Genomic DNA, 121,767 nt, shown 5'->3' with positions numbered 1-121,767 from the left:
TCGTGGACTAGGAGTAGAACTGAAGCCGCCGAACGTTTCTCATGAGTAAAAAGAAGACCCAGATACATTGTACACTTTTCCAACAAATACTCCCTGTATTAGGAGTAGAAAAACCTCCTCGTACATTATATGCTATTAATACACTTTAATATAATATACTTAAATATATATAATATATAATAAAATATACTTTAATGCACTTTCAGAGCAGAGTTGGACTGGGTCAACTGGGTCACCTGGGTCACTGAATTAAACTGGGTCACTGGATCGCTGGGTCACGTCATACTCTCTTCAGTTAGACCCATTGACCCAGTTTGACCCAGATTGACCCAGTGACCCAGTTTGACCCAGCGACCCAATTTTACCCGGGGCCCAATTTGATCCAGTAACCTAGTTTGATCGAATAACGCAGTTAAATCAGTGACCTCGGTTCAAGTGTACAGATTATGAAATAAATGAAATGCTGGTTTGTTGAAAATAATACTCGATTGCTTGACAACTGCCATTTCTGTGATGTTTGCTTTAATACTGCCGTAAAAAACTTTCCATGTGCCGAATTGTATTATAGTAATGTTATTTCTAAACAGTTCCCTCCTTCATTTCTTTGCTTCAGGGCTTACCAGTTGCTTACTGGTGTTCATTCACATTTAATTTTCTTCTACTAATTAGCTTAATCCAAATAAATCTTTTCTCTAAATACTTTCATTGACTACTCCGGGTCAAGGTGGGTCACGGGGTCAAACTGGGTCACCGGGTCAAGCTGGGTCACCGGGTCAAACTGGGTCAAGCTGGGTCACCGGGTCACTGGGTCAGTAAACTAACTGGGTCACCGGGTCACTGTATGCTTGACCCAGTCCAACTCTGTTTCAGAGACGAGCCATCCCAGGGCCTAATAAGAAGGACGGTTCTCTCCCACCAGTCCACGGTCCGATGGCCTTCGCATTCGGCCACAAACGGAACCCTGCCAGCAGTGCGAAGCCCCCCCCCCCCCAATCCATCTCGTCAATAACTGCCTTCAATGCAGCCATAATACACTGAGGCTCAGAGTGATTTATTTATTTATCGTCCCTCTCTTGTTCTGGACCCTCAACGGGTTTTCGCCGAGGTTTTCGCCCAATTGTAGAGTGACCCTCGTAATGCTTTTTAGAGGTGCCCCTGCAGAAGGTCTTTAGTTGTTCCCATTCCCATCTCTGCCACAGATGAAAAATTCACCTCAGCCCAGGTTCGAACACCCGACCTCCCGGCAATGTAGCCCAACGGTCTACCACCGAGCCACACAGTCGGATATCCACCTCCGGGTGCGACACCGGAACAATGGCCACCCTTAGACCCGCCGCGGCGACTTGTCCATAGCTTTGTGGTGCACTCGCAGTGGTGGGTGCTCCAGAACCTCTGGGCTTCTTTTCGGTCTGCCTTGAAGCAGACCTTAGATTTGAGACGCCTGGTTCCTGATTTCGGGTTGTCCCCCTGAGCCGCCGCCGGCCCAGACACCGCTCTAGGCTTTGGCGCAGGGTCCGCTTGACTCATGGTTTTACCCTCGAGCCTTCTGTGTCCTATTCTTTTTGCGAATACGAGCTAGTCCACTACAGGATCCTTGAATAAGGCTCTGCATTAGAGCCGTCCTCTCTTTCGAGGAGCCTGCTCCGTTACCAGACCCCTTTTGGGGGCCCGGCTGGTTGGTCACATAAAAAACTATCATTGTCCTGATAATCATCATGTTCTCCTGGTAGCCACGGGAAATTTATAACATTTTTCTAACAGATGTACCATTAAAATGGAAGCCGCCGGTACACAGTGGAGTGGAAGCTTAATTGCGGGACAGGAGTCCCTGGTTCGAACCCGGGATCGGGCATGGATTTTTGTAAATTTGTAGAACAGCCTCGGCTAAAAGTCGGCCACTTAAAAATGAAATAATCCAAACCAAATCAAAGGATTTTTTTGACAGCAACCCTCCGTGATGTAGGAGCGAATACACCTCCTCGTGCGTTATATTCTTCTGATACGAAAGGAGGAGAGGAAATGCGAACACTTTAACAGATTTTTTGATTAAACAATGGTGAAGGGTCGATTTGTGATGTCGGATATTTGGGATTTCAGTCCTACCCTTTGTCATCAATCATTTTTTTAGGCTTTAGCACTTCATACACAACTTGGGCGATTTAATTAAATTGAGGTGATTAGCTAATTAAAAATGAATAGGAAATTTCATTGTAAAAGATTGCCGGCTACTAAACGCAGTCAGTGAAATATTTCTCTCTGTTTGTTCTAGAACTTCTTTGCCATAATTAATTGAGACTAGTAAAGTCACTAGATATAGAAAGTACCGCAATCATCCGCCATTTTTGGGCAAATTTGCTGCCAACTTAAAACAATTGACACATAAAATCTGAATAGCTGTCATTTTTTATAACCTAACTTCATAGTACTGTCCTGTTTTATAAAAATATATACAGATATCTCCAAACAGGTGGGACAATCCCTTACATTAAAGTTACTAGAATCTGGTAACTTCCGCCATTTTTGGGCAAAAATCATGCGTTCTCTTTCTAACACACGAGCCCAATGGATGGATTGCGGTGCTTTCTATATTTAGTGACTTTAGAGACTAGTATTAGAATTAGTAATTAGGTACTACTCCATGCAATCCCGTCCGTCCTTCGTGCCGGAACTCGACGCGATTATAGTACAGAAAACAAAATTCTTAAAAAACTTGCGACACTTTACTGTTAGGTTGTCTCACTTTCCGCTGGACCGCGTCGGCCTACCGTCCGTTTCATGCTCAATATGCATTATTCGGCATTGATTATAATTATATGTATGTTAATACTTGCAAATTACATCACTTTACAGGCTTTGCATCCCGTAACGCAAAGGAAATAATCGACATTTCTCTATAATTTTTTTCTTGGAGAAAAAATCCCATTGAATATGGAAAATCGGGAATACACAGAAGTAAATGTGAACATATTGGCCAACCGGGAAGGAGCGTAAAAATTTCCAGTCCTATTTCCAAGCATTTTCCAAACAAACCAGACGCGTCCTTGTTGAAGGAAACAATGTCATAACTACTTCCAACTCGTTTTATGTAATTTTATGTAAAAATAATCATGCGAGCACTTAACCGTCGTTTATAAGGTCAGCAAACCATCAAAGACACCTTGAAGATGACCGAGCCTGTCGATTGGAAAGTTTCGCATCGGCAACAACGGCCCAGTTTTGGAAAATTAGGTCCCCCACGCGACCTTGCGTATCTCCCCCATCAAAGTCTCATATAAGACAATTGGATCGAAATTAGTGTTTGTACGCTCTAAAAGAGCGGAACTTCAAACGCGCCCGGTTCGTGACCAAGGCTCATTACTGAAAATGATAACGACAATTTTCCCTCGGCTAAATAACGCATAATTATTGCTGGTTAAATAATTACGTGGAAGAAAATCAAAATAACGCAAACAAATTAAGTACGAGGATAAAGTGCAGGAGATAAGTGCCTACTATTTCATTGCGAATAGTCTTTCCGTTGGCAGCTAATTTGCAACGGTTAGGAAATGTTTGCAATGAGAAATTCAATGCGCATACCTTTGATTGTAAAATTCTATATTCAAAGACACATACAAAAGACGGCCACCATTACCGCCTGATTATAGGTAACCCTTGTGACGCTTGAGTCTAACTTTAGACAGTGATATTTATTAAAAAGTAGACATAAGGATTTTGTTTTTCCCGATGTCTACTTTTAAATGACAAAATCTCTTCTGAAGGGCGATCAAAAATGAGTTGCGGTCCAGTGGCCTTTGAAAGTTTCCCATGTAAACAAAAATTCCAAAGGTGACTCGACAGCAACTCATTTTTGATCGCATTGTATATTCAATCAAAATTACTTCCTAAAACAATTGAAGATCTGACTGTCATATTAATTAAATTTGAATATTATCGCTTTGGATTCACAGAAAGTAAATCTCTTACATGCCTTAAAATGATGCCGGTAATATACCCATTGACAAAATCAACGATTTCTTTAGTTGATTGAATCGCATACGACCGAAAATAGAAATACGGAAGCCAAAGTAACAATATTCAAATTAATAATATGACAGCCAAATCTTCATTTGTTTTAAGAAGTTATTTTGGTTGCATAAAATTAGGCGCTTTTCAGAAGAGATTTTGTTATTTAAAAGTAGACATATAGTCCAGGGAATAGAGGGTTTTAGCATGCAAAATGAGAAGTAGTTTCAATTTCTTTTGCATGTCATAGACAGTCATCTGGTGGTTAACAATCTAAGTTTTCGACCTCCCATCCCTTGTGCTTCCCCCGTACCACTCCCAAAACTCCTGAAATTTGGTTGGTTTCTTAGTTTTTCAATCATATCTTTTTAATAGTTCACTTTAGAAAAAAATATTGTTATCAGAAATTGTAGACCATAAAATTCTACACAACTTTGATATACACTACTTTTTTGTGAAATGTTTATTAAAAAAGATATAGAGCTTGAGAGTTGGTTATATTTTTAAGAATTCTGAAATTTCTATGTAGATGTTTTAATCAAATTTCATACTTTTACACTATAATTAAGAGTTTTATGAGAAAATATCTTGAATTTATCGTGGTATAAATCCCTCTACTCTGCACCCTTACCAAAGGGGATGCATAATAATGAAACTTGCAACCCTTGCTAGTGAGGATATTTGAATTACTGTGAGATTATAGCCCTTTCTAATATACTTTTGAAATGAAAAAATTGTCTCACTTCAGTTCAGTTTCGCCCTCCCCTCACCCTCACCCCCTCGCGCGGAAGGAACAGATATTTAAACGCTCTTGTGGCGATTGTGAAGTTAGTCAGAGAATACAACGCTTATTACATAATACTTTCCAACCCTCTTAAATATCTATTCATACCGCGGTTGGGGTGGGGTGGGGGGGGGGTGAAGGATATGAAGGATGAAGCTGAAGCGAGGTAGAGAGGGTCGTTTTTTGCTGACCATACCTTCATCTCTATGCAAGGATTTTATGACACATTTCGAGTACCAAAGTGTAACTGGCACCGAAGTCACAAATGAAGATACAATACAGTCAGAAAAGTCAGACAGAAGATTGGTGTGTCTTTTCTTTTCATGCATGAACGAGTACGTCTAGCTAGACCGTGTTTGAGGCGCAGTACCGGGGGGTGGGGGATATGGAGTACCTCCAGTGTGAGTTGAGTGTGTACGAAGATTCGATTATCTTTTGTCATTCCTGAGAATGAGGGATAATTGACAAGGAATTATCTAGTCATACTCTACTACTGAGGGTACTCTTTTTGTTGGCGGGAATTCCATACCTCTTTTACCTGGGATGTGTTGCTGGGGGGTATTCCAACCCCCCAGACCTCCCGGTGCTACGTTTTCCCACAACAGCGCTCAGTTTTTTTTAAGACCTTCGCGATAGTTTTTGCGAATGTACAGTGTAACATAGTACCGGAGGGGTTTGGGGTGTGGAATACCCCCCCCCCCCCCCCAACCAACAGAGTACGCTTCGGTATAGTAGGACTTAGAGTCACTAAATACAGAAAGTACCGCAATCCATTGGGCTCGTGTGTGAGAGAGAACGCATGATTTTTGCCCAAAAATGGCGGAAGTTACCAGATTCTAGTAACTTTAATGTTAGGGATTGTTCCACCTGTTTGGAGATATCTGTCAATGATTAAAGAATACCAGGAAGGAGAATATCAACAATATACGTGCGACCGCGATGGCTTTTGCAAATGGCGGACAGTAGTTTCCTGTTCCAGTGGCGTACCTACCTTACAGTTGTAGAAGGATACAATTATAAAGAATGTTAACGAAAACAATCTAAACCCCCATGTGTCTACTCCGCCTATGACTTTTGTTTAACTAACCTCAAACTACATTCCGATAAAAAATTTGTAAATTTACATATACTATATAAAAATAATAGTGGTATCAATACTTAGACATGAATTCCCAAACTTTAATTTTTTTCCGTTTTGGAGCAACCACAAGCACAACAACTAACCATTATTTTATGTCACTGCAAAAACCACGACAAAAATGAGTCATAAGTGGCTTTTGCAAATGGCCGACTTCCGTCGCACTCTCTCTTGTATACAACCTGAGTAATGCTCCTTCCTGGTATTCTTTATTCCTTGATATCTGTATATATTTTTATAAAACATGACAGTACTATGAAGTTAGGTTATAAAAAATTACAGCTATTCAGATTTTATTTGTCAATTTTTTTTAAGTTGGCAGCAAATTTGCCCAAAAATGGCGGATGATTGCGGTACTTTCTATATCTAGTTACTTTAGTAGGACTACATTATTCATTTTCGTTTATCCCCCACTCTCAGAGTAACCTTTAAGAAGAGATAATCGAATCTTTGTATACACACACGGGGGGGGGGGGGGTTCCATATCCCCCAAGCACCCTCGTTACTACGAAACTACGTTTTCCCAGAACCGCTCTCAGCCTTTAAGACTTTCATGATGGTTTTTAAAAAAGGGTAGTCGAACATAGTACCGTTCTATGGAATACCCCCTGAACAGAGAAGCATTCAGTATAGTAGAACTAGACAATTTCTTTCTCGTTTATCTCTCATTCTCAGGGTAATCGTACGCCGCAGCCGCAGCAAATTTTCTTGTTGTACTGATTGTGTAAAATCTAATGAAAACTTTGACTAAGGGGCGCGCAACGCTGTGTAATTTACATAAATTTCGTACAGAATCTACTAGATGGCGCACTTTCTCATTTGCTCTCTTCTTGCTTGATAATCTCGAGGATTCCATCGTGCATCTCTTTGACAGCCTCAAATTCGGTCAGACCCATCCGCCTCTTATTCGAAATATCGTACACTCCACCTTCGGCCTCGGTGTGCTCGCCTCGCGTCCCCCTCACCTGCAGGTTGAAGCGGCCCGCAATCTCCTCGAGCTCCTCGTAATTCTTCGCCAACTTCGGGACCTTCACGTGAACGGAGGCCCTGATCGTCGTTCCTAGCGGGTGAGATGTAGCTTTCGCGGCGATTATAAAGGGGTGTACCTACCTAAATTAGTGGGGCAGAAGGTGAGATAGCCTAATCTGTCACTTCTCGAGAACTTTAACGACTTTTCGATCAGGTCGACGCCTCCGATTAAACGCCGATAGACTTCGCCCAAGTCCCCCCCTTGCTGCATGGAGATAATTCTGAGGTGATCCTCTTCGTTGCACCACACCAGGAACGTCTTGTTATCATTGTGGAATATCCCACGGCCGGTCGGCCAAAATCTGCACGCGTTAGCCGCCTGAAGGAAGCGATCGCCCTCCTTAAACAAGAAGTGATCGTCGATCAGCTTCTGTTGGTCAGTCTTCGTCATTCCGGTTAAGGGGTAGAATTTCCCCTGGTATTCCCCTTTCAAATTCGAGAGCGCGCTCGACACCTTCCGTTCCATCTCCTTGTACTGGCCTTCGGTAAGGCACGGATTAAACGGGTACCCCTCCAGCGACCTTCCGCACCTGACCCTCGTCGACACGACGAAGCATCCATTGGGATCCACATTCCCTAACAGGCTTACGTCCCCCCAATTCGAAGGTGGGTGCCGGTCCTTCTTCGCGAAGCCCATGTGGTAATCCTCGATGATCGGATCGAAGATGTCGGCGAACACGTCGTACGCCTCGGCGTCGGGCGCGTAGATGCCGACGCCGGAATCGTGATTCTCCAATCCGGACTGTATGCAGTCGAGTAGGGTCGAACCGAAGGAGGTCCGTTTGTTCTTGAGCCTGTCGAAGATCGGCTGAGCCAGGTGCTTCTTTAAAAGCGACTTCGAGGTCGAGCTCGTCAACTTTGCGTATCCCTCCTCGAGCTTCTTCAGAACGGTCGGATCGACGCCGCCCGCGTTTTTACCGCACTTCTTCTCGCATTGATGGCAAGCCCTCGCCATTACGGTAATTCGCAGTGGTCGCAGAATTTTTACGACAATTTGAACTGTCTAAAGTTTGCAAATGACATTATCGTTACGACGGCTACTCGATCGCGTCGATCGTTTATTAGTAGCCAGTGCTCTCTGAAAAAAGATTTTTTCTTCACATTTTCGACCAGGCGTTACTAATTAATTGAGGAAAATCGTCAGTCAGATTATCCAATTAATGAATACAAATTTGATTATTTCAATTAACAATTTATTAAAGTAGCAAGTATCGAAAAAATTGCGACTTCATACTGAAGGGCTCTACCATATCGCCCTATCATCGCGAGGTTGCATGGTGATGATCGCGCCACAGCCGAAATCGCGACATTCTCAGGGGTTTGAAGCAATACAATTCACCAAGGAAAAAAAGACGGAAAATTGGAAAAATAAAACCCCCATCTTTTTCAATAATAATCTGTGATGCCATGGAATTTTATAATACAAAAACTACGCCAATATCCGTCATGCCATGGAATGTCTGCTATAAAACAAATGAAATTCTATCAAAAACTATTATATTTAAAACAGCGAATTCAACATAAAGAAAGACCAAATTACTAAAAACGGTTTTCTATAATATAACAATTTACAATAAATGTTCGAATAAGTCACCACTAACTGCAAGACAGTAACCAAGTCGATCATAAAATCCATTTCGAACTGCTACTAATTGATAACTGGATATCTTTTTGTTTTAAAAAATTCCATGGCATCGCAGATTATTGAAAAAGATGCGGGTTTTAGTTTTCCAATTTTCCGTCTTTATTATGCAAAAAATTGAAAACTAATACGGTTGATTGGCGTAAAAAAATTTTTCTACATAAAACCTTCATACATTTTTGCTCTAAAATAATTTGGGGAGCATGTTATGAATTTATGAATTTTACATTGAAATCCCTATGATGCGTTACCTCGTGCGTTACGCAAGTAACCACCCTGTATAATATACCAAGGTTTCTAAGATCCATGAGTGAGGGAGGCTGTCCAATGCTTTCTTATGTCTATCCATCACATACATAGATTCTTTTTCTGTTTCTTTGCCGATTCCATAATTATTTTATTTAGTAGTAGTTTTTTTTACATCCTCTCGACTCTTTTCGGCAGCCTATTTGCTCAGGAGGTAATAGTAGGTTGTTGTCATCCATGTTGTTTATATATTCTATTGCTTATTGTCTGGGTCATTATCTTGTACTATAGGGTGGGGAGAGGTCTATAGTTTTTTGGACCTTCTGTGTTTTTTTCCTTTATATATAAGAACCTTCGATCATAAGTGAGTATGTATGATCGAAGATAAGAACCTATTGTTCTGCCTGTTGTTAACCATTCTGGGGTACTTTCTGGATTCCTTATGAGTAGATGGAACGTTTTACACATGTGATGTTCATGCAGTGATGTATATTCTTTGATTCAGAAATTTTGTACCATATCCGGTCCCGATAGGGTTCAAACTTTGCACCGTTGAACTATATGACACATGTAACAAGCCTATTGAAAATTATTATTTATTTAATGAGTCAAATTCACGTTCTCCGCTTTTCTAGATCCGCTGTACCTACACGCGCTTTATTACCTAATGTAGGGAATGATATATTGCAATGCTATTTTATTTGCAGATGATTTGAAAATGTATGTAATAATGATGGTTTACTTTTTTTACAATAGCAAATAAATGAACTACAAATGGGCATCATATTAATCATACCCAAGTTAACAATATTCGTTTAAGTTAAAGATTTTGCTGTCCATTTTGATCCTAAATTAACTTTCATAGATGAATTATATAATTCGTCATTAAAAACGTTAGGTATTATAATGCGCATGTATATGTAAATCACATAGGTACTTAAAAATATTATAGCTGTTAAAAAACTATTTTTCCATTTTATAAGAAATAAATTAGTACATTGTTCTCTAATATCTAATTGTCAATTCAGCAAATTTGTTGTTCTTTCATCGTTGTTATTTATTGTTAATGTTTAATTAACTTCTTATTTAGTATTGGTCACTATAGAAACCGTGGTACTAGGTATATTTAAGTTAATAATTATGTGGCGTTATCTATTATAACAAAGAAACATGGCATAAGACCTCAACAGTCGTAGCCAAAATCTATAAAACAAAATAAATAATAATAACAAAACATATATAAAAAATCAAAAAAGGAACGATACAAAGAATCTAACCAGATAAAAGCAGACAACTATTAAAATGTTCAACAAAAGTGAAAAACAATTTTATTAAAAACTTAAAGCAAGCCTGAGCCTCCGATGTCTTTGTAGTCAGGGGTGTCGTAGGTAATGAAACACGATGACTACAAAATTCAGTCGACTTCTGTTTCTCATCTCATCTACTGTTCGCCCATAGCGTAGGTTCCTCCATCAGCTCATATTGTTCACCCGTAACGTAGGATTGTCTTTTTGACATCTGGGGCCGTAACTGTTAAAATCTGTCAATAAAAGTCGCTGACGCGAACCTTCATGTCCTTCAACCGCGGCAAGAGGAGTTCGAAAAATTCCGCTTTATGTGATGGTTTAGTTCGTCTATCTTCTCCATTCGATTTCTATGAGTTCAAGGATCGGCGCTATTGAATATGAGCCTGATTAAAAGTCGTGTTTCAGATTTATTCAGATTCTTCGTATCTTGTTTTGTATTAAGGTAATTTACGACGGGGCGCTTGCTCTAAGCGCAATTTGGGCATGCTATGCGTGTAGGCTTTGTCTGATCGTGTAATTGCTGCATAATTGGACAACCGGCTTTGACCAGGAGGTGAGATCGCATTCCCGCACTACCCGTGGGAATTGTATGGACGATAATCGATAGATTAGTCGTGGGTCTCATAGGGTCAGCTGGCTCTGGGTGCGGAATAGGGGGACGAACTTGCTCGTGAAGGCAGACAGGCTCCCTCCTTTGTTAGAGCCGGAATTAAAAACATGGATGACCAGTCAATGCTATTAGGCTCAGTGGTAACAAGCAACTGGACTGTCTGGGTCATCCAAGCTTCTCGAAATTGAATAGAAGCCAGATTAGGAAGATCATCGGTGTCCTTACGGAACACTGATTGATGGCCAACTCTTGTAGAAGAGCCCATGGGCAGGTTCTGTGGCGAGCCAGATGAAACTACCGAGCATGTGGATTGTGCCTGACCTTGCGACGTCTTGGTCAGAGATGGCTATCTGGAACCGGGGAGGGTGAAGCAACTTATTCTCTAAACCTAGTGCCTAGTAGGCAATGGGCCTTTGGTGTGCCTAAGTACTCCTTGTCGGGCTCCCCTGTGAATAGAGACCCTGTATACACATAAGAAACTGTTAGGGATTTTTTACTTTAGTTGTAACAGTTGGTACCAAAATTTGGTAGTGACTTCTAAAGTCCTAACCTCAACTTTATTTTCAAAATGTTAAATTCTCTCGTACGTAGATCATTATTGAGAAAAGTCCCCGTGCAACCGATAATTTTGCCTGTAGCCCATCTGTCACTGGAAACACAACCTCTGGAACGGTTGCAATCTTTTCGCACTTCCGAAAACAACCCGTTAAACCACTCGGATGACCACATCGGGCAGTTCTACACCATCCCATCGGAACACAAAAAGAAGCTATTCCTTTATGGAGGACTACCCAGATCGTACGACACTCAGACGAAAACCTTCAACGAATCGTGCCTAATGATTCGAAAACCCTCCGTAGACGTTATCAACTGCTTAAGGCACGTCGACTACTCAAAGCCCGCGGTACGTTTCATCCTGTACGGCAAAAAGGGCCAGGGTAAAAGTCTGTCGTTGGCACACATAATTCACTATGGCTACTCGGCCGGATTTCTCATAGTACACGTGCCTTGGGTCGGCGGTTGGCTGCGAAGATGCCAAGAGTCTAGCATATCCGAGTTCAAGCCGGGCTGTATCGACACAAACTTGGACGCGGCTGCCTGGTTAGTTCACTTTAAACACCAAAACTCGCACTTACTCGACAATCCTGATCTGCGAACGACGCAGGATCACGTCTGGAGCAAACGCGAGTCTACACCGAAGGATGTGCCGCTCGGCGAGCTCGTCGATCACGGAATTAACAGGATTAAGTTCGCATCGCAGTGCATCGTCGTGCTCGCCGAGGAGATTAAGCAGTTGTCCAGAGAAGGAAAGTGTAAAACTCTAGTCGTCGTCGACGGATTTAACGGGTTTTTCTACCCAAACACCCGGATTCTCACGGAGAAGAAGGAGGTGGTGCATCCCAAGAATGTTACGGTCACCGAGGCATTTCTCAACCTTAGTAGGTTTGACTGGAAGAACGGAGCCGCGGTCGTGACGGTCGACGAATTGGCGATTGCAGAAAAGGATCACATCAGCCACTTCCCCCGGTTCGTATTCTGCGGAGTTTTACGGGTTTTGTACCGGTTTTTCAGGTACTTGCTGGGCCGCGACGGTTTCGAGCACATGGATCCGTTTGTGCCGGTCGCGGTACCGACCTACACGAAGTTGGAGTTTACGAGTTGCATGGATTACTATCGCGAACGGCGATGGGTGCTCCCCCTCGATGGCCAGGATGAGGAGTTACAGTTTCTCAGCGCGATGAATCCGTATCGTCTTATGCTGTTGTGCAATTCGGTTTAGAATTAGCTAATTTAAGGAAATATACAGATTCTTTTAATGGGCGCATTTTTGGGGGGTGGTGTAGGGGGAGGTTGCCACTGAATGGAGTACTCCCCAGTATATGAAGATGAAAGGAATATTTTCCATTCCTAGGTGTATGGCCCACTCTGATGCTACATCATCCATCAGTGTGTGACCTTCTTTTGTTTGGGGTGAAATGATTTTATGGGAGAATGTAGTACGGAAAGGTATGGAATATCCCCATGTATATGAAGGTTTCTCCCATGGAGCATTCCAAAGGAGTAATTCCAAGCGGAAAATGCATAAACAATGCCTTTACTTAAAAACAAAGAATATCATGACTTGAATACATTATTGGAAGATTACGATAAAAAAAAACTTAAACTGTACGTAAAATAACATGCACGCCGGAGTCTGTGAAAACTGGATCGCTAATCTCTCCGACTTTCAAAGCGAACGACGCCTCCTCGAACGGTTTTTGCATGGCACCTTTACCGAACGGTCCCAAATCGCCGCCACGTCGTGCAGAAGAGCAATCGGAATACTTCTGCGCGAGATCGGCGAACGAAGCTTTACCCTGTACGATCTGCTCCCGGTAGGCTAAAAGTGCAACCGTCACAAACTGACCCGGGAAAAGAAACTCACTTAATAGTAAATCTAACGCCTCGTCCTTGGTACGCGTTATATGGTCCTCCCTCCAGGAAGACGGTCGCCTCGAATCCTTGTGTTTGACTAAGAGATGGGAGCACTGGACCTGGTCGGGACCACTGGACGGTACTGCTTCGGCGGGCTTGTCCGGGACGTCCCACTGGGATTTTTTCGTGTAAATATTTAAGTAGTAGTGCTGACCTGCAAGAATGTTAGGTTAGAATTTCAAATTTCCAAATTTTGCCGAAGAAGTGGAGAGGTGGACTGATTTTATTGCACGTTTTACTCAAAAATAGTCAAGAACTAACCGGTGGACCGGCTTAGTTGTTTTTTCCAACCCGGTGGAAGTTGCTCATCGTCCGCCATTTTGACAGGAGAAGTCAATAGGGCTTGTGGCTCACTTCAAGCCAAACTTACAATCACAGAACTCAAAAAAATCGTTGGCGTATGATTTCAAATACCGGGTAGTGGGGGTAGAGCGACAAAGTTCAGAAAAGGATCACGACATTGCTTAGGTTCGAATCTTGGATTGACCATTATTGTCCTTACTGTTGATTAAACGGCAGAGCAAAGCGATGCCAGCCTTTTAGGGGAATCAATGTTGTCTGTCTGTCTGTCAATACGACAACTGGCAAACGTTTGGACCGATTTGGTGCAAACTTTGCACAGGAAAATGAATCAAGGAGGATTTTCAAAGAATACACAAAAGTTGAAAAGGCTGAATGGAATCGAGGAAGTTGATTAAACTGCAAGAGATGAAGTAGTGAAAGAATTAGGAAAATCCGAAGTAGTAAATGAAGCCGTAATTGGATTGACAAACGGTAACCCTCTATCTTTTCAGTATCCAACGTTTTTGATAACTACAAAATGCTTTGAGTGCGAGCTGAGGGGGAACAGAATTTTGGAGGAAATCTTTAAAATCATTTTCTGAAAAGAAACCAGTTTCTATTGTGGGCGTGGCTCGTTTTACACTGTTGCCACGTCTAAAATTAGCTACTACTAAAATGATGTCAATTGTCAGGGCGTTTCGGGTTTAACCCCACCTGTAATTTACGTACCCCCCCAAAATGTGTCATACATAATTGGATTTTAAAAGCCGATTAATTAATTATTCGGTAGAAAACATTGCGAAATGCTCCAAAGGGTGGGCTTTGCATAATTTTAATGATGAGACCTTTTCAACAGTAAGCAAACACGGATCCGCCGAATTGTGCATGGCCCAATGGGGAATGCCTGTGAAACAGTCCCCCATGGGCTGCATGAGAGATGGGTAGCTGCATGGGTCGCTGCACACCCTGCTCGGATACCGCAAGCAAATTTTTCGGGTTCTCGAATCATGACTTCGCAAATCTCATCGACGAGGTCTGTCAGTGCGTCCGCACGTTTTTGTTTTTTTTAACGCATGTTTTCCAGAGCTCGTACGAAGGTAACCAAAGGTAAGTAGGCGGGTAGTTTTACAGCTCTTACAGAATTTCATGCTTTACGGATGCAGCTGTTTTCTATTACGCATTTTCAACAAGCGAAAAGAACACAAGGCTCCAAAGGTGAGCCAAGTTTCGGAACCAACCCCTGAACTAATCCGTAGCCATTTTCAGAAGCCAGTCCTGGAATTTGTCGAAGGAATTTTTAACCCAGTAGGCGATTCGTACTGTAGACTAAATGAATCTCATCTTCCTAGTAGTAGGTGGGGTTTATTTTCTCAGTTTGGAACCCTCTCCGTTAATCTCCGATGCTTTCAGTTCGTACAACAGTCGCGATATTCCAATGCAATGTTTAGATGTACGCGCTCTAATGGCTCATACCACAACGTCAACACCCGCCAGCTCACTAGACCTCGAATGGGAACATGAAGCTTTACCCCCTTCCGTAATTGGGGACCCCTCTACAAATTCGTGGTACGTTTTCTCGAGGCTGTCGAGATCATTTTAGAACCGTTTCTCAGGGCAATCCTACCGGAGGAGTGTACGGAATCGAGCACCCAACACATTCACGGCTGCAACTCCGACTGGTCGCGGGTCTCCTCGGCCGACTCCCTCGAGTGGGACAACGTTCAGAACTCCCTACACGCCAGCCCTCCGATATCCGACGTGGACACGGATACGCAACTTTTACTCGGCGAAATCGAGCGACTAACGTCGGAGGCCCTAAAGGAGACAGGGCAAAATTTAATTAGCTGATATGTCTCGTCGGATGTTTTAGAAATTGATGTTTAGAATGCAGGGGGGCGGGGGACCACAAATTTCACTCGGTTCTTTACGGTTTTCTTCCAGTTTTAAACATCTGCAAACCAAGTATCTTGATCTTGCAAATTTTTAAAATTCTGAACTGTACTGTTTAATTTTGATTGTCATTTGTCAAAACAATGGAGAGGTGGTTTCCCTTTTCGTGTAGGTGGTAATATCTTTGAGGCGATTATTGAGCCAAGGGGGGGAGGGAGTTATTTTTGGTACTGATTTATTACAAACATATTTTTGGGTATGTAGCTTAACGGAACGCACCTTTCATTTCTCTCACACCTCACACACATTTACACACAAAATATTGAAAAATCTGTGATTTAATCTTAATTTTTGTAACGAAAACGTTTAGAGTAACGAAAGTTTTGTAACATTTCAGACATATCACTCCCAATTTTTTTCATTGCGTTGTAAAGCTACGTCGGGTGCTGAATTTATTAAGATGTGATCGGCGGCAATTCTTTGGATCGAAGACAGGGTTGTTGTTAGGGGGGGGGGACCAAGAATTTGCTTTAGTAGTGTGGCCTTTATCGCTTGTTTCCTTTTCGAGAAGTTTATTTAAAACATGTTTGTATATACACGATTTCATGTTAACATATCAATCACCGCATGTAAGAGAAATAAAGTTATAGAAGTAAAGTGTCTAAGTCGAAGTTCGAGTAACAGCGGAATTCGTTCGCTAAATTATTCCTGTGCGACGGACGAAAACTTGACGCTTTTACGTGTAGTAGTCGTTCGGCCAAATCCGACATCACCTCCCCTACAAAACAAACAATTAGGTGAAGTCATGGTCTGTGGCTTCTTGAAATTTAGTTTGATTAAGGCATTATACACAAAATTTATTCTATGTGTATTGTTTTTCCTCATGTCTACTTTTAAATGGCAGCTTCTGAAGAGCGCCTAATTTTATGCAACTAAAATAACTTCTTAAAACAAACAAATATCTGGCTTGCCAGATCTTTATTTGTTTTAAGAAGTTATCTTGGTTGCATAACATTCAGGAGCTGTCATTTAAAAGTAGACATAAGGCAAAACAATCCCTAATTACTGTACATGAAATTAGCATGTATCTTTTTGAGAATTAAATAACTATACTGCAGTTTGGGGGATGGACCTGTACAAAGAATCACGTCATTTTTCGCCAAGAACTTGACGGTGACCGCCACTTTCGTCAGGCAATCCTCGGAGAGAAAAGGCGGATCGGCGATTACCAAATCGAACCCTTTGGAAAACTCTTTTGGCACGTCCAGAGGCGATTTATAGTCGTAACGCGTGAACCTTGCACCGCACACCTTCGAGAAGCGATCGTCGTATTCAAACAGCCTAACTAAACGGATTTATAGTTAGGCGTTGAGGGTTGAGGCTACTCACGGACCGTCGCACGTCGAGTTCTCTCGAAATCGGTTGAATAACGTCGGGCACGAAATTAGCGCGATACGACCGTCGGGGCCTACTCGTTTTAGTCCGACGTCGACTAATACGTTCGTCGTTTTAGCGTCGTACCAGAACTGGCTCAGTTGCTGTGAGAAGTCGGTGTAGTTTACGGCACGAGAGGTGAACAACATACCCAATCTTCGGCGATTTCTGTCGGTGTGTCCGCTTGCAGTTGGGCCTCCTTGGCGTTTTGCTCGTTGTAAAATTCCTGGAGCGCCAGAAAGGTTTCCGCCGACAGCTGCGGAGGGTCGTCGTCCTCGACGGGCTGAAGCATTTTTTGTTTTCAAATTTGAAGTTTTGAGGTTAAGGATAATGTGAGGTTAGGTAACATACAGGGTGTTAAATTGCATAGGATGTTTTAAAAAAATTGAACTTGGTCACCTTTGATGGCCATGCGATGGTTTGATACTATGCTATACAATTCTGAGGAGTTACTCACAGTTATCGAGATTTGCGGTTCTCTCTATAGAGTTCCCAGTTGGTTATTCTCGGATCCAATGTCTTAACGAATATATCTATGGTCAGATAGCGATGGATATTGGCATCGGCAACTAAAGGCGACTATCAAGAGCCCTCCTGGACAAAGATTTTCTCATCCGTCTTACAAGGAATCGTGTAGTATGGAAAGATCTTCATGGAACCGATGCGGTGATGGCGTGCGGGAGGAAAATAAGAGCCGAGATTCACCAATCGCAGTTCCGCTACCAGCAAAACGGGTAACGAAGAAGAGAGTGAGATTAGCAGAACCATTACGAAGATCAGAGAGGTTGCAAAACTACAAATTGATTCCGACCATCCTATATCTTTTATTACTGGCGAGGTGAAGGAAACACACGAGAAAAACGAAGGCAAATGAAGCGTGTCGAGATTTAGATCAGTGAAATGTTTTCAGAAGAATGAAAAGGAGCGAAGAAGGCTTGAAGGAGTGGTGTCATGGTGACGGGAAAAAGAGGCACTTGTGAAGTAGTGTGTATAAACGAAGAAACTAGATACGAAATATCCTACCCCCCTCCCAGGAACATCTCTCATCACTTTGAGGATATTTTTAGGGGAAAGGTGTTCCGTATCAGCACGGACGTGAAAGTGGCGCAAAAAATATGTGAAGGAGGAAGCATAAAGATGAAACGTGCCTAATTGGAAGACGATTGGGTGACCATGGTTTGAGGAAGACATGACGAAGGTGTTTAGGAGACGCGAAGGAGATGAAAGCAGAGTCGCTAGGAAGTGTTGAAGCAATCATTGGGCAAAATGGCTTCATAGGAAACATGAAGAACACTTAAGTGAATGGAGAGAGGTGTAGAGGCTCTGAAATTAAGCTGAAGGTGTGAAGAAAACGTGACCCAAAGGGTGGAAATAAAAGTTTGAAGGAGGCGTGGAGGTTGCGTACGTGATTTAAATCAGACATGAAGGGGTGGTGTTGGAGGTAGATCAGGGATATAGATGAGAACTGTGGAAATGAGATGATATACACATTGGAGACGTAAAGAGGATTTTTTTAATATTTTCACCCAAGGGTATACCTATGATGAATTTAAAGAAGATTCTTTTGTTTGCGAATTGAGAAATTGGTATTTACCGACTTCAATTTTGCATTCACAACGACCGCAAATTACGTAAGAATGATGAAACGACGCAGGTGCCGATGAAGAAGATCAAGGCCTCGTCTGTCCACCGATTGAGCGGAGGTGAAAGTGTCGCTTCTTCATATTGTGTTCTGCATCCGACGAAGAACCGCGTAAAAATGAAGACTTGCTGTTCACTTTTCGTAGTTGCACTTTTTCTTCAGACCGGCGGTAAGCTTTTGCTCTCTTTTCTTTACCTCCGCATCTTTGGCATAATTTTTAATTGGGTCATTTTAAGTAAGCTACGCACGTTTGAGGAAATAATTAAATGTCAAGGCGACGGAATATTTGAATGCCAAATGACAATTCCCAATCAGAGAAAGTGTGTAAAGTTCGAGATTGTGTAATGCATTTCAGCTCAACAAAATCCATACTTCAACACGAGAAATTCACCCCCAGCTCCATCGATCACATGTCCCGAGAAAACTGGACGCTTTGCCACATCCCAATGTGACGCGTAAGTAACCCCAAGTACCACCCCCATCCACTAATTACTAAGTGTAGCTATATAGAATGTGAGGATGGCAAAGGTGAAGAGAAACTGTGCCCAGATGGTCTCTTATTCAACCCAGCCCTCGGCATCTACCACCAGCCTTGCCAGTACCCGGTTGAGGTCGACTGTAGCGGAAGAGAGGCAACACGTACGTACCCCACCCCAATAACCCAACCAAATCACCCTCGCCCAACGTTTCAGAGCCGCCACAAAGCACGGAGGAATGCCCGCATCGGTACGGCTATTTCCGCATCGGAGACGCCGCCAACTGCGGCCAATTCAAAAACTGCGTCGACGGACGCGCGTACGTCTTTGACTGTCCCGAGGGTCTCGCGTTCGACGAGCAAAGCTTGAGATGCGACTGGCCCGACCAGGTGTCCAGCTGCGACGCGGAAGGTGAGCGCGCGCGCCCGCTTCCTTGGCGAGAATCTTGACGCGTCGATTGTTTCAGCCTACCTCGGATTCACCTGTCCGCCGGGGGCGGCCCGGGGAGACTTCGACGATAACAGCTACACGACGTTCAGATCGGCGGACTGTCATCACTACTACATTTGCGTCAATTCGCGACCGCGTCTTTACAACTGCGGCAAGGGACGCGCGTTTAACGAGCTGATAAACGCGTGCGACGGGGCGGAGAACGTAACCGGGTGCGCGTCGGCGACGGAACGGCCGCATTACACAACGAACGCTTTACGCTTTTAAAGATTTGTGTTGAGTTCAGTTGTTGAGTCAGTTGAGCTTCAAAACACACGCTCACGCTTTCACGTAGAGTTGGTCTGGCGCAATATAAAGAGCAATTTAATTTCGTTAATAAATATACCTAATTTTTAATTGTTTAAAAGCCCAAACGCGAGCCTAGCTTCAAAGCGGGCCTCCTAGAAAACTTTGGGAAAAGATTGTGGAAGTTCTGGGGTAGTCCCAGAGTATCTCGAGTGCTTTTCAAGAACTTTATACCTTATTGCGAAAGTAATTGAGAGCGTCTTGTGAACATTGTTCTGAACTTCATTTTATATCGTGTTCCACGGCCCATTCGAAATAAGAATGACAGATGTCATTAGAATGCACAATCGTCTGATTCACTTTATCTGCCCTTGCGGTTAAAAAGCGACTGGGCTTACTCATTCAAACCTATTAAATTGTTAATTTCTATATCACAGACTAAATTCCTTGCGAACACCCTTTACGGCTAAATGCAGGGGTTGCTTTTCGGAGACGTACTCATAGCTCAGAGGACTCGCGCATAGGTAACCTGTGTGAGTATTTAGTAGGTTAGCTGGGCTCTTCGTCCAAAGAGTTTTGAGTTGAGTATCGTAGCCACTGCTGTGTGATACTGGCGTCTATGTTAATACTTCGGACGTCTCTATTCCAACTTTCCTGGGGCTCAACCCTGCCTCTGAGTCCGGCAGCTTGTTTGACTTCTTGGTCATATTCCTGTAGCACATGTGTGGCATAATCCTTATCCCACATGCGGCACAGGCCGTCTGTTGCCCTCAAATTAAATCTCCCCCAACCCCACCCCTCGGGGTACAGTACATACGAAGATTGCGAGGAAGCGAAAAGTCGAAAAGTTTATAATGAAATCGTCGAAGATGTCAGAGAAGCAATAAGGGAAGAATGCTGAAGAATCCGTCGCACCTGAAAAAGATGAACACTTGTTTGTCCAAGGGCTCAATTGGTTGTTTCACCCTGTATATGTTGCTAAAGAGTGAAGCTACATTAGTCACAGACTTCAGTTGTGGTTTAATAATTGTTTATTCTTATTTTTTACTCGTAGGTTTATTCATTTGTTTAAACAATGACATGATGGAGGAAAATGTTTACAGTAAAGTTAAATTGGAGCCATTAGATCTTCCACCCGTCAAGTTAGAAGTTGACGTGAAACTCGAGCAACCACACGAAGACCCTCCAAGAGACGATGTTCTCGCATGTAAATACTGCAATTACAACGCGAAACGCCCATCCTCCCTCCAACTACATCTGCAATTCCACGGCCCCAACGTCGACAAGTTTAAATGTGACCGGTGCGATTTTACAACCTCGCACCAGTTCTTCCTCAACGTTCACAAACTGAAGCACTTCGAGCAGAGGCACGCCTGCAAACGCTGCCAGTTCAGCGCGGTCAGCAAATCGGATCTGCGAGAGCACATGGTGCAGCACGAGTCGGACGTACGTTACAAGTGCAACGATTGCGTCTACGGGACTTACTTCAAGCCCAATTTACAGGCGCACATTTTAAAGCACGTCCTCGCCAGACTGTACAAATGTAAACTGTGTCATTTTAAGACGCAGTCTCACGCGTACTTCGCGCGCCATTGTCACAAGAAGCACAGTGAACCGTATTCCATTTGTAATGCTCGTTTGCAGCAATAAATTGATGCTCAGCAAAATGATAAGCAGCTTTGAAATTACTCTTCTTGGAGCGTAGGACATTGGGACAAGTAAAGTGCCTTACAAAGTAATTTTGAATATAATTGTAATTATGGGGAATGGGATTTTATATTAAAGTAATTGTAAAAACCTAAAGGGAGGTTTCTTTTCAGGTATTTCATACACCTCAGACCCCTTGAAACTTTGAAGGTATAGATTTCCCAGGAAAAAGGTTCTTAAAGACTTTTGTGAGCGCTTGAAGAACCTTGAAGGTTCCTAAATATTTGTAAAGGGCCCAGAATGCTTTATTAAAGAGGGTCTAAGTATCACAATTTTGATTCTTGTCCTTCCACCTTGTCAAGTTCGTTGTGAATTCACACTCGTAGTTGAACAATGTTCACAGTGAAGCAGATGTAACTTTGTGTCGTCTCGCCAGATGGCGTTTTAGATAACCCGGTCCATGGGTGACAAAGGGGCATAAGCTACATTTGAATGCGCTTAGATGGTGCTCACTGTGTGCCGTTAAGTTGTCCTTTGTGTTACTCAAATACACGCACTTGTCACACTTATACAAGGGATGCGACAGTTGTACTGCCAGTCTCCTGCTCCAATTATGGTCGGAGATACAATGCGACACAAGACACTTTCTCAAGTGGCTAACATAATCGCACTCTCCACATTTAAATTCAGAAGTTAAAGGACCATCATTCGCTTGGAAAACCTCCTCGACCTGTTCAATTTTTGTGCCATTCAGCTCCAGAACTTCGTCCTCCTTGTCCAGTTCGACTTTAATGACGAGCATGTTTTTTGATCACTAAATAAATTATTTTTTTATACAACATAACCTCTTGACAAATGGACATTAGAACTACGTCAATAATAATTTTGGCCTACGATGTAGAACTACTGTCATTATACAGCGTGTTACATATTATAAGTATGTAAAAAAAATTGGGTGGGAGAGATGATCAAATCGAGCGCTTTCCCCCAAACAAATTTAGACTAGAGGTGTTAGATAATATACTCGCTCAACTCCCCTAATTGGGGGAAACATAACTAACTGGCATGTATCAGACGAGACCTCGCACTCTCGGACCACGAAAGCATAAGGTTTGAGATAAAGGCGCCAAGACTCAAGGTCTCACAACTTTATTAAAAAAGTCTACGTATCACAATTTCGCCTGTGTATCTTGAGATGATTCTTAAGGCAGTGCTTCCACTTGGTCTCGAAATCGCACAACTCGCACTTATGCCCGGACGAGTTATGCTTCGTTTGGTGCTGGTACAAATTCGCCTTTCTTCTCGTACTGTAAGCGCATTTTTCGCACTTAAACTCCTCGCCGGATTCCTTATGCACGATCGAGTGCAGTTTAAGATAATGCCTCAGTTTCGTCGTGTAATCGCAGAGGTGACACTTGTAGCACGTAGTCGTGGTGTGTTTCAGAATGTGTGACCGTAAGCTGTCTTTTCTGTGGGTTAAAAAGTTACACTTGGCGCACTGGTAGCTTGGTTTGGATACGTTGTGAATTGCGATGTGTCGCATGAAGTACTGTTTTAATTTCGTTGTGTAATCGCAATGTTCACATTTGTAATCCACACTTGTGGGGTTGTGTCTAACGTTGTGTTGTGTGATGTTGTTCTTCCACCTTGTCTGGTAGTCACACTGGTCGCACTTGTACTTGTAGGTCGTGGAGCTATGGATTATCAAGTGTTTGCTTAGGCTTTTTTTCCATTTTGTTGTGAATTCGCATTGATCACACTGGTAATTGTTGCCGGGTGGATTATTGTGGCTTAGTAAGTGAGCTTGAAGACTACTCTTTGATTTGACCATGTAGTCACAATGTTCACAGTGAAGCAGTTGCAAGTTTGTGTGTCTTGCCAGGTGACGTTTTAGAGAGGACTGTCGATTGGCGACAAAAGGACACAAGGTACATTTGAAATTTCTGCGAACATGGCGCTCACTGTGTGTCATTAAGTTGTCTTTCGTGTTACTCACATACGCACACTTGTCACACTTATACAAGGGATGCGACAGTTGTACTGCCAGTGTCCTGCTCCAATTATGATCGGAAATGCAATGCGATACGAGACACTGTCTTAAATGGCTAACATAATCGCACTCTCCACATTTAAATTCGAAAGGTAAAGGACTATTCGCTTGGAAAATTTGGTCGCTACTGTTCAGGGAGAAATTCAGATCTGCCAAATTTGGTTCCGTCTTGACCACATGTTCGATTTTTGTGCCATTCAGCTCCAGAACTTCGTCCTCCTCCTTCAGTTCGAGTTTTATGGCGAGCATGTTTTTTGGTAAATAAACCAAACACTTGACTAAAGGACATTACAACTACGTCAGTAGTTTTGACCTACTAAACAGAACTACTATGTCCATGAACTTAGCAGAGCAACGTCAGCAGAACACAATCAAGGGCTTGCATAATTAGGTGCTAATTAAGTGCCCTATTCCCGAATTAAATTAATAAGAAAAAGTGTTTTCCCGAGTCATTTTGGTGCAGTCAATTTTTGGAAAAAAAGGAAGGTTATACACTGCCTTTTTTTGAGGACCGCAAAAAAAATTGTCTCAGATCGACCGGGAAAAAAATTTTCTTATAGAATGTGGCCTGTAGAATCCATAATTTCAAACAGTTCCAAGATTGGGCTACTAGTTCAAAAGTTACAGCCCTTTGAATTTTTTCTAGTCTATAACTTTTGATTGAGAAGTCTGATCGAAAAAGTACAAATTGATTTGGATTCTACGCACCCAAATTAATAAAAAAAAAGTGTTTTCCCGAGAAATTTTGGTGTAGTCGATTTTTGGTAAAAAAGGAAGGTCTCTCGATTTTTGTGCCATTCAGCTCCTGAACTTCGTCCTCCTCCTCCAGTTCGAGTTTTATGGCGAGCATGTTTTTTGGTAAATAAACCAACCACTTGACTAAAGGACATTACAACTACGTCAGTAGTTTTGACCTACTCAACAGAACTACTATGTCCATGAAGCTAGCAGAGCAAGGTCAGCAGAACACAATCAAACATATTGTCAAAGATCTAGTATGATCTTTGATATTGTGTAATTAGGTGCTAATTAGGTGCTAATTAAGTGCCCTATCCCCGAATTAAATGATCCTTTTTTTTAAGTTATTACAAGTTCTTCCAGGTTCATAATTTAAGAAAAGGAGCATTTAATTCTGGGATAGGGCACTTAATTAGCACCTAATTATGCAATATGTTTGATTGTGTTTTGCTGACTTTGCTCTGCTAGGTGCATGGACATAACCCCGCCATAGTCCCACGGGGCGTGCCCGTCCTCGTTGCACATATAGCACCTCGTGGGGCCGGTGCAGTTCTCCCTAATATGGTCCGCCTGGCCACAATTAAGACAGCGTTTCCCGGCACCTTTTCCCAATCTGCACTCGTGTCCTGACTCAAGTCTCAAGTTTTTCGCACTTTTTACTTAAGAACAACAACCACCTAAAGTTGTGCAATGATAAATTTCGTAGAGGTCGCATTAAGTACTTTGAAATAAAAAGTACGAGCTTAATCTATTTTTACAATCGATAACAAAAATACGACTCACTGGAAGCTTATCCGTCCGCCCTGTTGCGATAAACTTCCAGTGCACTCCGTAATGTTGATCTACGTGTTGCTCATCCTCAACTCCGCTGGTAGGTGAACAATGTTCGCGCAAAACCAATTGATGTTGTTTTTCAGTGGGTCTCAAGTATCTGCCTCCATCAAGAGTGATTGAGGTGACCGAGTCCGGTACATACACCTTTGGACTCGTGGAGAACGATCAATCCACTCGCATAAAAAGGTGCCGTTATCGCTCCAATACCAACGTGAGCGGTGTGTTTGAATTGTACAGATCAACGTGGAAGGTATGGCGGTTTGCGTTGTCAAAGTCCATGAACCTAGCTGAGCAAGGTCAGCAGAACACAATCAAACATATTCCATAATTAGGTGCTAATTAGGTGCTAAATTGCTAATTAAGTGCCCTATTCCCGAATTACATGCTTGAGGTAGTGTTCTGCTGAGTTCACATGAACCTAGCAGAACATGTAATAATTTAAAAAAAGGAGCATTTAATTCGGGAATAGGGCACTTAATTAGCACCTATTTAGCACCTAATTATGCAATATGTTTGATTGTGTTCTGCTGACCTTGCTCTGCTAGGTTCATGGACATGCGTTGTCACCAGTTTCACCCGCGTTATTTTCAGGTTTCAACTGGTAAAATTTCGGACTTGGGTAAGGTGGGGTTGTGTCAAATTTCCGTTAGTGACGTCGACGATCAGTTGCCTACGGTATGGTACCTAAGGGCGCACAACGAGGGGGAGGCTTTGGATGAGGTGCAATTCCAAGTGAAGTTTTACTGTGCGTGCACGGGCCGCCTTGCTTGTCACTGACCTTACCAATTTCAGATAAGGTTCCGCTAGCCACAGACGAGGCTGTCGCGTTACGAAACGGGGATTTTTATCAGTATCTCGCTACCAATATCAGCTTTGTCAGTTGCACGTTGGCCATTGGTACTCGGAAGATTGATATCGACTTGAAATCCAATGGGGTAAGTGGGGAGATTTTCGCTAGTCACTTGTCACCGTGCAGCTTCAGGAAACCAAGGTGGAAGATATGACGATAGTTGGCATAGGCGATGGACTTTGTGGGTTCAAATGCGTCAACGCATCTGATGCAAATCAAACATGGAGCTTGACCGGAGTTGATGGCCTTAAGAAAAGCTACCGGGCAGCTTTCAATTACACTCTGTTTGGTGAGAGCTCGGAAATAATTAGTTTTCGGACTACCACGTCGCACCCAACGTCTTTAGGCTCAGTGAACGTTTCAGAGAGTGGAGAGTTACTCAATGCTCCCTAAAAAATACGTTTTTCCCCATTATTTCTAGACCCTTCAACATCTGTATGATCATTTCTGAGAGACAGCCATTGCATCTTCCTTTTATCGAGGGGGGGGGGGGGGGGGGGGATTTAATAACTCATTCATCATTCTCGTTATCATTTCTGCGGAAGACCTGTCCCATCGTTATCCTCTTGACTTTCAAGTCCTCCCCCACTATCATGATCATACTCAAGACCGTTTCTGAGAGAGAGAGAGGGGGGGGGGGTGTATACATACTTATAACATTATCTTATATAAGGAATCATCCTCATTACCTTTAAACACATCAACATTTTTAGAAACTTCAGGAAGCGGGCTATACAATCTTCTTTATTGGGGGGGGGGGGGATTTCAAAGGCCATACATCCCCCGGTGCGGAATTCCTTCCCGTCGCGTATATACCCCTGACCATTTTCATGATTATCTGAGAAAGGGCTATCACATTTCCCTTTCCAATGGAAGTGAGGGGGGGGGGGAGAGTATTCGATATACCCACTGCCACGTTCTTCCCTATGATTTCGGTCCTTATAATTTTGATTCATTCTGAAGGGAAACCATCGCATCTTTCTTCCCTGTGGGAGAATATTCCATAGAAAAAATATAGAATAGGCTCCAGAGAAGGAGGATAGCTGGCCCACCCTAAATAAAAACGTGGATGGTCCAAAAATTCATGGAGAAAAACGTGGCATTGGGTCCATGTTTTTCTCCATGAATTTTTAGACCATCCACGTTTTTATTTAGGGTGGGCCAGCTATCCTCCTTCTCTGTGGAGCCTATTGTATATTTTTTGTAGGAAGAGCGATCTCATCTTCCCCTCCCCCTGTTGCAACGTTATCCCCTTGACTTTCAGGCCCATCCCCACTTTCATGGTCCGTTTTAGTAGAGCCATATCGTCTCTTCCTGGGAGTATTTCATATCTCCCAGAAGCTGTGATCCACTATCCCCAAAACGTTTAGATTCCAATATCATGCTCAAGATCGATCGTTTCTTAAAGAGGGCGATCGCAACTTCCTGCCTTGGGTGGGGGGGGGGGGGGTATAATTTATAAAATTCTCTTATATAAGGAGGTGCAACTATAAAACTTTCCTGAGCGTGAGATATCTCATCTTGGAAGGGGGGGAGGGGTCCGACCCCCCACCACCCGTGCAGCGTTCCTCCCCGACACATTTGAACTCCCCCCATTACCATGATCATGTGAGAAAGGGCTCCAGGATTTTCATGATTATTCTTTCTGAAGCAAAACCATCGCATCTTCCTTCTTTGTGGGGGAGGGGAGGGTGTATTCCATACACCCACTACCCCCTTATGAATTCCCCACATTTTAGGCCATCCACCATTTTCATGAACATTCCTATCTGGGGTGTACTCTATGCCCTCAGACCCTCCCAGTAGCGTTTTTCCACATGGCCTTTAAACTCCTCACCATTTTCATGATCATTTCTGAAGGAGGGCCGTCGCATCTTTTTCTCCGGTGAAAATGGGGGGGGGGGGTATACCTAGTGTCGCAATTTTCTCCGTGACTTTTTGGAGCTTCAGTAAATTCATTCTCATTTTGAACGACAGTCGTCACATCCTCTGCTTCTGAGAAGAGAAAGATATTCCCCCTCTTTGTTTGTTTGTTACTTCCTCAAATGTTTAGAACGACAGATCGCCATTTTATAGACGTACAGGGAGAGTGATTCGATAGTACCACGTTCTCCTCCAGACGGCCGGTATTACACACTTTCCAAAACATTTAGAGCTCTATTTATTTAAGACTGTAGAATTTTATTTGCCTAGAGGGATGGGATACTCTCTCAGATAATCCCCCCCCCCCTCTCCCGTGCTACTATTCTCAAAACATTTCCAGCTGTCAGTCCTCTTGTGATCATTCTTGAGGGACGAATATACTACCTATTTCCTTGTTCTGGGTTCTCCCAGATAAAGAAAATTCCATTGCTCTCTCAAAAATGATCATTTGGGGTGGAAAGTTAACACCTGTGAGTCTGGGGGTGGGAATCAAAAATGATGGGAGTATGGCATACCCCCCAGAAATGGAATTTGATGACTCCTTCCCCAAAGAGACTGTCAAAGAAATTTCCAAGAAAAGGTAATCGATTCTCCCTCGTGTGGGAGGGGTATTCGATACCCCCCACAACCTTCGGGGGTATGTTCTCTCCCAAAACGTTTGATTATTTTCCATTGAATCTTTGTTTTCTGGAAGACATGCACATGCACGAGTTCTAAGAGCTGAACATTTTGGAGAACGTAACATTGGGGTGGGGGGGGGGGGGTATGGAATGCCCCCCAGAATGGACATTTCATGATTACTTTTCGAAAGAAACTGTCACGATAATTTTCAAGAAAATGAAATTGATTCTCATCATGAGAGAGTGGAGGTCTGTAAATGTTTTGGAATGAAAAGGTGACACTTGGAGAGGGGGGGGGGTGTGTGGAATATTCCTAATGAAAGAAGAGTTAAAGCGGTCTTTCATGTTTCAATTAAAACTTCTTAACCTATCGAAACTCTTTTCCTCCCAGCTTAAGGAGCAATTTGGTAAACCTTCCCCTTTCCCTCCACCCTCGAGAACCGTCCTTCGGAATGTTGACAAGAACTGAAAATGTTTTTGGGGAAAACGTATCACCGGGAGGCCTCCCAGCAAACGAAAATGTAATGGCAGTCCCTCAAAAGTCGATCTGCGTCAATAAAGCTTCCCATCCACAGTGTTCGCGCCAAGTGCGCGTAATAATCCGAAAGCTAATTCTCCTGCGACATTTCGAGTAACCCCGACTTTCAGCCAGCCCGCCCGCCAACCAGACCCACGTGCGGAAAATCGTCGAGGTCGGCACCAGCGGGTCGATACAGTGCGGCGGAAAGCACAGCCAGAATTTCTGCTACCTCTTCGCCCCGACGAACGCATTCGTTCCGACGCGCAACAAGGACTGTTACCATGCCATCAAAACCATTTCAATGGCAGACTTGGGCGTTTGGAGATGTTACATTGGAAAGTTTCCCGCGATGAACCTGTTGGAGTACCGAGTGGAGTTGGCGATCGGCGCGGATACCGTTTCCGGATGGACCGAGGAAAGCAAAAGTTACGCGACCGTCGGTTGCAACTTGACGAGTAGTTCGCTCGCGAGTTACTGCCGAATGATCTCGCCGCACGGCGAGGTGTTCAGGCTACGAGAGGGAGGTGCGGTTAATCGTTATTTGTCGATTGGGACTAACTTTTCGCGGGGAATTTGTGAGATGAAGGTAAGCGTGACGGTCTTTTTAGAGAGTCAATGAGTACGTTGCAGATTGAGAAACCTCTACAAGAGAGAGAGAAGGGCCAATGGCGTTGCGAGTTCGACATTTCTACCCGATCAGTGGGCACATTTGTTTCGTTAGCCAGTAATGAAAGTAAGCATAATTTAAGAGTTTTCGAAGAGCGTTCAGTTTACCAAGGTAGGGCACGACTACGTCAAACACAAGAAAATAACCACCCAACTCGGTGAAGCTCTCACTATAACATGTCAAGTTACGTACTCCTCCGAATACTGTTACATTAAGTCGCCGAATGGAACCGAGTACCCGATGGTGGACGACAAGGAAAGTCAGATGGGGATGTGTTCGTTACGTCTCGAAAAGGCGACGATTGCCGACGTGGGTAAATGGGGCTGCTTCTTCGCGCGCGAAACCGGTCTAATCGTTGAAGAGATGACGACCGAAGTTCGCCTGGCGGAGCTGATGTCTCCGGGGCAAGTGGAGGGAAAATCCGGGGACAATGTGAACTTGATGTGCTCAACTTACGGCCTGCCCTTAAAATATTGCAGATTCGTATCTCCGAGCGGGCAGGGCTACTTTATTAAGAATGTGCACAGTTTTAACCGGTAAGTTCGCTTGCTCACTCCTTTAATCATTCGATGGCTGGCAGGATTCGTTACTACGGAAAGGGGTTGGAGTACGGCGAGTGCGGGATAACGATCCAGGAGTCGACGCCGCTCGACAGCGGGAAGTGGATCTGCGCGACGAGACTCGGCCGCGATTACAAGCAAACGGAAATATCGGCGCCGATCGTCTTGTACGTCGCGCCGACGTTCTTCGAAGGTAAGCGGGGGGACATTCGGAAATCGTCGGTCACGGACAAGTTTCAGATTCGAAAATCGCGATCTGGCTGGGAACGATCGCGGCGGTCGTGGCGGTTATAGGGCTAGTCGGATACATTGGAATGAGACGGCGGAAATGGCGGCGCGCCCGATCGGACCATTTGAAAATCGTTAACGAAAATGAGGAAACCACGAGTAACAGTGACACATTTTTCACCCTTCTGCCACCAGTCTCCTAGGTGGTCTTCAATGGCTTATAGAAGGGCATTAATATTCCATCAAACGTAACAATTTATTTTTTAATAAACTGCTAGTACAGATACCGCCCACAAGATGCGCATGGGCGTTCTTCCCAAAAGTTTTACAGCTCTTCCTTTTATATCTGAGAATATGGTACCAAATTTGGTTCCAATCGGTTCAGCCGTTTAGCCGTTTGTTTGATTCGGATTCCTGGTGCTTCAAAACGTGTTTTCCGATAAAAACGTGGGGGCTTTCGAGATATTCGCTCTTAAAGGTCTTACATCACCAATGAATATATTTCTTCCAGACGTCGCAACCGTCCTTTGTGAGTACGTTCTTCCGACAATCCGTTCTGGAGATACAAGGGAGTACATCCGATCCCGTTAAGAGGTTGAGGAGGAGGACTATGGCTGGTAGAAATGAATTCTTTTCGTTGAGACCTTTCATTAGAGTACCAGGAAGGATAAAAGAAGTTTCACCCCCCCCCCTCACACGGTCCCCTTCACCCACTGATCTCGAAAAAGAGATGCGCGGGAAAGTTCTGGTTTGAACAAATCAATTTATTTCGATGAAGCCTTTCATTAGAATACCCTGACCGGCAGAACGTGTGCCCCCCCCCCTTCCCCTTTAAAAAAGTTTTACTTGGCATCTAGGACCAATTGGTTGTCGTATGTAAAAGTTATGCAAGTTTTACTTTTAAAAACAGCATCTCAGGAAATAATTGGGGGGGGGGGGGATAAGACAGCTAAATTTGATGACCGTCTGGTACACCTTCAACAACTTATTGCAAGAAATTCCAGGACTCTAGGACCATTTCCCTAGAGGTAGTTCAAAACGGCAGAAGTGGGTTCGGACGGACGGACGGACAAAACGTAAACAATAGCACATTTTTTTAATTCTTAAAAAATGCGCTAAAAAACAAAATTCCGTTACGCACATTAGTAAACCCACGCTCGATGATGGCGCCCAGATGTAGCCCCGTCTCTAAAGTTGTTAATTAGACAAGGAGGGACAGAATAACATAAAATCTATAAGACTCAGAATGTTTGAAAGACGGACGTTTTCCCAATGACTTTCTCCACAAAGTCAATATTGGAAAGGAGTGAGAGTGAGGGGGGGGGGGGGATTCGATATTCGGTCCTTCAGGATTTTCATGATTATTCATTCTGAAGCAAAACCATCGCATCTTCCTTCCTTGTGGGGGATGGGAGGGTGTATTCCATACACCCACTACCCCCTTTTTCCCTTATGAATTCCCCACATTTTAGGCCATCCACCATTTTCATGAACATTCCTATCTGGGATGTAGGTACTCTATACCCTCAGACCCTCCCAGTAGCATTTTTCCACATGGCCTTTAAATTCCTCACCATTTTCATGATCATTTCTGAAGAGGGCCGTCGCATCTTTTTCTCCGGTGAAAATGGGGGGGGGGGGTATACCTAGTGTCGCAATTTTCTCCGTGACTTTTTGGAGCTTCAGTAAATTCATTCTCATTTTGAACTACAGTCGTTACATCCTCTACTTCTGGGAAGAGAAAGATATTCCCCCTCTTTGTTTGTTTGTTTGTTACTTCCTCAAATGTTTAGAACGACAGATCGCCATTTTATAGACGTACAGGGAGAGTGATTCGATAGTACCACGTTCTCCTTCAGACGGCCGGTATCACACACTTTCCAAAACATTTAGAGCTCTATTTATTTAAGACTGTAGAATTTTATTTGCCTAGAGGGATGGGATACTCTCTCAGATAATCCCCCCCCCCCTCTCCCGTGCTACTATTCTCAAAACATTTCCAGCTGTCAGTCCTCTTGTGATCATTCTTGAGGGACGAATATACTATTTCCTTGTTCTGGGTTCCCCGGGATAAAGAAAATTCCATGGCTCTCTCTCAAAAATGATCATGAGAACGCGGAGCGAAAATTTATAATTGTTTTAGGGTGGAAAGGTAACACCTGGGGGTCTGGGAGTGGGAATAAAAAATGATGGGAGTATGGCATACCCCTCAGAAATGGACATTTGATGACTCCTTCCCCAAAGAGACTGTCAAAGAAATTTTCAAGTGAAGGTAATCGATTCTCCTTCATGCGGGAGGGGTATGCCCAGGAAGGATAAAACAAGTTTTACCCCCCTCCCCCTCTCACACGGTCCCCTTCACCCACTGATCTGGAAAAAGAGATGCGCGGGAAAGTTCTGGTTTGTACAAATCAATTTATTTCGATGAAACCGTTCATTAGAATACCATGACCGGCAGAACGTGTGCCCCCCCCCCTTCCCCTTTACAAAAGTTTTACTTGGCACCACCAAAGGCATACGTATGCAAAATCTAGGACCAATTGGTTGTCGTATGTACAGTTATGCACGTTTTACTTTTAAAAACAGCATCTCAGAAAATAATTGGTGGGGGGGGGGGGGGGGTCTGGCACACCTTCAATTTATTGCAAGAAATTCCAGGACTCTAGGACCATTTCCCTAGAGGTAGTTCAAAACGGCAGAAGTGGGTCCGGACGGACGGACGGACAAAACGTAAACAATAGCACAATTTTTTTTATTCTTAAAAAATGCGCTAAAAATCAAAATTCCGTTACGCAAATTAGTAAACCCACGCTCGGTGATGGCGCCCAGATGTAGCCCCGTCCCTAAAGTTGTTAATTAGACAAGGAGAGACAGAATAGCATAAAATGTTTGAAGGACGGACGGACAGACAACGTTTTCCCAATGACTTTCTCCACAAAGTCAATATTAGAAAGGAGCTCCTGATTCATTTTTACCACATTCGGCCCCTCCGCAACCCCTACCTCTTTTCTAACTTCATGCGAGTGCAATAATTACCAGAGGTCATCTCACGCACCCTTAAAATTAAAATCCGCTATAGTCGTCTTTGGAAAGTAGTTTCTGATACACTTTTACCACTTGCACTCGGTCGGTTCGTATACGCTATTGTGACAGCACGAGGCGCACTCGAGCGATGCAACAATATGAGTGCAACAGGGTATGATTGTTTGTTTAATCTTGTTTGCTGAAATGTTGGTTGGAGAAGTGACCAACACAGTGGCGCCCTCCTACGATCAATACCCTCCCGGCAACTATCCGCATGCGGTGATAGATGGCGCCATGCCGCCTCGGTCAATATTATTCCAATGTATATTTGATAACCTATTGAACTCCCATAATATTTTTATCCAAACCTATCAGTGTGTGCTTAAATTTAGCAGCATAATGACGCATCTGACGGTAAGTGAATAACGGCGTCGTTCCCTTTCTTTACTTGTCGTCTTATTAGCATCTGTTACTTTTGATCGGCGGTTCCCTGGCCGTCCTGACGCCCCAACCCTCCTCTGGCGAGTACCATTTGTTGTCCGACGAAGCGATACGGAATATCAACAATATGCAATCGACGTGGAAAGCGGGTCGTAACTTTCACGAAGCGACGCCGACGCGCTACATCAAACGCCTGATGGGCGTCTTGCCGGATAATTACAGGCACCGTCTGCCGGTCCTGGTGCCCGAGTACAACTTGGAGGAGATCGAGGTGCCGGACGAGTTCGACTCGCGTCAGCAATGGCCGGACTGTCCGACGATAAGGGAGATTAGAGATCAGGGGTCGTGCGGGTCGTGTTGGGTGAGTGAGAGAGATGGACGAGGTTATTGTTGTCAAGTTGCGATTTTAGGCGTTTGGGGCCGTTGAGGCGATGTCGGATAGGGTCTGCATTCACTCCGAGGGTAAGGTCAACTTCCATTTTTCGTCGGAGGATTTGGTGTCTTGCTGTTACACCTGTGGTATGGGGTGTAATGGTGGGTATCCCGGGTCGGCTTGGAGTTACTGGGTGCGCCATGGAATTGTGTCTGGCGGCCAGTTTGGTACCGAAGAGGGTTGCAAACCTTATGAAATAGCCCCTTGCGAACATCACGTGAACGGATCGCGCCTACCGTGTACTGGCGAAGGTCCCACTCCTCCTTGCAAGGAGGAATGTCGGAAAGGGTACCCCATTCCGTACAAAAAAGATCGCCTCCACGGCAAAAAGTCTTACTCGGTCGCGGGAGATGTTAAATCAATTCAGGCTGAGATTATGAAAAATGGCCCAGTAGAGGGCGCTTTCTCCGTTTATGCGGATTTCGTAAACTACAAAAGCGGTAAGCCACACCAGATCGAATGCCAAGCATCTTGGTATTGCTTTTAGGTGTCTATAAGCACGTGACCGGGGAGGAACTAGGAGGTCACGCCATTAGAATACTCGGCTGGGGCGTTGAAAACGGCATGCCTTACTGGTTGGTTGCCAACTCCTGGAATTCTGACTGGGGCGACAAGGGATACTTCAAGATATTGCGCGGAGAGGACCATTGCGGAATTGAGGGTTCCATTACGGCCGGTCTGCCAGCTTAATCATTTACAATAATTAACACTAGGGAGTTAGTAGTAGATAGTTACTTTTTTAAGATTCACTCAATAAAGATTTTTGGAGATACACTTGAGAGCATTGAGCGCCAACTTTTGTCCTAAACAGCCTTCACACTTCGCATAACAGTCCTTCTAGCTTCCGTTCCCCCTGTTGATCCATTCCCTGACATCCCGTATCAATGTTCTTGTCCAGGATTCCCGCTTCTCCCATATCTCCTGTCATGCGCCCATCACTTCTCCCCTCCACCCGGCTATCACCATGGCGACCGTGTTGGGAATTATCTTGACGTGCTTGATGTGGCTAAATATTTAGTCGAGCACCTTGATGGTGTCCTCCGCGGTGATCGCCTGACCGACCACCTCTATCGTGGCATCCATACCTTGCCTCCTGTCCGTCATCACTGCCACCATCTCCGTAATCCATTCTAAGCACCAGATCGTACACCACGTTCCACAGCAGCGGCCCGAGAACCGACCCCTGTGGCACTCCCGCACTAGCGTCGAATGTTCACGCGATGGTTTGGTGACTACCACCTGCCTCTCGCTTAGGTAGTTTTTAACTAGACGCTCTACATAGGTACCTATATTCCGTATTATTTATATTCCATACTCCCCAGACCCCCCGGAGGTGCGTACTTTTACAATAGAGTTCTATTTTTCCTAAAAAGTATCCTCAGATTCGACTGTCGTTTTCCCAAAAACTATCAATGATAGCGCTGAAATCTGAATTCTTTTGTAAATGAACGTCATACCGGTGGGTCTGGGGGTCAAGGAATACCCCCCCCCCCCAGCATTGGAAGTTCCAATTACAAGCTGCAAAAGGTTATTATGTGAGTGAAGGACTAGTACAAAAAGAACCATCAACCCACCTTTTTTTTGAAAGGTGCTCTCTTTCTTCTGAGGGGTATTCCATGCCCCCCAGACCCCCCGGAATTGCATACTTTTACAATAGAGTTCTGTTTTTCCTAAAGAGTATCCCATACTCAGATTCGACCGTCCCTTTCCCAAAAACTATCAATGAGAGTGTTGAAATCAGTTCAGTTTTTTCTCGGATGGCAGCGCGCAAATGTGGAACTCGACCTGACTTTCCCGTAGGTAATCCTGGAGTACACCGAATTCGTTAAGGATGTTGGCGGTGATGCTGGCTCCCTTTCCTATGGCAACGATGTTGGCTGATTTTTGCAATGTTTTTTCCTTCCCGTTACTTCGTGCATCTTCGGTTGGTGGGCGTTTCTTCTCACTCGAACCTGTCCGAAGACGGCTCTGAACCGAGAGACTGATTCCTCTGAGGCTTTTATTCTCCTGTCACCGCCCCTTTTGCCCCAGACCTCAGTGCCATATATGTTTCTATGGTGGATTGAGTAGCCCCTCCAAACATATGTGTTTATTAATCATCAGAATCTTTTAAGATTTCTATTTTCCGCCATTTTATTTCCAGCCGCCATTTTGTTTCCAGTTGTCTTTTGCTTTTAGATTATGTTTTATATCGGTCCGCGAGTGGTCTATTTTCTATCCTAAAGTACGTTTCAGCCCCTGGCGATTTCCCTTGACGTTCCTTCACGTAATAATTTGATCAAAAAGGATCGTTCTGATGCAATTAAAAGCAAATCATAGATGACGACACCTCTGCGCCTGGCTAACGCGAAAAAGGGTTATTTAGGGCGCGCGTCTAAAAATAGAAACGGAGAGAGGCCGTTATCACGACAAGAGATAAAGCGATTCTAAAATTAGGGCAAGTCCGCGTTCGAAAAAGTGACGCGCACACATCTCCAAACGGTTGGAGGGATGCGAGCGTCTCGTGACGTCATTGCGACGTCGTTATCGATTTGCGGACCGCGTGCGTGCAACACAAAGCTCCGAAAAGCTACGCGGTGTACGTCGGTCGGTCGGTCGCCACCAAAACCAGTGCCAAACGTAGACGATTTGTAGTTAAAAAATTAGTGATAGATACGTCTAGTGTAAGTTTAGGGGGTGGAAAATGCGCGTGAGAAGCTCGCCGAACTGAACGCTCAGGATTTCTAAGCGACCACTCGAAGATCCTCGCTCGTTACACCTGCGGTAAGCTCAGGCGATTAGAAAAAAAAAATTGGTGACCGAACAACCCCTTAATTCTTTCCGATGGTGGTAGAAGGGTGCAACGTTCCCATTGAAATTGTGTCACCGGTCGGTGGTTGAACCTGCATCGCTTTCCTTTCATATTTTCTGTTTTTATCCGCAGTGCGAAAAAAAAGGTGTCTTTTTACGATTCGATATAAAATCGAGTAATGTCGCGTATTTTTATTGTTTTGCGCGGACGAATTTATTGCCAATAACTTAAAAGAGCTAAAGGAAGAGTGTCCAATACCGATTAAGAAAATCGACATAACCTACGGAGTAAACAGCGAAATAATTGTGAGGCTCCTAATTATAGGTACCAGCTCAAATTAATTAGGCTCTGATGCCTTGCACCACCATCTTAATTACGAATTACTATCTGGAGTAGCAAGTTGGCGCCTAATTAGGCGAGCAACCATCTTAAATATTAATTGCAGGAATTGACGACTGCTGGAATACCATGTAAATTAATCCAATAATTACAAATGCAACTAATTAATTAGGCGCCAACTTGTATCTGAGTAGGTACTAACATTGAATAAAAATAGTGTTTTTATTCAATGGTACTAATTACTGCTTTAATAATAAAAATTAGATGTAATTTGTAGCTTAAACGTTTTCAGATAGTAGAATTAATTTTAGTCGATCCTTAATTACGGAATAATCAGTAACTAATCAATTACGCGCCACAATTTCACTTACGAATTTTGCGAAATTAGAAGACTGATTTAAGTACCGAATTAGTGACAAATGACACTAACTAATTTTTGTTGTAACATCCAATTTGGTACCATATGGGGCAAATACATAATTGCAGCCAGCTCTCTGCTCTTTCGTTGCCCCCCTGGAGCCCCCAGCTCCCTGTCTGAGAGAGTGACTTTATAAGTCTTTGGTCTTAGTAAGACATCCCTTCTTGCGAGGAGGGTCACCAGGTACCACGATTGAGAGTATAATGACCTTGTTTTGGAGAATGGTGGGGATCTTACGATTGATCCATCAAAGTCTTCGGTAACTTCACCAATGGACTCGAACGTAGTGTCGTTAAACCCATCCTCGATATCCAGGAACGTTCCCAGGGCCACTTCCCAAGCAAACATTTCCCTCTCCATCCTGCACACGAGGTTGTGAAGAGCGGTATCCGTGGACATATCAGCTCCTTTTGGTGGGTCCGAAGTTACGTAGTCCCCAGAGCCTGGAAAGTGTTTTCAGGGAGACATGTGAGTGCACTTTTTGCCCCGGGATCTTATGAAGCTTTCGAACTTCAGGAAGACCCTCCATCAAAAAATACATTTTACTCTTCCCAGTCCGCAACCTCCTCTTCGAGGTGGGAGTTCCACCAAGGTGTTCTCTTCGTTCCTCGAAAGGTCCGCAGTTTGCAGATGTTCTCATCTGACGCTTACTAATGCGGCAGCCTCTTCCACCTGGCCTGCTTTCCGACAAAACAAAGGTGTTCCACCCAACCCCCCCTTTCGCCCACATAGCAATTGCAGTCAGTGGATCGAAGAATCCGAAACCTGCAGGGCCCGCACTCGGAGACCCGATTTTGGTTCGAAAGCTCATCGGCTCTAAAGTCACTAGATATAGAAAGTATCGCAATCATCCGTCATTTTTGGACAAATTTGCTGCCAACTTAAAAAAAATTGACAAATAAAATCTCAATAGCTGTCATTTTTTATAACCTAACTTCATAGTACTGTCATGTTTTATAAAAATATATACAGATATCTCCAAACAGGTGGAACAATCCCTAACATTAAAGTTACTAGAATCTGGTAACTTCCGCCATTTTTGGGCAAAAATCATGCGTTCTCTCTCTAACACACGAGCCCAATGGATTGCGGTACTTTCTATATTTAGTGACTTTAATCGGCTCATCAGATACCCGCCATCTGGTGATCATGTGGGCCATTGAAAAGGAGCCCAACGTCAGCTCGATAACCTAAATCGTCGTAAATAGGCGGTCGCCCCTCGAGTTCGCGTCCGTGCTGCCCCACGTAACATGTGCGTTTGTATCACATCCAACCACCAAAGAGAGCCCACCATTTCACCATTGCTGTGCTGCAAATATCTCTGTAATAGCCCCCCCCCCACCAGTGATGGCCTCGGTTTCGACCCCTGGTCGGAGCCAAGAACCGCCACATGAGGGTAAAAGCTCGTCGACATCTTCCTCAACCACTATAAGGGCGTCAGTAGTAATCCCGACGCATCTTGGTCAATAGCGATGGATTGAGGCCCCTCGCGCAGCTCCGGTGGAGCCCTCTCCCTTACCTGGCGCAGCCGAAGCACTCTCCCGCGTGCCCTTGAAAATTCTGCGACTGGAGTGACTGATGGGGCGCCTCATTTACACCATATGTCCTCCGTAGGCTCGCCCTGAAACCAGGATTTTGCCTTTGGAGGCGCTTCAAGATCGTGGTTGTGTCATCCGGGAGCTCGTATATCACAGCCAACGCTGTGGTTATCATAGGCCCCTGCAGTTTCAGAGACGCTCCATCCCAGGAACTAATAAAAGGGACCGGTCCTCTCCAACCAGTACCAGGTTCACTTGTTTTTGAATTAGGTACGGAACCCTGCCAGCCGTGGGAAGACCCGCCCCCTCCCCTCTCCATCTCGTCAACAACTGCATTCGACGGAGTCTCAGTGATGTCCACCTCCGGGTCCGACTCCGCAACAATGACCATCCCGAGTTCCTCCGCAGCGGGTTGCTCCAGAACTTCTGGGTTCTTCTCCCCGATCTAAAACGCGTGGTCCCTGACGTCGGGTTTCCCCCGTGAGTCGCCGACCCAGGCATCGCCTTGCACAGGGCCCGCTTGACCCAAGGCTTTACTCTCCATCCGGCGTTTCTTGACCAGGCACCAGTTCTATTCTTGCGAATAAGAGCTGGTCCATAGCCAGATCCCTGAATAAGGCCCTGCGTCTTTTGAGGGCTCGACTTGTTAGTTCCCCCTGACGAGGTGCCCAGAACGGGTTTGTTCCGTTTGAAATCGTCCACACAACTCCCACGGGTAGTGCGGAGATGCGGTCTCACGGGGCAGAGCCGCCTGTCCAGCTCCTTCCCGAAGGATAAGATCCACCACTCGGAGCCCCCCCCCCCCGTGTCCGAGGGGCGCCGTTACGGACACTGCACCCCTGTGTCCCACAGTCCTCGCACGGTCGCTAAAATCTTGTTTCGGGGGTCCTCGTCGCTACCAGTCTGGGTTTCAATCCCGACGAGCCACTTATAATGGTCACTACCCACGCCGAAACACGAGCCACCTTACGATCATCTCGATACGATCGTCTGTGTGGGCGGGGGGTAGAATTCAATTCAATCCCCCCCCCCCCCCCCCCCGTACAACGACCTCCGGCTCCGGCAGAAGCGTTTAGCTTGCAAGATTCTCATAATAGTTTCTGGGAAAGGGCAGCCGAATTGAGTGCGTGCAGTGTGAGTGCTACTAAACGTAATTGTTGAAGGGAAATACCGCACAGGGGGTCTTGGGGGGGGGGGAGTATCCCACAATGGAATGCTCCTTATGTGAGTAAAGTTTAAATATAGAACTATACGTCATACAGAGTGCGGTTAAATTTTTCGTAAAAAGAATAAGCTAGAAGAGAAATAGTAATCCGGTTTGAAGGACCAACTTTGTGACAATTCTCCTGGGTGGTCAATTAAACAAAACCTGGCGATATTTGAGATTCGAACTTCATCCGAGCTTCTTTATTGGAACCCCAAGCCCCTTTCACGTAGAACGAACCGACCAGTTTTGCGTGCATAAATCTTGACGCTTCAATTCATTTTAAAACAGACCGGATTTCCCACAAGCAGCTTTTCTCCGAGACGAAGCCCCTTCAAGTAGACGTATCGCGTGAAGCAATTAAACAAACTTAAGCCCTTTATAAATAAGGGGTGGAAAATATAAATGAATAAAATCACTCACGGAACGTTTAATTCCTCGCAAATTAGCAAAACGAGGCAAATGCAAATTAGCTCCCGGGCGATTGCCGCTAATCGGCGCGCGAATTTTAAATTTCGTTTCGTCCCTCCCGCCGCGCGCTAATCGCGAAACGTTGGGTGATTGATTTGAATGAAATTAGGTTGAGGTAATTCCGTTCCGCCGCAAAATTGCAACGCGGGAGCGCGCATTTCAATTTTACGTTTCCCTTCATTTAATAGAAATTTAGAGAGTGCGCGCCGTTCTTAAAATTTTCAATTACTTTTACTGCGTGCACCCTCACGTCTGGCATCGGACCAATGTCCATGTAAAGTATGAAATATCGGTTTATCTACGTGCAGGTCCATGCCAACTTGGCAACGGATTTGAAAATTTCAAAAAAAAGCCCGAGCTTTATTTGTAATTTATACCATAACCGAAGCGTAAATTCTGTTTAGACCCTCGGAATGATCCCCAAGGGGAGTATCGGGAGCGGAAGGACAAAATTGGGAATTCTACCGACCTGACCCACTGACTGCTGGATTTCCTTTTGCGTCTCGAAACGAAACAAGTTCAATAATAATTTATTTAAAACAAATCTGATCGCGGTTCCAGATGCTAAAAACAATTGAACGCACTTACTATTCATTTGTTTAAATATATCGCAACTGAAACCAATAGAATTCTACATTTCCTGAAGAGCATTCCATACTCAGATTCGACTGTCATTTTCCCAAAAATCGTCATGAGATTCGAGAATCTGAATGCTTGTGTAAGAGAACGTCATACTGGACGGTCGGGGGGGGGGGGGGTATGGAATACCCCCCAGCATTCGAAGATTCGATTACCAACTCCGAAAGGTTACTATGTGAGCGAATTAGGACTAGTACAAAAAGAACCATATCGGGAAATCCTTTTTTGAAAGGTGCATGCTTTTTCTTGAGGGGTCTTTTATACCCCCCCGCCTTCCCCCGGTGCTGCGTACTTTTACAATAGAATTCTACATTTCCGGAAGAGTATTCCATAGTCAGATTCGACTGTCTTTTTCCCAAAAATCATCATGAGATTCGAGAATCTGAATGCTTGTGTAAGAGAACGTCATACTGGACGGTCTGGTGGAGGAGGGGGAGTTATGGAATACCCCCCAGCATTCGAAGATTCGATTACCAACTCCGAAAGGTTACTATGTGAGCGAGTTAGGACTAGTACAAAAAGAACCATATCGAGAAATCCTTTTTTGAAAGGTGCTTGCTTTCTCCTGAGTGGCCTTTTATACCCCCCCCCTCACTCGGTGCTGTGTACTTTTACAATAGAATTCTACTTTTCCTAAAGGGTCTCCCATACTCATATTCGATCGTCCTCTTCCCAAAAAGTATCATCAAAGTGTTGAAATCTGAATGCTTTTGTAAGGGAATTTCATACTGGGGCAGGGGGGGGGGGGGTTATGGAATAGTTCCCAGCATACGAAAACTCTATTACGAGCTCCTAAAGGTTATACCATGTGAATGTTAGGAGTAGTACAAGCGATCGAGGCATCCTTTGTTGGCAGTTGCTCCCTCCTAGATTGAAGGGGGGGAGGCTAAATAATAGAATACTGCCCAGACCCTATGCTACGTACCTTTGCAATAGATTTGTACTTTTTCTGAAGAGCATACTCACATTCGACTGTACGTTTCACCATGATAGTGTTGACATTCGAATGATTCTGTAAGAGAGCGTCGTACTGGGAGGGGGGGGGTTCTGGACGTATCTTCGCGCGCATGCATAAATGCAAAGTCATTGGTGCTTTTTTCGAAAACAAATAAGGTATGTGTCGGTAAAATAAGCCTGCGCATGCGCAAGATCGCCCCCCCCCGCCCCCATAAACAAATGGATTTGAACTTGATTAAGCCGGCTGAGATTATGGAAAACAATGTGAAATGTAATTATTTCGTGTTTACGTTGATTTACGTTAGTGCCGCACGTGAGCCGCAGATTAGAAGCTCGGAAATGCAATAGGAAAGCGAGGAAACAAGAAAATATTCCATTGCATGTTGTATAAGCGACCGCCATTTGTATTGTATTTAATTGCATCTACCTAACGATGTAATTACTTTAATTAAATTGAAAATGCGATATTTGCATGTCAGGAAATCGCATGGGACTTTTCGTCGATCGAAACCGTACGCAATTGTGGCGTTTGTTGCAATTTACTCGAGGCGTCTTTCGCGAAGAGTACACAACCGAAATACGGTCGACAATAGACGCCCGTCTTCACTTCCAGTTGTAGGTTAAGAGATACTTTGAAACAATAACAGGCCGCATTCTGATTGCAGGGGGTAATTGTAATGTGGAGTTGGCGAGAAAATCGTACGGGGGGCAGCTAGCGGAGCGAAGGCCCCCCCGGCTTCAGCATGACGCGCGTTAAAGAATGAAGAAGCAAAACGTCCGCACTTTATCGCTCATCGTGTGCACCTTCACGTATTTGCTTATCGGCGCCGCCGTCTTCGATTCGCTCGAATCGAAAACTGAAGCTAAGCGAAAGGAAGTCCTTCAAGGTCAGCCCCCCGCCCCCACCCTCTCGCGCCAAAAATGACCGAGACATTTCAGAAATCGAATCGATCATCAAAAGGAAGTACAACATCAGCGACGACGACTTTAAGATTATGGAGACGATCGTGCTGAAATCGGAACCTCACCGCGCCGGAAGGCAGTGGAAGTTCGCCGGCGCCTTCTACTACGCGACGACGGTTCTCACCACCATCGGATACGGGCACTCGACGCCGAGCACCGTCGGCGGAAAACTCTTCACGATGTGCTACGCCATGATCGGCATCCCTCTGGGGCTCGTGATGTTCCAAAGCATCGGGGAGCGCGTGAACAGGCTAAGTAGGTAGGTGAATCTGCACCCCCACCCCCATGAAGTTTCGAGCGAAAGACTGGGGGGGACTGTTTCTGTAAATCTCACCCTGTTGCAGTGTCATAATACGATCGGTGAAATCTTCCTTGGACTGTCGCCAGAAGGAGGCGTCCGAATTGGATCTGATCTGCGTAGTGACCACTCTAAGTTCCTTAACGATAGCCGGCGGCGCGGCCGCCTTCTCCAGGTACGAAGGCTGGACCTACTTCGACTCGGTGTACTACTGCTTCATCACGCTGACAACAATCGGATTTGGGGACATGGTGGGTGAGCGCGAGCCGATCGAGCTCAAGCCCTAATTTCGCCCTCTTTCTAGGTCGCCCTTCAGAAGGACAGCGCGCTGAGCGACAAGCCCGAGTACGTCATGTTCGCGCTGATCTTCATACTGTTCGGGCTGGCGATCGTCGCGGCGTCGCTCAACCTGCTCGTCCTGCGGTTCGTCACGATGAACACGGAGGACGAGCGGAGGGACGAGGCGCAGGCGATGCAGGCGCTCGCGGGCGCCGTTCGGCTAGAGGGCGACGTGATCACGGCGAACGGTTCGATCTTGAGCGGTCAGTTGGGGCACCATTGCACGGAGACGACGTCTCTGGACGCCGACGACCAGTCGGTGTGTTCCTGTTCTTGTTTTCCTACGCACAGGTATGTATCAGTTTCAACCTTACGTTTGCCACATTTGGTCCTTCGAGACCTTGAAATGAACTGGTCCCTTCACTTCAAGTGTCTAAAATAGCAAAAGCCGCGGAGGAGAGGTCCTTATCCAACCTGAAGATAGAAACTGGGAGGATCCGACGAACATCTTCGGAAGCTAGGGACGGTGTCATCAATAGAGAAAGGAGTGATTTAGAAGCGCAAAGGGCTACCCATATTACGCTTGGTCTGCATCACAGACAGGGCCGGATCTACATATTTTCCGCCTATGGGCCTCTCGAAATCGCCCCCCCCCCCTTCCCCCGATTACCTCAACACCAGGTGATGGGAGCTATATCTAATTTAACTTGTATGAATATATTTACGTTATTACGTGGCGTTATTAATCATCCCCCCCCCCCTCAAAGTACGGTTATGAAATTAGTAAAGATGGCCTCAATTAAACGTTTTCAACAAAAAAAATTGCGGGAAAACCCATAAATTTTCCACAATCTTAATACAAAGTTCACAGAATTTCGGTTGTTATATTATTTTCACGAAACTCCTGTAAAATTATTTCCGAAATTTGATTTTTTGCCGCCCCTAAAAATTTGCCGCTATGAACCCGGGCCCACATGGCCCCATGCTAAATGCGGCCCTGATCCCAGACGAAGGTTTGGGAAAAGAAAGAAGTCCAAAACCAAGAAGCAGTATAGTAACAGGGGAAGAACAATGAGAGAGAAGGTATCAAGGGACAACAACAAGGAATAGAGAAGCCTACCGCTGAAAGGAGTAGCTGTGGAGTTGGGGGACACAACGATAAAGGCATCCGGGAAATTTTCCTACGAAGTTACTTCAACATCAGTGGATCTAGTTGTTGAAACCAAGATGTCCATGAACCTAACTGCAGAGCAAGGTCAGCAGAACACAATCTACTAACTATAATTAGGTGCTAATTATGTGCTAATTAAGTGTCCTATTCCCGAATTAAATTCTCCTTTTTTTAAAAATTATTTTACATGTTCTGCCAGGTTCATACGAACTCAGCAGAGCACTACCTCAAAAACCCAAGAAAATGAAAAGTGAACTAACTATAATTAGGTGCTAATAATTTAAAAAAAGGAGCATTTAATTCGGGAATAGGGCACTTAATTAGCACCTAATTATAGTTAGTTCACTTCATTTTCTTGGGTTTTTAGGGTATTGCTCTGCTGAGTTCATATGAACCTGGCAGAACTATAATAATTTAAAAAAAGGAGCATTTAATTCGGGAATAGGGCACTAAATTATGCAGTATGTTTGATTGTGTTCTGCTGACCGCGTGCTCTGCTAGGTTAATGGACATGAAACCAGGAGGGTTCAAACTTAGGAAGTGGAAAAGCAATTGCAAGGAACTCACTTCCATCCCGCCCAAGGATCTACAGGGGTTCAGGGATCTTGGGCCAGAAGGACCCTGGACGCCGATCCAAGATGTCTTTTGGTTCAAAGTAGATCTATCCTCGGAGAACACAGCTACCAGATCCCAGATCGCAAGATTAAATAACCCACTAGGCTGGCTAGCCCCCATGGCGATAGGGGCTAAACTGTTCATGCGACGAGTGGACGAGAAACTTTCAGTCCGTTTAATGGATAAATGGACCACCTTCCAAGAAGAGAAGAAGAAGATTCCATGATTGGAGAAATACTGAAACCATCTGGGTCCAAGTTAAGTCGGGAGGGGGGGGGGGTAGTAAAGTATCTTATATCTACTATCACGCGAAATGATTAGTACCAATGCTTTTGAATTTCTTCTTCCAGATACAGCGGAAGAAGATCGTCAACGGCCAAGCATCTCCTACCCATACTTCCGATGCACGAGCTTCACCCCCCGCAGGGCCCTCTGGTGCCGTCTCCGGCCATCTACACGAGCCACCGGGCCTCCATATGATCATTTCCACGGACGTCAGACTAGAGAATGTGATAAAGCGTTTTTTCTACATACACTTCGAGAAGAGACACAACCGCCGTTTAACCCCAAGCTGCACCGTTTGCCAAAATGGAAATGGGATCAATTACTAAAATGCCAAAAAAAAAGGGAAATTCGCCAAATTTTGAACAAAAAAAAAGTGCTTCCAACGCCACTTTGGTACGATTAGATATTTGAGAAAATCACGACTATCTCTCTCCTCCTTTGAACTTCCCACGTCGCCGCGTCTCGCTTTTCGGGCGGCCAAGTACCTTTGGTGCAATTATGTACATAATCAATTTGTAAAAAATCGTTTTTTTCCCTGTGGACCGAGCAAGGTGTAATTTGTGCATTGTACATGAGCCTCGCTCCAAACTGTACACCGCGGAAAATTGATCAAGGCCGGGAGAACCTACAACATATGCCGCGGCCCGATTATTTTTACTGTCTCCCTATTGATCCCATTAATTAAATGTACACACTCTCAGTGTCGATATCGCCTCTGTTGACATGTGCTAATACATTTAATCGTCTGTTTGGGGGATCAATTGTGTACAGCTCGGAGCGACCTCATTCTTTAATCTTCAAAGTAAGTTGATCCTTCCAAATTTAAAGGCTTAAAATTTTCTCACAAAATGAAGATGTAGCAAATGCACACGACAATCTCTTATTCAAAAGTGACCGGAAAAGAAAAGATAAGAAGCGAAGGAATTTTATCAAAACCAAGGACGACTGGACAGAAGAGTGGACAACAAGAGCATAGGCCACACAAAATACTTCCGAGAAAAATAACACCGTTATAATTTCCACATTACGATGAAAGTTTTAAACTTCACGGGATTATCTTCTATAATTATGGCAAATCCGAATTCCAGGGGGTGATACTCGTCAAAATAAGAAAAAATGCAAATATATGCATGGCCCTAACAGCCGTCGTTTTCGTTATACCGGGTGAGAAAGAAAATGCAACACCCTATATATTGCGAGTGCGACCAAGTATTTGGATAGTTTATTGTAGAGATTCTAAAAAATAATTGATCTATCAAATTTGAAACAATTATCCCAGAACATAAGAGAGAAAACGCAAAATACGAGAACAAAATTGAAACTTTGCCACCCTGTATAACAAAAATGGCGTCCTTTAGACCACGCACATATTTGCACTTTTTTCTTATTTTGACGAGTGCTACCAACCCCAGAAATATCTGCATGACATTAATTAACAACCTGTATTTTTAGCGCATTTTCCAACTCATTTTGGAAGGTACTATTATGGCCACTTTCTACGTCCGTCTGTCCATCCGAGGCCTTAACTACTTGTAGAATTTTCAAGATATGTAGTTCGTTCTTTTTGCATTCGGTAGCTAATAGCTCTGGCACCTCAAGCAAGAAAAATCTTGACGATTAATCTGCGCATGCGCAAACTGTGCGATGTCAATTTTCTTATTTATGGAGATATTTCTTTAAAATTTTAACCACAGATGCTTCTAGTAAAGACAAGCATATCGTATATTTCAAATCAGATGTTTTTTAATTTTAACCCGAGATTCTTCTAGTAAAGGCAAACATATCGCATACTTTAAACATCTGGTGTGTGCATGCGCAGATTACGCAATCTTAAGTTTCTTATTACACACTGCACCCCACTGCCACGCAGTCCTCGCCACGGTCGCTAATATCTTGACTTGGGAGGCTGCAGTCTCGGTTTTAGCCCCGAAGATCCACTTAGAATCGTCACTACCCACACCGTAGCAAGAGTCACTTTACGACCATTTTCAGGCACGGAAATGTGTTGTTCTTCCTCTAATGTATTAAGCAAGGCGAGGCGGCGCAGCCACCGGAACGGTGGTGAGTTTACTTTTCATGCGAAATTCTGAAAAAAGGGCATCATTACCCCTTTATTTATGGTGCTTGATACTCAATAAACAATTCCTATGTGGTTTACGTACTTTATGTACTTATCATATGCCATTTATCACAATAAGATTAGCATTATTATCTACTCTCCAATTATGTTCGTTATTACATTTTAGCAGTTTAATTCCGAACGCCTTAGGTGATGGCATCCACAGAACGTATAAATTTAGAGCTTGATTCTAATGTTATAAGGGGCGAAACCCCATCCTTTGTGCTCGAGCCCAAAGGTTTAGGTTACGCACTCTTCGAGTGCATGTCACGGAATCGTCACCTGATCGCACAGGTCGGTATCGCATAAAATACTCGCAGCATCGTTGCCCTCCAGATTGACCCAATTTCAGGTGTAAAGGACACTTACGAGCACCTTCTGGGACGCTGCGTCGGCGCCGCGCTCAAAATGCGCAGCATCGGTATACGCCCGAAGGACGTGATTACGACGTGCACTCTGAACCATCTCAACAGTTGCGTGCCGGTAATCGCGGCGATTTTCCTCGGCGCGATACCGGCGTGCCTGGATCCTAGGCTCGGTCGGTCCGAGATGACGCATCACATCAAACTTGCGAAACCGAAAATCGCGTTCGTCGATCAAGGTTCGATCGAACTAGTCGAGGAGACTTGCGCCGAGGCAGGCGTCGACGTCCAGATCGTCACGTTCGCCGAGTCGGACAGGTACACTGAGTTCGGGGAGTTTGTCACCGAGAGGGACGACGAGTTTCACCCGTACGAAGTGGGCGACGGTCGAGAGACGGCTTCGATCCTCTTCAGCAGCGGTACCACTGGTTTGCCCAAGGGAATTTGCTTGAGCCACCAATCGCTGTTGGGACAAGGAAATTTGCTAATGTGAGTCTCTACGCGCATCCACCATGTAAAGATGTGCCTCTACCAGATCCCGAGGCATATGCTTCCAAACTACGCTGACCTACTCCACCTACCACTGGCTTTCGGCCACATTCGCCTTGGTTTCCGCTGTTTTAACCGGTGGATGTCGTGTGGTAACCTCCTTGTTTACACCAAGAACCTTTTGGACCATCCTGGAGAGATACTCGGTGAGTCAATAGCCTGTATAAACTGTCACACAGTACATTCCAGATTACCAACGTGCTTTTTACACCGGTCCATGCGATGGAACTACTTAGAAACGGCCGACCGGAAGCAGTCAACACCTCTCAATTACGCGACGTAATAATTGGAGGCGACATTCTATCTTCACACCCACTGGAAGAGTTGCGCGCAATGTTTCCGGGCACCAATTGCAACCTGAGCTACGGCCAAACGGAGTTGTCGGGGCTGATCGTGAATTTTAATCGGCTCGATCGCCGTGAGATGGCGTTGATGCGTTCGAAACCGGGCTCTTCGGGGTTATTGGTGCCCGGCTTCTCATGCAAGGTCAGTATCGCGCTTCGTTAGCATTATCTAAATCGCCTTCGTAGATCGTCGAGCCGAGCACCGGAGCCACTCTCGGTCCCAACCAAACCGGGGAGCTGTGCTTCAAGGGCGACTTCGTCATGAACGGCTATTACAATTCCGATTCGAGCGACCGCTGGGACGCCGACGGTTGGTTGCGGACCGGCGACTTGGGCTACTATGACGAGGACTTCTGCTTCTTCATCGTCGATCGCATTAAGGAAACGTTTAAGGTGAAGAGTTTCCATATTTCACCGTCGTTTATCGAGGGCGTGCTCCTGACGCATCCGGCGATTAGTTTGGCAGCCGTCGTCGGCTTACCGGACGAGGAAAACGGGAACGCGCCCCTCGCCGTCGTTTGCCTCAAGGAGGGATCGCACGCGGTCGGCGAGGAGGATGTCGTCAAGTACGTCGCCGAACGCATGCATGACAAGTACGCACTGAGAGGGGGTGTGAAATTTGTGGACACGCTTCCGCTGACCACTACGGGGAAGATTAAGAAGTATCATCTGCGAGAGTTAATAATCAGCGGGAAACTGTAGGTCTCGCAACTTAAAATCAACAAAGCGCTTCGGTTGGCTTGCAAGAAGCCAAATACTGTTACTCCTTTAGAATGTGGCGCAGAAAACAGTGGGCCATAAAAATTAAAAAAATTATGCTTCGGTGGAGGCTGGTTTTGCTCTCTTTCTTAAGGGTCGGATGGGATTCAGCTGCTTGTTTCTCTGGTATCATTTTAGGGCGGAGGTGGGAGGTGGAGTTCTTTCTTTAGGAAGCTGGTGAGAGGTTTTGAGAGTCCGGCGAATCCGGGTACCAGGAGCATGTCTGTAAAAAGGTAATTAATTGCTTGGTATTGCTTGATGCGGCTATGTCGTTGATGGCCTGGGTCTTCGTGGGGTCTCCGGATATTCCTTGTTTGGTAATGATAAGTGACATTTGTGCCTCTGGGCTCGAAGTTTAAATTATTCGAATCGCGTAAACACTTCCTTGAGGTCTTTCATGTGTTTCTCCCCGTTCGAGGAGAGGACAATTATGTCGTCAAGATACGCGAGTACGGTAACTTGGTCAAGGTCCGCACGAAAGCGGTCGGCACGAAAGCCGTCGGTAGCGGGCGCGTTTTTAAGGCCAAAGGGCATCCTAGGTGGTGGGTAGCAGTCTGCTACTGTTACACTGTTTAGTTTTCGATAGTCGACATGCACATGTGTTGAACCGTCAGGTTTTGGTGCCAAAATCATTGGGGGGGGGGGGGGGGTAAGTAAGAACACGGTGTCCATTTTTCGAGTGCCACTATGGGGATCTCACTTATCTTAAGGGATAGAAAGTTGGTTAAATGGGTTCAAAGTTGCAAATTTCTGTGATGAATAAGATCTGAAAAGAAATTTGAAATACCTTCAATAGTTTTGAAGATATCGCAAAAAAACGAAAATTTCTGATTTAATTTTTTTATGATAAACTAATCGTAGTAGACATTTCTCATTAACACATTATTCGGACACTTTTTAATGGAGATTTCAAATATGGCATCCTGTTTTTAATTACTTTCAAGATGACTGAGAAACACGTGACAACTTTAGTTTTTCTTATAGGCGCTATATTGAATTTTGAGATTTTGGGATTACGTCTTTTTTTCTCTTTACAACGATATATCACACATGGTGGTTCAGTCTCACATTTTTTTTAAAATACAATTTTTAATTTTTTGAGAAGAGTGCTTTGGAAAAACAAAACGTTCTTTTGTTGTGAACAAAAGGTTGACAGTTTGATCCATCTGTCTGGTTGCAGCGTTGTCAGAGAAGTAGAAATTCGATTTTCATCTGAACAGTATTGAACCTTCGTTATGCAAGAAAATTATAATTGCATCTGCTTCACCCAGCAAAGTCTGTCCCATATTATGACCCCCCTTGAGTCTGGCCCCCCCCCCCCAATCTTTCAGCCTTTCGAAACTTTGTTTTACAGAAAGCATTTGTAAACCTATGTAAACCCTTTTCAGCTATGTGCCCTAAAAACCCCTAAGAACATTATGAGATTGTATTACCTTTGAAGCCTTTAGTTTAGAGTCTACCAGAGTCTGCGATTAATAAATATAGATGGATAGTGCGAGTTTAATACTGAAAACAGGCTCTCTGATGGTATTCCACCACCAAAACCTTGAAAACACTTTTTCTTATTAATTTTGGTGCGTAGAATCCAAATCAATTCGATCAGACTTCTTAATCAAAAGTTATAGACTAAAAACCAATTTCGAAAAAAAATTCAAAGGGCTGTAACTTTTGAACTAGTAGCCCAATCTCGGAACTGTGTGAAATTATGGATTCTACAGGCCACATTCTATAAGAAAATCTTTTTTCCCAGTCGATCTGAGACAATTTTTTTTTCGGGGCTCAAAAAAAGGCAGTGTATAACCTTCCTTTTTTACCAAAAAGTACGAATTGATTTGGATTCTACGCACCCAAATTATTAAGAAAAAGTGTTTTCCCGAGAAATTTTGGTGTAGCCGATTTTTGGAAAAAAGGAAGGTTATATACTGCCTGTTTTTTTGCCCCAAAAAAAAATTGTCTCCGATCGACCCGGAAAAAAAATTTTCTTGTTGAATGAGGCCTGTAGAATCCATAATTTCAAACAGTTCCAAGATTGGGCTACTAGTTCAAAAGTTACAGCCCTTTGAATTTTTCTCGAAATTGGTTTCTAGTCTATAACTTTTGATTACGAAGTCTGATCGAAAAAGTACGAATTGATTTGGATTCTACGCACCAAAATTAATAAGAAAAAGTGTTTTCCCGAGAAATTTTGGTGCAGTCGATTTTTGGAAAAAAGGAAGGTTATACACTGCCTGTTTTTTTGCCCCGAAAAAAAAATTGTCTCAGATCGACCGGGAAAAAAGATTTTCTTGTAGAATGTGGCCTGTAGAATCCATAATTTCACACAGTTCCAAGATTGGGCTACTAGTTCAAAAGTTACAGCCCTTTGAATTTTTTTTCGAAATTGGTTTCTAGTCCATAACTTTTGATTGAGAAGTCTGATCGATAAAGTACGAATTGATTTGGATTCTACGCACTCAAATTAATAAGAAAAAGTGTTTTCCCGAGAAATTTTGGTGCAGTCGATTTTTGGACAAAAGGAAGGTTATACACTGCCTTTTTTCGATCATCCACGAATTGTTAATCTGAGGTCATCCCGAATTGCATTTTTCTGCTTTCCATTCGGCCTTTTCACCAGGTCTCTCCGCGTACCGATGTGTTCCTCCAAGTCATCGTTGTGCTCAAGACGAAGACGACAAATTAAAACTAGGAGCAGTTACACTTACCTTTCAAGTTGAAACGACGGTCGTTTCGCGGTACTTTTGAAACTCGGTAGCGGACCCAATTAGAGAACCCCTTGATTTCCTTCAGGGAATAGTTCAATCGAACAGAGCAACATCAACCTGATAATAAACTTCCTCGTGAATACATAATTAAATACTTAATAAACAATATATAGGTTGTAGGTATATAAAGTGTTCAAAACCAAACCATGGATTACGCCATATGCAATAACAATAATATACTGTGAAGTACATATAAATAATAACAAATTGCAATGAACTATATACTCGTAACTGGACGGGACGAGAAACAATCGTTTGTCTCTCTCACACACACTAGTATCATTAATTTCATCGACAAATTGACGCATGATGCCCTCCCTTCTTCCTCGTTCCCCCCATCGACATATAATACATCGATTGCGCGTAGATACTGCAAGTAAGAGAGAAGGGAAAACTAAGAGGGCAAGCTGTCTCTTACGGTTAAGCACCTGATTGGTTCTTTCAATTTAATTTGAATGCGATCGCGATCGTCCTGAAAGACGTCTAATTTTATGCAACCAAAGTAACTAGAACAAAGATTTAAATTAATAATTAATATGACAGCCAGATCTTGATTTGTTTCAAGAAGTTATTTTGGTTGCATAAAAGTAGGCGTCTTTCAGAAGGCTTTTTATCATGTAAAAGTTTCCTGGCTACTTCTACATTAATATCACTGTGTAAAAGTTTCCTGGCTACTTCTACATTAATATCACTGTGTAGCGCTACTTTGGGTACTCCTTGATCACACTATATGGATCTCTGATGCTTCAGCTTAATTTATATGATAGAGAACTTCAAGATACCATTTTCCAGAAAGAATTATATACAGAGAATTTTTTTAAATGGGCTATCCGGCTATGTAACTAAAAAACTTATCAAGCGCCTGGAATAGGTGGCTATAATAGGCAACCAACTCTACACGAATTTTTAAAAGCTGATCAGCGTGTGCTATGGAAACAGTAACTTGATTCTTCAATGTCAGATTAGGTTAGTCTTTATTTTTAATTATTATATCAAATTGTGATTTTTTTAGACAAAAATGTATAGCAAAGACGATAAGGTTGAAATATTAACACGGTAGGTGGGTGGCAACAGTTTAAGAACTGTAAAAACAGCTCGTTTGTCCATGTCCTGTGTAATCTGGGTTGCCTACAGTCATCTGTTCAATGGTATCACAATTCCATGAGTGGTTTGATCTGTTTTTTTTTAAGTATACATAGCCGATATGTATAGATTTAAGAAATATTTCCTGTGGGTATTGAGCTCTTCATCAAGTTTTCAGTTCTTAATATTCTTTCGATTACTTTTGAGGCACAGCCATCCAAAAAATATCATTTGCAAGAACCCCCAGTAACTCTGGGTGAGTGTTTCTAATGGTGAACCAGGGTTTAGACAGTATTTCTGAATGATAATACAGCAGTATATATAATAATTTATTAAGACGTAAAATACAGAATTTGTCTGCCAGTTTAATTAACAAACGTCAACGTGATTCACAAGACCAAATTTGTTTTGTAAAGTGTAAAAATGAAAGGTTTACGACGTAACAAGCTATTGCAACCACAATTAAAAATGACAACGTAATGGGCGACTTAAAATCTACAACAAAAATTGATATGCTCTATGACTACGTAGTACGTTAAGTATTATTAATAATAATAATAATTAAAATTGGCTCGTATAACAACCTATTTGCTTAAAGCAACAAAAATAGAGACTTAAATTTGAGAACATTGATTCCTCTCTCCTGCACTGCACACGACTTAAGAAAACCGGCGGTGACGCTAAGATGCGCGGGGGCGTTGATATCTTTTTGTCCGTATGTGATCGAAAATTTAACATGATATGAGAAATCGGTTATTGTCTGAATATCTTCCGAGATATGTATGTATAACAAAACGACGGCAACTTAGCTCACCACTTGTCTTGATCCTAACTAACATTATGAGGAATTTGCTACATTAAAATTTCCCGGCTTAATACCCCCCTTTTCAGCGATTGCGACGAAAGGGAAACGCAACACGAATATTGTCGTCTTAAATCTAAATTTGTACGTAAGGCTAAATACTAAAAAAAAAAGAAAAACATTAGGCGGCGGGAGCACAAGAACAATAAGTTGCGTTTCTCGTCCGTCGCGAGTAGTCAAAGGGCCACCTAACCCGGGCAGTCGGGTTCTGGCGCGAAGGTCACGTGACGTGGACAGAAACAGTTGCACGTCACGCGATTTTCGCGCAGAACCTCACCGCCCGGGGGGTCACGTGACAGTCTGGCGCTTTAGCTACTGTAGTGTAAGTATCTCTGATTAACTTAATACTAAAATTATTTGGGTCACGTGATACACAGTAGGCACTAATTAAAATACAAGATCCCGACCTCAACCTGTACTTTGGTAATTTTGGGTTGCATTGCACTTTCTAGGAGATGAAATTGTGATGGGTCACATGAGACGGTTTCGGGCGTTCACCTTAACAGTGGTGCCACTTGACAACACTGTTCGATAGAAATTTACGCCGACGCCATCTATTGAGGTGCAGAGACCATGCGCGTGTAAAAATGAAGACTATCTTTCAGTACACACTAATTTCTACTCTACGATTAAAATAATAGTAATAATAAATAAAATACGAACAGAGGCGCTTATAATAATAGTACCCGTCGCCGGGTAATTTAAAAATACATTGGAATAATGTTACTCGTAAATGACACCCAGGATACCGAACGTACGTTAGTACATTTCGAAAAATCACTTACGAATAAACGAAACAAAAATACCTAGCTATTAGTTTGTGCTTTTTGGAATGTTGCCTAAACAAGTATTCTTTCTTATTTTATTGTCTAGACCCATTGTAACAATAAAGAGAGTTCTCGCTATTTTATTATGTACAATATGCAATTTCTCCCCCCCATTCCTCTTTTTATAGTACACACGGCAGATATGAATAAATAAGATGGGTTAGATTCGAGATTACCTTTAAAATTTTAACATCTAAAGTAAATGTACAATACAATTTGGTTTTCAGAACGTCAGCACCAAGATTCAAAAACTTCCCGCTTAAGACTTCTTCTCTTGAGGTTTAGAAAGACATTACGGTTTAAAGCTATAGATTTCAGTTACGACGCAGACAGACAGACAGACACACACATACGCATACACACTGATTGGATGGTGGAACGAACTGAACATGTACAATTGACGCAAAAAAAAAATAAAAAATAAATCGGCCAAGGACAAGCTGCGCTATGTCTACATTCATAAGGCAATACGAAAAATGATCATCCCCACCAAACTAGGTACGTTTAACCGACTAAAAAACTACAAATACCAAATTCCGCAATTGACGATAAAACTTAAAAATAAATTATAAGGTGCGTAATAAGCGTAAACGAAATTCAAAAGAAAGGGGGCCGGTCATTTGGCAATTTGGTATTTCGACTGCCAACAACAACAACAAAAAGCGATGATAACAGCAATTTTTGGCACACCAAGAATTAATACGCGCGAGACTTAAGCGAAATACATCACTTTCTTGGTATCGGCGTGGACCGTAATCGCGCGCGCCATCGCTCCCGGCGTACGATCCTCCGACGAGCCGGACTGGTGCGAACCTTCGCCGCTAGAAAAAAGTTCATTTAGTACAAACATCCCTAAACACGTTATTTTAGTAAGCACAGCTAAAAGTAGGTGGCGCGCAGTCCTCTTTTAGAGTTCCACCTTAGATTCACGGTCAGTGTCCTTTTATTTTCAAACACAGCATGCAACTAGATAGCAGTCTACACTTAATCTTGCTCCAGTTTCTTGTTTTTCATTTATCACTGCGCCCTTCGCATTTCGAAATGTCTGGTCGTTTGCCATACCCAAATTTCCGCCAAGCACGCCATCCACCGTTACTTTATTATCTTATACATTACAAATTACCACCCTCTGTAGGAACATAAATCTGACAACACTGTATACATTGGCAAATTCGTCCACAGAACAGTTTTGCCTAAAACGTACAGTGCACAACATAAATAAAAAGTGAAGTTATAAACAGCAAAGTTGCCGCCCGTTTTGTAATTTATAAAACCTACTCTTAGATGGCGGTAATTTCCAAATTCCCAATATCTTAAGATATTTGTCCAAGATCTTTAAGTTAAATTTACGTATACAGGGCGATTCACATGGACCGTTCCTTGTAGAAACTTGACATTTGGTATACAGCCATAATCGAGCATTGCGAATTGATATACAATAATTTCAATGGCGCCGCTTCAGTAAATACTGGAAGTGGCATCATCTTGGCTTTTTTAAAATAGAAACATATTATTTTCTATTTTCGTGTAAATACGCTATGTTATACTGAATTCCTATCTGTCAAAAATCTGTCATAGTTTTTGACATATGTCAAATTTGACGATGCAAGGGTCCATTCAAAAATTCATATCTCTTAAACCGTTCGAGATAAGGAAGTGCTCTTTTATATAATCACATCCTTATCGTCTAAGGAATTTTTTGAGTGACTTCTGAAACTTTCCAGGGCTGCTGCGATTTTTTAAAGTTAGCAATCAAAAAATGTCCAGAACTATGTAGATTTAAATTTTCCGGTGCTTATTGAGCATTTTTTGAAAGTAGTATAAATAAAATTATAAAAGGCGTTTAAAAGTATAACAGGCGAAATTCTTTTCGAGTATATACGGAAGCGGCGCCATCTTGAAATTATTTTATTTCAATTTGCAATCGATTATGGCTGTAAACCAAATTTCAACTTTCTAATTCAACTTTAAGTTTAAAAACGAACGAGCTACTTGAATCTCCCTGTATTCTTAGTAGAATATAGTTCCTGACTCAAAATCAAACGACACGTTGTCGACCCTTATCCCTGTTAGTGGCGCCACCAAGTAGTGACCTTGGGAACCACTGATTCCAGTTCTAATTCTGAACTATGGCATGGTAATGGTTATCCTTTTGGTCCTAAAGTAGGCGTTTACCCAATCTCATCACATTTCTACGTAACGAGATCGAGAAGCGAATCCCTCTTGCTTCCGATTGGTTCATTTTGGGAAAAAACCAAGTATCCACAGCACTACACCCTAGCCACCTTCAAGTTAGTTCCTCAATCGGCCATCAAGGTCACTGCAGACGCGTTGAAATTAGATCCCCTATTAGTTCCAAGGTCACTTGACCTGGTGGCGCCCTCTGTGTCGTTTGAGCTTGCAGAAAATAAGTTTTTTTTTTGTTCAAAAATGAAACTTTCCGAGACTGAAACTAACTACCTCAGTAACAAATGAAAATGTTTTGTTTTCTGTTATGGATCATATATTGTAATATTTAATTTATTTAATAATATCTCAAGAGATATTTTTATTTCATCATTATATTTAAATACAGAATATTTGAAAATTTTCTGTGGTAATTTTGACAAACTAAAAAACAAGTAGTGTTCAGCTCTGTTTCAACGATTAAATTTTGCGTAAACGCCTCGTATTTTTAAAACGTCGTGCTTTACCTGTCGTGCTCTTTCTCGACGAGATGGTATCGAGCGCGAAACGCGACGAGGTGGGCGTAGTAGGCCGGCGCCGGAATGGAAACGGAACGAGTGCAGCGCACGTACGTGTGGCACAACTGATACGTGAGACATTGCAATTCGTCCGAGTCCAGATGGGAGTCGTCCCACAGGACGTGATAGTGCGACGGTCTTGAAGTACCCTGTAACACAATGGCATTGTTAAAAATCGCGATCGTCTATTGTTTTGTACGTTGCTAGTACAAATCTAGAGAAAAAATAATCACAAGGTTAACATGTAAATATAACATTCAGCTGTTTCCAGCGCCAAAGCGGAAAGTATTTTCGCTGAGAAAAAATGACAGACGCCAAATGACAGCTGCGCGTTCATACCGCTACATTGGCGCTGCGACAGCAGTGGCTCAATATAAATAACAAAACAATAACATTACATTTTTAGCGCACTTTCTGTATCCCTCCGAGGTTGTAACTACCCCTACAGATTTCATTATATTTAATAGAGGGGAGGTATTCCAACCCTCCAGTACTGTATGTTCTCCCCCAAAACGTTCAGTCAGTAATGTATGAAAAATTTCCCTAAAAGTAATCTTCTTAAGGCCGAACGTCTTGGGGAACATACAGTACCGAGGGGTCTGGGGTGTATAACATCCCCCCAGCACCCAAAAAGAATCTATTTTTTTTTTATTCACATAAACCCCAGCACACAAGAAGAATTAATTGTTTTTTTTTAATTCTCATTCCCCTGAAAGTTCTTAAGGGTTGAACGTCTTGGGGGATAACATACCATAGGGTATAGAATACCCCCCCCCCCCCAACCCAGGAAAAAATGGGTAATTTGCATACATAAAAATTCTTAAGGCCGAACATCCTGGAGAATATCATAGAATGCTGGGGGGTATGGAATACCACCCAGCACACCAGAAGAATCGATTCTTTTTTAAAAAAAATTTCCATTTTTTCTTGGGGGTATTCTTCGGTATGGAATTACTCCCCAGCACACAAGAATCGATTGTTTTTTTAAATTCTCATTCCAGGAGGAGGATCACATATGTTACCGAGGGTATAGAATATATTCTATACCCTCGGTATTGCATGTTATCCCCCAAGACGTTCAACCCCTAAGAACTTTCAGGTGAATGAGAATTAAAAAAAACAATTGATTCTTCTTGTATGTTATCCTCCAATATGTTCAGCCCTTAATAATTTTTATGTATGCAAATTCCCCTAAGAGTAATCTTCTACCACCCAGCACTCAAGAAAAATCGATCGTTTTAAAAAAATTCCCATTTTTTCCTGGGAGGGGAGGGGGTATTCTATAGATACCTTCGGTCTGGTATGAGGGTGTGGTATGTTATCCCCAAGACGTTCAACCCTTAAGAACTTTCAGGTGAATGAGAATTTAAAAAAACAATTGATTCTTCTTGTGTGCTGGGGGGTATTCCACACCCCCCAGCATTGTATGTTATCCTCCAATATGTTCAGCCTTAATAATTTTTATGTATGCAAATTCCCCTAAAAGTAATCTTCTACCACCCAGCATACAAGAAAAATCGATCGTTTTAAAAAAATTCCCATTTTTTCCTGGGAGGGGAGGGGGGTATTCTATACATACGCTCGGTATGGTATGTTATCCCCAAGACGTTCAACCCTTAAGAACTGTTAGGGGAATGAGATAATTTTTTTGGAAAAAATATCGATTCTTCTTGTGTGCTGGGGGGTATTGCACCCCCCCCCAGACCCCCCCGGTACTGTATGTTCCTCAAGACGTTCAGCCTCAAGAACTTTTATGTATGCAAATTCCCCTAAAAGTAATCTTCCTAAGGCTGAACATTTTAGAAGAGAACATATAGTACCCGGGGGAGGGGTACCTGAGCACCTGAGTCAAGAAAAATCTTGACGATTAATGTGCGCATGCGCAGTGCTTCTAATATAGAAAAACATACAGCAAATAGCTATGACCTTTTGGGATTTATGGAAAATAGAAAAAACTCGTAAAGAAAGTGGGAGGGACTCGTGAAAAATGGTACCTACTTGAATGCCCTGATGACTGCAAAGGTAAAAGTCGAATTCGGTCGGATGGGTGATGCCGACGTCGACGGTCGTACCAGCCGGAATGTTCCCGCTCTTGCCGCTCTGCTCCTTCTTATCGGCGCAGAACAGACGCGTGTGATGCCTCTTTTGTACTACGATGAACGTGATGCCCGGCTTATAGTCGGCCTCCAGTTTGATGCACGCCTCGCGAATCGCCGTCAACTCGTGCTGGAGCAGCTGCAGAAATTGCCCCTCGGATACGCCGTCGCGATACAATATTATTCTATGAGGTTTGTAACCGCCCGTCGATTTATAAAACATAATTAACAGCTCCCTGTAAAAAACAACTGAAGGTGAACCCGAATTGCGATAGTCGGAGGGGTGAACGTACCGAACCATGGAACTAAGTTCTTGTATAATTTCTTGGCGGTGTTGCTGGACACGAACGGTTGCTGCGTAGCGTGAGGGATGAGCGTCCATTGAACCAACAACAGCAGCAATAGAAGGCTTCTTATTATCACCAGCTGGTGGATGGGTGACATCGGCACCCAAAAATATCACCGGTTCGTTAAATATCTAAAACCGAAAGCTCGGTCATTCCGCAAAGCGAACTTATAAATTAAAACTGCTGAATTGACAAATGACACCTACATGGGGGCAGCCATGATGTGCACTCATTGTGCGCGAAATTCAAATTGGCCAATAAACAAACATAAATAAATAAATTACTGTGACACATGTCATTTTACAAGGCTGCAATAGTCTCAGCAGTAGGAAAATTCCCCTAGAAAATAACTAAAACGTGCACATCATGGCCGCGCCCATGCTAGGGCCATTTCTACCTCGTTTGATCAGCAGTCCGTCTTAATTTATACGTTCGTGCTCGCACCACTCACCTTTGGTCTAATGGATGGCACTAAAATACTATTGATTCCTCCTAATTTTACGTTGATTTTAAGACAAAGGTTGGATAGAGTTTGCGGGGAAGTTTTGTTTACATTTTTTGCTTGAACACATTGGGTGGCCATACCGAGTACAGTGTCGCCTACCCTTTTAACTTCGGCTGAAAAACAAAAGAACGTAAGCGCAAAAGCCAAGGGGGCGCGCGCGCGCGCTTTACCATAGACGGGAGTTTTTCCAGGTAGTACAACCACGACGAGTTGTAGCGCCTGAAAAGTCGACTTGAGATATCGAAACATTGGTTCCACTTGATCGGGACCGGTCGCGTACTTGCAGAAACACGGCTGACCTATTATCGGCATGCCCGCGTCGTTCGAGATCTTCTGTAGCTGCTGCGTAAAATTCCTGAAATAACAACGCGCACTCAAACAAAAATTGTTTATACAACGCGAAAGAACAATTGAATAACAATTTTAAATATCGTTGCAATATTCAAAAAGGCAAACAGAAATTTGATTCGGCTCATAAAAGGACCATGATTTTGATAGCATCACATTTTTTATGTTTGATGGCCACGAAATACCATTCCATCCATCTTATTACAACCCCCCCCCCCCCAGGTGATAAAAAAATTCCACATTTACTGCATTCAACCCTCCCCTCGACAGTGCGACCCGGTCATTGAGAGGGAGGGTAATACACCCAGTAGTATGACTTGCACTTAACAATCATTACTGCCAAGTAGCAACGCAAATGCGCACAACTCGACCTCCCCCCCCCCCCCCTTTAATTCCACCTCTTGAGTTTTGGTTCTTACCACTTACCTTCTGGCTCCATTTTAATGTTAAAAAACACAAAAGTGAGGGATCCGCTAGGCTGGGGGAGGGGGGGGCTGAATCCAAACAGACCCAGTCATTCAAGAATAAATTTGCAATAGAAAAAAGAACCTCGTACATTTCTCGAGTAGGTCATGTGTTCCCCTCGTACTTACCGCAAGGCATCTTCTCGCACAGTTCTCTGAGGAGCAAAGCACGCGATCGCCCACACTCGAATTTCGACGCCGGTAAAGAACTGCTTCCCTCGCATGTCCCACACGCCCTGGTTCGGCATCGCCTGCTGCTTGCTCTGCAAGTATTAAACACCGCGTATAACAAACGAGACTCCGAAACCGGCCTGAGCTAAAGAAATACGTCACGCATGCCCACATTTATCGCAAAGAATCGCGCAGAAACTCATGCTCTAAGTTACCCCCAAGACAAACGTACGACACCAATTCATCCAGTCTAATCTACGCTAATAAAGAAATACAACATGAAACTGACGTGCCAGCCCACCTGTCCGCTGAGGGACGCTACCCTGCCGCCGTACTGCAGCTTGGGAGGCGGAAGCACGCGACCGCGCACCTCCATCATGTTGTTGCTGATCGTCAGACCGAACTCTTGAACGTACGCGTCGTTGTTGAAATCGGCCCGCCGCACCAGGTTGTTAATCTCCCTCTCTCTGTCTGGCGCCGATCTGTAATTGAGCAAGTCAGACACTGGCGCCACCTACAACTTATGACTGTGAAGTGCTAACTTCACAGACACTTTCAAATTGGGGTTACCTAGCAGTGGCCTTGATCATCGTCGAGGTTTGCATGTCCGTCAATTTCTTTATACACCGCTGTCCGGCGACAATGTTGCAAACCTCTAACGGCAAGTAGGTGTGCTTGTGCTCTTGGCCGACTTGAAGGCAAGGTAAATGCGGATACCTCAATTTCATCTTGTACTTGTCCAGGAAATACTTAGCTACCGTACACTCTACAGTCTGTCCATTATCTAATTGTAAAGGGAATCTGTAAGGGGAACCACATCAAGCAAAGTCAATCTTAAGAGGACTCGACTTACGATTGCATTTGAGCCGGTCTTCGCGTGACGTTGCAGACCCTGTATTTTCGACGCATCGTGCCGCAGTGCGTTATCTCGATTTTTAAGCCCTTAATCTCCTTGGTAAATTTCACCCTTTGGCTGTCCGTCAGCGGTTTTCTTTGTTCATTAATGTCTCTTATATCTAAAACTTCGCACATAAATTCTATGACTGGTTGCGCCTTGTAAAACGCGGTTGCTGACACTGCAAGAAACATTCGAGACAAATTAGTGACGGTTGCCGGGGGGAGGGGAGACACTCACCGTCAATATTGAGCATCATCTTCCATTGACTAGGACGAACAGACTGATGAAAACCGAACCAGACTTCTCTTCCGCCGCCTGAAATCAAATTGCGAATTAATTTGTAAATTAGTGACACTGTTTCAAAATTAAGCATAAAAGCACACTAATTGCCAATTAGTAATACAGCTATTCATGTGCAAGTTGAACAGATTAGTCAAAATTACTACTAGTGCACATTAATTATATGATAATTAGAAGTAATTAGTAGTAATTATTTTAATTAAAAGAAATTAGGGGGTAGGGCCAGAAATTAATTAAATTAGAGACGATACTTCTGCAATTAATTATATGAATCATTTCCAGGATAAAGTAAAAATTAGTACGCAATAATTAATTAATGAAATTAGACACATGTAATTAGGTAAAAATATAAGAATTGTATAGAGTTTTGAATTCGGAGACAGGAAGGAGGGGGGGGGGGTCAAAATACTAATCTACACACCAAAACCACACAAACATGCAAAATTAGACATGCAAAAAATACGAAGATTGAAGAAAATGTATGTTAGAGCTTGAACCTATCGAGTTTAGAGAAGTACTTAATAGCAGGACGTCAACAGTTTACTCTTCCAGCACCCTTTCCCAAGCAGTACCCAAAGCACTTGCACCGCTTGTCGTAGCACTGGGTCACTACGAATTTTCAAGCATGCACACACAAAACAATCCACTGATCCACTACTATGTACAGTGTGTCCTATTTCGACCGCAGTGTATATCAGCTATATCGCTGCGTTTGTTTCGGAGATACAGGGTGAACACGAACAGATTGACTTTTAGATTAGTATTTTTCAAATGCAACACTCTGTATATATTAACCTCTTGGGGGGGGGGGGGGGGATGGAAGAAGAAAGTTTCGATGATATAAGACTCAGTACTATTATCATGATGACTTTCTCGAAATGGTAACAGAACCATTCAATAAACAAAACTCCACAAATCCATGGCCTACTATTTAAAAACCGTAAAAAATTTGTTTGACTACGCCACTGAATTACGCAGTGTTTACCTTTTTTCTATCTCACATGGGTAGTAAGATATAACATCTCAAAAAGTCAAACTTCTCGTTTTCACCCTGTATCTGAGAAACAAAAGTGGCAAGATTTGTTCTGTTTGTCGTATTATACGAAAATCTCTATCTTTAAAACAGCTGAGATATACTGCAGTCTCAACCAAAATAGAACACACTGTATAAGCATCCACAAATGTCAGAAACATGTTGGAAATGTGGAGAAAATTGGCAAAGCAGCAGAAAATGTTTCAGAAATGAAAGCTTGTGGGTCAAATTTTGAAACTTACCTAAAGGGTGATAGTATCCCTCGGGCGTGCTAAAAAAACTTCTACCGACCGGCGTGTAACTCATCGAAGGTAGATGCCTCATCACGACGTCGAGCGCCAGTATCGCCTCGTACGGTATCTGCCTGGTGCGGCCCTCGAGCGCCTCCTCCAGGCCGTACAGCGACACCTGCGCCACCCACTTGATCGTGACGCGAAACAGCCGATCCTTCCCCTCGCCGGGCAGCGTCACCTCCAGCTCCTCCCTCGAGTTTCCTATCGGCAGCGGGTCCCTCGTGTACAGGTTGTTGCGTCCGTCGAAAACTGGCTTCAGATTGCCGAAAATTTTGCTGTACGCGTGAACCATTGTTTCGATGATTTCCCTGTTTACCTGAAAGGTTCGCCTTAGTCGCGTCAAAAAAAACCATAACCCCCCCCCCACCACCACCCCGTCTAATTTTGTTGTAATCCACTTCAAAAGTAGGTGCCGTTAACAACATAACTAGTGCTTAAGCCGCCGCAAACAAAAACTAATGTTGAATGAACGCCCCCCCCCCCAACATTACAACCCTTAAGAACTCTTACAAAGATCTTAAAACAGTTGCCTTAGCAGCCTCCTTGGATTCTTTGGACTATCGTAACGGCTTTGAAAGCCCTAAGAAAACCTTTGGGAACAGTTGGCGACCCTTAAATGCACTTACAAACCCATAAAAATCTACAGGGTGATAAAGATTAAATACTCATGAGGGCCCTTAAAACACTTTTAAAGGTTCTAACAAGCCAATTAGAGGCTCTAAAGGCTCCCAAGCCTTTACAGAACTATCAAAACTCATAGATACTATAGAAGCACCTAGGAACAGTTCGTGGGGGGGGGTTCTATATTAATGTAGCCTCATATAAATCAAAAGTTTTTTTATCCAACCCCCTCTGTATTCTTGGCACCTAATTCTAAAATGGGTAACAACGAAATTAAAATTTGAGAGGAGGGGGGGGGGTAGAGGGTTACGGATAACTCACCTTTCGCGGACACTTATCAGGTTGTATGGTAACATCGTAGTGGTGTACGAAACCTCTCGGCATGGAAATTTGAAAGTGATTAGCTTTAAGGCCGATCGGACGGCCCTCCCGACCCAGGTTTGGACGACGCGGACATTGAAAGTGGGGCGGGTCGGGGGGCGTTCCCGTCGTTAGTGTGGCGCCAGCAGCTCCCGGTAACGCGACGGCAGTGCTCGTGCCACCTAAGGCACCACCAGATGTTCCCGCTGCAACAGAACCAAACTTTTTACAACGAAGAAACAAAAAACAAGTTCAATTTATTTTTTTCTGATCCAACACCTACTTGATAGCGGATCTGCGAATGTGGTTTGTGTGGTTGGACTCGAAGTTTGACATGGGGGACTGGACTGCCATGACTCTGAAAGAGAAATTGCAAAATTGATAATAGCTCATCTCTTCAGTGCAGGTACGAATTACAGGCGTTGTACTTGCAGTGACACAGTTCCATAGAAAGTGGACACCCTGTATAAAAATTACTATTTCAAATATTTCACTAACTGCTTTTAGTCCATGATTCCTTTTTGAAACGGGCCTAAATGTACAGGGCGTTCCTTTTAATGAAACCTAGAATCTACTAAATTAAGTATTTTTAATTCGGCAAGCAAAATTCGCTATCCCACTTCTGAGATAGTAACATTCTCGGTCAAATTTTTGGAAAACTGTCACTATAGAGATGATTTAATGTCTACCCTGGTAAGAAGTTATTCTAATCATAGGAGCAGAAGCACCTACCCATACATTATATTCTCCTGATACAAAAATTTAAGTCATAAACCTTGCTTGATGATGGAAAGATTTCCTCATTCATCATGTTCTCCTGGCAGCATAATGATTGTAGGGAGAGGGCCATTGTATTTTGTTTTACTGTACTCCATACCTATCGGTTCAATGTTTTTCTCCAAAGCAAGTTACTCTTGCACTGTATATTTTCGGAAGGGACCTTTGGAAGTATGGAATAGTACCAGGGGGCCATAAGATGAGTTTATTTATTAGTATACGAACGGTGTCACGTTGATAATAGTGATTGTGGGGAAAAGGTCATTAAATTTTCCTTTACTGGAGGGTAATCCATACCCACCCAGATTTTGTTTTTGCCCGATACAACTAATGCTCTTCATTCTTACAGGGTGCTGACCATAGAACATGGCGCCGGGGTGGAGCATTGAATACTCGAAAAAATAGAGAGACTGTTGCTCTTTTATCACGAGAAGACTCAGGGCTTAGCGATAAGCGAAAGAACGTACCTCTGAGGGGGGGTGTGAATACACATGCAGGATGATTGTAGAAAAAGGACCATAGTGAGAGGGGTATTCCATACCTTTCTGCAAATCTTCCAAGGAATCCTCTTACAATTCAAGTTAGAATATTTCCTATACAGCTTTCTTGGGGCTGATCAAACGAAGAGCATACTTACGGAGCAGAATAACAAAACACTATACGGCCAATGTTCGGTACTTTCAAGGGGATCGCTAGTGCGAAACAAAATAGGTCGATACGATAAGTCTGCGAATTAACTTCACACGATACCCCCTTATCATTACTTACATAATTCGATTTCTATCTCATTTTAGAATCGAATTTGGGTCACGCAATCTTATCGCGCTTATTTAACGGGGCCCCACACACATATTAATATTAATTAGGCGTCAGCGCCATCTACCTTAAACTGTCGATTTCAATCGGACTAAATTAATAACAAAAACGTGAACTATTTGTAAATAAAGCTCGGAAAACGTAAAAGGCGCGACGTTTGGGGAAAGGGGGAGGGCGGGTTAGATTAAATCAATAAAGTTTTTAGCAGACTGGTCGAAGGTCGATGAACCCGAAATACAGCGGCCTCTCTTTAAAGGGTATTTGGAACACATTCAATACACCCTGTATATAAAATCCACATCCCATTATAGAATATTTTCTTAGTAATCAAGGCCAGCCTTTTAAGTCCGTATCGATTTTTGGCGGAAATCAAATCGAGATAGCTCAACTTCGACGGCGACCACTCGGGGGCATTTAAATACCTCCTCGGTTTGACCTTAAAATTGAAAAAAACGCGCAAATGAAAGGTTAGGTCTTCCGCGAGGCCTCCTCGGTCGCGAAATTCGCCCGAATGGGGGTGAAGGCCTCGTTTTCGGTAAACGCGTCGCGAAAAGCGCGAAAGGGTAGGTGGACGATTGGAAACTTACGGCCTCCTGGTCCGGGATACATTTTCGAACTTAAAATATCGTCGCACAAACACACAAAACACACCACAAACCAGAAAAGTGTCTGTTTAAGTTACAAAGGCAGGCGGACATTTGCTCATTTGCACTGAACTGCCGTGACGTCACGCATTTTTACTACCTCACGCCCTACGATCATTTACCGTCCTTGTCTGGCGCTTTACTGACCGAAACAAGGAAACTTCGCGCATTTACAGTTACGTTCGCAATTGGGAACGAGTAGAGGCGATTAATGCTAGGTAACGTTCGTCTAATGAAAACCTGTGGGTGAAATTTGCTGCTTCGGATTGAGATGAATCAGATTTCTGGAAAATGTACACGTAAATCCAGTACGTCGTGGACGAAGTGCGCACGCGCCCTATCGACTTCGTCTGTTCCAATCGCGGTAACATATTATTGGCGACGTACGTCCCCGATTGCTCGAACACTTACCCGTTTGCGGTTGCATATTCGGATGATGGGGATGGTGCGGGTTTAATCCTTGGGGTCTATGCAGTAAACTGAGAGTCGCAATGTCGGGTAGTAATTGCTGTATCCCAGTCTGCATGCTCGTCAGTTCGGTATCGGCCGACATCCTACCCTAAAGAATAAAAACCACTCGTTACTCTCTCTTATTCATTCAAAATTTAGGCTTAATTTGGAAGTCAAAACGTCTTTTGTTGCGCGCTGCACGCAAATTCTTTCGATACGCAAACCCGCAAAAGGCGAGTTCGGCATAAACTCATTAAGCTTGTCTCGACAACAGCAACTGGTTCGAGTTTGGAATAAGTAAACTCTGCATTGGTTAATTAAAATATAGCTTTTATGAGACTTTCAAGCAAAAATCATAGTTCGAAAACTACACTCGCTCAATTGGACCCTTACTCTGCTTCGATTTGTGCCAAATTTGGCTTCGGCTCGCTCGGCATTAAAATAGAGCTGTCATTTGAACCAAAAGTAGTTGCGAACGAGAGACTCTTAACTCTGCTTCGGTTTCTGAAAGCATTGAAACTTTCAAGCAACAGTGATGGACCCAAATTCGGCTCGCTCAGCACAAATAGACTCGCACTATGGAACTTTGCTCCGCTTCAGTTTGTGCCGAACTCGCTTAATAATAGAGCTGCCATTAAACTATCATGCAATAGTGGTAGTTCCAAAACTAGTGCCGAGAGACCCAGCGAATTCGGCACAAATATATTCGCCCTATCAGACGCTTACGCTTTTTCGGTTTAAATGAATTAAAATAGATCTGCCTATAATAACCTCGAAAGCGCCTAGCGAGCAGAAGACTAACGGGAGATCAAATTGTCGAGTCACCTTTGGAAGTTCAAATTAAATATGATTTTCAATGTAAACAAAAATTCCAAAGGTAACTCGACAGCAACTCATTTTTGATCGCATAGTATACTGTATTCATTTTAAAAGAAGGTAGCGGTAGAAAGCATACGGAAACTTTGACTTTCACTGTGATTGGTTAAATAACGAGTCAGTATTTCTACGTTACAATAATTTGGGGCCGTTTTATATTTTTCCTGTGTGCTTATCTTCAAACACAGCGCCATCTACATACTACCTTCTTATAATGAATGCAGTATAGGATACCCCTACTCATGCCGAACTCGCCTTCGACTCTATTGCTGTCAGTTTCAAACGACACAACGATTAAAAGTGACATTTTTTAAATACAGGGTGTAAAAACAAAGTATCTTACAAAAATGGGGTGGCGAGGGGACCAAAACGAAAATTTTGTTCGACAAATTTAAGTTTCTTCTTTAACTCGGGAACCATAGGAACTATAAGGATGGAACTTGCGACTTTTATCCAGGTTTTTGGGTACGCTCTTTATAATGTAAACATATTTCAAAAATCCCCCTCTTTAGGGGAGTAACAAATTATATGGGAGGTTTTTCAACATGAAAATAACAAATCTAAATCGCTAAATAATACATTTTGGAAAAATTTCTTTTCTTTACTGCCCACTACCATCCAATTTTTTTGCAGTTGCCTGTTACACTCTGTATATAGACAATTACGCAATGCGTTTATGTGAGAATTTTCAAATTAAGAATTAAGAACACTTAGAAATACCAATCGAAATTCCGTGAAAAGGATCATAATTACATTGACCATCCTAATTCCTAATTAATTAGTTAATCGCAATTACGACCATGACCTCCCCGTTGGGCTGTCAATTTAAAAATGCGCGTGCTTGCAGAATTCGCCTACGTGATTTTTTTTTCAATTTTATGTCCCGCAACCAATAAAAAGTGTGCCCTTTGTGCTACCTGCGCTACAATCAGGACGTCACGATGACGTATGTGCCACTTATCATAAACAGCAAATTATCCCCTTTTCTGTGGATGTTTCGTAAAATTCGCGCCGAAATGCAATTTCCACTTACCCCATACATTTCGAGGGGGGCGAATTAATTAAAGCCGTCGCAGTTTAAAACAAAATACGTCGCCGCCGTCGCGATTGTTATCAGCGCGCTAATTGCATCACAATCGCGAACGTGTCGCTTTCGTTGCACATTTCCGAAACAACCGAAAAAAAAATCGTACCGCACAGCCCTCGTGGGTGGTTAAGATTAGGGTAGGCCAAAAGTGCGCCCCGTGCCCCCCCGGCGCGAAGCGGGGTGAATTCAATGTCAGTGAATCATAACATGTAACTTTCTCCCGCTCCCCTTTTGAACGAAAAACGAAAAAAAAAGATGGCCAGCTGGTTTTTTCACGGGAGACGAAATGCCTAGACCGCAGTCACGGCGGAACGGGAGGAAAAAATAAATAACAAAATTCAAGGCTACGCCGGGTTTGATACAAACAAGATACACACACACACTTCGCATCACTCACCTTGGCGATTAGGTTTATTTGATGATTGACAACGTAAACAGCATAATGCACATTGATGACAATCGGTCACGCCCTTCGTTGCACCTTTCACCATAACACAGAAACTGTTCACTTTTAATTTCGAACAATCTTTGTTGCGACAGCACTTGTTTTGGATACCTAGATGTCTAGATTTTAGCTCGGACTTGCTCTACGCATGCGCAGCTGTTCTTTATCAGCTTTAATGCTGCGTACACCTGACTCGCGTCTAAAGCTAAACCTGAATCCAATCCTTCAAGGGGCGTGCGTCGGTTTTTAAATTTCGGCGCCACTTTCAGGGCAGTGTACGATTCATATGCAACTCTTAAAAATCCTTAAAGCCACTTAGAAATCTTTAGACAGCTGACCAACTGTTAGACTTTTTCAGTCTGTTGCCTCTAAGCAATGCTTTATAAAACTCTACACGAACCTTGAGTACCTACACTGAAAGGCTCACAAACGCTCATGTTGTTGCCTCTACAACTTTTAAAGGCTCTTTGAGTTTGAGACTGCAACGGTTTTTAAGTGCGCCTGAGAGGGTTGAGTAGTAAAAGGAAAGGGACTTCATAAGTTACCAAATACTTAATCTCCTATAGTCTTCACGGTTTATTTGTAGCCTTTAGGGACTTTAAGAACTTTGGAGACTATTCAAGAGGCTTTAATCGCTTGTAATAATCTTTAAGAGTAGTTTTGAAAAGCTTAAGATCCAAATCGAAATATTTGCAAGAGCTTTTGGAGGTCCCCCAGAGTTTTTGGGATCCCTTAGGAGCTCGACACTGACCTTAATGGGTCCGTAAGAGTTTAAAGTATTCAAGACCATTTCAGTGACTTTTAAAATCGTTCAAATCTTGTCGGTTCTTCAGGGTCTCTGTTCGAGAAGTTTCTAAAGCCCTGCATACGCATAAAATAGTTGAATAGTACAAGTAGAGGCTTCAAAAGCCCTCAAAAAGTCCTTTGAGAAATTCCAGAAACTTCGTCTGTCTTTGCGAGCGTTGAAACTGTGAGTATTTATTAATCTTTGAGTTTTTAAGGACCTTTAGAGTCTTACTCTTTAAAGGGTTTAATACCTTTGGGAATTTTTTATAAGTTCTTGCGAATTTGTAGGAGTTTTAAGTGTTTTTCACCTTTAAGCCTTTACGGAGTTTGACAATGAAATCGGAAAAATCCAAAGACGTCTCTGTTGTTTTTTATCCTTGAGAACTTACTGCTCTAGTGCAAAGCAGTTCGTCTCTGCGTATGACCAGGATACCCACCTGTGGCTATTTATTTATAAAAATTCTTCCTTTTTGCAAATTAAACGATTTTCAAATGCGCAACGCATGCGCTTTACGAGGAATCGCGTTTAGTTCCAGGTGCAAATCGTGCACCTGTTTCTGTAATTTGAACGGGGATAGAGGGGTCTTTTTACAAGAGGAATGATAAGGTAAATCACTCACCCCCAACATCCAAGCGTCTTTTCTAGCTGGACTGTCTCACCTTAAACATTGGAATTTTAGGATGGCATCGATCCTGAAAGCAATTGTTTTCGCGCCAAATTACAAATTAGAACGGGCAAGGTCGCGACGTCAGTGCAATAAACAAACACGGAAACCCTGCGTTGGACGAGAGAAAGTCCCCCCCCCCCCCTTCGGAAGGGCTGCTGAACGGAAATTATTCCCCAAAAAAGGCGAAATGTGCGTGACACACTAAACTTGAGCGGCGCTATCCCGAAATGGCGGCACGAATTATGCGTACAGCCTTATTGATCGATTGAACGGCCTTGAGGGCAGCTTTAAAGCCGTAGCGTTCGCCTTGTGCGCATTGACCTTGAAACTTGGCCATTACGGCACTACTAGGTGTAAAATCGATACAGCACTTTCACTTTTCTAGGACTTACAAAATGGGATTTTTTAATTAATAAAAACATAAATAAGTACACTTTACAGATCCGGATCCAGTTGGAAAGGTCTCATCGTGCATCGAAGACTATTACTGTATTCGGTTAAGGAACTAGGGCACAATTTAATGGGGAGAAGGCTCTACTACCTTCGACCCGAGCAAAAGATTACTTAGACTGCATGATGCTTAAATGCAAAGGTAAAAAGGATACATCGCTTGGTACGTTTCTTGTACATTATGCGATAGCCGCACTCTCGGCATCGTATTGGATCCCTCGGACGTATCTCGTTCTCGCTGTGACACTCTGGAAACCGTGGCAACAACAAGGTCGTAACCCTACTTTTCGCAAAATGAATTGCTTACCTCCGCAAATGTAAACCATAGGCGTTTTCGTCGTCGTCGAGTCCTTTGTAGACGGATCGGACATTTTTTGCAAATTTGGCGAGGCTGATTCAAAAATTACTTTTTTGAGTATTTTATAAAATTTAAACAAGCATCAGGACCATGGAGATTGGAGAGGGCGGATGCCAACCGCAAATTCAAAAGCCCCCAGACATTACGGAGAATAAAGCCGAGTTTACATTGGGAATTGTAACTGAGAGAGACTCGAGAATTAAACGAGGACGGGTACTAAAGTATTGACAGTGTCAAAAAAAGTCTTGGCGAAAGACAAGGTGAAAAACCTTTAAGAACTCCCAAATGTGTTTCCAAAAGCCCAAGAGCTTTTAGGGGCAGTTAAGAATGTTTCTTAATCCTTGAAAATCTCTAAAATATTTGATGATTTTAGGATTCACACTATCAAAGAGTGTTACGGGTTTTAAAGGTTCTTGTGGACGTTCAAATACTTATAAAACAAACCCTAAAGGACCGTATGTACATTTGCTTTTTTGTACCTTGTTCCTAATTTTCATTGAGTTAGTGTATACACCGGTATCATTGGGTTCAAACTTCAAATACACACTGTATATAACAGTTGGCATTTCTCACTAAAGTAACTGTTCGTTGTGTTGGCAGCACTGGACAGCCATTATTAAGCAAATTTTTCAATTTTGCACATTGCAATTCTTTGTCAAAGGAAAACTGAAAAATGAGTGAAAAACCGAAACTCGATCTTGGTTTATTGGAGGAAGACGACGAATTTGAAGAATTTCCCGTAGAAGGTTTGGTTTGTAGTTTTCCAATTGCCTTTTGTATTCGAGTTTTACTTTCTGCAGACTGGACCGGAAAAGACAAGGATGAGCAAGATATAAGCGTCTGGGAGGACAATTGGGAGGACGATAACATCGAAGATGACTTCAACAAGCAGCTTCGGTAAGGTCGAGTTTGGTGAAGGAGGCAACTGACGCATGTTTTCATTGTAGGGCCCAGTTAGAAAAACAAAAGCCGAAGGCGAATTAGTGTATTTTCTCGAATAAATTACATAAAATCAGTATCTAATCTTTCATCTTCGGTACGCGCACCTACCGCACACGACAGCAAAGCCTGTATGCTGCGTTCCTCTCCGCTACCGTAAACATATCCGTTGGCTTTGTCCACTGCGTCTTTCACGGCGAGTAGGCTGCGTTTGGATCGAACGTCCATCGGAATAAACCCAACCAGACTGTAATCCTCAATCAGACCTACGATTGCCGCATTAAGCTTCTTAAACTTGGACGAGAAGGGCCCCTCGTCCAACAGCTCGAGCAGGTACTCCAAGTTCAGCACGTCCGTGTAAAAATCCAAGCCGAAATCGAGACTTTCCGAATGCCTCCTTAGAAGATCCGCTTTACTTAACACGTTAACGTGAGGTAACCCTATTTGTAGCATCGTCGACAGCGACAACAGCAACGTTGAGATAAACTTGGTCGGATCGGAGCAGTAGTGCGAGTCGACTACGTGCACGACACAAAGATGATAACCGATCTCTTGCAGCTTACCGAAGACTGTCTTAATCGCACAGTGATGCGTGTACAGCTCGACCTGGCCTGGCATGTCGAAGATTAGGTAACTGTCTTTAAGCGCACGTAATTTTACCAGAAGCCAGTCGTAATTTTCTTCCAAATACTCCATGCAGTACATCAATGCGCCATTGGGGCCCAAACTTAAATCTCGCATGACGTCCACGACCGACACAAGCTCCATAATGTCGATCGCCGGTTTGTAGCCCATATTTTCGTTTGCCGGATCGAGATTGATCACGTCACACTTACGATTTAACTTATCACTATAAAACTCCCTCGCCCGGGCACAGTATGTCGTTTTACCGGAACCGGGCGGGCCGATAATTAATTGTCCGAAGTAGGACTGCGTGACGCGGACCCGTTTTGCTAACGACATCCTTACTGTTTGTATTCGGAAAGCGCGCGCACCAGCGTATTCACGGTGGAACTTTCGTAATCCTTCAGGCACAGGAATAGCATTAGAGGCTTGCGAATGTTGAGACTTTCGGCGATGAAACGGGCGGCCGCCTGTTGGTCTTCGTTGTCGCTGCCGAAAATGACGTGGACCGAGTAGACAGGGGTCGTTGTATCGCCGGTTAGAGCGTCGTCGACCGTAATTCGTAGTAGACTTCCGATATTGCCGTATTGTGTCGCTATGATCATATGCTTGTTGGTAAACTCTCCGTAGACGATGTCCGTGTGATTTTCACCGATGTCGAGAGCGGTTACGTTAAACGTTTTCGATTGGGATTGATCGCAACCGCTTAAGGATAATGATTGCATTAAATCTTGCAGTTCCATCGAAGATAACCTCAAACTTGACAGTTTAGCTGTTTCATGTCTGAAGTTGTAACCAGCATGAAGGTAGATACCACGGGTAGTTCAGGGGCGGACTGGGTACTTAGTACTTACGGGCCAGGTGGAATTGCATAGGTTACGGCCCATTAAAGTGTTAGTGTCTTCATCATTTAATGACAGCATGCCTGCATTTATGCTGTATGGTTAATATAGTTCGTTTGTTTTTCAAAAGCCACATATCGACGAGGCACAGCCTCTTTTGGCCACCCTCTCAACGACGCCCCTGCATCGAGGACACGTTAAGTCGCGCAAAATGTTCACATGTCCCCCTTTCAACGACCACGCCGAAGGCCAGTATCGAACAGGAGTAAATCAACAGTTTATCCACGACGATATTGCCGAATAGCGCGTGATAATTACCCCAATTTAATTTGCGCCGCTTCCGCCGCCATCTACCGGTGGCTCTCGAACTAATACGTCCCAACCACCTTTCAATTCAAAAGCTTCAAAGGTCACCTTCACGTCCCTGCTCGTAAACGTTTCGAAATCAGCGGGCGATTAAATAAACAACCTTTTAATTATTTATTTATAGCGAGCGGTAAGTGAAGCGTATTTTATGTCCCACTAAAAAAGGTCGTCATTTTTCAGCTGTTAACTCCAGAGAAATAATGGCAGAAAGGGTTACCCACAAGTTTATCGAAAGGGGCGCGCATAAAGGAAAGGGAATTGCGGTCTTCACGAGCGGCGGAGACTCACAGGTTTGGCGGCTCGACCCCCCCCCTCCCCCTCGGCGTCTTAAACTCTGTTTTCCTTCGTAGGGCATGAATGCCGCCGTTCGTGCGGTCGTACGAATGTCCATTTACTTGGGCTGCAAAGTGTACTTTATAAAGGAGGGATACCAAGGTAAAATTTAAACGGGCTCGTCGTCCTCGTGACTGATTTGTTGTTCGAAAGGCATGGTGGACGGCGGCGCTAACATTGTCGAGGCGGTCTGGTCGTCGGTCAGTAGTATCATACACTTGGGCGGTACCACCATCGGATCGGCTCGATGTAAGGATTTCAGGTGAGTTTTTATGTCGCGTTTGCTTTACTCAAAGCGTACTTGTAGGGAACGAGCGGGCCGGTTGAAGGCCGCCAAGAACCTCATCGGTCGAGGAATTACCAATTTGGTCGTAATCGGCGGCGACGGTAGTCTTACCGGGGCTAATCTGTTCAGGCAGGAATGGGGGTCCCTACTCGATGAGTTGCTCAAAAATGGTAGGTTGTGAGTCCAGAGAAGGGGATAAATTGACGGGATTTTTTTAGGGGAAATTACCGCCGAGCAGAGAAATAAGTACAAGATTCTCAATATAGCCGGACTGGTCGGGTCAATTGATAATGATTTTTGTGGTACGGATATGACAATTGGAACGGATAGCGCTTTGCACCGGTAAGTAGGCCTTGGCAGTGCAAATTTGACCTTGAAAGATGAGAAAGGTCTCTTGATGTTTTTTATTCCACTGCACTTATCCTAGTAGCGAATAATTCAATTAAAATGGTAATAATAATCATTTGAAGAATCAAAAAATCGGATTTCCAGAATTGTTGAAACACTTCCATTTTTAAAATTAAAAAATAATCGAATTTTTAGCGCATTTTTGAAAAAAATACGCTATTATATTCGTCATTGCTGGCAGGCGGGCTGTCCGCGTTAGATCTCCACAACTACAATAGCTAGAGAATTCAAATTTTCACTAAAAGCTTTCTGCTATAGTGTAGATGTGCAGGCACTAGTCTATTTTGAGTTAGATTACTTGTAAGATCGATAATTGAAGAAAATAATTTCGATATGGGTTTCGGAGGTACTATAATTTTACCGTTAGATAGCGTTACCAGTATAAAAACTTATTATTTACTTTGCGATTTGTTTTACAAAATGAAGACGTACCGTCAATTGAAATTAAATAAAATTAATTATTTAACGCAGCCAAAATTACTCGTGAGATCGATAATTTTAAACTTCGCTAATAAAATACTGACCTGTATTACCAAAAATGCGCTTTAATCATGCATATGCCGATTTACAACTTGTTTATTTTTAATTCTACATATTCTACAAGTTCGGAATTTTTTTCAAGTTTTTTAACACTGCTCGACTTTGAAAATTAAAAATAAACTTGTTGCTATGTTGCCTTTATTTTTTAAAGTTGAACCGTCTATGGCTCAATTTTTTAGAGGATGGAAATGCTTATATTCTATCAAATTGAGAATTTTTGCAGGATTTTTAAGACAACCCCATCTTAAAAATTAATAATAAACTTGTTTTTTTTGTTGCTATGTTGACTTTATTTATTAAACTTGAAGTGCTAAAGGTTCAATTTTTTCAGAGAACGTAACTGCCCATATTCTGCAAAGGTCAGAATTTTTTAACACTACTCGATCTTCAAAATTTAAAATAAACATGTTTTTATGATTTTAATTTTCATTTTTTGTTTAATAGAAAAGGATAGAACTTGTTTAAGACCTTGTTCACTTATTACAAGGTGAAATTGTAAGCTAAGCCAATTGTTTTTAGGATCATTGAAGCGACGGACGCCATAATTTCGACTGCCTACTCCCACCAGCGCACGTTCATCATGGAAGTGATGGGACGCCATTGCGGGTAAGATAAGAAACTGACGCTGCTACGTCCGTCTCTCTACTAATTATCTACTGGCTGCGTTGTTTATTCGATTTAGGTATTTATCGGTGGTGTCTGCGTTGACGACGGAGGCCGATTTCGTATTTTGCCCCGAATCGCCCCCTCCCGAGAATTGGGAGACGCGGCTGTGTAAAAAGTTGGACCAGGTTAGCCTGTGTGCGTGCGCAAACTTAATTGCCGATCCTCCCTCAACTAAAACTCTAATCTTTTAACCTCACTTTTTACGCTTACACTTACAACGTTTGTGCTGCCGTATTTCAAAGGCGAAAGCGTCGATTGGACAAAGGCTGCTAATTCCAGGACTCGAGAGTGTTGGAATTAGATTGCAAATTGTAAACCGTGTAGCTAATGATACGTAGTGCATGTGAAAGTGAAAGTAAGAGGTGGCCTTGGAAACCGAGATTCTTTTTTTTGCGTTAAGTTCGCCGTTAGAGGGCGCTTCCAATTAAGTGGTAGAAACAATCAAAACTGATTTTTTTTTTTTCAAATAAAACAAATGCCTCAACAATCTCTGATGCCTTTTTTAGCGCATTTTCCAACTGGTGTTGGAAGGCGCTATTATGGCCGCTTTCTCTGTCCGTCCGTCTGAGGCCTTAACTACTACAGTTTTCCAGATAGCCCTCGAACAAATTATGAAGATTAATGTGCGCATGCGCAATGTAAACTTTGTTATTTATAGAGATTTTTTTTGAAATTTTAACCACAAATGCTTCTAGTAAAGACAAGCATATCGCATATTGTAAACATCAGGTGAACGCATGCGCAAAAAGTTTCGTATAAGAATATTCGCCTTAAGGCTCGCGCCCGCCGTTTTTATTTTATAGAATTTATAGGTCACTTTGTCCGTTCTACGCTTTCGTATACATGCAAACAGCCAGTAGATTATGTTGAAATTGTATGGATTTCGGAAAGAGAAAATGTTCCAGTTACTTAGCTTTGGTGGCGGCACTTGCTAGCGAAGCTGACTACGTCTTCATACCAGAGGATCCCGCTCCTCTTAATTGGCAAGAGAAACTATGTACCAAGCTGTATCAGGTACTTAAATTTACTTATAAATGGTGAAGGCAGGTTAATTATACGGCTGTGCAAAGCGGCGAGTTTACCTTTTTAACATCAAGTTTTTTTAAATTAACAGCTTGCTCTCGCTTTTTACTCGTCTAGGCGTCGCCTTAAATTGTACTGTAGGCTTTATTGCGAATAGGAGCGGATGGCCGGCCAACGTCTAAACATCATAATCGTAGCGGAAGGCGCGATCGACCGTCACGGCGAGCCGATCACCGCCGGGCAGGTGAAGAAGGTGATCGAGGACAATCTGCAACAGGACACTCGCATCACGGTCCTCGGACACGTGCAGCGCGGAGGCAGCCCCTCCGCCTTCGACCGAATCCTGGTAAGTTCAATCGAATAATCGCCGGCCTTGCAATAACGCCGCTAGGGATGTCGCATGGGCGCCGAAGCTGTCATGGCCCTAATGGAAGCCGACGAGAATACGGAACCGTGCGTGATTTCTCTCGACGGCAATCAGGCGATACGGCTTCCGCTGATGGACTGTGTGAAACGCACGCAGGCGGTCGCTAAGGTAATCGAAGGCGCGCCCTATTCGTAGTTGAAGTTTAATCGTATGCGCGCGCAGGCAATGGCCGATAAGCAGTGGGAGGACGCCGTCGAGCTCAGGGGGAAATCCTTCAAGCGAAACTTGGAAACCTACAAACTATTGACGAGGCTGAAGCCCCCCAAGTCTTCGTTTAACGACTCTGGCGATTTAAAGGTTGGTATAGCTCTTTTAAGCGCTTATTTGATACGATAGCGCACATGAGATGTAAGAGATCATTTTAGCTGAAGTGTATCTAAAGCGTTTCCATATCCCCTACCCCCCCCCCCATTGCTGTTTTTTCCCTGAGGGGGGGGGGTATTTGACCTAGTCTCCTGGGTGGCCTTATAATGTTGTAGTCCCTGTGAGGCGGTGTTGTCAGATCTATCTTTTATGAGGGTTGTCTGTGCAACTAAATAAACAATAAATTTAAACCACACTTCCTTGTGCTGAATCGACTTCATTTATAAAACGCAAACTAACAGCCTTAATTTATTTCCAATGCCCACAGAATGACCTGCACAAGGTAAAACCTGCTTTACCCGTAGTGTACTAATAATTGTAACATTTTTCCACTCCCAATAGCAAGACTCGCTTTGGTGCTCGGTGAGTATCGGTCTATATTTAGTGCTTTTTAACTTTCGCCTACACTCGCGTAACTTCGTGGATGTTCGCAGGAGGGTTACGTTCTCGCCGTAATGCACATCGGCGCGCCCGCTTGTGGAATGAACGCCGCCGTGCGTTCCTTCGTACGTAACGCCATCTATCGGGGGGACATGGTGTTGGGAATTCACGACGGTGTTGAAGGACTAATTAACGGCAATGTTAAACCTATGGGTGCGCTATCTCTCTCGGCTCACGGCCGTCTTAATCACGCCGACTTGCAGGTTGGTCTGACGTCACCGGTTGGGTGGGAGCCGGCGGAGCGTTTCTGGGCACGAAGCGCACTTTGCCCGGGACGCGAATCGATCAGGTCGCGAAAAAGCTGACCGAGTTTGGTATTCAGGGGCTTCTCATTATCGGCGGGTTTGAGGTAATCACTTAGCGCGACCTGTCGCCGAAGATTGCAGTTTTGCTCGTAGGCGTTCCAGGCGGCTATTCAAATGGTGCACGAACGCCCCAAGTACCCGGCCTTCCAGATCCCGATCGTGGTCATTCCGAGCACGATTAGCAACAACGTGCCCGGCACCGAGTTCTCCCTGGGCTGCGATACGGCCCTGAACGAGATCACGGAAATATGCGATCGTATCAGGCAGTCGGCTCAAGGCACGAAGCGGCGCGTTTTCATCATCGAAACCATGGGCGGATTCTGCGGGTACTTGGCGACTCTCGCCGGTATGTCACACACGATTAGTTGATGCGTTTATTTTTGTCACTTTTCTTTCTCGTTTCGTTAATTTTAGTTGTACGTTTGACTGATAGATGTCCTTGTAAACATTCGAGACGACGACATCTATCAGCAGTTAGAAGTGTCAAAAAAGAAACGTATCGCCGGCGTTTTACTCACGCGCTTTGTTCAGGACTGGCCGGCGGCGCCGACGCGGCCTACATCTTTGAGGAGAAGTTCTCCATCAAGGACCTGCAGCAGGACGTCTACCACATGGCGTCGAAAATGTCCGACGGCGTTCAGCGCGGCCTCATACTGCGCAACGAGAAGGCCTGCGAGAATTACAACACCGAATTTATCTACCGCCTCTACTCGGAGGAGGGGAAGGGACTGTTCAGCGCCAGGATGAACGTTTTAGGTGCGTAGCCCCAGCCCCCCCCCCTCGGTGGCGCTCGACTCGTGTATTTGTTGGGTTAGGTCACATGCAGCAGGGAGGTTCGCCGACGCCGTTCGATCGAAACATGGGTACGAAAATGGCGGCGAAAAGCGTCGAATGGATGGTTAACATCCTGAAGGACAACGTGGCGGAGAACGGCAAAATTAGCTGTACGTCGGACGATAGCGCCGTTTTGCTCGGAATCGTTAGGCGTCAGTATCGGCTCACACCTTTAACCGAGCTGGTTCCGCAAACTAACTTTGAGTAAGTGCCGCCCGGTGTCGCCTCGATCGCTTACTCTTGTCGCCTTTCAGACATAGGATCCCAAAGGAGCAGTGGTGGTTAAAACTGCGCCCGCTCCTTAGAATCTTGGCGAAACATGATTCGACATACGAAGAGGAGGGAATGTATATGACCGTTGAGGATAGAATACTAGACGATGAGCAACTATAAGATGTTTACACATGGTTTTGTGCGAATGGTCGCATTTTAGTATTATTTTTCGTTTAAGAAACGAATTGCAACATAGCTCTTTTAGATAGCGCTTTTTATGTCAGAAGTGACCGAAAGTATCCCATCCCCATTCAATTGTGTTATTTATACAGCAGCAATACTATATTTTGACTGATTTTGGATTGTTGAATTGTTCTTAAATTTACTGTAACAGTATTTTTTTAGGTTATAGGTTAACTTATAAAGTGAGACTCATTTATGATTGTTAATCCTTTCAAGAGTAACTTTATTTAGATTTGTAAGTGTTAATGATTTAAGTGTGATTGTTGTCGTAGGCCAATAAAGCCACAAAAGTTCTACTAGTTAAGTAGGTACCATTTTATAGTGCCATTTTCTTTCTGTGGCATTTTCAGCACCAACAGATTTTCAGTCTTACAAATTCTGTAACTTTCTCAGCACCTTTCCAAACATTTCTAAAGCTTCTGGCAATCCTTGTAACTGAAAAATTATAGCTTAAAAATTTGAAAGACTAGTTTCAAAAAGGGGTGAAGGAGAAATAAGGTGCAGGAAGGGCGAGAGGAAGGAGTGTAATTGTAATATTCGGAATAATGACCTGAAAATGGGAAAAGAAAAATGAGGATTTGATGGAAGCGTGAAAAAGATCATCTGTCGAAGGAAACTAGAAAAAGAGGGGAGTTGAGTGAATGGAGAGTACATAAATATAAGTGAACGTAAGCTGTTGATATACTTTTATTATGACCAGAGTTTTCTGGTTTTTTCCACACCTATATAAGCTTCTACAGAAAAAGAAATGGAAAACCCGGGAAAGCAGTCGAGCCTTTGGAAATCTTCAATCAGTTGAACAATTATTACTATCGGTACATTGGAGCACTGTGTATATTTCTGTGCAACGGAGGCGGCTATGTAGCCACCAATTTTGAATTTGAAAAATGACCGTTAATCCACCAAATAAACTAACCTCAAAATGAACGAAAATTTATTTAAAGAAATTGTATTAATTTTAGAAAAGGCCCAAAACAGCACTTCCACCCACCAAAAGTGCCGAACGCTCCTGCTTAACGTCCTCAAAGTGGTAAGAAATTCTCCGGCTCGAAACTCCAGCTCAACCTTTCCCTTTTCAGTCCGATCTCGACGAGTTTTATCTTTGCTTCGAGAGGCTGCTGGGGGTAGTTTTAAACGCAAATCCGAAGGACAAAAACATTTTCGCGGAACGTGCCATCGAGTTTATTACCTCGTTCTGTGCGTCGACGCAGGAGACCAGCGAGGGGTCATTTTTCGAAAGCGTTTTAAACTTTTTATTAAGCGTAAGTGTCGTTAAGCAAATTCGTCGTCACTTCGCCGTTTTTTTTTAGCTGCACGATTTGCATTCGGACGTCGTTCGATTTCGAGTGTGTCAGCTTGTCGGCAAACTGCTCGACGGTCTTAAAGGGAACGAGCTGACCGAAGTCCTCTGTAGGGAGATCGAGGAGGCGATGCTCGAACGGGTGCAGGTGAGGATTGCGGGTGTATTTGTGCCCGAGATGGAAGGGTTTTTGGTTGTAGTTCGACAGCAAATCGCAGATCCGATGTGAGGCAGTTTTAGGCGTTTATCGTTTGCAGAACGTCGAGGACGTCCACTGTGAAGTGATTCCGGTGCTGACACTTCACATGTGCAATGATCCAAGTTTTAAGGTTCGTAAAAGGGCTTGGGATAACCTTTCCCTTTCTGTACCGAGTTTGTTAAGCAGGTCGGTTGAATTTCAGGTCAGAAAGGTTTGCATCGAGAAGGTGCACGTCAGACGAGAGGTGGTCGCCGCGCTGGTGTCACGGACCCGAGACGTACACGGCGACGTGCGGCTTGCCGCGTTTAAACGGCTATCGAAACTGGTTAAGATACTGAAGGTGGGCCCGTTTCGTTCCGGGCATGATCTAATTTTGCAACTTTTAGATATCGGATCGACACACTGTTCTCATTAACGGCTTTTTAGACCATTCCAAGGACGTGGTGAACTACGTCAGCAACCAGTTCGTAGTCGAGTGGCTGAATGAGTACGATAACGATTACTTGAACCTACTGCGCGCTTTGTGGATGGATTTCATCGAGAAGCATATTGTCGAATCGACTCGTGTGATTGAGCTGGTTTTAAAGGCGTTGTTCAGGTAAGTTGGATCATTGGTGATCAATTTGGTAACGGTCGGCTTTCAGAGTACGCCCGTACGAAGAGCTATTGGAGGTCCTTCACATCGGCGACAACCGACTGCTATCGGTGAACACCTTAAATTGGGTGTTAGTGGTTTATTGGCGGATCCTTATCGAGCACTTTCGAAATGTGGAGTGCTGCGAGAATCTTCTGGACAGTATCCTACCGGAACCTGTGCATTTCGCCTCGTTCATTCGGGAGTAGGTGTTCATGTTTTATTTTAACGTTGATGGCGCTGCTATAGCAGAAATTGCTTGCTTGCGGCGCTTTTTTTGAAGGGGGCGTTGTCAGTATTGTGTGTTGCCTACCTCTCAGAAGCTTTCTTATGTACATTTTTAGCGCATTTTCCAACTCATGTTGTTAGACACTCCTAAGACCTTAACTACCCCTACAGTTTTTAAGATTCAAGAAAAATGATGACAATTAATGTGCGCAATGTTATCTTTCTTTTGGGAGCTATTTTTATTATGTTCTAGAATTATGCACTTAATTGTGTAACAATTCTTTGGTAACCCCCCTTTCCCCCTGCCAATCATAATTATCACTGTTGTTAAGCGATAGCTTTTAGATATATCGGAAGTGTGATGAGCGGCTTTCCTGAATCACAGTTTGTTCTAAACGAGTTTTTCATAATCGCGCGAGGCTACGATATATCGGACACCGTGAGTCGGCACGCGCTGACGAAATTGGTTTTGGACACCGCTCGCAGTTTCGATCTGTTTCCCGACGTCGTCGTGACGATGGTGGGTAATTTGAGGACGACGATTCCGAACTTGGACGAAAGGATCGAGCGCGTTAGCGAGACGATCTCGGACATTCTGTATCCGGCCGTCGAAGACGCGAGAACTCCCCAATACGAGTTTGAAGTAACTCTCCCCAAAGCGCTCTCTTCAGATTTATCTCAACTAATTTCCCATAGATGGCCACAATGAAGATTCGCATACACACCATGGAAGAACAATTGAGGCTGGCCGTGCAAGAGGAGGACTACGACACCGCCGCCAAACTTAAGCAGGAAATCGACGCGTCCAAAGCGAAATTTGAGGAATCGATTCCGCCACCCGTCACGAAGACCACCGACATTCCGAGCATAATCAAGTGCTTAAACATCGCCAGAGCGTTACTGCTCTCGCGAGACGTAACATGCTTAAATCCGACCCTGCGAACGCTAAACGAGGACATCACCTCCGATTTTTTGGCGCACGACGACCTGACCGTGCGGCAGAGATCTTTGGAGTGCTACGCTCTCTGCTGCCTGATGGACCGCAAATGGGCCGAGAAGGGCATTCTTATCTTCACCTCTTGCGTGCGTATCAGGCGCATTCGAGCCTTCGTTAACACTTCCCCCCTTGCAGATTCTAGCAAATTCGTTATCGCCGACCAACGACGTTCACTCGTTAATAATCGCGATAAAGTCCGTGTCGGATTTGTTCGTATTGCACGGCGAGTCGATCGTGGAGCAAAACGAGGACGAGGATCTGCCGAAAATTTCGACGACGGCCATCATCCAGAGCCTCGTCGATCTGATGAACGACGAGAACGTCGAACTGCAAGAGTGCGCGACCGCGGCCCTTTGCAATTTGATCAGGCGCGGTCGTATACACTCGCCCCCCCTCATCAGCCGCATGATACTGAAGTGGTGCAACCCCGCCTGCAGTAATAATAATAATAATGACTTGCAATCTCTCAAATCGCTTACTTACAGACGACTCTGAACAGTCGCGACACATAATCGGCATCATGCTCGAGGAGCTTCCGACGCTGACCGGCGCGTCAGACCTACTGGAGAATTGCGTACTGCCGACCGTTAAAACGCTATACAAGGCGCCGAAATCCAGCCCTCTGGCCGACGTGAATCTCTACTCGATCGTCAAATTTATGCTGTCGCTTTGCTCGATATGCGAAGAGGTGAGCTACCCCGGTTCCACATGGGGCGTTAACCTAATCACCTTTTAGAATCAAAATTTGCATTGCAATTTAGCCGTGAAAATCTGCACGGAAATTGCCGACAAGCCCGATCAAGGTATTAACGTCGTGCTATCCAAAGTACTGCTCCTGTTAGAAATGAGGGCCGATCGGGACCTTGTCGACGGACTCGCCAACATTTGCGAAGACATCTTGGAGGTGAGTCGGTCGAAATCGCTAAAAATCGCATGCGAAATTTTTCGCAGGATACCAACAACCGTGCGGTTCAGAAGAACGTGGAAAAGTTTAAGGTGCTGCTCCTTAGTGCAGGAAGTGAATCGGAGGAGATGCCCGCAATACAAGAAGTTGAGGAATGAAGTTAATTTACATTTTATGATATATCTATAGATAGTGGGTGTAGGTAAATAGTTCTAACGTGCACTTGTTATCTAAAATTATTTTATTTTGGATAAGCATCTTTAATTTTTATGGTCTACAACATTTTCCCCCATCCTCAATCACAGAGCGGCGACGAAAACCATGTCCAATGCTCACGGCGTGTTTCCCCAATTGTACATGGTTCTCGGTTCTGGTCTGTATATGCAAAAGGGCTAAGGGAGGGGTCACCTGACCCCTACTAGATTCTCAGGCGATCCAGACGTCCGTCTTGCACAGAGATGGAAGCCAATTCTTAGCGCCTCTGCACTCTCCCCCCCACCTCCCGTTACTGTCAAAACTCCATCACGCCTTCTTCATGGACACATCAAGCTCTCATTCGATTTTCTGTACACTTGCTTTACGTTTCCGTCTTCATCACGCTACTTGCAACGTCTCCCTAACGCTTTCTGTTAAAAAGTAATCTGCAGCTTGCATAATATTTTGTCATGTATAAAGGTAAGACGTGGCAACGTCGTTTTTTAAGAAAAAGAACATCGCCATAAAAATTAACTGGTGTGATGTATCTATAGAAAATTGTGTTCAGTAATACAATATAATTTTTGGAAAGGAATCGTCGAATCCTAAAAGACTGAATTTGATTATATTACCGCCACACCATTTGAGGTGGGTACCGGAGAGAAAGGGTCGTCGTGTCAAGTACGGCCCTGGCGGTTATCGATAATTGTTTTTGTGTTATGTGTGTTGCCTAACATCAGATTACGTGTACATCTGGTGATGCGTATAATCGTTCATTCAATCAATAATCACGCGATCATCGAATTGTACACGTTTCTTCCGATTATTGGTCCCTGTACCTGTAAAAATAGATAATTCTTATCAAAATTGAAATTCAAAAATGCGCGCACGTTACCAATTCCAAATTACCTTTCCCCTATAAACCCGTTGCCAGCTACCGGTAGAAGGTGTTGCCAACCTGAACCTCAGTCAGTTAGTTACTAGAGCTTCAAATGGATACGTCAGTACGGTAGGTAAATTTTAAACAATATATTTCTTTATTATGCCAAGTATATTTGTTAATTAATGAGTCCCGCATGCTTTAAGGGGGACTGTTAGTATTTCTTTTAATAATCCACCTCATTAGCCGGCTCACCTAACCTCAACTTCCAGGTTGCTGATACTCTCAACGCTAATCGCCTGCGGATTCGCCGTAGACCGCAACAACTTCAAGACATGCGAGCAGAGCAGCTTCTGCAGGCGCCTACGCGCTACCAAACCGAGCGACACCAAGTACGAGCTCAACCTCAGTAGCCTGCAGATCTCGGACAACGCGATCGAATCGGAACTCGTCGACAAGGAGGCGGACGTCTCGCTCAAGTTCGCGATAACCGCCCTCGCCGACAGCACGTTTCGCGTCTTCGTCGACGAAATCAAACCGCTGCATCCGCGCTATCAGGTCGAGGGCGTGCTGAACGGCGAGCCGCAGGTCGCCCGGCTCGAACTCCTGCAGCGGACCAACGAGGAGATTAGCATTCGTTCGGGCGATAACAAGGTCGTTATTAAGGCGCTGCCGTTTAAGATCGAGTTTTACAGCGGAGGCAAATTGGTGACCGTGTTTAACGGACGTGGTCTGTTCAACTTTGAGCATCTGCGTGCCAAGCCTGCTGAGTAAGTTTGTTTTTGTGAATTATACGACTTTTGAAAGGGTCTTTAAACGTTAATACAATACAATACACTTTTTTGAGTACAGCTCAAAGTACAAAGAGTACAAAAAAGTATTTAAAAAATTGGGTGGTCAAAAGATCATGTTTCTTTCGTGAACCACACACTCCACAAGGCCCAAAATTAAATGTCCTCTTAAAATATTTCCAAAATGTTTCCAATTTTTTATATTTTATTATTTAAATTTTCAATTGTTGCTTTAGGAATTATTTAATTTCATTAAATTTTTGGTTTTCTTGGGATTTCTGTGATTTTTTAAAATTGGTTTAATTATTGGAATTGTTGGCCGCTATCTTGAATCGGTCGCCATTTTATTAGTCTCTAATTCCGCCATCTTGAATCGGTCGCAATTTTATTAGTCACTAGATCCGCCATCTTGGGTCGGCTGCCATTTTATTAGGCTACTTACATCAATAATCCAAAAAGCACGATCTATAAAACCGTCAAACCTGATCCCCTATGCAGTCCGCTTTCAATCAAAACGGATTGGGGGGATCAGGGCGAGGTTAATAAGACCTCGAAATATATTTACAGGTTAGAATAGAGCATGACATAGGTGGTAGGGCCCCCTTGCATGTCTCGGTGATTGAAGTATAGGTTAGACTTGGGGTTCCATACATGTCACGGCGCCTATTTTTTGATTGACTTCAACCTCTAACTATAAAATCTCTCAAAGTCTGCGTAGCTCATTTGGTTACGCGCTAGCTTTCTATTTCAGGTACCGTGAGTTTGATTCCCAACGTAAATAAAAAAAATTCTATAATAATCACGTGACCGATGACACGGGTTCAAAATAACAGCCAAGATGGCGGGTGGGGCCAGACAGGCAGATGGTTCAAAATGGCTGATTTAGTGACTAACAAAATGACGACCGATCCAAATTGACAGCTTTAGTGACTAATAAAATGGAGATCGATCCAAGATGGGGTCCAGCAAAATGGCGGAATTAGAGGCTAATAAAATGGCGACCGATGGAAGATGGCGCCTAACAAAATGGCGGATCACACCGCTGCGACGTCACAGGGGGCGGGCCATAAAGACTCCGCCTACCGTATCCCCATTGGCCGATGGGAAAGACTTGCTCGCCTCTGATTGGTGTGACGTCACTTCCTGGTCCAGAACGAACATAGGTCTTCTACTTTTTGGGGATTATTTTATTGTCTTTTATAGGGAAGGTGCAGCGGCTGATTTAGGTGATGAAGCACCCAAGGTAAGTTCCATCTCCACATATTTCCAGTCGAATGAGACTCGAATTGTATAGGAATCGATTGATCCGGGTGCCTGGTCAGAGAACTTCAAATCTTTCCACGACTCCAAGCCTCGCGGACCGGAGGCGATCGGTCTTGACATTACATTCCCCGAGGCACAGCGCGCGTACGGTCTGCCCGAACATGCCGATCGTCTGGCCTTGCGAACGACGACATCCGGCGGTCAAGAACCATATCGGCTGTACAATCTCGATGTATTCGAGTACGAGTTGGATTCGACGATGGCGATTTACGGCGCCATACCGATGTTATACGCCCATAGGTAAGTCGCCGGTGTCTTTCGCCGCGTCTGATTGCGATTGTTCAGCGCCCAGCACACGGTCGGAGTTTTCTGGCAGAATGCGGCCGAAATGTGGGTCGACGTCACCAACAGCAAAGACGGAAACGTGGTCTCCTCGATCGTCAGTCTGGTCTCCGGTCAAAAACAGGACGTGCACATCGACACGCACTTCATGAGCGAAAGCGGCGTTGTCGACCTGTTCGTATTCTTGGGACCGACGATGCGCAACGTCGCGCAGCAATACGCGAAGATCACGGGAACCGCGCCTTTACCTCAGTACTTCAGCTTGGGCTACCACCAGTCGCGCTGGAACTACAACGACGAGGATGACGTTCGAATGGTCGTTCAGAAGCTCGACGAGCACAATTTCCCCGTCGACGTCATGTGGCTGGATATCGAATACACGGACGGCAAAAAGTACTTCACTTGGGACGCGATCAAGTTTAAAAATCCGGAAACGATGCTACAAAACCTGACGGCGACCGGCCGCAAGCTCGTCGTCATCATCGACCCCCACATTAAACGAGAGGGCGGATACTTCCTGCACGAGGACGCGTTGGCGAACAACTACTACGTGAAGAATAAGGACGGGAACGTGTACGAGGGTTGGTGTTGGCCCGGCTCCAGCAGCTACTTGGACTTCTTCGATCCGAAGGTGAGGGAGTACTACGCCGGCCTGTACGCCTTCGACAAATTCGTCGGGACCACGAAGGACGCCTACCTATGGAACGACATGAACGAGCCGTCCGTCTTTAACGGTCCCGAAATAACGATGCCGAAGGATTGTATCCATTACGGGGACTGGGAGCACAGACACGTCCATAACCTTTACGGGCTGTACCATGTATGTATCTTTTTTAAGGGTTAGGGGTTCAGTTCCCGTTGCGCATGCGCATACCGAAACGGCGCATGCGCCTTTGCGGCCTATTCTTAAAACGCTTTTTGTGTAGTTAAAACCGTACAGGGCGCGTTTAAGGGAGGTTCATTGCGCATTCATGGAACGCTGTTAGGAAAGTGAGTTTGCGCATGTTCATAGACACATTTGATCGGATGCGCATGCGTAGAATCAATTTTTTTGTTTCTGTGGCGATTTTCCTCAACCTTTTCCTTCTTGTGATGGTGACATGTTGATATAGAACGCGAATGAACTAAATAGATTAAAGGTCCACTCAAATCGACGCGGAAATTGGGACGGGACGGACGTTTGATATATTTGTACAGTGGGATATGCAAATATAACGCACTGGACCCGCCGCATCGGTATGCACTGTATACAGTGATATTTATTAAGGAGTAGACATAGGTAAAGTCACTAAATATAGAAAGTACCGCAATCCATTGGGCTCGTGTGTTAGAGAGAGAACGCATGATTTTTGCCCAAAAATGGCGGAAGTTACCAGATTCTAGTAACTTTAATGTTAGGGATTGTTCCACCTGTTTGGAGATATCTGTATATATTTTTATAAAACATGACAGTACTATGAAGTTAGGTTATAAAAAATGGCAGCTATTCAGATTTTATGTGTCAATTGTTTTAAGTTGGCAGCAAATTTGCCCAAAAATGGCGGATGATTGCGGTACTTTCTATATCTAGTGACTTTAGACATAGGGATTTACGTGTATTGTTTTTTCCCAGTCTACTTTTAAATGACAAAATCTCTTCTGAAGGGCGCCTAATTTTATGCAACCAAAATAACTTGATAATAATCGGATGCGCATGCGCATAATCAACCTTTTCGTTTCCGAAACGTTTTTCGCCTTGTTTAAACTGCGTCCGCGCATTCACGGCAATGCTAAGATCTTTAACCAACTTGTATAGACAATGGCAACCTTCGACGGCCTCCTGAAGCGTTCGGGTAACAAGTTGAGACCGTTCATCTTGACGAGAGGCCATTTCGCCGGCTCTCAGCGATACGCCGCGGTATGGACCGGCGACAATGCGGCGGAATGGTCGCACCTAATGTACAGCATACCGATGTGCCTTACCGAGGCTCTGGGCGGAATGAGCTTCTGCGGCGCGGACGTGGGCGGATTCTTTAAGAATCCCGACGAGGAGCTGTTGCAACGTTGGTTCCAGGTATGCGTTTCGGTGCGCCGACGCGTTTTAACTTCCACTTTCGCAGACCGGAGTTTGGTTGCCGTTCTTTCGAATGCACTCGCATATCGAGACGAAACGTCGGGAGCCCTACTTGTACAGTACCGACGTTCAGAATCGCATCAGAACGGCGATGTGGCAGCGATACGCCCACTTACCGGTTTGGTACACACTGTTCCACGAGCACGAAGTTACCGGTGAGCCGGTCATTCGTCCACTAGTCTACCACTATCCGACCGATGGCAACGTTTTCGATATCGACAACCAGCTGTTGGTGGGCTCTTCTATAATGGCACGACCTGTTACGGAATCTGGCGCGTCATCCGCCACCGTGTACTTCCCAGGGGGCGCTCAAGAGCGCTGGTACGACATTGAAGATTTTAAGCCGTTCCAAGGAAGCGGAAGCGTAACCATACCCGTCAGTTTAGACAAATCGCCCGTTTATTACAAGGGAGGCAGCATAATCCCACGAAAAGACCGACCTCGTCGCGCCTCCACGCTGACGCACGACGATCCATTCACACTCTACGTCGCTCTCGACCATAACGTACGTATGCCCGCTTTGATACTCGTAATCCCCTCCTGTTTCGTCCATAACCTCAACCAGGTAAATTCATTGCAGAATTCAGCACAAGGCCGCCTCTACATCGACGACAACGAAAGCTACGAGTACAGAAAGAAGAAATATCTGTACCTGCAGTTCAACTACAAGGACGGCGTGTTGAGTAACAGGTGAGAATTAAGCGCCGCCCCCTCGCAACTCACGCGCCAATCTCTCTTTAGCTTCGTCGACCCGGACGCCAGCTACCAGACGAGCGCGTGGATCGAACGCGTCGTGATACTGGGCCCGCCCGCCGGCGTCAAGCGCGCCAAGTTGGAGAGCAAAGGTAAGCCGCGTCCGTCGCGCCCTCTATTATTTCATGACGTTTTCAGAGCTGGGAGTTCAAAAGTTGAGCGTTAGCTACGATAGCGAAGGGGGGTCGCTTACCATCCGCAAACCGGCCGTTATAATCAGTGATATTTTTACCATAACACTAGAGGAATAATAGTTTAATAGTATTTTAAGTAGGCATTATTCAGCGTGTAGCCTTTTTTTTTACAAATACACAGAGTTTTGGGGGAATAAAGCTCAAGAAAGCACTGAGGTATGTTAAATATAATAAAATATGTGGACCAAACTTTCGAACGGGAGTTCTAACTATTAACCTAGTAATTTTATTACCTACAATTACAGAATAGATCATTTTTTGTTTCAGTTTCAGTAATTTGACACCTTAAAAATTACCAAACAATCGAATTTGATACCCGTAAAAATTAGAATTGGCTTGCGTCGTACCATTGGGAGGTCTGAAGTGTTTGGAATACCCCCGAGCACCTGGGGGAATCGATTTCCTTTTCTTTTCCAGTTATTTGACACCTCGCAGCTCAATATATGTTGTGATACTGGATTTTAAGCCAAGGTAAAACATTGTGATGGAAGAAGACCTCCTCCTCCACTGACCACGCCATGTATTTGGAGCAGGAATACCTCCTTAGGTTTTATATAGTCCTGATACAAGGTTGGTAACACTTGAAGCGAAAGAAAGAATTAAAAATACTCTTGGTGATAGAAAAAGACGTATAGTCCACCAATTTGTCCTGATACGCCGGAATCCAGAGCGTTGTAATCTCGCCTGGGCTCTGAAAAATTGTAGGAAGCTCTATAAGTTTAAGTTTAGAGTCTGCGGAAAACAGATTCTGAGAAACCTAACCTCACTGTTCCATTGCTATGGAAGTTTTGCAGAGTCAGGGCGATTTTCCAAAGCATACTAAGTTTCTGAGAGCTTTCCAGGCACTTTCCATGACTTCGGGTCATATCAGACTTACATAAGTATTATTTTACGCCTTATAAGTAAGGAATATGCGGAAAGTACTGAAGGTTTTGTGAAATCAAGTCGCTGTTTTAAAGGCGTTCTAAATAATGGAAGTAGCCTTTAGATCTTTTTTCTTCTGCAACCGTTTTCATTGCTTCCTTTTTTTAGATCATTTCAGCGCTTTGTGGAAGGGAACCAAGTAAAAGGTTCAGGAAGCCCTTTCTTACTTATTTAATAGTTAAAGGCTCCCCAGAGTTTTGTAGGCGCTTTATACCTCTACATCGCATTCCCATAGCTTTTCAAATCAATTGCGAAGCTTTGTACGTCATCAAGTTTAATGAATTTTTCTCCCCCACTCCTAACTGCTGGATGTGATAAATTGCCGAAACACTTTGTATATAATAGTAGATGTCGCTTTTGAAAAAAGTTGGGTTATGTCACAATCAAGATTCAAAGGTTATTCCGTCAAGTGCCCTGATGCAATTTTAACAGGGATTTCTTTTTCCAAAAACTCACACGATAATGGTAGAAACTAAGCCGGCGGAAGTGTCGGAGAAGGGCGACAGCAAAAAGGGGGCGAAGAAGGAGGCGCGCAAGGCCGAAAAGGAGGCAAGGAAAAGCGAACGTAAAGTGCAGGAGACGGTCGACAATGCGTCCCCGGAGGAGGACGTCTCCGTGGGAAAGTACGGAAACCTGGGCCTAATACAGTCCGGGTCTCTGTCGCCCAGTCGTAGCTTCACTGACGTTCGCTCGTTAAATAGGAATCTTGCCGGAAAGGATGTCTGGATCCGTGCCCGGCTGCATACGGTGCGTGCTCGTGGCAAGCAATGCTTTATGGTACTGCGACAACGTGAGTTTACCGTCCAGGCACTCGTCAACGTTTCCGAGACTATTTCTAAGGCGATGGTTAAATTCTGCAGCAAGTAGGTACTCCGACTTTTAAGATCCTAAACGTATCAAATCGATTTCTTTGCAGTATTTCGAAGGAGAGCATCGTCGATCTAGAGGGTTCGGTGGTGGACCTCGGCAAGAAAGGCGTAGCCGGCTGTACTCAGGGCGAAATCGAGCTGCTCGTCTCGCAAGTCTGGGTCGTCTCGGTTGCTGCGTCGCAGCTTCCCCTGCAGATCGAGGACGCGAGCCGACCCGAGAAGTCCGACGTAATTTTTGCATTTGTCGCGCGATAGCTGCACTGACCCCTCTTGTTTTAGGATGCGGAAAGTCTGAGGATACGCGTCAACCAGGACACTCGCCTCGATAATCGCATTTTGGATTTGCGCACGCCGGCGAACCAGGCGATTTTTCGACTGGAGGCGGGCGTGTGTCGGCTGTTTCGCGACACGCTCACCGTGAGGGGTTTCGTGGAGATTCACACGCCGAAAATTATATCGGCCGCGTCGGAGGGTGGCGCGAACGTGTTCGAAGTGAGCTACTTCAAGGGTAGGTGTCGACGCCGGCGCTATCGAATGTTCAAGCCGTATTTTGTTTTAGGCTCCGCCTACTTGGCTCAAAGTCCCCAGCTGTATAAACAAATGGCGATCGCCGCCGACTTCGATAAAGTGTTCACGGTGGGCGCGGTCTTTCGTGCGGAAGATTCCAACACCCATCGCCACTTGACCGAGTTCACCGGACTCGATTTGGAGATGGCGTTTCACTATCACTACCACGAGGTGATGCTCACGATAGGGGACATGTTCAATGCGATTTTCAAGGGGCTTCGCGACGAGTACGCGGTGGAAATTGCCGCGGTCGGAAATCAGTTTTCGGTCGAGCCGTTCACCTTCCTAGATCCGCCCCTGGTTTTGAGGTACAACGAGGGGCGCGCCCTTCTGGCCGAGGCCGGCGTCGAAATTGGTCCCGAGGACGATCTGAGCACTCCCGCCGAGAAGCTGCTCGGCCGTCTGGTGAAGGCAAAGTACGACACTGATTTTTACATACTCGACAAGTACCCGTTGGCCGTGCGACCGTTCTATACCATGCCCGATCCGGAGAACTCCCTACTGTCCAACTCGTACGACATGTTCATGCGAGGCGAAGAGGTGATGTCCGGGGCGCAACGTGTCCACGACCCCCAGCTGTTGACCGAAAGGGCGAAACATCACGGAATCGGTAGGTAGACATCGACTTACAATAATTATGAGAAATGCAACGTTTGCAGATGTTAGTAAAATTGCCGCCTACATCGACTCCTTCAAATACGGTTGCTCGCCGCATGCGGGCGGCGGAATTGGTTTGGAACGAGTCGTGATGCTCTACTTAGGACTTGACAATATTCGAAAGACTGCAATGTTTCCTCGTGATCCGAAGCGCCTCACCCCTTAAACGCTTCAGAGTTGTATTAAACTCAAATTATTATTTACCGTCCGAAGTTTTATTGAATTATTAGCCCTGGCCTTTGGTTTAATAGTAAAATTGTTTGAGTATTGCATTACTGGGGGAGTGTTCCCCCAGCCGACCCCCGCGTCTGATGGTACCTTTTCCAAAATCTTCAGCTCTTAGAACTCTCGTGTATTTCAGAGAAGGAAAATTGCCTAGAAAAAAATCCCATAAAGAGTGTTTCACCCTGTATATACAACTTTCGACGAGACATACATTTTTAAGAGTTGGCAACCATGCAATTTTTAGGTGGGGGAAAAACTGCCAGCGCCATCTAGAAAGCACGAATGTGGGTTACGTTTAAATTCTTATCTTGTCTTGAATGGCAGTCGGGAACGCGTCGCTCCATAAATATGTTTGTTGTTATTTAATGCAGGTTGTAATTTTTGCATTTCTTTATATCGTATTTGTGTTTTGTGTGCCGCATTTTATATTTTTTGTGTGTTTCAATCTTTGTTTTTGAAATTTACTTGGTTTAGCATGTGTGATACCGTTATGCTATTGTTTGTAATTGTTTACGTTTTTGGTGTAATGTTTGCTTAATTTATGTTTATTGATGTTGATTACTTGGTCTTGTCTCTTAAGTAACATTCATGTAAGTCTTAATCATTTTATTTTAATATGCGGAAATTACCGATTCGTTTGCGGTATGTACTGACTTGTTGTTTGTTACTAACAATTTTCTCCGTGAATGAAGCAGTCACGGGGGTGGTAAAAAAACTGTAGTCAACATTGAAGAATGACACCTAATTCCGTGATTGTCTTCGACATCCAACCGCAGGCTCGGAACCAGGGGCGGGCTACCCATCTTGCAGGAGCGGGATTACGCTAATCAAAGCACTTCAGTTTAGAATCTATGTGCGATAAATGATTGGCGATTCAATAATTTCCACATCTTGTTTTTAGTTAAATTTGCCTACAAGGCCATGTAATTTTCCATCTTGCTTTTAACAAAAGGACTTTATTGCACCAGACATGAGTCACATCCTGTACCCTTCGCCCTTCCTCAGAATTTGTTTTTCAAAGCGAAACCGCTTGCGAGTTCCGAGCACTCTTAAAAGTGCTCGAGCGGAAAAAATGCTCAAGAGCGGAAAAAGAGCTTGCGAGCGGAAAAAAAACGCTCATAGTGGGCAGAAAAAAAGCGCTCCAGCGCTGAAACGCTCGAGCACCAAGCGACCGCTCCCGGCACTAAGTTATCACCCAAATCGTTTAATCCTTAAAACCTTCATGTAGTTTTTGAAGAAAAACGTAGTTCTGTGGCGGGGGGGTATGAAATACCCCCCAGCGCTTATATGGAGAATCGATTACTTTTTTCCGAAGACTGCTCTGGAGTCTTTAGAAAGAAGTAATCAAATCCTCGTACGCTGGGGGGTATTCCAAGCCCCCCGGTACTATACGCACCCAAAAAAAACGTAGTACCTACCGCCGTTGGGGGGGGGGGGGAAATATGCGCAGCGATGACTTTTTCCGAAGACTACTGTGAGAGGGTGAGGGATAGAGGGGTATTCAAAAGTAATCAAATCGGTGTATGCTGGGGGGGTATTGACTCCCTGATGCTAAAGTAAAGTTCTCACCCAAATGGGTTTAGTCCTTAAAACCTTTATGTAGCTTTGGGGAAATGGAAAATCTAGTGGGTCTGGGAGGTATAGCACACGTAGAATCAATTACCTTTTCTCAAAAATTACCTTTAACAGTTGCTTTGGGGAAGGAGGAATCAAATTTCCATTCTTGGGGGCATGTCCTACTACACAGACCCCCAGGTGCTATGTCGCGTTCCCAACATATTTGCAGCTTGATTATTTTTTAGAAAGGTTTTCCATAAAAGGCTCTAAGGGCCGAAACTGTACGTACAATATATACCCAATAGGGCTGGATATGAGCCCTTGGCGTACCGTAATCTATACTGCCAGGGTAGTTTTCAAGGTAAACGCCCCTTCCAAATTGGAACACAACCGGGGGTTTTCAGAGTTTGTAAATGCTTTTTGTGTCTGTACAGACTATGGAAAACATTCTAGTTCAAGTCATTTGGCTACAATACCTCCCCCACACCCCCAATTCAAGACTTAAATTTGTAGTTTCAAATTATCAAAGAAAGTTTCATATCGCAAAACGCATTATTTTCATATCCCGTCCTCGATTTTATACTTTGTAAACAGGAGCGCTTAAAAATAGCTTTTATCAGCACAAATCGCCACGCGAATATAAATTTCGATAAATATTTATGAATGAATTCACACCTCTTTATCATGGCCGAGATAAACAAATCGGCGCCTTACGCACAACACGCGTAAAGTTTAAAATTGCGCGCGCCGCGCTCATTCAGTTCTTTTTATGTTTATTCTGTCTGTCACAGTCTGTTTTCCAACGTTGGCAGAACTGCGCCTTCACTTCGTAGTCATCAGCTGTGCGAATTATTTATTGTTAAAAAGCACATTTTCGGGACATTCCTCGCGAATTTCGTTTAAAAGTAGTGCCGTATCAGCGCGTTTCGTCGAAATTTGCGAAATCGAGTGATTGACGTCGTGCGACGGAATCGGATCATTCGTCTAAAAGTAAAGGTGACGTAATGGTTTTTTTAAGCTAATTATTTTGTTTACTCGCTCTCCAATTCGTTTAAAGGTAACAAACATCTCGATTAAGACTAATCGCACGTGTCCCTTCATTGACCTGTTGCAGTGGGGGCTCTCCGCTGAAAACCGCCGCATGAATGAGCCTCGCGAAAACCTCGATTTCCTGTTACAAACCGATAACTTCCCGATACTATTTCGTTAAGGATAGGTCGGGGATAGCGGAATGGAACCATGTACAGTGTTAGTCGGGCGAGGTGGTTTATTAGTCTTTTAGTCGAGTCTTTGCATGTTCTAGTTGGTGGCGATGTTGCCCCTAGGTGAACTTCGCCCTTTAGATCGTCATCTAATAAAGACCTTATTATTATTATTATTAGTTAAAACTTTTAAAGTGCTCCGGTAGGCCCTGGTTTTATTGGGATAATCTTTTGTTTTTATTATTTTTGACAGTTGGCATTGAAAATTGTATCTTTAAATTGCAAAGTGTAGTCGAACTAAATAACACCCACCCTGTAGATTGATAACGAAGCGTTTGCAATTTTTTGTAATAAAATAAGCCCCTTCCATATTTACATCATATTTAGGAACACCCTGTTTAGTGAGAGATTCGTTTCCTGTCTTCGAGCTAACATATTTTGACTTGCAGATTTCGTGCGATGGTAACAAAGGAAATCAACAAGTTAAATTAGGAGGTGAGATGGATGTCGGAGCCTGCAGTTCATCAAACGATAAGTGCACCTGCGAAGACGAGAAATCGAAGAGTACGCCGCTAGATCACAACGAGCTCGCGCCCAAAGAGCGCAAATCGAAAATAAGCTTTACGTCGTTCGGCCTGAACCTGAGACGCGGACGGTCGCTGAATCTGACCGGGAAACGGTCGAAGAAGAGCTCGCCGCTCAGCGCGCCCCCCGGCGGAAAGAAATCGTCGAAGTGGGTCATGAAGTTGAACTGCTCGAAGAAGGAGTCGAAGGGGAACGAGACGCCGGCGTGTTGTCAGTGCACCTGTTATAGGCGGACGAGCGAGCATCACGCGGCCGCGTCGCCCGTGCAGGTGATAGACGAGGAAGGTGCCGCCGCCTCCCCCCCGCCGATTAGCAACGTCGTCGCACCCGCACCTGCGCCGGCTGTGGTCGAACCGCAACCGGAGGAGGTGAACGAAGCTTTAAACCGAGGGGTTTACAGCAATAGCAGCGGAAATATTATACTTAGTGCACCATTTGTTGATATTCATTGGTGAGTACTTGCTCTTGGCTGAGCTATCACAGTTCAAAGGTCGCTGAACTGTCACAGTTCAAAGGTCGCTGAACTGTCACAGTTCAAAGGTCGCTGAACTGTCACAGTTCAAAGGTCGCTGAACTGTCAAATGTCAGCTGTCATATATGCCAAAATGTCAGATGTTCATTTGTTGTTGCTCAACTGTCAGGGAAAATGCGCGCGTTTTTGAATAGCGCGGCCGGGCGATGTGATTGGGGAGCGGAATCGCCGTACGTACCCGCGGCCAAGTTTTTCTTTTCTTTTTTCGTTTAGAACGCGGCGGTAACTTGGAGGACGGCAAAAGGAGGTCGACAAAAGTCATGTGCATGTCCATTAACCTAGCAGAGCAAGATCAGCAGAACACAGTCAAACATATTGCATAATTAGGTGCTAATTAAGTGGTACTAATTAAGTGCCCTATTCCCGAATGAAATACTCCTTTTTTTTTTAAATTAGTACATGTTCTGCCAGGTTCATATGAACTCAGCAGAACACTACCTTTAAAACCCAAGAAAATGAAAAGTGAACTAACTATTATTAGGTGCTAATTAGGTACTAATTAAGTGCCCTGTTCCCGAATTAAATGCTCTTTTTTTTTAAATTATGAACCTGCTAAAATATATAATAATTTAAAAAAAAGGAGCATTTAATTCGGGAATAGGGCACTTAATTAGCACCTAATTAGCACCTAAATATAGTTAGTTCACTTTTCGTTTTCTTAATTAATTAATGAACACCTAATTATGCAATATGTTTGATTGTGTTCTGCTGACCTTGCTCTGCTAGGTTCATGGACATGTCACGTGCGCGATTCGAATTGTTTCTTGAGTGACGTCACGCACGAAGGTTGCCGATCGCGTCGTAAATGTTTTAATTAATTGTGAGGTTAATTTAGAGTAGAGAGTTTTGAAAAAGGTACCTTGCGATGAGGAAGGTATGCAAAAATGATGAAAATCGCGCGAGGGGTTTTCTCCTGCAACGCATTGTGGAGGTAAAACGGATTTTTGCGGAAAAATATGAAAAAGCGTTTATTTTTTTCAAAAATGCTGTAGAATGAACAGTGCGAGGCGAGGCGGCGCAGTCGCCGAAGCCAAGCGTTGAAAAAATTGTTACTTCTTTAGTACTATCTTACTAGCAAATTCTAGCAACACAAAGTCTTTTTATGATCAGTCCCTCTAATAAAAGCAAACAAAAATTGGTGTGCTAAAAGTCGTACTGCGCATGCGCAATAGTAAACTCTCTTATATGTGGAACAATTGAATAAAAATTTTTATGGTAGGTTCCTCTAACAAAAATAAACAAAAAGAAAAATTGACTATCAATATATTGGTGATTTTTTGAGCCGAATCAATTTTGCTTTTACTTTTTTTCTCACAACCCATCGAAAAAAAATTGACAAACGGAAAACAGTAACAAATGGTGGCTATTTCAGGATAAGGTCCATACACGAAGACTGTGATGAAGCGGCGCGCATACAGCGCGCGCGCGAAATCGAGCAGGGCGTCGATCCGCCGGCGAACTTTCGACCGTTGCGTCGAGTACAGCTCCTATACTCGGACATAGAAACGGAGGGCGGGCAGGCCCCGCGCCGTTTGCAGTTAGTCTGTCCGCCGGACCTAACGGTGGAATCTCTCCGTGCCTTCTTTCAAAATCGTATCACGCTTCGTTCTTGCCCGTTGGACACGATCACCGGATGTCACACGCAAGTCGATTTCATTCACTGCTTAGTACCTGATCTACTTAACATCACCAACTGTAGCTTTTACTGGGGTAAGTTTCCGATTCTCGCTTACACGCGATTATCGCTTGTCTTTCAGGAAAGATGGATCGGTACGAAGCCGAACGTCTTCTCGATGGCAAACCGGAAGGCACATTTCTGCTTCGCGATTCGGCTCAAGAGGAATTCTTATTTAGTGTCTCGTTTAGGAAATACGGTCGGTCTCTGCACGCGAGAATCGAGCAGTGGAATCACAAGTTCAGTTTCGACTCGCACGATCCGGGCGTCTACACTTCGGATACGGTTTGTGGTTTAATCGAACATTATAAGGACCCCAGTAGTTGTATGTTTTTTGAGCCGATGCTCACGTGGCCGCTGCACAGAAACTTCACGTTCTCATTGCAACATCTATGCAGGGCTGTCGTAGTTAGCAAACTTGAATACGACAACATAAATCAACTTCATCTACCTAAATCGCTCAAGTCGTACCTTAAAGAGTATCACTATAGGCAGAAAGTGAGAGTGGAACGATTCGACGACGACGTGCAATGGCTCGATTTACGTAACGTTCCGCCGTAATTGTAAGTAAATCGAAATTTTTATATTTTCAAAAATTACTTTATAATTTATCTAATTACTCTAATTATTCTAATGGAGAAAATTGTTTGTCCTTTCATTATAACCGTTGGTTGAGATTTTGTTTGGGATGTTTTAAGTAAATCCGGGTTTTCTGTTTACGGCAACCCTTACATGTGGCGGTCGAGGCTGTTGTACGGACCTTTAACCGCCATATTTAACCCCAGTTATTCATAGTTTTATACGATTTCGTTGTAATATATCTTTAGTGAATATATATATAAATTTATACGCTATTAAAGTTTATTTTAAAGCAATTTCTTCTGTATATGCAATTCCAGTGGCCATATTTGAACGTTACCTCCGTCAACGGCAAAATGTTTGTAGTTACGCCACTGTTGTGTGGTATCAAGTTTCATACACATCACTTTTCATACAATAAAAATTTGAGGTTAGGTTCTTGCTCCGAGTGCCAAATTGTAACAATTTCAGAGTTGTTGAATTTCCGTTTTTTGTGATTCTAGGATAGGAATTGAATTGGAGCACGAGACTGGGCGTGAAAGGCCTTCATTTAGGTATATTACAGTCATTTGCGATGATCTAAAACATGGAAGAAATCGATACATCTTTGTGTGGAAAGTGTTACATTAAAGAAAGAAGAAGCTGAAGTGCAATAGGTCATCGACTTGAAGGAAACCACTTAACGAGTGAAGGCACGTTGGAAAGTTTCCAGTGTAAGCAATGCACGTAGCCCACAAATTTCAGGAGCAGCTTAGTATCTCACGCAACATGGAGCGTTCAGCAAAACTTTAAATGTGACAAGTGTAATTACGGTCGTAACATCAAGGTGAACCGCAAGAAATATCAGATCAAACGCAGCACCTCTCACAATTTTAAGTATCCTCACTGTGATCATGTGACAAATTTCAGGCAACACGTTGCTTTACCAAAGCCTTAAAATGTGACCGGTGTAATTATGGAACACTGACCCTAAATTGACCAACTGCGATTACTAGACGAACTAAGGGATCAGCACAAATAAGCCACGAACATGAAATCGTGAAACCCCAGGTATTTGTGAACAGTGCAGTTTTGGTAGGTACATATTTTTGGAAAGCCCTTGTGCAGTGCGCCTTTAGTACCTTTAGCTGTAACACAGCCACATCGACTTAAGTGAGGTTAAGTTTGTATTTGGCGGCGATTTTTTTAATAACAAAAATGCCTCCGGCGGTAAAAAAGCAAGTGTCCGTAATAATCTTCGATGTTAATTGCGAGAAGGAGTTTCAAGAGGAGGCGAATAAGTGCTTGATGAATATCTGTTCGACCAAGTGGTTTTCGGGGAGCAAAGACTGGACGAAGCTGATTCTGCTGAATACTGCGGAGACGAACGTCGAAAATCCCAAATTTCAGAAGGCTACTCATCTGTTGGAGGCGACCGCGCTAGTCGAGTACGACCCGAAGCTCATACTGCAGTATATCGAAGGTGAGCTTTATCATTCGGCTTATTCAGAAATTTTTTTGAAATTCATCAGTTGTTTTATGCTTCGTAGGCATCAAATTTTTTGAAGATTTTTCAAAATCATTCAAGATCCTTTGGTGTTTGTTTCTCTCTGCATTGTTCCTCATTTTCTAATTTTTCCGGCTCTCGAAATTGATCCATTGTTCTTTCTTCAGACAGCAAATTCTTCAAAATTTTCAATTCTTTCTAGATTTTTGGATTCAATTTTTTGCTCAGAATTCAATTCTTAGCTGAAGGTTTAGTTCAAACACTCATTTTGCAGATGTTAAAGTGGGCGAGGGTGACTGGATCGTTGCCTTGGCGCTCGCCATCGAATCGCTAAAAACGATCGACCCCAAGGGAGTGTTGGCCATACAGCTGTTGCTCATCTCCGATTTTTCTCACGCGCCCACCGATTTTAAACGCAATCAAATCACTTTTGTACTGAACAGTTTGGCGAACTGTTTCCTGTACGTTCTCGGGCCGAAAGTGAAGGTTCCCACGCACCTCTCGTCGTTCGACGACGTACAGCAATGGTCGAAAAAGGTGGAGTTCGTCGACGAAGAGACTCCAAGCTTGGCTATCGTTAAAGAAATAGTCGAGGGTACCCCGTATTCCGTCGTCTGCGACTTGGATTTGGGCGAGCAGTTGTTTTACAATTACCGAAATCCGGTTCCGTTGCAAAACTGGCTGGTTCCTCTAACCGTGGGCACCGAGCTCGCGATACCGACGAAGACTAAACGATTCCTACGGGCCACTTATCCTCCGAGAATTAAAGAGGAAGGCGGGGAGAGGGGGGAGTGGTCTTGGTACGTCGACCTCTGGCACGCCGCACGTTTAACATCGCTAACATTGCAGGCACCTCAGTAATGACGTCAACGCCGAGGTCGCCTATGACAACGTTGTCGGCGGCGTTTTCCGCCACGGAAAGTTCGTTCCCCTCACTAGAGACGTGGAGGACAATTTCAAGTCGCGAGAGGCACGCTGTTTTAAGATCGTTGCCTTTACGGAGCAGCGCAATGTATCAGAGGTAAGGACTTAAAGCCGCATGGACCCCTAAAGGGTCTTCAAGGTTCAAACGCGCAACTTATCTCCAGACATACTTTTGTTCACGCTTACTATGAAGCGGTATATGTGTAAATTTATAAGAGGGAACATCTTGCAGGCGATTTTGTGTGGAAACGGCTCCTTGTACGTCGAAGGCGACAACTCCAAAAATTTCGAACTCCTACTTCGCCTACTCGCCGAAAGGAAGATGTGCGCCATCGCGAAACGCATCTATCTCGCGAACTGCCGTCCGACGCTGTTCGCCCTGTTTCCCAACGTGCGTGACGGCGTTTTCGTCGCGACCAGTCTACCTTATCGCGATAGCGTCGCGGGTGCGATCGTCGAACAGGACCTGCGAGAGGCGCCCGCCGTCGACGGTCCGGCGGTGAGCGACGTGTACGATTTTCTTGGCAAGCTCGACGTCACCAAGCTCGAAAACGTCGACGAGAGCGGTTCGGTTAGGGTGCCTCTGAATGGAATGCTTTCAGATCCGATACGTTTGGGAGTCGTTTACCGGCAGCTGCAGAGGAAGTACTTCGGTGCGTGCCGTTTGTAGTGGGCAAAGTTGTCTGTAACGTTTGAAATTTTAGGTGATGACATCGTTAGCGAGGATTTTAAGTCCCCCCGCATGTTGGACGATTATGAGCCATATTTGCATCTTTTTCCAGCTAGAGCAACGGATGCAGACGGTAAAAAAAGTTGATTGTCTCTATATTTCTATTGTATTTTTATAATAAACGAGTATTTCATTTTGTAAGGCAATAGGTCTTCGGATGTGTCATATCTTCGGAACTTTCGATTTTTTCACGCACATTTTACCACCCGCACGTTAGTAAAGGAGGCATTGCATTGGGGTAACAAAATCATCCTCACTTTTTGACAAGAATCGCGCATGCGCATGTGTATCAAAATAACAAAAGACTGTCAATTTTTGACGTTTTTTTCCATATGACTATTCCATCGTGTTGGTAGTATCTGCGCTAGCCACAGCAAATTTTTTACATATACATGTCAAAGGTGATCGTGTAAATTCTCATTAAACACGTATCTAAGGTCGCAGTTCATGAGATAAAATCTGATTGAAAAAGTCAATGTCCTAGAACAGATCAATATTAGAACGCGAAATGAGTACAAGTACATCCCTCAGATTCGTAAAGCACGTTTTAATAATACAAAAAGATGGAAAATACTTCATGGAGAAAATACAAAAATTGATTACGTGGAAGACGAATTGCACCATTTTGGACGTGGGATGCGGACCGGGTAACGTCACCCATGATTTTCTTCTGCCAACTTTGCCGAACCAAGTACGCATAGTCGCGATTGACAAGTCCGCCGATGCCATACGCTACGCGAACGAGCACTATGGCAGATCGCCGATTGCGTTTCTTCAAATGGACGTCGTATCTCCCGCCCCGCAGTTCCGCGAATATTTCGATTACATTGTCTCCTTCTATTGCCTTCACTTCATTGGCGAGCAACAGTAAGTGCGAACCCGCTCGCTTTTTAATTCCGTCCGTTTTTAGGAGCGCCCTGAAGAATATCTACCAAATGCTGAAACCTGGCGGCGACTTTTTCTTCACGTGCGTAGTGCAGTGCGATTTATTTCAGGTGATCGCCACCATTTTCGACGACCCAAAGTGGAGACCCTACACGTCAGACAACAGACAATACATGTCCCCCTACCAGTACTCCCCGCATTACATAGGCGACTTGGAAAGGATGCTGAGGGAAGTCGGGTTTGATGTCTCATTTATTGCCGCCGAACCCAGAGAGTACGACTATCCCATGCGATCTGTTGGAGGTAGAGACGGTTCGACCGCAATTCTCCTTTTACAAATCTTTTCCAGATGTGCTCCTTTCCGTTTACTCGATGAACATATCGAAGCACTTGGAAGGAGAATTTGAGATTGTGGCTCGACGGGCGATTAGGGAGGTTGGATGTAGTAGGATTAAAGGTGGCGAAGAGTTCTATCATACTAAATTTCAAGTATTATTCGGACACGCAAGAAGACCGACCGGTGGGTAGCGTTAGAATTGTTTTGTAGTTTTTAGCAGTAAAAATAGAGGCAATCGATAAGTTACAATGAAAATCACACTCATTTTTAATTAGCTATGCACAGGTTTCTTGTTCTTTCGGATCGGACGAGAAAAGTGCCTAGAACGCTCTTAAAACTTGAGGAAAGGCTGTAAACAAACATGCAAAAGATTTTTTATGCCCTAAAAAGCGCTTTGAAACGCATATAAAGGACTCTGTTTAGCCTAAGTTGCTTGTCTGTGATTGGTCTGTTCATAAAGTTTGTCCGCGATTCGGGAATTCAGCTAAACTTGTACTTACTATCGTATACGCTCATGACGTCATGGCAGCCGATCACGTCACGGAACATATCGACTAACTTCGGGAATCGATGCCTCTATGCTTCTCCTCAGGCTGCCCTGAGCCAGACCCACCCACACAGAAGCACGAGTCACTTTACGATCACTCATGTGTCTTTATGGGGTCAACCTATCTGCTACCCGCGTCACCACACGGGAAAAGATAGGCACAATCACTAGAAACTTCTAAAAAGGTAAGGAAAGCTTCGTATATATCTCGGTAAAATGGCTGAAAAGACTAGAGAACCTTTAGAAAGATTGCTGTGACTTTCTAAAGGCCGTATTAGACGATGCAATTTTTATTGCAATGTTTGCAGCAATTCATTGCCGCAAGAAATTGCACGAAAAATTGCTCCGTGTATGTTAAAATTGCACGTGCAATTTCTTCCGCCAAATATTGCAGCAAGACATTCTGCAATTTTCTGGTTATAGAACTTGTGCTATTTTTCTTGCAATTTAGTAACTATTTTAGTAACATTTAATTTATAAAAAAAAAATAAAGTGGTATGCACTGGAGAACATTACCTCCTTATGCTATATACAGGTTTGTTATTTAAAGTTAAAACTGAAATAACCTATTTACGAGGAATTCAAAAATGGATATTGCTGCCGCATCTTTAGTTATTGCGTCTGCTGTTGCTCTTTTAAAAAAAAAGAAACAAAGAAGACGACGACATTTTTGGACCAGGCAGTGGCTTGCCAATAACGATTTCACAAAGGGAAACCTAAACCTACTCAATGAATTTAACGAACCTGATGGCCGTTTGCACCGACATATTTAAGCCGAGCTTAGCTTAAGCGTAGCTTAAAATCCATGGCAACCATTGTCTCAATAATCGTTGCCATGGATTATTTAAGCTACGCTTAAGCTAAGCTCCACTTAAATTTGTCGGTGCAAACGGCCATGAGTGTGAATAAGTGCGTGCAAATATAAATAATAAATTGCACGGCCTTCAACAAAGGAAACGTCACAAAACACACGTTTCCTGGTCTACAACAGACGTGAAGTTGCTTTCAAGTATTTCCCAGTGATGCCAATTCCACTTTCATTGGCACCAATACATGATTAGAATTGGGTATAAAAAAATTGCCAAATAAATTGCATAGTGTAATCATTGCATCTTTTTGCAATAATTGCTGCAATAATAGCAGCAATAGTTGCTGCAAGGATTGGAATAAAAATTGCATCGTTTAATACGGCCTTAACCCTTGACAGAGCGTTTTACGAGAGCTCTTTTTAACCAGGAACACTAATTAGGCGATGGAATGTCTTCAGAAATAGTAGTTCGAGTTGCCAAAAGTAGTTCATATTACTTACACCATGTGGGCTGTTAGAACTACCAGATTTAAAAAATTTTAGGTTAGTAAGGGCGCTATTTTTCCGCAATGTAGAAAAATGTAGTTTTTTGAAACTCATTGGAGCCATCTCAATTGTTAAACGATGTGTTAATTAAAGAATGGTTGCGGTGTCATTCTTTGCTAAAGCCCGCGTCTAATCAATTGACATAACCTCAATCGCCAAGATAAGCAAAACTATGTACGATCGCCGCTGTTCCGAAGCGAAGAATGTGAACAGCCCACTAGATGAGATCAGCGACGAGCTCGAAGTGCTCTTCGGGCACGAAACTCCTTGTATCGCTTCGAATTACGAGGATTTATTCGATCGCACATACCAGAGCAACTTGGTGCTGCTCGAGGCGGACGTCCTCTTCAACAAGCTGCTAAGGCACTGGGTGCAATTGGAAGAGACCGTTTTGGAAGACTCGCATTGGCCCAACTTAAATTTCCGAGAGATTTCTCGTCAGATCTGTCGCACATTGGAACTACTTCGTTACTCGTTCGGAGCGTTCTACAGGGAGGACCGACAGAGCGCGGTCGACGGCGTGTTAAAGTACACCAAGCTGCTGGGGGTGGCGGTCAGGCGATGGAGCTCCATGAACGAGCGTCTGTTGAACAAAATAGTGTCCAACGCCGTGCTCGACGAGAGCCTGCCCAACTATCACTACTTCCACACGTACCTCGACATGCAGTGGCTGATTTTAACGCTGGAGCATTTCTCGGGAGAGGGCGTTCGCAATTTCCACACTTTGATTAACGATTTGATCACGGTGAGTTATTTTTATCCGTCTTTAACACATGAAGACTTCAAGGCTTGCTATGTTCTTTTTTAATTTCGCGTAACGCATTTTACCATTTCCGGTACAATGTTTTTAAAGGAGAAAAGGATAATGTAAGACCTGAAACATGTTTCAATCCGTACAATTCGAGCCATGTTGCATCGAGTCTGTGCTACATGTACGGTTGTTGCATGTCACATGTGTATTGTGTGTTGCCTACACTGCTATTCTATTTGATGATTTCTAATTTGAATTTTCGATGCAAGATGGCGGCTGGGTGGAACTTTTACTTCCTGTCTCGTATAAAATCATTGTAGACGGAGCTAATTCGACTGTTTCATGAAATTAGTAAAAATACGAGAAAGACGACATGCACTCTTTCTGTTGTGGGGTTATGCAAACGAAATTGCATCCTTGTGTCACTTTAATTTTTTTTTATTAGAGCGCCCTCTACGTTTGGTCCCTCTTAAAGTTGTAGTTGTAGTTACTATGAGCACTACCTTTGCATTCGGTTAGAGACTCTTAGTTTTTGGAGCCTCACACAGACTCTTAATGGTTCTTAAAGCCTGCCGGATACTTCCCAGGTGCCTTCCATGGCGTCTAGTCGAAAACTGAAATAAGAAGGTGGGGAGGGGGGGGGGGTTATTAGATACCTACCTCCTAACTTGCGCCACAATTACGAAATTACAGGTCGCCGCCAGGGTCGGATGCGCCTTTATCTGTAGCTGCACGAAACGTCTCTGGTTGCTCTTGCAGTACTACGCCGAGAGATCGCAACGGTTCGTCTTCTGGCAGAGCTTCAACGACGCCCTACGCGACCACGACGAAGTCTTCGTCCTTCGGCTGCTGTCCGACGTGTCCGTCTTGCAGGGCTATGACGATAACGCTCGCTACGTCGGTCCCGGCCACGCCCGCGTCCGCGAGAACTACGCGCTGATCGAAAGGACGCTCAAGTCGCTCAACTCCAAGTGTAACGCTAGCGCGACGCACAACGGGCTCCTTTTGGATTGCTGCTCGACCATCTATCCGTTGCTGAGCAGTTGGTGGACGGACGTCGTCAAGTCGGAGCCCTACCAGATCCTGTGGGAGATTTTTTACAAGCACATCAACTTGGCGTTCACCGAACCGGCGGTCGAGTCGGCCAGCGAGCTTGTCGACGTTGTCGGTCACATTTCGCCCTCGTCGACGGACAGCTACGAGTACTTCTTGTTTATGCTGAAGGCGTACCTCTCCGAGCATCCGGGCCAGTGGCAGAGGATACGCGGTCGCATCTACTCCAAGCTGCCGAACAGCAAAGTGAAGGAGCTGACCAGCGTCGGCCTGTACAAGATCGCGCTGCTGTTCCTCGCGTTGGCGAACGGCGAGAATCTGCCGGAAATCGCCGAGAAACTCATGGCCCTTCTGCAGAACTTGCCCCCCGACAGTCTCACGATCCACATCCAAATCGCCCTGGCGATTCTACACGCGCGCGCCGGAATGTCGGTACGCCCCGTTTGCCTGCCCCTAGTCGCCTCAGTTGAACAGATCGTGGAGGCGCGAGAGAAATTTAACGTGATCCGGGCGTACGTTGACGGTTTCGATGGCGTCTTTAAAGCCGGCGGCGATTACTCGCTGCAGCAGCACGTTATGATTAGCAAGTGGGTGCAGAGGTACTTAACGGCCTGCTCGTTTACCGACTTGTGCTACTTTCTCAACATTTTATCTTGCAATGTGAAGGTACTGAGAAACGACTACCACTGGACCGAATGGGAGCCCGTACTCAAGCAGCACGTCCTACCTGCCCTGAAGTCGATCGCGACATCGTCAAATTGCCCGTCGCAGGTGAGTTTAACTGTACACGCTCGATCCTTTTCGGCGCTGGATAGTATTTTTTTTTAATTTTGGACTCTGCAACTAATTCTAACTAATTCTTTAAGTAAGTGTGGTTAATACCGTGCTGGGGTCTAGTTAGCCTATGATACAGTGACTGTATTAGGACAGTGGCGACCACTTATCATAATCCGCCATATTGGGGCTAAAAGATTGTTTGATTTCAATATTCCTTGTCATGTCAAATTGTGACCTAATAAATACAGTGCCACCATGCTCAGAAAAGCCTCGGAAAATATGCGAACTAATTTTGAAATAATTCATAGAAAGTCTGAAAAACGACGCGATACATTCCGCGCCATAATTATTAATTATTCCGTTTTGACAGTTGACGCTTCACGTTATTTTAGTTTACAATTTTCCTGTTGTATTTGCTTTATTTTACGTTTTCCGTTTCCAGTTTTATACAAACTCGTCTTTTTCAAGACGCATATAGCTTGGATCTACGATCTGATAAGGTATGTAATTCCCTTAAAGTGTTTTTAAATTTTGCATCAGAATGTATGGTCTAAATTTCTAGCGCCCTCGGACACGCCCTGTCAGGGACTTTCTCAGCGTGGTGCCACTGTATATGGTCTAAGGCGTGAACTGTATAAACAGTATAATTAATAACATTGAATTTATATTCAATGTTAATAATTACAGCGCGGAGTGTACCGCGTCTTTTTGGAGGCTTTCTATTGGCCAGTTTGAAATTTAGCCCCAATATGGCGACCGGAACCAACAGCCAATCAAACCCTGTTGTCGTCACTGTTCTAAATTGAGTCACTGTAGTGATTTTGGTATCTTGTATAATAACAATGGAAGTTTGAGTTTAAAAAAGTACATGGAACGCATAAAGTGATTTGGTGCTTATCTGTTCAGGTGGGGACGGTAGCGGCACTAATCGACTCCAACTTATCATCGGACTACGTTTTGATCTTCACCTCGGACCTCATCGCCGTCAACGTCACGTGTCAGTACATGATTACGCTGCTGAGTGACATTCCCGAGTATCACTGCGGACTGTCCAAAAATCACGAAACGGCGATTCTGCACGCGTGGACCCGCTGCTGTCTGCTGAACTGCGAGGGAATCGCCGCCCTCTCGCAATACGTCACGAAAATTGGCGCGTTGCGCGAGGCGTTTGACCTCACGATAAACCCGCGCAATCCGCTCTGCAGCTGCATATCGTCGCTGAGCAGGTGCACCTCGAAATTGGTCAACCAAAGGGAAATCTGCGAGCAGTGCTTCGGACGCCTCGACAGTTGGATTTTGCCGCTTCTAGCGTCACCGACGTCCGAACCGGCAACCGTTCACATCTACACCTGCATATCGCTCCTGTTCTTCCAGTGCGCGCAGTTCTTATACCACAAGAACCGCTCGAGTTGCCTCCTCAATCGTCTAGTCACCTTCTTTCTGCTCTCAACGAACATCCTAATCGGCAAAAAACCGCACGCGTACGTCCTGAGTGCGATTCAGCGCACCTGGCACTTGTTCATGCAGGGAATCTTCTGCCTGGACGGCAGCAACGACGCGTACATCGAGCGGACCTTGCGCGATCTGGTGGCCCGCTACCTACCACTGCTGTCGACCGACGACTCGCCGATTCTAAAGTGCCTGGGTAACGAGCGACTGGCCGCCTTTATTTTCGAACGCATTTCCGCCAGCTTCCTCTCGCACACCTCGCGCAGTTCCGAGATGAACACCCTGAGGGCGCTCAAGCTCGTGCAGCTCGCCCTCGAGCGGGGCGGCGCCACCGACCTGATCCTCCAGGCCGCCCTACCGGCGATCCTCGAAGTTCTCATATTCAACAACAACAAGGGCACCGCGATCGAGATAGTCAAACACGTCGCGCTACCGGAACAGTCGGAGGGCCAGCAGTTGAGGTCCGCCTTTATCGCGGTCACCGAAAAACATTTGGCGTTCAACACGAATCAGTATTTTCAGTTTGCCAATTCTCTCGCGAAGGTTATACCGAACGTGATGCCCAAGCTTTTGCCCGGCATTAGGAAACAGGTCGTCGAAGTGGAGCGCATGCGCGGCGTCGGGTACGACAACACGCTGCGGCAGGGCTTGGAAAGGCTGGAGGCCCTTTTGAAGTAAAATCTAGTATTTTTTTACAGTAAATATTTACTAAATTAAATTAAATTTTACGCCAATCAGATCTGAAAAAAAAAAAGGCAAAGCGCAATACTGTCCTGGTTAAAAATATACCACTGGGAGGTTTGGAGGGTATGGAATATCTCCCAATGAATTTGAAAGAAGATCATCAAGTTTCTCTTTGCTGAACAGTAATGTTCACAGGGGGTCACAGACCCCCCGGTTGTACATTTTTAAACAAAGCAATCCTGCCTGGCTACCTAGAGATTCAAATGGCGACGGGACGACACCTGTGCGGACCTCGCGTTACACGCGTCAAAGTAATTTCAAAGCTTAGGGGTCAATGAGAGGCTCCTTCACCGAGGCCGTAGCATGTTCATCCATCATCTTTTTAAACGACACTGTGCTCACGATGTATGTATCAGGAGAATATAATGTCTGAGGAGGTGATTAAACATTAGGTTAAAGTTTTAGTGAGGTTAGGTTAGAGTGGTAGTTAGGTTTGGTCAGGAATCTTGTATCAGGAGAATATAATGTGCGAGGAGATCGAATGTTAAAATAAAATTTAAGTGAGGTTAGGTTAGCGTGCTAGTTAGGTTAGCTCAGAAATCTGGTATCAGGAGAATATAATGTGCGAAGAGATTGAAGGTTAGAATAAAGTAATAGTGAGGCTAGGTTAGAGTGACAGTTAGGTTAGGTCAAATTCGATTTGGGGTCTAAAATTTTGGCAAACTAATTTGACCTAACCTAACTATCACTCTAATTTAACCACATTAAAACTTTAACCTAACTTTCAATCTCCTCGCACATTATATTCTCCTGATACAAGATTTCTGAGCTAACCTAACTGTCACTCTAATCTAACCTCACTAATATTTTTTCCCAACCTTCAATCTCCTCGCACATTATGTTCTCCTGATACAAGATTTCTGAGCTAACCTAACTGTGACTCTAACCTAACCTCACTAACATTTGATCCTAACTTTTAATCTCTTCGCGCATTATGTTCTCCTGATACAAGATTTTTGAGCTAACCTAACTAGCACTCTAACCTAACCTCACTAATAACTAAACCCTGAATCACCCACTTTCCTAGACTCCTCAAGGCTGCCATCTGGGTAGGAACCTGACGACCTGATGGCGGTTAAACGGCGCTTGGAGGTGCACAATTCCTGGGCAAAAGTAGGCAGCTAGCAGGAAGAATGGGGTCGTATGAGGTCCAGGACAAGTAGATAGATTCCCGACGTCCAGAAATGGCACCAGAGAAAGCACGGAGAGGTACTCTACCATCTAACACAATTCTTAACAGGACACTGGGAGAACGCAGAGTACCTACTCACTCTCAGAGTCACTGGTGAGTCATTCTCTTGAGCGGCCTGTCGGTTCTGCGCGCTTGCTGGCTGGCTAGTCCAGAAATAGATGGCTCTGGCTGTGATTTCTCTCCGTGTTACGCCTCGAATCTCGCCAGGAAATTGTTATAGAGCCTCTCGGAGGTGTAGCGCACCTCACCGCATGCGCATTAGCCAATCCATGCCTGTTATGCCGACTCAAGTTCATAACGCTACTTTGTTACGGTAATATTCCTTCATATTCGTATGCTGGGGGGTATTCCATATCACCCAGATCCTCCGGTACTAAGTTCTAACATGGTCTTTGTGTAGTTTTTGGGAGCAAACGTATTACTGGGGGGGAATGGAGTACCTCCAGTAGGTATACGAAGGTGTGATTACCTTCTTCCAAAGACTATTGTGAGAATGCTAAGGATAAATAAATAAACATCTGCGCTACGCCATCCACCCGCGCCTGGCTTGCTACTCCTGCATTTCCCCTAGCATGTCCAGCCTGGTGACCCATCGATTGATGGACGCCTCCTCGCCATCGGGATCAAAGAACTCCATTAGGTGGCAACGGCGCACTGTAGGAAGGTATTCTACTACCCCCTCCTCGTCATCTCCGCCGCCAAAGGCTCGTTACTATCCTACTTTGGAGAAGGCGTCAGGCACTCGTCCATTTCCATTGTCATGATATCATCATCAGACATTTTAGAAACTTCATAAAAAGAAAATCTTCACGTCCTTTAGTTTCCACTGGTGGTTTCGCCTTCGCCTACGCCTTTTTTTTACGGACAAAATAATTTTGTCTGTAAATTTAATGGAAATGACAAATCTTGTAAAAAATGAGGCCTTTTAACACTTACGCCGGCCCTGTAGAAAGCTTTTACCTAATGGGATTTTTTTGATTCAATGCAATGGGAAAAAATTCCCATTGGTTAAAAGTAAACAAATAACCTCAATGTTTTCAATCAATAGGGCTCCCTTTTGAAGTCCTTTTTTTTAATAATGCAAAATGAGCGTAGGGAAAAAAATTAGCTTTGGCAAAATAAGCACGAACTTCGGACAGAATGCGACCGTCGTCGAGGCGACCGGCGGCTTCGGCACGTTCGGGCCGACCCCCACGAAACCGATACAAATCGAAAATCTCGAAGATGACAACTACGAGCACCAGCAAATGAAGGAGGTGATGGGAATCGCGAATTTCGGCAAGAAGGCCAAGTCCTTCGATATAAAGGTAACGTCTCGATGTCGCCGGTTCCGGTTACGCTCTTCCTTTGCAGGAGATGATGGCCCAGGTGACGAAGACGGCGAAGGAAATCACGAGGCCGGCGGAGGCGGCGAACAGTTCGGATAGCAGCGACGAGGAGGACGACGACGATCTCATCGGCCCGCCCGTGCCGAAGTCATGTAAGTCAATTGTGCGATCGTTTCACGGTCTCTCATTCTGACGTTTCCCCCCCTTCCAGTCGAGTTCGGGCGAGGATCTACGGCCGCAAGCGCGCCGGATTCGGATAGCGAGACCGAGACGGGCGAGATGCCACACTTTATTCCGTGCGAACGCGAGACTATCATGACTCACGGTAACAAGGCGATTACCGCGTTGTCTACCGATCCGAGTGGAGCACGTTTGGCTTCTGGTAAGGATCCATCTGGTCGGTTAGAGTGGGGCTCTACGTCCCAAAATGTATATACAGGCTTTACACCCCCTAAAATGTCAAATGTCAAATTTCAGCCCCCTACAGCAACGTATAAGGTTAGTTGTATAGGAGTGGGGGGTTGAAAAAAAATGTTTTGCTAACATTTTGGGACATATCTGATCAACCCTACTATAGTAGATATATAGACCCTTGAATCCTCTTCGCAATCTGTCATGCATAGGTTTTAAGAGGGTTCTATACCTGTCGATTAGTTTCTTAAGGTTCTGTGGGGGTGTAGATTCAAAGTACTAAGGAAGGGGTACTGTAATTCGCAAAATCATTTCGCTCCCGACATTTTTGTGTGTAGGCACGCAATGTTCCCTTTACATAGCCCCCCTAATATTCAGATTCACTATAATAAGCATTGGTTTAATCTACCAATCAGAATTTTCTCTCAGATAAATTTAATGAAGAATATTGCGTTTTTTTGGACGTTTTGATTTTTAGCTTTGACGTCTGTGTGTATGTGGTTCGTTCGTTGTGACCACGATAACTAAAAAACCCCTGAAAAGATTTGGACGAAATTTGGGGTGCATATAGGGTGGTATGGGGAATCGAAAACGTTGATTTTGATCCGTAACCATCTTCATGGTTGTTGAGGGTGTCAAAAGTTTAAAAGATCCATAACGGCATTTTCGCATACACTGGCCAAAATGGCTTAAAAAACTACAAAAAAGTTCATTATAATTTTTGTCTGAATTGTTTTGTTAATTACAAAATAGATGTACCTTAATAAGATCTACAAAAAAAGGCTTGTACACTTTTGGCGTCGGGTTCAAAATAAAGCCGCTAGAGGGCATTTTCTAAATGTTATACTTAAAGTCACTAAATATAGAAAGTACCGCAATCCATTGGGCTCGTGTGTTAGAGAGAGAACGCATGATTTTTGCCCAAAAATGGCGGAAGTTACCAGACTTTAATGTTAGGGATTGTTCCCCTGTTTGGAGATATCTGTATATATTTTTATAAAACATGACAGTACTATGAAGTTAGGTTATAAAAAATGACAGCTATTCAGATTTTATTTGTCAATTGTTTTAAGTTGGCAGCAAATTTGCCCAAAAATGGCGGATGATTGCGGTACATTCTATATCTAGTGACTTTAGTTATATTATGACCAAAGATAATTGCAATGACTTTATCAAAAGTAGTCGGATAGTCAAGTCAGGAGTTTACCTGACAACTAGTTCTATTGGAAATCTCTATTGTGTAGGGTCGGTTGACTACGACGTTAGCTTCTGGGATTTTGCCGGAATGGATTCGTCGATGCGAAGTTTTCGAACGCTGCAGCCGTGCGATAATCATCCGATTCGCTACCTTCAGTACTCCTCGACCGGCGACCTCCTCTTGGTGGTATCGGGCGCCGCACAGGCCAAGGTTTTAGATCGTGACGGCTTCGAGCAGCTCGAAACGGTCAAGGGCGACATGTACATCACCGACCAGGCGCAAACGAAGGGCCACACGGCCGGACTTCTAGTCGGCGCGTGGAACCCGATGGTGCGCGAGGATTTCGTCACGACGTCGTCCGACGGAACCGCGCGCATCTGGAACATCAACAACTCGAAGAACCACGCGCACATAATCAAATTTCGCGCGCAGAACGGCCTCAAGACTTCGGCGACGGCCTGCACGTACAGCCGAGACGGACACACCTTGGCGTGCGGCTGCTCGGACGGTTCGATTCAGCTCTGGGACTTGAGGAAGAGCGTCGTCGCGCCGGTGGCCTTAAACCGAAAGGCTCACAGCCCGACCGATGTGACCGCCGTCAATTACTCGCACATCGGACAGCACTTGGTCAGCCGTAGCTGCGACGAAACCTTGAAACTGTGGGACATTCGCAAGTTGAAAGAAAACGTGAAGGTCGCCAGTGGTCTCTACGCGCGCTACGACACCACCGACGCCATCTTCAGCCCTAACGACAAACTAGTAGTCACGGCGACCTCTGTCGCGAATGACAAAGAGTTCGGTCAACTCCTTTTCTACGACTCGACCTCATTCGACCTGGTCCGTTCGCTTAACGTCGCCGGCACGCACGTCATCAAAATCCTCTGGCACACGAAGCTCAACCAAATCTTCACCGGTATCGGCAACGGCCTGATCAAGTGCTACTACGACGAGAAACGGAGCATGCGCGGGGTCACCCTGTGCACGGCTAAGCTGCACCGTCGCGTCAAGCACGCGGAAATCGTCAGCACGCAGCAGGTGATCACGCCGCACGCGCTTCCGCTCTTCCGACAGGAACGACGCAAAACCAGCCGCAAGCAGATGGAAAAGGACCGTCTGGATCCGGTCAAATCGCACAGACCCGACCTGCCGATTACGTCCGGCCAGGGCGGTCGTCTGGCGTCGAGCGGCGGAACGCTCAGCAGTTACGTCATACGAAATTTGGGCCTGAGCAAGAGGGTGGACGACGATCAGGATCCGCGCGAGGCCATTTTGAAGTACGCGAAGGAGGCGGCCGAGAATCCCTACTGGATCGCGCCGGCGTACGCGAAGACGCAACCGACCACCATATTGGAGGGGACGTCTGAAGAGGAGCCAGCAAGCAAAAAATCAAAACCAGGCTAATCTTTTTATCTGTATTTGTCAATTGTTTTTAAATGTAAATAAATTCTATCTCACTATTTTTTCGATTAGACCTCTCAATCAAAAGTGTTATAGACTAGAAACCAATTTCGAAAGAAAATTCAAAGGGCTGTAACTTTTGTAACCTTTTGCATAAGTTTGTCGACAAGTAACAGGTGTAGTATTAGGAAAAGATACACCTCCTCGCACTCATATGATCCTGATACAAAATGGCAAATTTTTAAATCGAAATTAAACTTTAGAAAAAGACCTCTTCGTGAATTCTGTTCTCCTAGTAGCAAGAAACCTTTTACGTAAGTTTGTCGACAAAGAACAGGTGTATTTGAGACTGAAAGACCTCCTTTCACGTTATATCTTCCTGATACCTACCAAATTTGTAAGTGTTTTCGGCAAAGTGCGAAGGACCAGGTGCTTATCAGTTTTGTTATTGGGGAGGAAAATAAAGTACAACTTTTGTAAATAATTTTTATATTGAAAACTGTACAAACAAAATAAATGCATATTCTGTTCCGAGTGAATCTTGAGAGTAAATGCAGCCCATGGTTAGCTCAGAGATCTGGCATCAGGAGAGTATAATGTGCGAGGAGATCGAAGGTTAAAATAAAATTTTAGTGAGGTTAGGTTAGCGTGCTAGTTATGTTAGCTCAGAAATCTGGTATCAGGAGAATATAATGTGCGAGGAGATCGAAGGTTAAAATAAAATTTTAGTGAGGTTAGGTTAGCGTGCTAGTTAGGTTAGCTCAGAAATCTGGTATCAGGAGAATATAATGTGCGAGGAGATCGAAGGTTAAAATAAAATTTAAGTGAGGTTAGGTTAGCGTGCTAGTTAGGTTAGCTCAGAAATCTGGTATCAGGAGAATATAATGTGCGAGGAGATCGAAGGTTAAAATAAAATTTAAGTGAGGTTAGGTTAGCGTGCTAGTTAGGTTAGCTCAGAAATCTGGTATCAGGAGAATATAATGTGCGAGGAGATCGAAGGTTAAAATAAAATTTTAGTGAGGTTAGGTTAGCGTGCTAGTTAGGTTAGCTCAGAAATCTGGTATCAGGAGAATATAATGTGCGAGGAGATCGAATGTTAAAATAAAATTTTAGTGAGGTTAGGTTAGCGTGCTAGTTAGGTTAGCTCAGAAATCTGGTATCAGGAGAATATAATGTGCGAGGAGATCGAATGTTGAAATAAAATTTAAGTGAGGTTAGGTTAGCGTGCTAGTTAGGTTAGCTCAGAAATCTGGTATCAGGAGAATATAATGTGCGAGGAGATGAATGAAGGTTAGGTTAGAGTGCTAGTTAGGTTAGCTCAGATTAGTTTGGGCGTTTTAAATTTTTACAAATCTTGTATCAGGAGAATATGATATTCGAGGAGGTGATTCAAGGAATGTCTAACCTCACTTACAGGGAACTTTACCTTCCCTCACAAGATCTAACCTAACTCACATGAAACTTAACTTTCATTTAAAATAATTATTTATTGCTGCATACTCTTTTGGCGATTTAGTTCGTGTATTGCGAGCAGATACCTTTACAAAAATCGTCAAAAAATCTGTAGGGATGCGGTCCGTTCATCTGGCCTTTTCAATGACAATCCAAAAACGCTATAACACCTAATAATCAGACTGTAATACAGGAACGAAGTGTTTAGTTTCATGGCTTTACTCCAATGACAGGGGTGGACACAAAACCCAAAAAAATTATAGATTTGCGTGAGTTTTTTTTGTAAATAATTAAATAATCAAAGCGAAAAGCATGGTGCTGACATCTATCATTATTAATGCAGACTAACATTTTATCGATAAAAGCAGGATACTTTATTATTACCATTATTTTAATTACACATATTTTTGAAAGATGTCGCCACACAATTTTTCAAATATAATTCATGAAACCAACGTTAGATGTCAGAGCGTTTTCTTCATACTTAAAGTCCCTAGATTAGGGACTTTATTCATACTGTAACCATAGATACATTAACAATTAACCTCAAATGTACAAATAAAAGTTTGTTTATTTTTTTAATCAAAAAATGAACTTTATTATCGCTCCTTTCTTTCTTACAGGTTTAAATTATGGAACTACTGGGAGTGACAGGAAAGCGGCAGATTATTGAGGAAAATGAAACTGCTGGCTCTCGGTCATCGGATCGGAAGACATGTAGTTCTCGATGGATGAGAAACGTTAGCATTGAATTCTGACAACACAAATTGTAATCCAAACAAGCGGACACGGTGGAGAAACGGTTCAAACATCTCAACGTTAAAATCGAAGCGTTCACATGTTTGCAGCAGCTGCAGATGGTGTGAAAGCTAGGAGGAATCATTCAATAGAACTACAGATACAAAAACGGTAGCGGAACGGGACAAAAGTGTTACGTAGTTTGCAAGTACGAAAAATGGATTGTTCTTTTTGCGAACTTCGTGTAAAAATTGTAATTCGTACCAGTGTCGAATGTTCTATCGACTTTAAACGAAATCCCGTGCAAGAAATTACAAATAAAAGTAGAAAATTAGTTTTCCGATCATTGAGTATGATGTGTTGCCTACAAACCAGGCTATATATTTATCAAGATTTTTTTGTCGTATCCGACCGTTGGCTCAGTTAGTCCATTTTGGCCTTTGGAATACAAAACGACCAGAGCCTGAACACCTACATCAAATGATATGTAACCTTTGTTTATTGACTACGGTCATTGAATAATTTTAGTTTATTCCATAATTAATAGTTGATGATCTTAAATATCGTCCCGTCATCTGGCGTAATGAAGTCAGACG

The 121,767-nt window shown here is 44.0% G+C and overlaps 23 protein-coding genes across 38 annotated transcripts; 17 read left to right on the top strand and 6 right to left on the bottom strand.

The window, feature by feature from the left end:
- Positions 1 to 6,672: 6,672 nt before the first annotated feature.
- LOC116181285 (arginine kinase-like) lies at positions 6,673 to 7,985 on the bottom strand. The gene is made up of 2 exons (XM_031501594.1): positions 7,035 to 7,985; positions 6,673 to 6,984 (listed from the first exon to the last, which is right to left on the bottom strand). The coding sequence occupies exons 1-2, from the start codon at positions 7,906 to 7,908 to the stop codon at positions 6,740 to 6,742; spliced, it is 1,119 nt and encodes a 372-aa protein (XP_031357454.1). The 5' UTR covers positions 7,909 to 7,985; the 3' UTR covers positions 6,673 to 6,739.
- A 3,289-nt stretch (positions 7,986 to 11,274) lies between these two features.
- LOC116180468 (28S ribosomal protein S29, mitochondrial) lies at positions 11,275 to 12,575 on the top strand. Its single transcript, XM_031500466.1, has 2 exons — positions 11,275 to 12,285; positions 12,331 to 12,575. The coding sequence occupies exons 1-2, from the start codon at positions 11,327 to 11,329 to the stop codon at positions 12,536 to 12,538; spliced, it is 1,167 nt and encodes a 388-aa protein (XP_031356326.1). The 5' UTR covers positions 11,275 to 11,326; the 3' UTR covers positions 12,539 to 12,575.
- Positions 12,576 to 12,835: 260 nt separating this feature from the next.
- LOC116180406 (putative peptidyl-prolyl cis-trans isomerase dodo) lies at positions 12,836 to 13,650 on the bottom strand. The gene is made up of 3 exons (XM_031500377.1): positions 13,495 to 13,650; positions 13,184 to 13,387; positions 12,836 to 13,138 (listed from the first exon to the last, which is right to left on the bottom strand). Exons 1-3 carry the CDS (start codon positions 13,550 to 13,552, stop codon positions 12,918 to 12,920), a joined length of 483 nt encoding a protein of 160 aa, XP_031356237.1. The 5' UTR covers positions 13,553 to 13,650; the 3' UTR covers positions 12,836 to 12,917.
- Positions 13,651 to 13,791: 141 nt separating this feature from the next.
- Positions 13,792 to 16,062, top strand: LOC116180404. 2 transcript variants are annotated; one of them, XM_031500373.1, is made up of 7 exons: positions 13,792 to 13,976; positions 14,028 to 14,548; positions 14,600 to 14,622; positions 14,679 to 14,730; positions 14,785 to 14,870; positions 14,926 to 15,081; positions 15,129 to 16,062. In XM_031500373.1, exons 2-7 carry the CDS (start codon positions 14,453 to 14,455, stop codon positions 15,361 to 15,363), a joined length of 648 nt encoding a protein of 215 aa, XP_031356233.1. In that variant the 5' UTR covers positions 13,792 to 13,976; positions 14,028 to 14,452; the 3' UTR covers positions 15,364 to 16,062. The 2 variants fall into 2 exon arrangements, with proteins under 2 accessions (XP_031356233.1, XP_031356232.1); XM_031500372.1 differs by having other exon boundaries at positions 13,809 to 13,976; positions 14,782 to 14,870.
- LOC116180405 (EEF1A lysine methyltransferase 1) lies at positions 15,961 to 17,184 on the bottom strand. Of its 2 annotated transcripts, none has more exons than XM_031500376.1 (4): positions 16,991 to 17,184; positions 16,795 to 16,943; positions 16,538 to 16,746; positions 15,961 to 16,183 (listed from the first exon to the last, which is right to left on the bottom strand). In XM_031500376.1, exons 1-4 carry the CDS (start codon positions 17,129 to 17,131, stop codon positions 16,050 to 16,052), a joined length of 633 nt encoding a protein of 210 aa, XP_031356236.1. In that variant the 5' UTR covers positions 17,132 to 17,184; the 3' UTR covers positions 15,961 to 16,049. The 2 variants fall into 2 exon arrangements, with proteins under 2 accessions (XP_031356236.1, XP_031356235.1); XM_031500375.1 differs by having other exon boundaries at positions 16,538 to 16,750; positions 16,799 to 16,943; positions 16,991 to 17,180.
- A 1,271-nt stretch (positions 17,185 to 18,455) lies between these two features.
- Positions 18,456 to 19,803, top strand: LOC116180403 (protein obstructor-E-like). Its single transcript, XM_031500371.1, has 5 exons — positions 18,456 to 18,650; positions 18,837 to 18,936; positions 18,984 to 19,120; positions 19,174 to 19,368; positions 19,424 to 19,803. The coding sequence occupies exons 1-5, from the start codon at positions 18,500 to 18,502 to the stop codon at positions 19,672 to 19,674; spliced, it is 834 nt and encodes a 277-aa protein (XP_031356231.1). The 5' UTR covers positions 18,456 to 18,499; the 3' UTR covers positions 19,675 to 19,803.
- A 972-nt stretch (positions 19,804 to 20,775) lies between these two features.
- Positions 20,776 to 21,342, top strand: LOC116179972 (zinc finger protein ZFAT-like). The gene has a single exon (XM_031499794.1). The coding sequence runs from the start codon at positions 20,776 to 20,778 to the stop codon at positions 21,340 to 21,342; it is 567 nt and encodes a 188-aa protein (XP_031355654.1).
- Positions 21,343 to 22,472: 1,130 nt separating this feature from the next.
- Positions 22,473 to 23,667, bottom strand: LOC116180884 (zinc finger protein 43-like). The gene has a single exon (XM_031501062.1). The coding sequence runs from the start codon at positions 23,636 to 23,638 to the stop codon at positions 22,502 to 22,504; it is 1,137 nt and encodes a 378-aa protein (XP_031356922.1). The 5' UTR covers positions 23,639 to 23,667; the 3' UTR covers positions 22,473 to 22,501.
- Positions 23,668 to 24,900: 1,233 nt separating this feature from the next.
- Positions 24,901 to 30,613, top strand: LOC116181005. Its single transcript, XM_031501216.1, has 10 exons — positions 24,901 to 24,998; positions 25,045 to 25,211; positions 25,553 to 25,706; positions 25,754 to 25,896; positions 25,944 to 26,100; positions 29,003 to 29,460; positions 29,505 to 29,607; positions 29,657 to 30,077; positions 30,122 to 30,294; positions 30,342 to 30,613. Exons 1-10 carry the CDS (start codon positions 24,962 to 24,964, stop codon positions 30,530 to 30,532), a joined length of 2,004 nt encoding a protein of 667 aa, XP_031357076.1. The 5' UTR covers positions 24,901 to 24,961; the 3' UTR covers positions 30,533 to 30,613.
- Positions 30,614 to 33,620: 3,007 nt separating this feature from the next.
- On the top strand, positions 33,621 to 35,001 carry LOC116181007 (cathepsin B). The gene is made up of 4 exons (XM_031501218.1): positions 33,621 to 33,767; positions 33,817 to 34,155; positions 34,205 to 34,667; positions 34,715 to 35,001. Exons 1-4 carry the CDS (start codon positions 33,648 to 33,650, stop codon positions 34,915 to 34,917), a joined length of 1,125 nt encoding a protein of 374 aa, XP_031357078.1. The 5' UTR covers positions 33,621 to 33,647; the 3' UTR covers positions 34,918 to 35,001.
- Positions 35,002 to 36,802: 1,801 nt separating this feature from the next.
- On the top strand, positions 36,803 to 46,982 carry LOC116181358 (two pore potassium channel protein sup-9). Of its 3 annotated transcripts, none has more exons than XM_031501697.1 (6): positions 36,803 to 36,990; positions 43,250 to 43,471; positions 43,524 to 43,806; positions 43,892 to 44,096; positions 44,150 to 44,475; positions 46,261 to 46,982. In XM_031501697.1, the coding sequence occupies exons 2-6, from the start codon at positions 43,345 to 43,347 to the stop codon at positions 46,388 to 46,390; spliced, it is 1,071 nt and encodes a 356-aa protein (XP_031357557.1). In that variant the 5' UTR covers positions 36,803 to 36,990; positions 43,250 to 43,344; the 3' UTR covers positions 46,391 to 46,982. The 3 variants fall into 3 exon arrangements, with proteins under 3 accessions (XP_031357557.1, XP_031357560.1, XP_031357559.1); XM_031501700.1 differs by lacking the exon at positions 36,803 to 36,990 and adding an exon at positions 37,030 to 37,342; XM_031501699.1 differs by lacking the exon at positions 36,803 to 36,990 and adding an exon at positions 42,852 to 43,199.
- Positions 46,983 to 48,128: 1,146 nt separating this feature from the next.
- Positions 48,129 to 50,395, top strand: LOC116180697 (4-coumarate--CoA ligase 1-like). The gene is made up of 6 exons (XM_031500812.1): positions 48,129 to 48,256; positions 48,442 to 48,608; positions 48,651 to 49,165; positions 49,212 to 49,371; positions 49,415 to 49,711; positions 49,756 to 50,395. The coding sequence occupies exons 2-6, from the start codon at positions 48,468 to 48,470 to the stop codon at positions 50,269 to 50,271; spliced, it is 1,629 nt and encodes a 542-aa protein (XP_031356672.1). The 5' UTR covers positions 48,129 to 48,256; positions 48,442 to 48,467; the 3' UTR covers positions 50,272 to 50,395.
- Positions 50,396 to 54,534: 4,139 nt separating this feature from the next.
- On the bottom strand, positions 54,535 to 70,906 carry LOC116180231 (protein argonaute-2). Of its 3 annotated transcripts, none has more exons than XM_031500120.1 (16): positions 70,639 to 70,906; positions 68,691 to 68,838; positions 66,326 to 66,400; positions 66,004 to 66,248; positions 65,011 to 65,377; positions 63,673 to 63,750; positions 63,391 to 63,613; positions 63,108 to 63,338; positions 62,839 to 63,019; positions 62,496 to 62,629; positions 61,725 to 61,909; positions 61,501 to 61,667; positions 60,996 to 61,180; positions 60,605 to 60,938; positions 58,556 to 58,755; positions 54,535 to 56,683 (listed from the first exon to the last, which is right to left on the bottom strand). In XM_031500120.1, the coding sequence occupies exons 1-16, from the start codon at positions 70,645 to 70,647 to the stop codon at positions 56,575 to 56,577; spliced, it is 2,871 nt and encodes a 956-aa protein (XP_031355980.1). In that variant the 5' UTR covers positions 70,648 to 70,906; the 3' UTR covers positions 54,535 to 56,574. The 3 variants fall into 3 exon arrangements, with proteins under 3 accessions (XP_031355980.1, XP_031355979.1, XP_031355981.1); XM_031500119.1 differs by having other exon boundaries at positions 62,827 to 63,019; positions 70,639 to 70,905; XM_031500121.1 differs by lacking the exons at positions 68,691 to 68,838; positions 70,639 to 70,906 and adding an exon at positions 68,223 to 68,537 and having other exon boundaries at positions 62,827 to 63,019.
- A 3,463-nt stretch (positions 70,907 to 74,369) lies between these two features.
- On the bottom strand, positions 74,370 to 75,324 carry LOC116180237 (GPN-loop GTPase 2). The gene has a single exon (XM_031500132.1). The coding sequence runs from the start codon at positions 75,299 to 75,301 to the stop codon at positions 74,402 to 74,404; it is 900 nt and encodes a 299-aa protein (XP_031355992.1). The 5' UTR covers positions 75,302 to 75,324; the 3' UTR covers positions 74,370 to 74,401.
- On the top strand, positions 74,832 to 82,552 carry LOC116180234 (ATP-dependent 6-phosphofructokinase). Of its 5 annotated transcripts, none has more exons than XM_031500128.1 (19): positions 74,832 to 74,968; positions 76,351 to 76,460; positions 76,521 to 76,605; positions 76,657 to 76,765; positions 76,811 to 76,959; positions 77,008 to 77,131; positions 78,257 to 78,343; positions 79,309 to 79,417; positions 79,584 to 79,772; positions 79,818 to 79,961; positions 80,016 to 80,150; positions 80,485 to 80,499; positions 80,559 to 80,579; positions 80,651 to 80,810; positions 80,861 to 81,006; positions 81,056 to 81,308; positions 81,494 to 81,718; positions 81,778 to 82,000; positions 82,051 to 82,552. In XM_031500128.1, the coding sequence occupies exons 2-19, from the start codon at positions 76,371 to 76,373 to the stop codon at positions 82,187 to 82,189; spliced, it is 2,403 nt and encodes an 800-aa protein (XP_031355988.1). In that variant the 5' UTR covers positions 74,832 to 74,968; positions 76,351 to 76,370; the 3' UTR covers positions 82,190 to 82,552. The 5 variants fall into 5 exon arrangements, with proteins under 5 accessions (XP_031355988.1, XP_031355986.1, XP_031355987.1 ...); XM_031500126.1 differs by lacking the exon at positions 74,832 to 74,968 and adding an exon at positions 76,155 to 76,300; XM_031500127.1 differs by lacking the exons at positions 74,832 to 74,968; positions 79,309 to 79,417 and adding exons at positions 76,155 to 76,300; positions 78,420 to 78,528.
- A 173-nt stretch (positions 82,553 to 82,725) lies between these two features.
- LOC116180233 (condensin complex subunit 3-like) lies at positions 82,726 to 86,782 on the top strand. Of its 3 annotated transcripts, XM_031500125.1 has the most exons (13): positions 82,726 to 83,282; positions 83,332 to 83,514; positions 83,563 to 83,700; positions 83,753 to 83,881; positions 83,954 to 84,091; positions 84,138 to 84,349; positions 84,396 to 84,590; positions 84,959 to 85,256; positions 85,310 to 85,696; positions 85,746 to 86,046; positions 86,096 to 86,298; positions 86,347 to 86,514; positions 86,562 to 86,782. In XM_031500125.1, exons 1-13 carry the CDS (start codon positions 83,175 to 83,177, stop codon positions 86,670 to 86,672), a joined length of 2,571 nt encoding a protein of 856 aa, XP_031355985.1. In that variant the 5' UTR covers positions 82,726 to 83,174; the 3' UTR covers positions 86,673 to 86,782. The 3 variants fall into 3 exon arrangements, with proteins under 3 accessions (XP_031355985.1, XP_031355984.1, XP_031355983.1); XM_031500124.1 differs by having other exon boundaries at positions 82,726 to 83,279; positions 83,753 to 84,091; XM_031500123.1 differs by having other exon boundaries at positions 83,753 to 84,091.
- A 788-nt stretch (positions 86,783 to 87,570) lies between these two features.
- LOC116180232 (neutral alpha-glucosidase AB) lies at positions 87,571 to 93,261 on the top strand. The gene is made up of 10 exons (XM_031500122.1): positions 87,571 to 87,718; positions 87,862 to 88,359; positions 89,584 to 89,623; positions 89,675 to 89,943; positions 89,989 to 90,805; positions 91,781 to 92,038; positions 92,085 to 92,603; positions 92,679 to 92,788; positions 92,840 to 92,943; positions 92,990 to 93,261. Exons 1-10 carry the CDS (start codon positions 87,702 to 87,704, stop codon positions 93,100 to 93,102), a joined length of 2,745 nt encoding a protein of 914 aa, XP_031355982.1. The 5' UTR covers positions 87,571 to 87,701; the 3' UTR covers positions 93,103 to 93,261.
- A 1,066-nt stretch (positions 93,262 to 94,327) lies between these two features.
- Positions 94,328 to 96,266, top strand: LOC116180235 (aspartate--tRNA ligase, cytoplasmic). Its single transcript, XM_031500131.1, has 5 exons — positions 94,328 to 94,832; positions 94,886 to 95,066; positions 95,118 to 95,346; positions 95,398 to 96,015; positions 96,065 to 96,266. The coding sequence occupies exons 1-5, from the start codon at positions 94,432 to 94,434 to the stop codon at positions 96,226 to 96,228; spliced, it is 1,593 nt and encodes a 530-aa protein (XP_031355991.1). The 5' UTR covers positions 94,328 to 94,431; the 3' UTR covers positions 96,229 to 96,266.
- Positions 96,267 to 98,619: 2,353 nt separating this feature from the next.
- Positions 98,620 to 102,713, top strand: LOC116181278 (suppressor of cytokine signaling 5). Of its 3 annotated transcripts, none has more exons than XM_031501587.1 (4): positions 98,620 to 98,840; positions 99,496 to 100,082; positions 101,536 to 101,873; positions 101,921 to 102,713. In XM_031501587.1, exons 2-4 carry the CDS (start codon positions 99,547 to 99,549, stop codon positions 102,397 to 102,399), a joined length of 1,353 nt encoding a protein of 450 aa, XP_031357447.1. In that variant the 5' UTR covers positions 98,620 to 98,840; positions 99,496 to 99,546; the 3' UTR covers positions 102,400 to 102,713. The 3 variants fall into 3 exon arrangements, with proteins under 3 accessions (XP_031357447.1, XP_031357449.1, XP_031357448.1); XM_031501589.1 differs by lacking the exon at positions 98,620 to 98,840 and adding an exon at positions 98,879 to 98,901; XM_031501588.1 differs by lacking the exon at positions 98,620 to 98,840 and adding an exon at positions 98,925 to 99,106.
- Positions 102,714 to 102,840: 127 nt separating this feature from the next.
- LOC116181277 lies at positions 102,841 to 105,708 on the top strand. Its single transcript, XM_031501586.1, has 5 exons — positions 102,841 to 103,879; positions 104,178 to 104,703; positions 104,753 to 104,924; positions 105,060 to 105,480; positions 105,532 to 105,708. The coding sequence occupies exons 1-5, from the start codon at positions 103,615 to 103,617 to the stop codon at positions 105,642 to 105,644; spliced, it is 1,497 nt and encodes a 498-aa protein (XP_031357446.1). The 5' UTR covers positions 102,841 to 103,614; the 3' UTR covers positions 105,645 to 105,708.
- Positions 105,709 to 105,843: 135 nt separating this feature from the next.
- Positions 105,844 to 107,037, top strand: LOC116181280 (juvenile hormone acid O-methyltransferase-like). The gene is made up of 3 exons (XM_031501590.1): positions 105,844 to 106,424; positions 106,468 to 106,745; positions 106,792 to 107,037. The coding sequence occupies exons 1-3, from the start codon at positions 106,066 to 106,068 to the stop codon at positions 106,968 to 106,970; spliced, it is 816 nt and encodes a 271-aa protein (XP_031357450.1). The 5' UTR covers positions 105,844 to 106,065; the 3' UTR covers positions 106,971 to 107,037.
- A 134-nt stretch (positions 107,038 to 107,171) lies between these two features.
- Positions 107,172 to 113,900, top strand: LOC116181276 (protein MMS22-like). Of its 2 annotated transcripts, XM_031501585.1 has the most exons (5): positions 107,172 to 107,511; positions 108,678 to 109,425; positions 110,125 to 111,255; positions 112,168 to 113,384; positions 113,449 to 113,900. In XM_031501585.1, the coding sequence occupies exons 2-5, from the start codon at positions 108,853 to 108,855 to the stop codon at positions 113,489 to 113,491; spliced, it is 2,964 nt and encodes a 987-aa protein (XP_031357445.1). In that variant the 5' UTR covers positions 107,172 to 107,511; positions 108,678 to 108,852; the 3' UTR covers positions 113,492 to 113,900. The 2 variants fall into 2 exon arrangements, with proteins under 2 accessions (XP_031357445.1, XP_031357444.1); XM_031501584.1 differs by lacking the exon at positions 107,172 to 107,511 and having other exon boundaries at positions 108,197 to 109,425.
- Positions 113,901 to 114,391: 491 nt separating this feature from the next.
- Positions 114,392 to 119,040, top strand: LOC116181275 (gastrulation defective protein 1 homolog). Its single transcript, XM_031501583.1, has 4 exons — positions 114,392 to 115,953; positions 116,000 to 116,126; positions 116,186 to 116,356; positions 117,630 to 119,040. The coding sequence occupies exons 1-4, from the start codon at positions 115,732 to 115,734 to the stop codon at positions 118,982 to 118,984; spliced, it is 1,875 nt and encodes a 624-aa protein (XP_031357443.1). The 5' UTR covers positions 114,392 to 115,731; the 3' UTR covers positions 118,985 to 119,040.
- The last annotated feature ends 2,727 nt before the right edge of the window (positions 119,041 to 121,767 follow it).

This window comes from Photinus pyralis, unplaced genomic scaffold (genome assembly GCF_008802855.1).
Source record: "Photinus pyralis isolate 1611_PpyrPB1 unplaced genomic scaffold, Ppyr1.3 Ppyr1.4_LG9, whole genome shotgun sequence".
Taxonomy (NCBI): Eukaryota; Metazoa; Arthropoda; class Insecta; order Coleoptera; family Lampyridae; genus Photinus; species Photinus pyralis.
Note: the sequence above shows the minus strand (reverse complement) of the source record. Positions and strands in the feature narration are given on the sequence as shown.

Excerpts from the sequence above, each read along its gene's own strand:
- LOC116181285 (XM_031501594.1), bottom strand. The coding sequence starts at position 7,908 with ATGGCGAGGGCTTGCCATCAATGCGAGAAGAAGTGCGGTAAAAACGCG. Across the intron at positions 6,985-7,034 it reads CTTCTGCCCCACTAATTTAG|GAACGACGATCAGGGCCTCC; the intron begins GTAGGTACACCC and ends CTCACCCGCTAG.
- LOC116180468 (XM_031500466.1), top strand. The coding sequence starts at position 11,327 with ATGTTAAATTCTCTCGTACGTAGATCATTATTGAGAAAAGTCCCCGTG. Across the intron at positions 12,286-12,330 it reads CACATCAGCCACTTCCCCCG|GTACTTGCTGGGCCGCGACG; the intron begins GTTCGTATTCTG and ends CCGGTTTTTCAG.
- LOC116180406 (XM_031500377.1), bottom strand. The coding sequence starts at position 13,552 with ATGGCGGACGATGAGCAACTTCCACCGGGTTGGAAAAAACAACTAAGC. Across the intron at positions 13,388-13,494 it reads ACAACTAAGCCGGTCCACCG|GTCAGCACTACTACTTAAAT; the intron begins GTTAGTTCTTGA and ends ACATTCTTGCAG. Across the intron at positions 13,139-13,183 it reads GGCGTTAGATTTACTATTAA|CCTACCGGGAGCAGATCGTA; the intron begins GTGAGTTTCTTT and ends TTGCACTTTTAG.
- LOC116180404 (XM_031500372.1), top strand. The coding sequence starts at position 14,453 with ATGGGTAGCTGCATGGGTCGCTGCACACCCTGCTCGGATACCGCAAGC. Across the intron at positions 14,731-14,781 it reads AAGAACACAAGGCTCCAAAG|AAGCCAGTCCTGGAATTTGT; the intron begins GTGAGCCAAGTT and ends AGCCATTTTCAG. Across the intron at positions 14,871-14,925 it reads TCTCATCTTCCTAGTAGTAG|TTCGTACAACAGTCGCGATA; the intron begins GTGGGGTTTATT and ends CGATGCTTTCAG.
- LOC116180405 (XM_031500376.1), bottom strand. The coding sequence starts at position 17,131 with ATGCTTCAGCCCGTCGAGGACGACGACCCTCCGCAGCTGTCGGCGGAA. Across the intron at positions 16,747-16,794 it reads AACTCGACGTGCGACGGTCC|GCTGTTTGAATACGACGATC; the intron begins GTGAGTAGCCTC and ends CCGTTTAGTTAG. Across the intron at positions 16,184-16,537 it reads TGACGTGATTCTTTGTACAG|GGGAGGTGATGTCGGATTTG; the intron begins GTCCATCCCCCA and ends TTTGTTTTGTAG.
- LOC116180403 (XM_031500371.1), top strand. The coding sequence starts at position 18,500 with ATGAAGAAGATCAAGGCCTCGTCTGTCCACCGATTGAGCGGAGGTGAA. Across the intron at positions 18,651-18,836 it reads ACTTTTTCTTCAGACCGGCG|CTCAACAAAATCCATACTTC; the intron begins GTAAGCTTTTGC and ends AATGCATTTCAG. Across the intron at positions 19,121-19,173 it reads TAGCGGAAGAGAGGCAACAC|AGCCGCCACAAAGCACGGAG; the intron begins GTACGTACCCCA and ends CCAACGTTTCAG.
- LOC116179972 (XM_031499794.1), top strand. The coding sequence starts at position 20,776 with ATGGAGGAAAATGTTTACAGTAAAGTTAAATTGGAGCCATTAGATCTT.
- LOC116180884 (XM_031501062.1), bottom strand. The coding sequence starts at position 23,638 with ATGCTCGCCATAAAACTCGAACTGAAGGAGGAGGACGAAGTTCTGGAG.
- LOC116181005 (XM_031501216.1), top strand. The coding sequence starts at position 24,962 with ATGTTGATCTACGTGTTGCTCATCCTCAACTCCGCTG. Across the intron at positions 25,212-25,552 it reads TGTACAGATCAACGTGGAAG|GTTTCAACTGGTAAAATTTC; the intron begins GTATGGCGGTTT and ends CGTTATTTTCAG. Across the intron at positions 25,897-25,943 it reads TCGACTTGAAATCCAATGGG|GAAACCAAGGTGGAAGATAT; the intron begins GTAAGTGGGGAG and ends GTGCAGCTTCAG.
- LOC116181007 (XM_031501218.1), top strand. The coding sequence starts at position 33,648 with ATGCCGCCTCGGTCAATATTATTCCAATGTATATTTGATAACCTATTG. Across the intron at positions 33,768-33,816 it reads GCATAATGACGCATCTGACG|CATCTGTTACTTTTGATCGG; the intron begins GTAAGTGAATAA and ends TCGTCTTATTAG. Across the intron at positions 34,156-34,204 it reads GGTCGTGCGGGTCGTGTTGG|GCGTTTGGGGCCGTTGAGGC; the intron begins GTGAGTGAGAGA and ends TTGCGATTTTAG.
- LOC116181358 (XM_031501697.1), top strand. The coding sequence starts at position 43,345 with ATGAAGAAGCAAAACGTCCGCACTTTATCGCTCATCGTGTGCACCTTC. Across the intron at positions 43,807-43,891 it reads CGCGTGAACAGGCTAAGTAG|TGTCATAATACGATCGGTGA; the intron begins GTAGGTGAATCT and ends ACCCTGTTGCAG. Across the intron at positions 44,097-44,149 it reads CAATCGGATTTGGGGACATG|GTCGCCCTTCAGAAGGACAG; the intron begins GTGGGTGAGCGC and ends CCCTCTTTCTAG.
- LOC116180697 (XM_031500812.1), top strand. The coding sequence starts at position 48,468 with ATGGCATCCACAGAACGTATAAATTTAGAGCTTGATTCTAATGTTATA. Across the intron at positions 48,609-48,650 it reads ATCGTCACCTGATCGCACAG|ATTGACCCAATTTCAGGTGT; the intron begins GTCGGTATCGCA and ends GTTGCCCTCCAG. Across the intron at positions 49,372-49,414 it reads CCATCCTGGAGAGATACTCG|ATTACCAACGTGCTTTTTAC; the intron begins GTGAGTCAATAG and ends AGTACATTCCAG.
- LOC116180231 (XM_031500119.1), bottom strand. Across the intron at positions 63,020-63,107 it reads ATGATCAAGGCCACTGCTAG|ATCGGCGCCAGACAGAGAGA; the intron begins GTAACCCCAATT and ends GCTCAATTACAG. Across the intron at positions 62,630-62,826 it reads GCGGACAGGTGGGCTGGCAC|AGCAAGCAGCAGGCGATGCC; the intron begins GTCAGTTTCATG and ends TAATACTTGCAG.
- LOC116180237 (XM_031500132.1), bottom strand. The coding sequence starts at position 75,301 with ATGTCGTTAGCAAAACGGGTCCGCGTCACGCAGTCCTACTTCGGACAA.
- LOC116180234 (XM_031500128.1), top strand. The coding sequence starts at position 76,371 with ATGGCAGAAAGGGTTACCCACAAGTTTATCGAAAGGGGCGCGCATAAA. Across the intron at positions 76,461-76,520 it reads CGAGCGGCGGAGACTCACAG|GGCATGAATGCCGCCGTTCG; the intron begins GTTTGGCGGCTC and ends TTTCCTTCGTAG. Across the intron at positions 80,811-80,860 it reads CGGCAATGTTAAACCTATGG|GTTGGTCTGACGTCACCGGT; the intron begins GTGCGCTATCTC and ends GCCGACTTGCAG.
- LOC116180233 (XM_031500123.1), top strand. The coding sequence starts at position 83,175 with ATGAACGAAAATTTATTTAAAGAAATTGTATTAATTTTAGAAAAGGCC. Across the intron at positions 85,257-85,309 it reads CTCCCCAATACGAGTTTGAA|ATGGCCACAATGAAGATTCG; the intron begins GTAACTCTCCCC and ends AATTTCCCATAG. Across the intron at positions 86,047-86,095 it reads GTGGTGCAACCCCGCCTGCA|ACGACTCTGAACAGTCGCGA; the intron begins GTAATAATAATA and ends GCTTACTTACAG.
- LOC116180232 (XM_031500122.1), top strand. Across the intron at positions 88,360-89,583 it reads CTGCGTGCCAAGCCTGCTGA|GGAAGGTGCAGCGGCTGATT; the intron begins GTAAGTTTGTTT and ends TGTCTTTTATAG. Across the intron at positions 92,604-92,678 it reads ACGTCGCTCTCGACCATAAC|AATTCAGCACAAGGCCGCCT; the intron begins GTACGTATGCCC and ends AATTCATTGCAG.
- LOC116180235 (XM_031500131.1), top strand. The coding sequence starts at position 94,432 with ATGGTAGAAACTAAGCCGGCGGAAGTGTCGGAGAAGGGCGACAGCAAA. Across the intron at positions 94,833-94,885 it reads ATGGTTAAATTCTGCAGCAA|TATTTCGAAGGAGAGCATCG; the intron begins GTAGGTACTCCG and ends ATTTCTTTGCAG. Across the intron at positions 96,016-96,064 it reads GGCGAAACATCACGGAATCG|ATGTTAGTAAAATTGCCGCC; the intron begins GTAGGTAGACAT and ends CAACGTTTGCAG.
- LOC116181278 (XM_031501587.1), top strand. The coding sequence starts at position 99,547 with ATGGATGTCGGAGCCTGCAGTTCATCAAACGATAAGTGCACCTGCGAA. Across the intron at positions 100,083-101,535 it reads CCATTTGTTGATATTCATTG|GATAAGGTCCATACACGAAG; the intron begins GTGAGTACTTGC and ends TGGCTATTTCAG. Across the intron at positions 101,874-101,920 it reads CAACTGTAGCTTTTACTGGG|GAAAGATGGATCGGTACGAA; the intron begins GTAAGTTTCCGA and ends CTTGTCTTTCAG.
- LOC116181277 (XM_031501586.1), top strand. The coding sequence starts at position 103,615 with ATGCCTCCGGCGGTAAAAAAGCAAGTGTCCGTAATAATCTTCGATGTT. Across the intron at positions 104,704-104,752 it reads GAGAGGGGGGAGTGGTCTTG|GCACCTCAGTAATGACGTCA; the intron begins GTACGTCGACCT and ends CTAACATTGCAG. Across the intron at positions 105,481-105,531 it reads GCTGCAGAGGAAGTACTTCG|GTGATGACATCGTTAGCGAG; the intron begins GTGCGTGCCGTT and ends TTGAAATTTTAG.
- LOC116181280 (XM_031501590.1), top strand. The coding sequence starts at position 106,066 with ATGAGTACAAGTACATCCCTCAGATTCGTAAAGCACGTTTTAATAATA. Across the intron at positions 106,425-106,467 it reads CACTTCATTGGCGAGCAACA|GAGCGCCCTGAAGAATATCT; the intron begins GTAAGTGCGAAC and ends GTCCGTTTTTAG. Across the intron at positions 106,746-106,791 it reads TCCCATGCGATCTGTTGGAG|ATGTGCTCCTTTCCGTTTAC; the intron begins GTAGAGACGGTT and ends AATCTTTTCCAG.
- LOC116181276 (XM_031501585.1), top strand. The coding sequence starts at position 108,853 with ATGTACGATCGCCGCTGTTCCGAAGCGAAGAATGTGAACAGCCCACTA. Across the intron at positions 109,426-110,124 it reads TGATTAACGATTTGATCACG|GTCGCCGCCAGGGTCGGATG; the intron begins GTGAGTTATTTT and ends ACGAAATTACAG. Across the intron at positions 111,256-112,167 it reads CGTCAAATTGCCCGTCGCAG|GTGGGGACGGTAGCGGCACT; the intron begins GTGAGTTTAACT and ends TTATCTGTTCAG.
- LOC116181275 (XM_031501583.1), top strand. The coding sequence starts at position 115,732 with ATGAGCGTAGGGAAAAAAATTAGCTTTGGCAAAATAAGCACGAACTTC. Across the intron at positions 115,954-115,999 it reads CCAAGTCCTTCGATATAAAG|GAGATGATGGCCCAGGTGAC; the intron begins GTAACGTCTCGA and ends CTTCCTTTGCAG. Across the intron at positions 116,127-116,185 it reads CCCGCCCGTGCCGAAGTCAT|TCGAGTTCGGGCGAGGATCT; the intron begins GTAAGTCAATTG and ends CCCCCCTTCCAG.